This window comes from Chroicocephalus ridibundus, chromosome 8 (genome assembly GCF_963924245.1).
Source record: "Chroicocephalus ridibundus chromosome 8, bChrRid1.1, whole genome shotgun sequence".
Taxonomy (NCBI): domain Eukaryota; kingdom Metazoa; phylum Chordata; class Aves; order Charadriiformes; family Laridae; genus Chroicocephalus; species Chroicocephalus ridibundus.
Genome location: NC_086291.1, coordinates 2,513,046 through 2,629,644, shown reverse-complemented (window position 1 = coordinate 2,629,644; position 116,599 = coordinate 2,513,046). Strand labels below are relative to the sequence as shown.

At 44.2% G+C, this 116,599-nt stretch overlaps 2 protein-coding genes across 6 annotated transcripts; one reads left to right on the top strand and one right to left on the bottom strand.

Moving 5' to 3' along the window:
* The first annotated feature begins 5,373 nt into the window (after positions 1 to 5,373).
* On the top strand, positions 5,374 to 42,811 carry RAVER2 (ribonucleoprotein, PTB binding 2). Of its 3 annotated transcripts, none has more exons than XM_063344373.1 (12): positions 5,374 to 5,624; positions 17,157 to 17,223; positions 20,991 to 21,460; positions 24,980 to 25,171; positions 26,053 to 26,179; positions 27,128 to 27,210; positions 30,623 to 30,727; positions 30,918 to 31,029; positions 32,171 to 32,397; positions 34,385 to 34,496; positions 34,876 to 35,021; positions 40,765 to 42,811. In XM_063344373.1, the coding sequence occupies exons 1-12, from the start codon at positions 5,451 to 5,453 to the stop codon at positions 40,909 to 40,911; spliced, it is 1,962 nt and encodes a 653-aa protein (XP_063200443.1). In that variant the 5' UTR covers positions 5,374 to 5,450; the 3' UTR covers positions 40,912 to 42,811. The 3 variants fall into 3 exon arrangements, with proteins under 3 accessions (XP_063200443.1, XP_063200442.1, XP_063200441.1); XM_063344372.1 differs by having other exon boundaries at positions 32,168 to 32,397; XM_063344371.1 differs by having other exon boundaries at positions 32,141 to 32,397.
* Positions 42,812 to 43,006: 195 nt separating this feature from the next.
* On the bottom strand, positions 43,007 to 108,733 carry JAK1 (Janus kinase 1). Of its 3 annotated transcripts, none has more exons than XM_063344445.1 (26): positions 108,516 to 108,733; positions 76,449 to 76,528; positions 75,401 to 75,599; positions 73,393 to 73,516; positions 67,660 to 67,813; positions 65,771 to 65,934; positions 64,852 to 65,194; positions 63,179 to 63,352; positions 62,240 to 62,397; positions 61,260 to 61,383; positions 58,349 to 58,535; positions 56,257 to 56,363; positions 54,858 to 55,004; positions 53,308 to 53,395; positions 52,646 to 52,773; positions 51,971 to 52,106; positions 51,389 to 51,540; positions 50,089 to 50,239; positions 49,263 to 49,357; positions 48,892 to 49,084; positions 48,158 to 48,282; positions 47,263 to 47,435; positions 46,686 to 46,803; positions 45,702 to 45,812; positions 44,608 to 44,705; positions 43,007 to 44,455 (listed from the first exon to the last, which is right to left on the bottom strand). In XM_063344445.1, exons 2-26 carry the CDS (start codon positions 76,452 to 76,454, stop codon positions 44,431 to 44,433), a joined length of 3,480 nt encoding a protein of 1,159 aa, XP_063200515.1. In that variant the 5' UTR covers positions 76,455 to 76,528; positions 108,516 to 108,733; the 3' UTR covers positions 43,007 to 44,430. The 3 variants fall into 3 exon arrangements, with proteins under 3 accessions (XP_063200515.1, XP_063200516.1, XP_063200517.1); XM_063344446.1 differs by lacking the exon at positions 108,516 to 108,733 and adding an exon at positions 84,958 to 84,977; XM_063344447.1 differs by having other exon boundaries at positions 43,007 to 44,705.
* Between the last annotated feature and the right edge of the window lie 7,866 nt (positions 108,734 to 116,599).

The following is a 116,599-nucleotide window of genomic DNA, read 5'->3' as shown; positions in this document are numbered from 1 at the left end:
CAGAATGGAAACTGAGGCGCAGTCACTAAGCAGCCTGTTACTGAGGTAATCCATCATTCCTAACACATTTAGGAGCGGAGTTACACCACGTTTAATAGCTATCAGGTTCCACTTAAAAAGAAAATGTTCAGCTGTGAGCAAAGTCACTTGACGTGTTTCTGTGTCTGGATGGAAGAATGTTTCAGGAGTAAAGAAACATCCCATTTTTGGTCCTAAACAGCAGCACCTGACATATTCCAGTCAATGTGGGCTATGTTCAGTACAAATATGGCTCCTGCAAAGGAATACGAGCAAAGTGAATCTGAGTGTTAATTGAATGAAGCGTGTGGCTGTCGTGGTCTCTGCAACAATCTGTTGCCCATCTGGCATCTCTTCGACAAGATGGGCACTGCTGGGATGTGACTGGATGGCCCTGAAGCCTGATCCTGTATTACTGCAATTCCTAAGCGCTTGGAGAAGGAAACGTTGATCAAAATATCTCTGGTATTAAAACGAGCTTAGGAGATAGTTGGGAGGATTCACCGTGACACAGTACTTGTCTCAACAAAATTGCAGTCTAGCCGTGCTGAGGTATCCTAAGGGTTAATTACTGAAGAAGGCTGAGACTATGCTGTAGCGGCAGCGAGGGGTTACGAAGCTTTCGCTTCACCAGAATCCAGAAGGTATCAGTTGCTCGCTGTGCTGCTCTGGGTTGGTGATTTGATATGAAATTCCATTGGTTTCTCAATGATCCCCACTGTTACTGCGCTACAGACTGTTACACTGAGGATGTCGGATGTATTTAAACCTGTTAGAAAAATGGTGAAAGGAACTTCTGTTGGCACCTTGGTATATTCTGGAGGCAACTTGCATTTGTGAGATAAATGACTGAGCACCTAGATGCTCATCACTGAACTAATTACAGGTGTTGACAACTGAACCTACGTATTTTGGTTCCAAATTTTCAGTTTCCTAATGAAACAAAAGGAGCAGCTAGAGCTTGAGACAGTGGGCATAATATAGGCTACAGAGAACGTTGTTGTTTGCCCTTTGTTCACAGGAAGTGGTGCTAGCAATCAGGGATTTTTATGGAAGCTTTGAATTTGCAGCAACTGATGGATTCCACACCCTCACTGCAGGAAACATACCAATCACATCACTTCAGAAATTGTTTAGATTTCTCTTTCATATAAGAAATCACTTACCTAAAGAGCTCACAGATACATTCCTAGTGTCTCGTATACCTGGGAACATCAGATGGGTCTTTGAGATCCAGCAGATGTTCTAAATCTTGGCTTTTATTTTATCTGCACAAATCTGAACTTGTTTGTACTTTTGAACGTGGACATTTGTGCCTGAGTGCATCTTTAATTCCGAAAGAATGTTTGTAACACAATTCTCTTTTAACACTCTCAACCCATAAAAATGAAAAACAAAATATATGGCTCGTATTACTTCAAAGCTGCAGAAGCATGAGTAAATTAATCTCCAGCTTAGAAGAGCTACAAAAGCAACCGCTGCGGATGGGTACATTACTCTTAATTAACAGGGAATTTAGTGAACTAAATTAAATTACCGCAAGTGGCTTCTCTGTATAATAGCATCAAGTCAGCAGTGCAACCAAAGTTACGCTTACAGGTCACAACACTTTTCTGCTATTTTTAAATAGCGCTTTTTGCTTTTGCAGCAGTTTCGCAACATAATGAAAGTGCATTAGAAAACTAAAGACTGTTTAAGAGTGCAAAGCATAAATGTGTAGGGCTTTGTTTTGAAAGCAACATAAAGTGAGTAACAGTATGCTCATACAAACGTGTGCGTGCAATGTCTGCATATAGGAGGATGGTCTGTAGTCAACAAGATGAAATTCTTCAAGGAAAATACATAAATACATATATGCCCGGGCTCACTGGCCTCTCCCCCTCCTGGGCACGGCTGGCTGGGGACTGTTACCACTTGCATTTCATCTTGAGTTGCGCCATCTCAGCATCTTCCTGAAGACGCTTCCCGCTCCTGCAGACGCAGCAGCACAGAGGTTTGTGAGAGGGTTCCCTACCCTGTGTCAGGTCTCCCAGCATGGGCTAGCGAGGACTGTTTAGGCTTACACAGTTCTATTTTCACTGTTACAAAGCAGTTAGCAGGTACAAAAACCACAGCTGAGAGCAGTAATGGCTGACCTGAGGGAGTGCTGGCCAAAACCAGCACAGAGGATGGTAACCGGTGCTACCAGCCTGGGGTTTTGGTTCTTCTGGCAGAAACTGTATGGCATTCTTCAGAACTCCTGAAGGCAGAAGATTAACTTGTCAAATGAGAGAACTGCACACCTAATGCGTCGATATGTTTGTGAGCTGTTGGCTTGCACAACCTCTGTACTGTATTAACATGCTCACTGATGCTCTGGGAGGGCTCCAAAGGGCTCTAGTGTTTTACTTATCAGTGCCTAATTTTGATTGTTCTTTTACTTAAAATGGTATTTTAATTCTCCAGGTACCTGCTTGAGGGTGTACTGTAGTTTAAAACAGGACGACATTTGGGTTGAAGAGGGAATATTTCCGCGGGTCAGGTCGGTTATTGGTGCTGTTGCTTGTTTGGCTGATTTTGGTTGTCAAATGAGGTGATGCGTGGCCTACCTCCCTGTTCGTTTTCACGGACCGTCTCCATGGACAACGGCAGTATCTTTGATCTTTCCTGCTCTCTTCCCGCAGCACTTTGTAGTTGCCTTTTAGTGCAGTCAGTTCCTTCATTTACCTGGGCAATGGGAACGCTGGGCAGAAAAAAAAGCTGAATAGTTTTAGCTATAAAATGCAATCTTTTAAATATGTATGTCTAAGTAAAAAAAAATGCTTACATTTCTCTGGAAGTATTTACAACTACTACTGCAGTAGTTTTATTTTTTGCCATTAATGTCAAGCTATTCATTTCCGAACTATTTCTTTTAGCAATGCACTTTAACTCTTAATGACTTTCATTCAGATACACTTACAGCCTACAAGAAAACCCCAAAAAACCGCGGGCAGCTTTTGAGAAGGTAATTGCTATAGGTAGGATTAATTATCAGTAACACACAGGTGAACCAAAGCATCCACCTTCAAACTGGAAAAATTAATGGTATAATTAATTACTCTGCTTTCACTACTTTATTAGTTTCACTTAACTGCATGTTTTAGCATATCCATAATTTCTACTGTAATAGCTTAATCTGGCAATTATTTCTGAGGAGGTCGTTATGTGTTTCAGTATTCCTAGCAGAGCAATCTTTTCAATGGTCCCAGCATAATTTACCTCGTATAATCCATGATATGATTCAGATATCTATGAGGAGACAGTATTTAGTTATCCCTACTTCAATTTCATAGCTTGAACTGAACACCAGTTTGTAAACACTCACTAGCATGCTTTCCACTCACATTATTTTTTTTTTATCTTTACCATGGATAATTTTATAGGTAGCAGGATTAATAAGCTGTAAATCTAGGCATAAGAAGCCTTATACCTCATAGCTTGTGCTGGAAGAGGTATTTCATAGCTTTAAAATGCAAATCTTCATCTGAAATTTAAAAAAACCCAGCATGTATACACTTCTTTTTCAGTTACATTTCTCAAAGTATGGTGACCTGTGAAAATCTTGTTTTTCTAAGAATATGAAATTTTATTTAGATCAGATCTCACGCTAATTAATGTGTTATACTTGTTGCTCCTGTTTCTTGGTGTAAGTATGAAGGCTAAGCTAATATTGTTTGGGACAGGCTGAATGTGGCAGTTCTCAAATTCTCCCATGACAAATACACAAACCATTTACTCATGTCCTTCACACCTCTGATTTCCAAAAATTCATACTGAAGGAGGAGGGACATTACCTGCTTAAAAATATTAGGGAAAAGGAAGCCCTTGAACAGCCCTGACAATTTTTTTTTTTAATAATACACCAAGAAGAACAAAAAGTACTTTGATTATTGTTTGCTCAGTAGTTTTTAAATTAAATTTAGAAGTAATGAAGGTCCAAGATTCTTTGTAGTCTTAACTTGCCAGCTTTGGTTTGGACCAAAGCAATTTCTGAAAACACTATTGTTGTTTGGTGTTTTCTTTGTGTAACTGGTAATCCTGTCTCTAAAATGGCTCTTTAAACCTAGTCAAGAATTATCATTGTCCTGGTTTGAGGAATTAGATTTTCTTGATAAGAACTTATTCGCATATACCCAGTTTAACTTAAACTGTGTTTCCAATTTCCTTTTAGAGACTACTATTTTTCAGGTTTGGATTCTCTTTTGCATGTTCTTCGCGGTCGGCCTCGTATCTAAAAATGGATGCAAATATTTAAATTATTCTTCATTCATTTATAGCAATGATGACAACGCTAAGAGCTAAATTTACTGTGTTGTAAATGACACTGCAAGTAACTATGCTTAAGGAGAAATGAACTTTCCAAGAGAATAACCTATTTTAAAGGAAGAGCTAAGAGAGTGAAACATTTTTATGGAGGGAGGCTTTATAGCAGGGGAAATTTCTTTTACAGTGGCCCCCAGAAATACTCCTTCTCTCGAGATGTTGCGTTCCTGTTCTTCTCGTGACAGCAGCAAGCCCCCTCCTGCCCATCCACCATTACGTGGTGCTTTGCCACAAGAGGGTGGCTTTTGCTGCAAGTGCAGCACCCAGGCATTGATTTACCCATTTGGATGCTTTGTAATTTCTCTGGTATGTTTCTGATGAAGCGTAAAACTAGAATGAGATCATCTTGGGCCTTCCTGCCTGCTAGCCTCTGATGGAACATTTGGGTTCACTCCAGATCGGCTTTATTTTGTTGTCGCTCTGCATTTCAGTCTCTCTGGGTGGAATCATACCTAAGGAAGGTACCGACAGTGGGACTTTGGGGAAGTGACGCCTTCTGGGGGCGCCGGGCCTCATCGTGCCCCAGGGAGGGAGATGGTGTCCCAGCCCTAGCCTCCTGGAGGCACCTCCATCGCGATGGTTCTTGAGGTGATTTCCCTCATAACGGAGCCACAACCTCTCTCCTCAAGAGTGCTTAAGTCCGTCCCTTACATCTGACTCGAGATACGTTACTGTGGGGATGAAATTCACCCTCTGATGCCCGTTTACTCCCACGTGCCCCAAAGGGGTGGCAGCCTGAGGCCCCTCCATGCACCACGGAGCTCCCCTTGAGTCTCCTCCGCTCCCCCCCGCCGTCCTCCTCTCCTCAGAGGGGGATTTGCGCCCCTTTGTGCGGCACCGGGCCGAGGTCGGGGCTGCCGGGGCGGCCGAGCCCCCTGCTCCCTCACAGGGCTCCTCGGCGGACTCCAGCCTCCCCGGGCAGGGCGGCGGGCGCGGCCCGGCGGCGGGGCGGGCCGGGGCGGGGAGGGCGGCGGGGCCTCGCGTGGCTCCCCGCGCCCCTCCGGCGGGCCGTGCCGTGGCCGTGCCGTGCCCCGCGGCTCGCCCGCCCACCACCGCCGCCGCTGCTCCCCCCCAGCTCGCTCTGCAAGATGGCGGCAGCAGCCGAGCGCGGCGCGGAGCTGCCCGCGGAACCGCCGCGGGGGTTTCGGCCGCCACCGCTGGGCCCCGAGGAGGTGGCGAGGCGCCTGGCGAGCACCCGGCGGGAGCTGAGCAACAGGCGCAAGATCTTGCTGAGGAACCTGCCGACCGAGAGCAGCAGCCAGGTACGGCCGCCGCCTCCCCTCAGCCGGCCGGCGGCGTGGCGCGCTACCGCCGGCTCCTCGGGCGGGCCGTGCCCGGGGGCGGGGGGCCCGACCCGGGACGGAAGGCTGCGGGGAAGCCGCTCCCCATCGCCGGCGTGAGGGAGGTGCGGGGCTGCCCGCGTTTGCCCTCGTTCCCGGGGGGAGATCGGGGGGCTGCAGCTTCCCTTCCCCCCGCCCCGGGTCCGCTCGGGCTTCTCCCGACGTCTTTGGCAGGCGGCTTTGTTGCCGCCGGTGGCCGCGGTGCCTGAGGAGAGCGGCTCCGGCATGTCCTTCCCCGCGGCGGGAAGAGTCGCTCGCATGGGCGGGGAGAGACGCCGGGCTGGCGGGGCACGGCACCGTGCCGGTGCGGCCGCTGCCGGCCCGGCTGCCGGGGCCGGGCCCCAACGGCGTGAGGGAGCAGACCCGGTCCCGGGGCAAAGCCGGGGGTGCTCTGAGGGAGCGTTTCTGTGCCAAAGTGTGCAGATCAGCACGGCTAATGAGTGCGGTAATGGCACTCGTGTGGCTGCGCCTGAAGGGGAGCCGCGGCCCGTCCACGGCCCCTTAGCGGTGCTGCAGGGGGGCACCGGTGTACTGGCTGTGTCCAGGCAGGCTGGGAGACCTTACCAGAGAGTCGTAGAGCCGGCATGGTTGGAAGGGACCTTTAAGATCATCGGGTCCGACCGTTAACCTAACACTGCCAAGTCCACCACTAAACCACGACCCTCAGCACCGCATCTGCACGTCTTTTAAATACCTCCGGGGATGGTGACTCCACCACTGCCCTGGGCAGCCTGGGCCAATGCTTGCCAACCCCTTTGGTGAAGAAATTTTTCCTAATATCCATCCTAAACCTCCCCTGGCGCAACTTGAGGCCGTTTCCTCTTGTCCCATGGCCTCTTCCTTGGGAGAAGAGCCCGACCCCCCCTGGCTGCCCCCTCCTTTCAGGGAGCTGTAGAGAGCGAGAAGGTCTCCCCTCAGCCCCCTTCTCTCCAGGCTGAACACCCCCAGCTCCCTCAGCCGCTCCTCACAGGGCTTGTGCCCCAGACCCCTCACCAAGCCCAACCGTTAACCCAGCACTGGCAAGTTATCACTACCCCACGTCCCTCAGCACCACGTCTGCCCATCCTTTAAATACCTCCAGGGATGGCGATTCCACAACTTCCCTGGGCAGCCTGGGCCAATGATTGACAACCCTTTTGGTGAAGAAATTTTTCCTGATGTCCAATCCTGCAACACATCCAGTTTCTGTTAAAAGCAAAGCTAAAAAGCTTCAAGCCTGAGTTGTTGTTTGTTTTTTTCTGAGGTGAGCAGCGCGCAGTCAGTGAAAGTGGTTTTCTGCAGTCTGTTGGTGCTTTAGGAAAATTCTGCTCAAATTACTGCAATTCGGAGGAGAAAATTGGTGAACTCTGAAACCTAATGCGTGTGATTCAGACTTTGAGGTGATGTAGTTCTGCAGTCACTTACTGGATCTTTACCGGCTCCAAATATTCAACTTGATGCACAAGCATAAAAAAACGTAATTACAGCTTTTGTTCTAAACCACTCCTTGTGTCTCTTCCCCTCTCTTTCTAAAGCACAGGCAGTTTTACTACCTGCGGGTAAGTGCAGCACGTGAAGACTATCATTTTCTCCATAACTCCGGTAGAAAGAGACCATTCATTTTAGAGAGAATCTTTCAGCGATCAGTGTAATTTGATCCAGAGTACCGAGCTTGCTTGCCGCTGCACTTCTTGACGTTTTGTTCTCACGTATATGGCGCCTTTTGGTCTGTCCGGCCACGTGATTTTAGGTGGTCGTAGAGTTTTAGATGTGACAGTTTTGCTATGATCCTGCACGACGTTTTACATACAGACCCTCACCTCTGTTTATAGCAACCTAATGACCTAATCAATAGCAAACTCACAACTTGGAAAACCCTGCTAATCTTTGTCGTCTCTTCAAGAAGCCATCACGCGTGACTGTGTTGACAGAGAGGGCTTACTGGCATATCACAAGACTCTTGCTGCAGATAGCCAGAACAGGATCACTTTGTCTGACACTCAACGATGTCAGACTGGTGCACACAGCAGGTACTTCATAATTCACGTGACTGGTTAAAAGCACATCTCGCCTATATGGAAACCATCAAGTTTGGCATTTCTTGGTCAGACAAAGAATGCTGCAGGGAAATACTAATGTGAAGGTCCAATTTGGCAGCCTCACAGTATTTTGGAAGTTTGCCATTTTGTTTTGATGACTCAAAGTAGCACTTAGATGCCTTTTTCTCCAATATGATGTTCTAATGTTCACCTGTTACTAGGCTGGAACAGTACCACCACGTGCAGATCCTGAAATACAGTTTCAAAAAATGTCATTTTAATTTTCAACATCATTAATCTATTGGTGTTGGCACGCAAAGGCAGACTAGTTGTGCTCTAGAGACGAAGTTTCTGTCCTGGAGCAGTTTTGGAAAGGAGAGGTATGTTTGTGGTCAGGCATGTTAAGCATACCTGTGTATTTGGCTGTCATGCATTTCCAAAAATTACCGTGAACCTTAACATTCCTTAAATCAAATTAACGCCCTTGGTAAACACCATGCAGAGGTGTTTTGTCTGCCGTTTTCTTCTTGAAATAATGGTTAGCCAAGTAAAATCAGATAACCTATTGCTAACCTGGCCAATTTATTCCTCATCAAGAAAGAGGTGAACATCGTTAAAATGCAGCACAGTCTTCCAGAACAGCTTTCCATAAACGTAGTTATTCATCTCTAATCATTGGGATATTGGGTTTGGTATCGTTTGTTGTTACTTGAAGAGTGAGGCCAGGATTTACGAAAATAGTTTTCAAGCAAGAAATGGCTCTTCTGCTGACACAGACTGGTGAGTTTTGTCAGATGGTTTATCAACTTCAAAATAAGAACAAAACTCCAATTTTTTTTAGGCGAAATTAGGCAATGAACATTTTCCTCTGCCAGTCGTAGCTACATATTAACTTTATTATTGTACTTGTAATCTTCTTTTACCTTTGGAGTTCCACCTGTGTTAAACTGAATAAAAAAAAATAAATAAAATTACTCTTAAGGACACAGATGAAATGTACCTTAGCCGTGAAGTTCCTGAACCAGAAACAGAGTACCAGAGGTTTGTAGTCGTAGAAACCAAACAAACAGAGAGGTCATTAAGTGTCAGAAGCATTCAGCACTTTAGGTGCTGGGTGGCTATTGTTAAGGGGTAAAGGTTGCCCACGTCTGAATCTTGGCAAGTGGGGTTTCTGTAAATGCATTTGGCAACATCTGTGTTCCTAAGGAAATCCAGAGCCCGTTTTCAGGAGGAAGGACAGCCTGAAGAAAGCATTTTGCAGTCTGTCACACCGAGGAAGTCAGCATTCCCTCACGAGCTTTTTTTCACTGAGTGTCAGTATGAAACAAACCCCAAGGGCGAACAAATTAAGTCAAAATTATGTTAAGAAGGTTCTTTCTGCATTGGGTTTATAGCTCAATCTGCAAATACGTACTTGCAGGATTAGTATTTCTTCAAACAATTCTCTCACTACAACGATGGAGAAAGGTATTTTTGGGACAGATCTGTGGTAAACATTTTTATTAGCACCTTCACTGTTCTTGAAGGCAAAGTCTTCGTTCACTGTTTAGTTGGCAAGTCAGTCGATTTTGTACTGACCTGTCACGGTGGAGTCTTCCAGGCTTGCCAGTTAGTTCCCCATATTCATCCTCATCTGATTTGTCCAGCGCAGTACCTGAACTCTGCACGTTATCAGACAGGTGATAGGATAATGAGCTAAAAATGGATATACGCTATTACTGTCGCCTCTCCAGATCTTGAGGTGAAGCACCATTGATAGCTGTACAGCTATATTTTTGTTACTTTTTAGATTGCTGAACCTATAAAATTAGATAGAAGATGCACTTGTTACTGCTCTTGACTGACTCCTGTTAGTTGGATCAGCGTTGTGAGTAAAACAGCTTATCAGATCAACTCCTCTCTTAACTGCTGTAGCGTTTTCCCTCCCTCCCTCAAGCCAGTGTTTTTCTATCATTGTAGCTATATGCGAACTGTACTAAAAATCCACTCAGTATATTGTTCTACTTAGGGAGTGTTCCTTCTCCTCTCGATCTGATCTTCTTGCACCGAAGCTCTGAGAGAGGTGCGATCTGGTAACACACCGTGCACTGAGAAGATGGGAGCCCTAGGTGCTATTTCAGATGTACTTCAGATTCTGAGGTAATGCTGTAGCAGTGGCCACTGTCTTAAACAGAGACTTCAGTACCGAGTGTGGACACACGCTACCGAGTGGTGGGTCACAACTGGCTGTCCTGTTTCTCCGTGGAGCTTTGCTGCTTACATCAAGAACGTTGCACTGCATACCAGCCTTCACGTGCAGGACGCGCTCTCCAGAGCAACAGTCCTCTCTCCTGCTGCAGCCTTTGCAGAACATACTCCTCTAACTTGCAAACATCCTTGCAAGATTACTCTTATGGAGTAATCATTTTATGGCTTCATTAGGATGAAGGGCCATAAGCAGGATCCAAGGAATCCTAGCAGAGCAGTGATGTGTGATGTTTTACGGTAAGACAGGCAAGATCGTCCCATTGGTGTTGCTCTTTTTGAAAAATGTCAAACAGTGGGTCTGTTCTTGTTAGCATTAATACCCTCTGATGCAATGTTGTAGTAAGACTGATATTTGTATCAAGAATCTTTGCAAAGAGACTTAAAGGTAAGCTTGGTTGTAGTAATTCATTTTATTCCGGTCAGTGCTTGGCAATGAAGTAGCAATCTCTTGGAAATCCCTTGCGATTGTCGTGTTGTGTGTGTATCTCCCTCAGCTGTCATCTCTGATGCATCAAATAATCCATTTCAATAGCAAGGAAAACCGTCGTAAATACGATGTTGAAAGTGCAGCGTTCAAAGTTATGCATCACAAATTAAAGGTCCTTGGAACTGTCGTAAAACTGCTCTGAGTGCTCTTGGAGGCAGGAGGACTGCTCTGGGCAGAGGGAGGGAAGGAAATGGTAACTTCTCTCCTTTACTGCTGAAGAGATGCTAAGAACTTCAGGATGCCCAGAGTGTAAGTGAAGTTGCACCTTACTAAACAGGAAGTTTTATTCTGCTGTTATTTTAGATTTTATGTGAGTATTGTATGGCAAGTCAGCTTCTGTTGGGTTTGGTTTTTGTAATTACCCCAGTGGATTAGAAGAATTGTTTTTGATTTCCCCCAAGTCATTGTTTTCTCACTGCTAGTGGTTCCTTAGTTATGTCTGATTAACTTCCACAGGAGCAGTAGCTCATAAACGTGACGTGATCAGCAGTCTGGTACCCTGGTGTACCAGTTGGGATCCCATGGACTTGCTGTTAGAAAGAGCAGACCCTGGGCTATCTTTCTTGCTAATCATTATTGAGACTCGTAGCAAAATCTCTAGTCTTCACTGCTAAGATTAGCTGACCGATGAGGGCTGTTCAATTTTTGATGCCCTTTTCTCTTCGCAGCTGAGCCAGCCCTGGGGAAGATGCACTTGCTTTCAACCAGTTTCTTCTGTGCTTGATTATCTTTAAATGCCACCATACTACGTTCACATTTCTGCTTTTCTTCTTTATCATCTGAGGGTAGAAAATAAATCTTACAGAGGGGCTGTTCTACTTTAATGTAGGACATGAAGTAAAGCAGGGCTGATTAATTATTTTAATACCCTGTAGTTCTTCATTGGCATGACAGAATCTAAAGAAAGATGAAACATTTAGGTGTTGATAAGAAACTGGTGCAGTCCACCTGGGATAGGGATTTATTTTGTGTTTTGGGACCTGATGTACCCGTCCAGTTTTTTTTCACCAGTGTCTGTTTCTGATCAAAAGACAAATCACTACTTAGCATGATTCTATTTCTGGTAGGATTGGGGGGTGGTGGTTTTTTTTATTCCTTCTTTCTCCATGGATTAGCCACAATTTTTCCTTGTTCCTTTTTGATCGAAAGCCTTTAATGAACTGTGATGATTTGAGGAAGTACTCTCTCCCAATCTGTTGTATGCCAGACATTTAAGTAGAAGGGGCCTTTGTGTTTTCGTTAGTCCCCCGTCACACTGACTGAACATGAAAGGCATACTTGTTGGATAGTGAGTAGGTCTCATGCCTTAGGATGTACGTGCTTTTTGATTTTCTTTATTGCTTTTCTTTTGCTTTGTGCTCTTGCTCTCTCATGTTACCTCTTCTATGTCTTTTTCATCTTTCATTTAGCTTGCGTAACGCCCAGTATACCCAGGAGGTTTAAATTAATTTCCAGTCCTGTAGCGTTCCTCTTACCAACACACTAATATGTCTCTGGAAGATCAGAGAAATATGTTTTTCATTCCCTGTCCATCATAAGTCTATTGAGAAACTGTTGTTCTTTAATGACAACATTTACTTATATTACTTTTCTGAAAATCTTTGGAGGATATGGTCTTATTAAAGTGAGAGTCAATTCTCAAACAAAAAGATTCGCCCCAAAGGCATTAGAATTACAGGCTTGATTTTATTTTGGGTTTCATAGTTTGCGACTGTTTGTGGCAATGAAGAGGGAGTGTGGTGAGCAAAAGCTTTAGAGCCCACCTCAGTGCCCACTGTGCCTGGATGCCTGGGCAGGTCAACATCTGCTACACATCTCAGACTTGATCCCACAGCCATTGCTCATCTAAGAACTTTCTTTAACTCAGCATTGAAGAAAACGAAAATTTGTCAAAAGAACATACTATAAGGTATGGTGAGCCCAATCTTTGAATTTTTGCTTGTTAGGAGCAAGGGAGGATTCATCTGGCACTCGATTTCCATTTGGTGAAAATTTGAGGACCTCCTACCTCTCTGGTCATTAGTAGATAGGAGATGTTTAAAATTGCACTTTGCAGCCATCCTTGTGCTTTGTTATCTAACACTCTTGTTGGTGCTATGGGCTCCACGTCTTACTCTCCAGCAGAGTCTCTGGGATTTTCCTTTGGATTTTCCCTCAGTAGCAGTTTATTGTTTTAAACCATGTAGATGTTCTCTTACTTACTACCTTTTTTTTAATATCTGCAGTGAATTCCGTGTGTCATGTCATGGACTCAAAAGATTTAGTGGTCTAAAATTTGAGTTAAATGAACACCCCATTATATCATTTGTAAGTGTAAAGCTTTTTCCTGAGAAGTCCTCTTCTTTCCTGCTCTGCCTACACAAATGAAAACAAAGTCTTTTTTAGTTATGAGATGATTTAAAACTTCTTGGTTAGCCAAACATGTTATTTAGTTCAACTACTTAAAACATAATTGATTCCCATTTCAAGAATACGCTTGTGAAGTTTAGGCCTTCAGCTACTTACCGAGAGCCCAGTTATAGACCAGACTTGTACAGTGTTTATGTTGGAAACACCACTAAAGCTTAGTGCACAAATCTGGCCAGGCACCATTATAATTGTTAAATATTTTTGTTGCCAGAATAACATAATTCAGTATTACATCTAGAGAGAGAAAAATACTTGGGTTTAGGGTGCTGTAGGCTTTATATACATGGTATATTGTTCCAGGTGATGACTGAGTATTTCTTGCCTGTTTTTTTTCTTGCAGTAGGAGATCCTGGGTATGAAAAGCAGAAATAATACATTGAGCTTTATTAATAGGGTAAATGTACCTGGTAATAATTCCCTTTTCTTTTAGCGTTTCAAACAATGCGGGTAATAAAGCATAAAGACAGATCCCCTCTAAGGAGGGTGTTCTTTTCCTTTGAGAGATGCAAATTTCAAATTGACAGTATGTGGTAAAAACTCATGTTGCCAGTTTTTCTACCCGAGACAAGACAGGACAGGCCAAGAATTGAAGTATTTCAAAACCGCATTTCTTATAGTAGTAAATAATACATTTTTTTTAAAGTATATTCAGCCTGTATTTACTAGTGGTTTCTCTTAAATCCCCTTTAATATATTTGGTTTTGCTTTTCTGCTAATTTTAAAGTATGAGCTCATTATTTTCTAGTTAGGATCTTAATTTTTACTGATGATAGGACTAACTAGCTTTCAAACTCTGCTTTTAAGAACTTTGAAGATTTAAGTAGCTAAGCCTTAATGGTTACATTTCTGTTCCGCGATGTTTAGTTAGGGCCGCTGGCATGGCCCACGTGTTTATGCAACTGCTGTTACTCCAAGCAAGCTCTCTGCTCCCTTTTCTCTCCTCCTCTCCATTCCTGCGGTACCTATCGCCCTTGCTTTGTCCAGGGACACATCCCCTGGGAGCTGCCTGGCGGGGACGTTGCTCAGGTACCAACGCACCTCGGTGCCCAAGAGTCAGTGCTGAGTTTTACATTTGGTTCAGGAGCCAGCTACGAGCTGGTCCATGGAGTGCAATAATTAAGGGCCGAGAGAGACACCACTGTAAACAGTGTTTGTGTTGGAAACTTCACGGGATCCATGGCTGCTGTATGTCTGCCAGATAGGTTTATAGCTGCTTACAATTTTTGTTGTCAAAATATTATAATCTAGCTGGACATTCAGTGCATGACACTCATGGCAGCTGGACGTTCGGCATGTTAGTGGATGTTGCCATTTTGGTTAGACCTAACATGATGCAGTTAAATCATGATTATTGTAATTCTCAGACACTTTTCTTTAGACTAGTAGATTCATTCCTTTATAAAAGAAGAAAAAAGTTTAGGAGAAGCAGTTTTACAAACGTCATGTGGAAAAAATACTAATAGTGGCCAGTGTTGTGGTTTGGGCTGGACCGGCCACTGTTGTCTTGGTCAACAGATGGTTTGGATGTGGATATTGTGAGCGTGGGCAAAGTGGTGGCAGCTGGGGATGGCAGCCACTGCTCGCATGTGGTACCACCACTGGGTTTATTACTGCTGCTTTGATAAACTCTGTGTGATACATGGTGAGCGCTTGTGTCACCTTTCTCACGTGGCTGCCCAGCACAAGGCAATGCCATGGAAAGGCTGACCCAGGGAGAGGGAAAGGTTTTCCTGCTGCAGAGCGTGGGTAGGGGCTGACGGCTTCTCCGTGGGGGTGTGCAGAGCGGTGGCGGTAGGTGCTGACGGGGGGAGAACACTGGCAGAGCTGGGCTGGGGGTGCGGGGGCCAGGCTCCCCAGTGCGTGAGCCGGCAGGCTGCCGGGAGGTCGGGAACGGGGAATGAACCTCGGCTGTTTGTTTCTGCTGTGCTCAGGGAAACAGCCCTCTGCTTACATTCCTTGCAAGTTAATAGGGTCGCACCAGAGAATATACCTGACTTGGATGACCCATTTCTCCTCCTGGAGTAAACGCTCCTTCCTGGCCTGAATACCAGGTAACTCCTTACACCAGAGGGACCAAATGTGTTCTGTGCTGGTGGTGCACAGCTGAACCTGGTCAGAAACAGCGAGTAAGGTGTTTTTGTTGCTTTCCCTGACAGTTCTGCTCTGAGCTGTCGGGAACAGAAACTCTTAACAACATTAAAATGGAAGGAGTGTTCGTTCTTTTCTAACAGACTTAAGTGTTGAAAGATGTTGAAGGTAAAGTTGAGAGAAGTGCCCGAGTTCAAAAGCCAGCGCAGTACTTCCGAAAACATTGTCAAGAATCTTAGTCTAATGTACGCAGATATTTACGTATCTGTTTAATTTGCAGGGGTATACATTTGCTTAAGAGTTGGCATGGTCTGTTTTATTTTTGTAAATTGTCACAAACGGTCTTTACGTGAAAAATGCTTTCACTGAAATACTACCCAAACCCAGTGCCACAGGTGAAGGTCTCAGCCCTTCCGTGGGGGCCATGAGAGCACAAGAAGACTCACCTCCCTGGAAGAGCCCGCTCCACAAACCTGGCAGTGTTTGCAACAACCTGTGGAAATCGGTGTTAAAATCTTTACAAAAATCACTGTGCTTAAATTTGGTTTTCATTTTAAATCTTCCTTATGTTCCTATAATTTTTACATGAGATCTCATGATTATCCCATGAAGATATGTTCACTACAGGCTATTTCCCTTCCCAATTAAAATTTGAGTTACTGGGAAATCATGTGGAATCATCTGATTCGCAGATGACTGTCAAAAGGGTGTTCAGAGCTGTTTGAAATACTATTTCCTGCTGCTTAATAATCATATAAAACTTTCAGTGTTACTCTTGTGAAAAAATGTATGAAATGAAATAAATAGAAAAAGGGGGCCGTATTTACGTTTTCTAAGTAGGACAGAAGTAACATCTGCAGAGTCCCGGTGCCACAATACAGCTGAGCTGCACAAAACTGTACAGAAAGTGTCTTCTCAGTCTCTCATGACTGAGAATGAACTGGTGTCTGACTCTCATTGAGAGATGTCCTCCGTCAAATCGCCTGCCTGACTTGAACCTTTGAATTGTGCCTGGCGTATTTTGCTTTTCAGAAACCACATCCTTATCACGTCTGATGAGAGGATGGTTGGTAGCTTGAGAAATGCTGCCATGTTTTATTAATGTAGTATTTGACAGCTGTTAACTAGTGAAACTAGAGATTGGTGTTCGCTTGACTAAAAGGTGTGCACCTGATACCAGTCATGGAGAACCCAATTAACCTCTAGGCTATATATATTGAATTAGCAAACTGGCAAGTAGACTGGGCTACTGGAAATTGTCTGCAATTAAACTTTCAGACAAAGCTAGTTGATTATTTTGCTTATCCAAGTGGTCTTTTGCTGTTGTTTGTGGGATTTATCCAACTGAAAGAATACATATATCCACGTTACTACTTGTGGTTTCTTCTTGGGGATGATTAATGTCCATATCTGTATTCTTGCCATTGAACTGATAATAATTTGTGGGTTTTGTGGGGCACGTGCATACACCTTGCTCTTGCTGGGGAATAGCTATAGCAAACTGGTACACACCTCTGCGACTTGCTCCTGCTCCACTCCTGCCACATCCCTGCTCTCTCCCCGTTAATTAGTGGGAGCAAATAATGCTCTTGGGATTGGCTCTTCGTTGAGCATCTGTGCAGTAATTGATAGAGGATACTTTCCAGGGGGTATTCTGGGCACAATTACCTGCTGATTGAAAGAATATTCATTATTAAAAGAGTGAAAATCTGTTAAAGCGAACTTGAGCAGTTACAGGAAACTAAAACAACTGTTGCATTTTATGACAGCGTTGCCTGCCCTCAGTAAACTGCATGATGTGATGTTGCGGGTATTTCTTGTCTGTGTGGTATTTTAGCTATGCTAGCTGTACTTCAGGAGAAATTGTGGGGGGTTTGCCATTTAATGAACTGTGATGTTATTCGTCTTTATCAAAAGACAGTCAGCACGACACCCTGTTGTGCTTACGTGACTTTATATAATGAAAAGTAAATTACTCAGATTCAGTAAGGCAGTTTTTTATAAGAGATAAAAACATTGCTGCAGTAGTGTAACCAGCTCTTCTAAAAACAAATATTTGATAGTGTTTCTATGGTGAGATTTTCTGTTTATTGGGAAAGTTTTTGGGTTGGGTTTTATTTTTTTTTCATAAGTGAAGATGAATTTATATACTTACTTGGTCTGGTGAATTATTTATCTGATGATACTTGCGCTTTTCTCTTTCAGGAAATCCACGACTTATTTAAAGATTACGAAATCAAGTATTGTTATGTGGACAGAAATAAAAGAACAGGTAAGAACTTAAAATCTTCCAGTGTCCTAAGTTTCCATTCCGTGATGAAACTAGTGAGGAACATCGTCTGCTGTGTATGAAGTCATCACGTTCTCTGCCATCACATAACTTGATTGTCCCTCAGTGCTTTTTTTGGCTGCATAGTTTGTCGCCTTCTACTGAAGCCAATGGAGAGTTGTAAACTTCACTGGTGTCAGCCAGAAGTAGACTGGTCCACTGTGGTATCTCTCAGGCATGTTCCATTGGTGTCTCTTTGGGACAAAGCTAACTTCAGCTGTGTGATTTCCTTTGAAAAACTGGGTCTGAGGCCTCTCTTAGGACAAACCACATGTGCCTATGACATGATCAGAGGACAACGTACCTGGCTGCAGATGCATTTGTGTCAAGTAATATAAACCAGAAGTAATTCATTAAAGGAATACTTCAGTCTTTGAAGGAAATGTTGTCCTGAATTAAATTCTGAATTATTTAAGTCTGATCCTCCGTTTACAAATTAATTCTCTAAATAGGGGATTCACGGAGTTTTAGTGCTTGAGAGGTAAAGAAATGGACAAATATTTCTCTACACATTCCTGTCCTTCCAGATCGCCATAGTTCCCACAGCCTGGGCTATCTCCTGAGGCAGCCTTGGTTTCTGGGACAAAATCTTAGTGCAGTAGCTGGGAGAGATTTGATAGATCTTTAGACAGAGGATAATGGTTATTTCTTGATACCTGCCCCTAATTAAATTTGTGCTTTAATGTCCTATTATCTTGCAAATCTGATTTCTGAATATGGAACAAGGCCAGTTTGTGTGTGAGATACTGTAGTCTGCTGTCTAATGGCAGAGTGGACGTCTGTGTTCAGTGTGAGAGGAAATATTTGAAAATACTTGGAAAGAATAAGAGGATTTTTTTTTTTCATTCAATCTAGATGCTCTCATATATAACTAGTTTTTTACTATGTATGTGTTTGGTTGGTTTTAGAGTTTATACATCTGTGTCTTTGTGTATATGAAGATATATATAGTACTTTGCCTACTTATGTGAATTTTTGTATGTTTTACTGCATGCCTCTGCAAATTTTCATGACTGGAACGCACTGTAGGTGGTTTATTTTTTCTTGGCTTCTCATTTGGATAGATTAAATTATTTTATCTCCGGATTCATGAAAGCCTTAAAACTGTGTTCAGAGGCCCTGATGTTACAGAATCTTAACGTGTTACTATACAGTCAAAAAAGTTCTCGAGCGTCTTGGCTCTTCCTACTCACGGTCTTTAGATTGCAGGGTATTATTTTGCTGTGCAAAAAGCAAAAGTTCTGCTAGTGGTCTGTGGGTGTTGTCCTAGGTTGAGCGACACAGGACTAATTTATCTTCTAATGCTGGGGAAAACTGCACTTTTAGAAGACTCTAGTGTCTGAATTCAGGAAAATATTTACTTTCTAGCCAGCTAGGCTATGTGGGATTCAAGGTTTCAGTGTTTTCAAGCCTTGCCGGGTGCAGGGATGAGAAGGAGCAATGCCTGGGCATTATGACCCAGGCTGGCCAACAGGATTATTTCATACCACGAACGTCACATTTGATACAAATTAGAAAGTTTACTGTGTAGTTTCTCTCTCCCTTGATGGCGGCAGTCCAGAGAACTCCTTGCCACCGTGCCAGACCCCTGAGCCCTTCCCTTCCTCCTAAAGCCGTAGCCCTCGCAGTGTCCCACGTTTGCTGTCCACTGCTGGGAGCGCACAGTTTCCTACTGATAGAATTGGCTGAGTATAATTCTTGTATATCTTATCTTATATTAGTATTGGGATCAGTATTGGTTCTTCAGTATTATTGTTAATTATTCAGTCTTATCCTATTAAATCTATTTATATTTCAACCCTCATGTTTCCTTTCCCCGATTCCCCTTTTTGGATGGGGAGGGGTCATTGGATGATATTATGATTGTCTAAATGACAATAAATTGTTATGGGTTTTCTCAGAGCATAGCAGGTGTTTGTGTGTGTTTATTCTGTCTTGTTCAAGTAAGTACTGACACAACAGGAGTCATTCACCCAAAAAGTGGAACTCCTTTTGTTTTGAGGTTTTTTGTGGGTTTTCTTTGTTTTTATTTTTTTTTGTTAGATAGATTTAATGACTTTTTAGTTTAATGTACAGAATCAGAACTTTGTAGAGCTCTGAAGATGTTTCCAATTAGATCTTCTAAAATTCTCCAGAGTATAAACAATGTTTTCACTTGATTACATGAACTAATTTAAGATTAATGATAAACTCAGGGAGGTAGCCCTAAATGACCTCAAAACATTGGGGAAAAAAATGTATCTTGAAAAAAGTATAGTATTTTCAAACTTTGTTGTCTTCTGTTGGTATCTTCTATGTGACTCTTCTTAGAATACCAAATAGTATCCTGTTAGAGAAATATGTGAAGCTGTGTCAAAATACTGGAGAGCAAAACAATGTAGATTACCCGGGCACATGTTAATCTATTTGAGAGCCAGGTTACCGATTTCCACGCCATCTCGTCTTTATCTGATCACTGGTACATCTCTTTGGTTAGGACAGAATGTAAAACCTGCTGCAGGGGCATTGTTTATATTTTAGTACAAGCTAATTGCTTGCAGGTTGCATAACAACATTCAGTTTCACTAGAATGGCAAAACTGAGATCTCAAATATTATGTGTATGTCGCCAAGATTACACTTGCTTCTTTTTGTTGGCTTTATAAATGCTACAAGGTAGGCACAGACCAGAACTTGCTTTAGAACCCCCGTGGATGTTTGTTTTAATTAGAAATCCTTGATTAGACTGTTGTATCTAATAATTGTTAAAGCATGAAAGAAAATGTTAGCGCTTTCTGTCTGGCTGTAGGACCATGAGGTGGTAAAGATGCGGTGGGTGGTACAGTGCTCCCTTTGTCCACGGCTGCATGAACCTTCAGTTACCTGTGGAATGATGACGGGGTACGATGACGAGATTGTCCATGGTTGCGTGTTCCTTCCAGCTGCTTGTGGGACCATGGCATGGTACAGAGTGGGTGTTGGTCCTTTTGTCCGCGGCTGTGGTTCACTGCAGACTATTACATCCTCTTTAATTCACAGGGTATGAGGCAAGAGGTGCCAACTGAACTGATTGAGTTTCCCTCTGAACATCAGGAAACACTTTTTCACTCTGAGGGTCACCAAGCACTGTTACGGGTTGCCCAGAGAGGTTGTGGAATCTCCATCCTTGGAGATACTAAGAACCAATCTGGACATGGTCCTGGGCAACCAGCTCTGGGTGGCCCTGCTTGAGCAGGGGATTGGACAAGATGACCTCCAGAGGTCTCTGCCAGCTTCAACCAGTCTGTGATTCTGTCATTGTATGAAGTGCTTTATGAACTGAAAAACCCAAAAAAGATCATTAACCCCTGAAGTGAGAATTTATGGATTCTGTCTTCAAAGAAATTCAGTAGAATCAGTTATGTGTTGACTTCAGTAGAAAATTTAATTGCTTTTTGTTTCCCAAATATAAAATTTTGTTGTGTTACAAGTAGTGAGGTTGTGTGTATCTTTGCTTCTGTAGTCACTTTTTTTGAGTTAATTACTCATGACGTCCAGTTGATAATGTCAAATTTAAAAATATGTATTACAGCATCTCTCTCTATCTGTTGCATCTTCAGGATAAATCCGAAACTCTTATTTTTCCTGTGACTTATACTAGTGGGTTTTGGAGGTTGGGAGAGTTATAGTAATTACCTTTGTAGCTGGAGAGAAGCTGTGGTCGGTGATGTAATTTGTTTTGGTCTCTTACAGCGTTCGTTACTCTGTTAAATGGAGAGCAGGCTCAAAACGCAATTCGGAAATTTCACCAGTATTCTCTTCGGGGAAAAGAAATATCCGTGCAACTCCAACCAACAGATGCTTTGCTGTGCATTACTAATTTGCCCATTTCATTTACATTAGAAGAGTTTGAAGAACTTGTGCGTGCGTATGGCAATGTCGAGAGGTGTTTTTTGGTCTATAGTGAAGTTACTGGCCATTCAAAGGGCTATGGCTTTGTGGAATACATGAAAAAGGACTCCGCTGCAAAGGCGAGACTGGAACTTCTGGGGAAACAGTTAGACGAGAGCACTCTCTTTGCACAGTGGATGGATGTGAACCAGCTGACGACAAATCTTATTCACTCCAAGTGCCTTTGTGTAGATAAATTTCAAAAAGACTACGTTGATTCAAAAGAACTGATCCAAGCTTTCTCACTAAAGTATAAACCTGTTTTCTGCCAGGTATGTTGAATCTGTATCTTTTGGAAGATCATGGTCATTTAAGTGACCCCGTGAAGTGCCAATAAAGTGTTTATAAGACATCCCCTCCTCATGTATTTTATTGAAAATAATTTTAGAAATATTTTAGAGAGCTTTTAAAGTAAATGCTGATGATGGTTTTATTGCTCAATAAAGCAAGCCAGAGTGTACGAATACCACAGTGCAACAGTATAGATGATGAAGAATATATATATGTGTGTATATAATTAATATATTTAAGAAACATCTGCAAATATCTAATGTGTTTTTCCCTAATTGGAGAAGATGTAGGCTTGAGATCTCGTAGTTGGCTGGGCTTGCCCAGTGGTAGAAGTGGTACCTCTTTTGGAAAGCTTTGCAGGTACAGAAGAGGTAGATCCTTACCAGCCTTTGCCAGTGGAAAGGTTTCCTTCTCATCATCATGGCTTGTAAGATACTAGAGCACAAATAAAATGTTGCTCCTCGAAGTGGTGCAGACCAGAGTACCATAAACAGGCAGTAGAAAGAAAGCTTGCTTTATAGTCACACGGTTGGGTATGACTTCAGTTGTTTGTTGTTTTTTTTTTTCCTTAAGTATCTTGGAAGGCTGCCCGGGGATTAGCTTCAGGGATAAGTAATCAGAGATTCTCAGCATCTAAGACCGGAAGGTCCATCAGGCTGTCTAGGCTGACCACCTGCAGGCCATCCCATTTTCCCTAGTGCTCTTTTTGAGCCCCAGTAATTTGTAGCTGGCCGCAAGCACATCCTTGTACTTGTGTGATCCAAGTACACCTAAATTGGAAGTAACTCTTTCCAGAAACTGCCCATCCCTTGTTACTTTGCACCTGTGTCTGTTTTCTCAGTTGAAGGTATCTGGCTTCAGCTTCACCTCACTGATGGCTAGCTTGAGGAGCCTTTGGTCCCTGCTGTTTTCTTCCTGTAAGAAGGGATTAAATGCTGTAATCAAGTCACTCACTCAATCTTTGTTTAATTAGCTAAACAGATTGATCTTTTAAAGTCTTTTACTTCAGGGCATTTTTCCAGCTGTCAGATAATCCAGAGGCTGTTATCAGCTCTCCCAACAATTTTTCAACGTTCTTTCAAAATTCTGAAGTTCAAAGAATAACAGGCTTCTTTGATAAAGATGTTTTTACTAACACTATTCTACCTTGCACTTAATAATTGACTTCTGCCTTCCCTCTTAAATCATAATGATACATGGGTTACACCTGGTGTAGGTGAGGAGGGGCTGTTTGTATACGCATTCTATCAGTAAATGTCACTAAATACATTTTCTATAAAATACGGGAATTAAACAGTGTGCTTTTGAATCAGGAAATAGGCACCCAGTCAAAAATATATCCAAGAAAACATTCTTGGCACATTATCGTTTTACCTATCACTTGTATAAACACACTGTGTAATAGACTAATAGGTAGATCATAGAAGTATGATAATAGAAGAAAAATAGGTTTACTTATGATAACCTAGGATTTATTCTCAGTGATTATATTTCATTATTTTCTTATATTCTTATTTAATAGTGTTACCTTTATTTTATTATTAATATTTTGTTGAAGTAGTTTAGTTTCTTTTTCAATCCATAAGTCTCTCTCATTCTACTCTGAAGGGAGAGAGATTAAAGAGAGCATCTGTCGTTCCTTCAGTGGCCAGTCCAGCCCAAGCCACGACAATAGAGGACGACTAGGAGGAGCGCTTTGTCTGGAAAACTTCACCTGGAAGAAGGAATACGTTTCAGAAAAACCATTAAAATGTTCATTCACACTCTTGTTATTTTACGTCATCATGACATCAGTCTCTCCCTTCCTTCTGTTTCCCAGTCTTTGCCAATCCTGCCTTCACACCACTCCTGCACTTAGATTGTCCCTCCAGTGGGGTCACTCTGAACATTTTGCCCATCCCCTGTTATGGCTTCTTTAATGTAGCTGTCATGTGCTGCTTTCATGGCTTAGTTCTGCTGGTAACTGATGCCATATTTCATCATGTAAATATGATCTTTCACCTGAAATTCTTAGCTGAAATCATGAAATAAATGCTGGTTTATTTCATTTGATTCCAGAGTTACCATTTTTTTAAAATCAATTTGATTTCTCCACTGTTGACAACAGAAATGTTCTGTCAAGAAGAGCTGAAGCCAGATAACGTCTACATGGATCTTAGAAAAATGGCATTTCCTAGGACTTAGAGGAACATGCTTTGTTCTTTTCTTCCAGAAAATGGACCAGAAAACCTCATCCCTTTCTTACATCAACCTTAAATTGTCACTAGGAGTTCTCCACTGTTACCTAGATAGGGACAGCGGGCTTTGCTTCAGTACCTGTTTACTTGAGAAGTTTAAAAATTCCTGGTCTGTTTGCAAGAATACTGGTAGCTGCCCTTTCACGTCTTAAGGGAGTTTTTAACTGTGGGTGAAACAACAATACGTTCCATAGCCGCAAACCACTCTTTTCACAAATACGTCAGGTCTTTATCAGTGCAGCTAAACTGATGTCAAAATAAAATAGAATGCTTCTCCACATAGACACACACACATATATATATATACATAGCATATGCATATCTATGTGTGTATTTATATATCAAAATACGTGTGTTCTCCAGAGCGCATCCCAGAGGCCAGCCATTAACAGTGGCATTAAACATCTGACCACCCTGGTTTTCTTCAAAATTTTTGAGATTTCTGTCTCAATTGTTAGTGTAAGTTTGTGGGGCCTAATAGTTGGGAATATGTTGGTTTTGTCCAGTGAAATCTAGAGGAGATTTCCTCTCTTCCACATCAGAGCTAGTGTCAGAATATCGTTTCTGTTCATTTTGGGACTGGAGATTTTTGCCAAAGCTTTATTCCCTCCCTTCTCACCCCCTTTTTTTGTTTGATTTAAATCTGCTCATTCTGCTATAAAACTCTGCAGACAAAGGACAGAGCATTGTTTGACACATAAGCCTGTTTCCAGTCTGCTTGATTGATCAGTCTGGCATCTTCTCTTGGCATTAAATACAACCACAGCCTTCATATTCTCCTAAAAGGCAGTATATATCAGTGGAATTTGCATTGTTACATGTTTCAACAACTACCATGTAGTCTGATGAATGGCATTATTATTATTGTAGGTTTAAAAACTGAACAATAATGAGTTTATAATTCTTACTCTGCAAAATAAAAATAAAAATGATTGTAGCATACAGCTGTATTTGCAATTTCCTTCTCATTCCTTCTTTGTTCTGAAAATGTGTGTTAAATACGTTTCATAGCTCAGGTTCTCCATGAGATTAGATTGACATGAAGGTTGTAAATCAAGTAGATAGAGCGTGCATGCCAAGTATAATGAGACTGTGATATTCAGCTTACATCTGCACATCTGAGAGCACGTCTGAGAAAAAGACATACAGACATCAATACAGGATGCCCGCTATTTGTGAAGGAGTTTGCAATAGGTGAAAATACTGCAAGGCAGTTCCTGAAATTCTGCATTTTGTTCAGTGTATTGTGAAATGTTGTTTCAGTTTGCTCAGGATGAAGACAGTTATATCGGTGACTTCGCGGTGATTGAATATGAAACTGCAGAGCAGGCTGAGAAAGTACAAGAAGTCACCGATGGCATGACGATCAAAGGCAAGAGAGTCCAGGTGTCGTACTGTGCTCCGGGAGCGCCAGGCAGAAGCACGTTAGCAGCGCTTATAGCAGCGCAAAGGATGGTAAGATCTTTGCGAATCTGTTGTCAGAATGAGTTTGATACACCTTGAGCTGCCTGAGTTGGGTCAGAGGGATTCAGATGCTTTGCATTAGGAAAACTGGCCAAGCTTTTGGAAGCATTAGCCTTTTTTTAATCTAGTCAGCCCAATTCAGTCTCCTTCCTAGGAAAAGCATAGCCAGATTCTGCAAGGAGGAAGGGTAAAATAGGGCCATAAGAGATCACAAAGTTGTACTTACATAGCTCTGGGATTTTAGTAAATTTAATATTCTGTATGAGAAATTGTTCCAGTTCAAAAGAGGAGGAACTGTAAGTGGAGTCATTTGACAAGCTAAAACTTGGTTTACAACAGAGAGGCAAGAATTTGTCAGTTTTAAGATAAATTTCAAGGTAGGAGAAATAGTTTAATTTCATGCTTGATATAGAAGAAAGCTTTTTACACCCACATGTCTTATCAGATTATTTTCTAGAAAATTGGATGTGATAAGTGTTGCATGAAGCTGTCTTAAAAGTAGAAGCAGAACAGTCTCATTACTTCGGCTAGCTTTAGCCCACATCTTTATAAAAGACGTGAGTGGTGCTATTCTAAGATATCATGTGGTGTTCCTGTTCTCCTTTATTGATAACACTGTCTTGATTTAATGGGAAGAAAGAAACGTGTCTCGGGAAAAATAACACGCTTGAAGTTTTGGGAGAGTAGTTTGTTAGGCGTTTAATTTGACAGAGAAGGGGCACGGAAAAGAGCAGAAAACGGAGAAGGACATGTTGGGATTATTTTTTGTGTAAAATGAAATATGTACCTTACAACGACACAAGTTTGAGGGATTTAAATGTATTCTTTGTATTGTCCCGATTCTAACATTTTTGTATCTCTCTTAATTGGAGATGAGGAACAATAGGAAAGGCTTGCTTCCAGAGCCAAATCCAGTGCAGATTATGAAAAGTTTTAATAATCCGGCAATGTTGCAAATGCTACTGCAGCCCCAGTTGCGTGGACATGCTGTGAAACCTGGTAAGTTGTTTTAAAACTGAGTTAACAAAACCCAAAGCCCGTTCTTGGTGATATGAGGCTTTCAGCAAAGGAGAGAAGCAGATTTTAAAATCTGTGCAGACGCTGCTTCAGTGTGTCTGTGTAGACTCACATTTTATGAAAGCGAAAGCAAGAAATGGATTGCTACAGTATTGTGTCTGGGTAAAATCTAGTGTTACCTAAAAACGTCCTCACGTTAACTCTGTGGTCTCTGAGTGTTTGTTTTAGAAATGGGTTTAAAATGAAATGTCTTTTGCAGACATCATTAAAATGGCAAGTTTAAATCTGATTCTAGGTCTGAATTTTGCAGCCTGAGTTTTTCTCCTGTTGTTTCCAGTGTAAATCGTTATTCACTTGGATGCTGCCGTAGTCGTACACAGCATTTCATGACAGCGTTAGCCAAAAACATTTCTCTGGTTTCTCAGTAGGATGGGTGTGAATGAACGTACTAAAAACAATCTTATCACATTGCGAATGGTGAAATTATTAGGAACAGGCATGCGAACAGATAATTTTTTAGGAGTCAGATGGGGCACAGCTAGGAGTTTGTGACATAATCTACTGACAGAAGATGAACAGAAATGGTGTGTGAAGTGAACACTTTAGTGAAGAAACACTTTAGCTAATGCTGATGTTTCAAAGCACTTTAGAAAATGCTGGGGTCGTGCAGTCAGCTGCAGGCCTTTCTGCATCTTTGAGTCAAACTCTCAGCTTTAAAGGAGCGCCTTGAGAATACATTTGATCTCTGATATGTTGTTAATTGCAGATCAAAGCTGGGTGTACTGAAAGATTTCGTTATAGTGACTTTTATTACACTGGAAAGCTTCACGGAAACCAAATATGAAAAATATAGAATAACTCTTATAAAGATCTTTACTTGCCTAACTTACTTATGAAACACTGCACCTTTTTCTTGTGTTTCTAAAACAGTTCTTGGAGCATCTGCAGGTTTACCTCACCTGATAAACTCAGCAGTCGGCCCACCTTTTTTGCAGTTGAATAAAGTTCATCAGGTATGTGTCAAAATAACTTTTGTCAAAATAGATGTTTGTGGAGATCTTAGATGAAAAATATTCTCAAAATTTTAAGAAATTACAACTAAAATCAAGTGTTCTTCTTAAAGCTGTCTTTAAGAAAAGCACTCTAATAACGAGATGCCTACGGGGATGTAAGAGCGGACTGTGCTTACTATCCACAAGGGAGTTATTTTATCTTACTGAGCTTTTGATTTGCTAGCACCTGCCGACGTAGAGACAACTCGCCATTACTGGCAAAAAAAATCCCCTTTAAATTAGAGCTTCAGGAGCATGGCACATCTTTTGGAACTGCTCATACACACTTCCTATAGACACTTGATTGTTTTAACTTATTCAAGCCAACAAGCTTAGCATCGTTATCTTCATTTTAAAGCTTGCAGGGACCAAAATGCGCTATATATGCCATAAAAAATAGTGATTTGCAGATGTTACTTCTTAGTCAAAAAAAAAACACCCCAAGGTTGTAAGTGTTTAAATGTTCTCGGAGTATCTATAATTCCAGATGGACACCAGAATTTCTCAAAGATACTATAAATGATATTTGGGATGAGTTTGCCCTAGAAATTGGAGAGGAGAATATGGTGGAGTGGCAGCCACAAGCAGAACTCCTCCCTGCAGCAGCACACTTGGCCAGCAGCCTGCTGGGCCGCCACCTTGTATTCACATTCTATCAGAGATTTCTCCAGCTCTGCCAGGAGCCAAACTTTGCCTTTAATATTCATGGCGGGGATTTTCATAAGTACCTATGAGGGACTGGAGTCAATCGCTTTGACTTACTCTTTCTGATGTTTCAGAAATTCCCATTTAAAAAATAAAATCCCCTTAAGCATTAGTTGTTATTTCTGCTGTTCTTTTGGCAGACGCAAACTTAAAGATCTTAGAAAAAGTCCTAATTACAATGCAGCGATACTCCTTATGTTAAGTATATTTAGCTTTTCTGTTGTTTTCCTGTTAAAAACTGGTAGGTGAATATATTAATTTTGAATCAATAGTACATAATTTTGCCCTGTCAAATGAGTTGCTTTTGTCCTGTACAATGAAAAATACATCTTTCTTTGCTTATACTTCTTTTATTTAAGTGACATTTTCAATTGGTATATTTAGTTACTGCTGCTCCCTCTTCAGCCTGGGAGAGTCTGTGCTTCCTTGGAAGGCAATGTGAATGTTTTCTAATCACAGCTGGAGACAGGCATGTTGTACACAGTTAACAGTGTGATTGATGATGATCCAATGTTTTTTGGCTTAAGAGTGCTGCAAGTCAAACAAGTTCGTGTTTTCTCTTTAGAGAGACTTGCAAGTCTAATGCTCTTCCAGGGAGCTTCCCGTCATTTAATTAGCTCCAAACCCGATCTAATAGCCTGAATTTTGTTGACAGTGATCTGATTATCCCTATTCTTTCTATTAGGCACATTTTTCTGTTATTCAGTGACTTATTTCAGAGTATTCTCTAAAGTCAAAGAACTGGGTCACTATTTTTATTGTCTGGAAATTCAGTATTGTCACAAGATAGAGGAACAGGCAGTGTCTCGGCTTGACTCTCTCCCCACCTCCCCAGTCACACACCGATTCGGCTTCCTGTGTATCTTGGTTTTGCTATCTTCTATTCAAGGTTTTGTAAAGTAATATGGTGAGAACAATATTTTTAGAATGATTATGCTACAATATTATAATATAGTTGATAACAAAAGATTCATCAGAGGGGAATTTGAACAAATGGGTTATTCATCCAGTAATCTTTCAAGTCTGGAGGTAGTTTCAACTTCAATTTTCAACTTCTTTCTTTAAATTTCTCTTAGTTACAATTATCATGTGCCACAATAATGCATTTTAAACTTTCTCGGTGATGTGTTTTCCTCAGTCATCCAGCAGTTTAATAAATCTTTATTAACCCAGAGAATTTCTTTTGAGGATTCTAACCGAACTGATTTTCCATTCTTGTATTTCTGAAAGTTTTGCAATTGAACTAACACGTTTTCTTTGTTGACATAACCACTTTTAGAAGGAACAACCACTGGTATTGGTGACAATAAACGGCCCTGGATAATTTCTACTGGAAATCACTAAGACAATTAAAATAGCAGATGTGTAACTAGTCTATATATGGCACGTTTTTGTTTTAAATCGTGCATTTCTGACTCCAGAAGACTATATTGTAGGCATAGAGGGTTTTTCCCTAGGGAATTTCACCCTACCACACAGACACACAACCTAGGCTTGAAAATATTTGTGAGATGTGTTGTGAGAGGCTGTGAAATCTGCAAAGCCGTGCATGGGGAGACCTGCCTTCTTTTTGGGTTCCATCTTCATTACCTGGTTTTGGTGACCTTTCCTACGTAGGAGATATCAAAAAAATGAGGAAGGCCATACTCGTCGTGATTTGACACAGTCAGTGTCCCATATATCTTATTCTTGCACCGCTGTACAGAAAGGTTTGTAGAGCAACCTATATTTTGCCTGGCAAGTCATGCTCAGGAGCTGCTGCCAGAAAGACAGTGTCAAGCCTGTGTTCAGCAAGCATGATTCATAATGTGGTTTTGTCATCCAGAGTGGACATAAGGTTTCTTTTAAGCCACTGTGCTAGCCAGAGCACATAATGCTGAGTAGCAAAGTCTGAATGTGGTGCCCCAAATTGTTCATTAAGTGGCTCAATTCTGGTGGCAAATTGATGTAGAATTTTTGAACGAGAAATACTAATATGTTACAGAATTGAAAATTCTGTGATTTGTAAGGTTTTTAATGGTTCTGGAATAGAATTTCACATAGATAGTTGCCACTAAAAAGGGGGCAAAAACGTATCTGGATATTCCTCTTTGAAAATGAAGAGCAAGGGATGAAAGTCCCTGCTGGTTGCAACCGAGTCCTGTAAACTGTATAGATATTTGGCAGAGATTATGTATTAGAATTGCAATGCAAGGCACACGCCAAACGTTAATAAACAATGAAGTCCTTATTCATACAGCTCGTAATCCCCTGAAGTCCATGTGTCTCATCTTTCTTATTGGCACCGTAGGTAACTCCCCTATCTATCTAGTCTGTCTGCCGAGGCTTCGCACACATCTGGCTGTCCCTGTTGGCTTAGACACAGGGGCTGCAGTGGGGTCTGGGTTGTCTTTGGAGTATGCTCTTGATCCTTTAAAAGCCATCAGAAAGCATACTTACGGTTGTGAGGTGAAAAAAAGCACTAGGAGGAAAGGAGTTTAGTAGAACTTGAAATAACTTTCCATGAATGAAGCAAAAATTTAGCTCTGTGGAGGAAATAGTTATTTTCCTTTGCTGTATTAACTCAGAAACTAATTTAAATTTCTTTCAGCAGTATCATCTGAAAGTATTTCAAGAATGTACTGCTTTCCGTGACTGTCAACTAAAGCTTCTTTTATTAATTTCACAGAGTTCAATTCTGGGGAGCACATCTAACTTACTGCTGCAGAGCCCCGCTCACCTACCCTTGCCACAGCAGCAGCTGATGAAGATTGAAAACCTTCAGGCTAATAGTGTAAGGTCATCGCTTTAACTTCAACCGTCTTCGGACGTTTTTAGAACTGCTAAAACAAATATGTTTTTTCATCTAGTATAATTGAACGGTTTAGTGTCTCTAAAAAGATTAACTGAATGTGAAATTTATAATAAATAGCAACAGGCAGATTATTTTGATCATTTACACAGTTTTCTATTCTTCCTTATAGAAACCGGGTTTGCTGGGAGAACCTCCAACAATGCTACTTCAGACAGTACTGGGAATAGGGGTAATGCCATCAGTGAGTTCAGGCATGGGAGCCCGTGGAGAAGCTCTTAAGTGTAAATGACGTTTTATTTCATACGAAATCAGTAGAAATGCTCAGCTTGAAATTATGCACCTTACTTTCTCCCACTGTAGCAAAAGCAAGGATATGTTGAGCCTTATCACTGTACGGTACGGTAGGCAGAGAGCTGGACAATAATGCACATTACAGAGGTTTATAGTTAAGCAAGGTAACGAGTTACGTATCTGTATAACCAGCTGTAACCTGCTGGTTTAAGCAGGAAACAAACTTGAAATACCTTGCCTTGTTGCCCGGCTTCTCTCAACTGTTTGTCAGGGAAGAAAGAGCACACCGTGGCATTGGTTGAATATTCGCAGGTTGTTAAATACTCTGCCTGCTCAGTTACTACCATTTTTTGTACACTTGGAATATGTTTTTATTTAGGACCAAAATTTTGGGGTTTGTCCTTTCAAAACAGATAAAACTGAGTAGCTGAAGAGGCACTGCAAATAAGGGGGGTTTTGCATTCCTTTCATTAAGCGATAGAGCTTTGACATCCAGTCTGTGACAGATGTCAGTTTTGAATGTAAGTTTCTGTGCCAGTGATGCCTGCAATTTTTATGAGGAAAGACCAGTTGTGATACTGCTTAATGCATCGGTTTTGTATCCTCCGCTGAGAGGAAGTTCTAGACGTGGTTTGAGCAATGGTAGTAACCAGGAGCAAGGAGAGGCTGGTGGGGGGCGGGGAAGAAACCTATTCCGAATGTCTTGATTTTAATTTTGGAGAATACTTTCTAGCCCTTTTGTTGGTAAAAAGAATTTTCCTAATGCCGCCTGAGGTAGGGTTTTCCCCCTCTGTTCCAATACTGGATCCTCTAGGATGTTGTTCATACGTTTTTTGAAAGTGACAGGAAACATTAAGTAACTTATTATCGTAGTGAATGTTCAGAAAGGTCACAGTTTTCTTCTATTGTATTAACTTTAAATAGAGTTGTTTGCTCCTGGAATGGTAAAAGAATAAAAACTATCATCAGAATCTGGTTTTCTGGGACAGCTGTAAAATAGATCTCTCAATGTTTTTCTCATCACTTGGTAAAAACCACAAACAAAATGTACTGATAAATCTTGTCTAACAGAAAAGTTTCTCCATTTATGGTTGACTGCAGCATCTAATCTGACTCCAATTCAAACAGCAGCGGCAGCAGCGGGGATGGGCATGCTGCCATTCTTTCCGAATCAGCACATTGTTGGACAAGCTATACCAGGGCAAAATAATGCTCCAGATAAACAATCAACTACCGAAGCGGTTGTCTCGGGATCACAGCCTTATCATCAGACCTTAACAAATCTTTCTGCGGGAGCTTTGCGGGCTGGACATGCCAAACAACAAAATCAACTAAAAAGTCCTGATACCAGTTTGGGGGTAAGGAACGTTGAATAAAAATATTTTCTTTTTTTTTTTTTTTGTGTGTGTGTATTTTCTCTTTCTTATTTTAACACGCCTAAGAGTTAAGTGCAACTGCTTATTGTAGTTCTTCACTGTAAAATTTGCTGGATCACAGGATCATTCATGAGACATTTTAAGGTCATTTCAGTTATGAATAATAGGGAGAGAACAATAATGCTCTTTGGTGGTCCAAATGAATTAACAAAGGAATCTTTTTACAATGCTGGAGGGGTTTTTTTCCATGTGTATGCCTCATAGTATTTGATGATGAAATTATCTCAAAGGCAATGTCCCTTTTAAAAGACTGAAATTTGAACTTGTGGTTGAATTTTATGACTAATCAGGAGCAGTTGTGGTGGTGTGTAGGGCCTTTGGGTTGCCAGGTGGGGGGGTTGCGTGTGTGAATTTTCCACTTTTAATCCTTAACCTCTTAGCCATAACCGACGTATTCTTACTCTGTATCAGTTTTATTTCCTTGAAGGCGAGCGGTGGGAGGATGATGGGATGGGATTTAAGTTGAACCAGAGTGGGCTAATTTTCAGCACTGTTTTCTTGTCATTAACAGAATTTGCTTTTTTTTATAATATACAGAAATACTTTGACATTTATGGGGAAATGTGTTCCTAATTCAGGTCAGATCTATATTTTCCCTACATATTTTCTGAAGCATCTGAAGTGATTAGATTATATACACCAAGTGTTAAGACAGCTTTGATAGATTTGGTCCTACTTCAGAAAATAGACTTTTTAATTTTTAAATCAATTTTTTTACTGCAATGAAGGGGGATTTTACCTGTGTATAGAGGGACGTGGGGAAGATACATAGGGTGTATGTGTATACGTAGATAAAATCAGTGTTTTATTTCAGCATTTCATGTAGTTAAAAGGGAATGTAATTAAACCATTAGAAGACTAGATCATTCATTTATTTGTATGAATATTGTTTACCAGGAGGAGTTCTTTTTTTAAATCCTGGGAGATGATTTAATTGTTTCCTTTTCTGCACCAGTAGACAGAAGGCCCAATTTGCAAAACTTACTTCCTTGACGAGACAGCCGCAGTCTGTGTGCTGATACTGAATGGTCATGCTGTCTTAAATGCCTGCTTTTGCATCAAAATGATGAATTTCAGTACTCTGTTGAAGTTTTTAGTGTTTGAAAACTGGTCTCACTTTTTGAAAACTTGTTGATTAATACTATATTACTGAAAATAATATTAATCCCGTAAAATAGTGGATTTTTTTTCCTTAATGGTCTTTGAAAAGATGAGCAGAATAGATATAGAGGAGAATATTATACAAACATCTTTGAGCTACGTATTTCAGACAAGCTATGTAACTTGCTATGGCTGCTTCGTCCTTGTTTTTTCTAACGTAAGCTAAGGGGATGTAAGCTGGTAGCATACCCTTCTTAGTCCCTCGTAGGAAACACTTCTGGTGGTTTGGAGTGAGTCAGTCCTGCACTTCATTTCCACTCATAAACATTTTCCCCTTTTAAGTACGGGCTTATAAATGGAGTGATCAGTAAGAGGTGTTGTAATGCCAGAGTGCAGACAGTGGCATCTCTCCAGGCCAGGGTTCGTTTGTCCTTTATTTGCTTGTGGCTTGGGTGAAGAGAGTTGATTTTTGTCTTGGCCACGTACTTAATGCTAATTCCCTGCATCTGGAGTCGTTATGGTGATTATTATGCCTTTACTTGAGTGTAAAAGGTTTTATTTTGTTTGGTTTTTTAATATCCTTCAGTAACTTAACAATCTAAAGAGAAACATTCCTACAAAATTGTTTGGCAAGAAAAAAATAGAAGCAATGTGTCCAGACAGTTGTCCCCAGTATTTAATTTGAAAGTTTTTCCTGATACATTTCATCGGGCTAAGCTTTTTTCAAAATCCTGCTGGGACACTTACCTTATTTCTGACAAATTTTGTAGGAATATAATGCAAACTGCCCTGTCCAATTGTTTCGCAGACTCCCTTGAAAAAACAGACCTCGCTGCTAGGAGAACCACCGAAAGAAATACGTCTTAGTACCAACCCCTACTTGAATTTGGCAAGTGTGTTGCCTGGTATATGTCTTCCAGGTAAGCAAATGTTTAGCGGTTTTAGTTGCAAATCTCCTTGACGGGAGTGTGGCAAATTGTTATTCTGTTTGGCAAGTCATTTCAGTGACCACAACGCTTATCTTTAAGGAAGTCTTGCGGTCTGTCTTGAAATTGCGATCTGATCTATCCTGATAGTTAATATTTTATTTGGGAAGGGTAAATTTTCAGAGTTAATGGGCTTACTGGTGTAGACAAACTTCTAGAAAGCCTTTCAATTATCAGTAGCAGTGGTTAATTTTGAGCACAGCCTAATCTGAAGTAGCAAATTTCTGATTTAATCACAGAATATTGTGAAACAAGAGTGCAACCTAATTTCTGCAGTTTATACAAACTTGTGAATTCTTTATGTTACGAACAGCAATTGCCAGCAAAGCCTCTAGTCCGCCACAGCAGACCGGACTTCCGAACAACATCGTGGATGCTGCTGTGTCTCAGGGAACTACATCACAACATGCAATGGAAAATTATTTTAGTTACTCTCAACAGCATGGGGAGTACACACAGGTATGTTGTTTTGCAGCGCTTTCTTCTGAAGCCTGGTTTGTCACCCCGAGCTCCGGTAGCAGGATTTTTGGCAGAGATGTGCTCAGAGATGCCTCCCTGAGCTGCTCGGTGTTTTTCTCTGTGTACTCTTAATGCGCTTCTTGGTACACATGTGGTCTGATAGCCCTGCGTGCAGCTGAACAGCCTTGCCCAACATCAGGTACCACTCTTCGAGGCTTTCCTACAACTAAAGCCCACCTTTTCCTTCACATCAAACTTTGTAGGTCCCCTTCACTGCCAGTTTCTCTCTTTCAGTGTACAGAATAGATTTAGCACAAAATACACCTAATGCCAGTGAAAAGAAGCTTCAAGACATTCCCAGCTGCAGTATTATAACCATTGGAAGATTGCTTCTTGAGAACCTGAATTCAGCTCGGTTGGCTGAAAAATTACCTCTTACAACTTCTGGCTTGGCTTCTGTCTGTCTTCAAAACCATGAAGTTTTTCTTTCCCTTCGCAAGAAGTTTTAAAGTTTTCTTGAACTTTGGCTAGATCCCAGAGAAGGGTGTGTTCTGTCTGCCAGCAGTTCCTGTACAGCTTGGGGAATTTTTGCAGTCTCTGCCAGCTGGTTTCACTGCACGGGATTTCTTCACTGTTTGCCCCATTTGGTGATCAGAGCATGGCCATTAAGGTGGAGGGCTGCCCCTTGTCTGGACAGTGTTTTGGTGTAGTATTGAGGGCAAGTACTGAGTTTCACAGACATTGGGACATTTTGTGAAATAGTATTTCCATATTTTCATTAGCCATCGCTAGTCTGTGTAGAAATGTAATTGTATACAAATCAAATATGAGAAGTGGATTGTAATCTGTCTAGAAAGCTTGGGTGTGCACTGAGACACCCTGGCTCTGCTGTCGGTCTCTCTTTCTCCTGCCCTGGTCCCATCACCTCCTCCTCCCCAGAGTGGCCCGATCCCTCATCCGATGGCAGGAAGGCAGAAACAGGCTGTGCTCCTCTCTCCGAGGCTGCTGGCAAGGAAATCTGTGTTGCTCCAAAGCTCCCTGGGGTAGAGCAGGGCTGCTGTGGGAGTGGGTTGAGTCTGGAGGACGGAGTGCGGGCGCACGGGTGGGCACGGGGGTGGTTTTGTGCGAGGAGGGTCTCAGCCTGGCCAGGAGGGGATGGGGTCGCTGCACGGCGCTCGCTGCAGCAGGCGCCTTTACTGGGGGCCAGACCCACCTCCCAGTCAGATCAGACCTGGTGACAGTTGTGGGTTAGGGAAGCAAGAGGGGTGTCCTGCGGGCCGTTGTGCCGTGTGTTTCATGAAAGCACTAACATAATCTTGAATATTTTGTTTAAATCTGATTATTGGCTTTAAATTCATTTTGATGTCTCCTGGAGGTAGTTCCTTACCCCAAATCCTTAAAATACTGTCCAAAAAAATCAGTAGTATTGTAATATTAGTGTCACTAGTATGAACTTCAGACAAGGACTCAAACAGTGTCACTTAGGTGCAGAGATGCCACATGTCATCATTCAGCTGTGTTCGTACTGTCTTTTCCTTCCATGTAACAGAAATTACATTGTACTTGTATCAGCGGTGCCTTGTGTATCTTTTGCACCCTTAATGTAGTTTTAAATGTTTGGTTTGAGCTTTTATCACTGGTGTTAAACATGTTTTGATGCTTCTGGGGGAGCTTTGCCTTTAATTCATTCTCATGTCCTGTGAGACCGTAAGAATTGTTTCCATTTAGAGTCATCTTAGTAGACAGCTAATGGGAAGAGGTTTTTTCCTCCTTTATAGGAGGCTGTTCAGCAGTGGTATCAGCATTATGCTCAGGCATATAACTCTACCCAGGCAAGAGTCGATGAATTTGAAAATGAAGCCGCTGAGGTGAGAAATAATTTTATTTTCTTGATGTCTGCATTGGCTGTTTCTCCCATCAGCTGTCGGGGTGCTTTTGGAGTCTGGACACCTGCTTTCTTTGTTGGTAGTGGCTGCTGCCGTCGGTACCGCAGGAATGAGGGGCTGGAGAGTGTGGGACGAATGGCACTGCATGGTCACCTTCTGCAGGGCATCCCTGCACCGTTACTCTCCAGGATTCATATTCACGCTTTTATCTCTGCCATGAACGTTCCTCTGTCTAAAATCCCACAATCGGAGGCTACCTGTAAAGTTCAGGAGTGTATTAAAGTACTCCTTCCAAGAAACAGCACACCGCAACAGTATTTCCCAGTCTCACTATTGAAGGATTTTTTCTCGCCTAGGCTATTATATAGCCAGAGGTTTTTCTTTTTTAAAGGAATTGTGTAAAGTAAATCATCCCCCAAACCCTACGTTTTGCTCCGGAAGTCGCTGCATGCCTGAGCTGCTGTGAATGGTACACTCCTTTTAGCAGTTGAATGTGACTCAGGCATTTTCACATCCACTGAGCGCTCATTACTATATCAAGTAAAAATGCATTATTAAACGTATTTTCTTTCAACTTCTGGTTTATCATGGATCCCGTTCTGCATTTAGGAATCTACAGGTGGATCTTACCCAGCCTACAGCACCTGCTTGCAGGTCATGCCTACACTTTACAGTGGAGCCCAGGGACCATACCAGCCAGGCAGCTTGCAGCTTCCTCCACAAAAACCATTAAATAAGGTGAGAGGAGAGACCCAGCAGAGTGGTTGCAGAGGCAGCCCCGGCCAGCTGCTGGTGGAAGCGCTTCTTATTTGTCTTATGCTGCCACCGAGTGGACTTTGTACCCACGACAAGCCAAGGCAGTTCTTCCACTGCACCCGTGCTCCCCAGGATCCCACGGAGTTCCTGGTGGATGTGATAAATAGAAGCAGCGGTTGGGCAGGGTGTGCCGGCACCAGCGTCCCTCGGAGCCCTCCAGCACCCTGGAGATCAGTGCTCCTCGCTGCCCACAAACCACCAAATCCCACAGGCAAAGAAAGGCTGGATGTCTGTGAGCAAAATTCTTGGAAAGATGGTATCTGCGAGCGTGAATGTGCAACAATGCCTTGGAGGAGGCAAATAAAGTAGGAAGTGAACAAAGGAAGAGGAGGAGGTTCACACTGGTTTTAGATGGGTTTTTTTTTTGCCTGACTGCAGATTTTTTGCAGTGGGTAAAACCTCTGACGTGGCATTAGCAAGTCACAGCAGCGTCTGGGTGCCACTTTGCAGTACTGTTAACTGGATCCTGGGAGGAAAACCATTTTTAAATGGCTTTCATTTGAAATATTTAACAGATGTCAGATGCAGCCTGGTTCAGACAGACTCATTGTGCAAAGCTTCCTTTGTCCATTGCACCCAGTAGACACTTAGTTTTCATCAATAAAGATGCGGGAGGGATGGGGAAACACTATGGAAGCTGTGAGGGACAACTTAAAGGAGGCTGGAGTAACAGGAGGCTGGTTTAACACAGACTGAGACGGTGGGGGTAAAAGCTTTGCGCCATCTGAGCATAGGTGGTCGTCGTTCCCGAGTGCCTTAGAAGTCCTGAGGAATTTATACCCTTGTGTCGTAGCTAAATCACATTACTCCCATTTTTATGGATGGGAGAGACCTTAAAAGCCAGGTTGTCATCTGTTTTGGAGCGGCTGCAGGGAAGTATGTCTGTCAGCATAACGAGCTGCTGCCTTTGTGAGTCTGGCCCCAGCCACGCAGCCATGCGAGCGATGATAATCTCTCTGAGCGCTGCTGGAGGGACACCGAGCTGGCTCTCCAGCCTCCAGCGCAGCTCGTGGCCCTTTGCACGGTGTCCGGCCGTGCCGAGAGGAGCCACAGTTGAAGTCAGCAGCCCCATCTGGGGGAATGCAGCTCTCCTGCGTGGCTCTTCTCCATCACAGCGTTAAATCCCTTCGCTGCGCAGAGGTTAGCTGCGGGATTCAGCACATGATGGTCTGGCATTCAGAAACTCGCATCTCGGGTTCGGCATGAGATTCCCAGTTTTTGGAGGCGATTTAGAAGGAATACACAACTCTGATATGACTGGAATTGAGTGAAATTGTAACAAGTGAAGGAGATAGTCTGGGCTTTGAGCAAACTAATACCTTCCAGTTTATCTCCAGTCCAGAAAGGAAAGCTTGCATGTGGAGGTGATGTTGAACGGCTCACTCAAAAGTCTGTCTTAATGCCAGATGCCGTAGAAGGCAGAATGAGAGTGGTCGGTCCCTTGGCATAAACTACACAGAAGTATGGTTTGCCTCCGCAGCGAGGTGCTTTTCTCATTCCTGAACTCAAAAGATAAATCTCAGTGAAGACGGGACCCAGGCTGGTCCCCAAGAGGCTCTGCAGGGGTTGAGAGTGCGTGCTCGTGTGTGTGTGTGTGCGCGCGCGCTCACTTTAACCCCGCAACCCGGGTTTTCTCCTGCTTCTCTGGCTGCGTTTCAGAGGTCGAGGAGGAGCACAGTTGGAGATTTGTATGAACCACGCAGTGGAGACGCTGCACGCTGCCGTGCAAGCCAGTACACCCGCGACATCCCCACGGCTGTTCGGAGAGCAGGAGAGGGGCGGGGAGGGAACTAAAAGTCGTTCCTCAAGCAAATTCCTATTTATGATAATGACAAGTGCACGCTAAGATGAAATTGGGCTTAGCAGAGGGTCGTTTGAGTTGTGAGTGTGAATCAGTGAGGGGCATTCTGCTGGGAAGTGTTGGGCTGGGGGACGTTTGGTCAGCACAGCTCTTCTTTTGGTTGAGTTAAGGAATTGGTGTCCTGGTCTGACACACGTGAAGGTTTCTGAAATTCTCACTCCAACATGAACCAAAGCCCCAGATCTTCTGCTCTAGGAGCCAGGCTTAACCCAGGATACGCAGTGTGGTTGAGGAGGACGTGGTGAGATGAGGTTCAGGTGGTTGTTACAGGGCAGATAGTTCATTATTCTAGAGCAAAGTGACTGTTTAATTAACAAAATTAATGACACATGGGGGGAAGAGAGAGTGATCAAGACTCACTGGTTAGGGTGGTGGGCTCTATGTGTGTGTACAGCTCCTAGTGCTGTAGGGCCACGGATATTGCGATGTTCTGCTCTGATGGATCCCAGAGAGGAACTGAACCTGAGCCTTGCCTACCCCAAGGGGCCCTTCCTGCTGGGGCAGCCTTAGGTCACCTCTGCCCTCACCAGAAGATGAGGTGTCCTCACCTCAGGCCTTTTGGTGTGTCAGAGTGAGGCATGTTAGTTAAATTGAAGTTTTGATTAAAAGAACGGTTGTTGCTCTCTCCACGTCGGTACCGCATGTAAAGTCATGCCTGCAATGGCAGATGGGTAGCTGTAACCCGCACCACCAGCCGGCTTTGGCATGGCCGGTAACCAAGCCCTTCGGCATCTGACTTGCCATGAGAGCTGTGCCAGGACAGTTTAACCCGTTCAGCGCTCCAAGAAAAAAGAAAAGGGGCACAAACGGTGGCCCACTGGTGCCTTACGTTAAAGGACGAAGCTGGCTGGAACTGCTGCAATACTACGGGGTAACAGCATGGCCATTACGCCACCGCCTTTCAAACGTGCGCTGTGGAGCAGGGCCACCCGGGAGCCCTTTGCCCTCACAAAATCGCATGTATGGTGGGGCACCAATGCAGTTACGATCAGGTGGGGTTTTTTTTTAGGGAAAGGGCACAAACACTGACTCATGAGCTGTGTATAGCTGGACCTCAAAGCCGAAGGAGTCGGGCCTTTGGAGTCGGTTACAGGCTCCTGGTCCTTGGTAATTCCCAAGCTTTATTTATTGACACCATTTGGGCTGGATCATGTGTCACTTGTTTTCTTCTTGTCCTTAGGTGGCTCCAACGAGAAGCGAGAAGCGAGGCTCTTCGTACCTCATTTCCTCCCCGGAACCTGGCCCCATGGAGTACCTTGGCCAGCAGACTCAGGGCTCCGCAGTACGTTACGCAGAATCCTCGCTGAAAAAAAAGCGCGTTTATTGAGCCCTAAATAACCACTCCTGCCTTTGGGCGCGAAGGTGGGCTGTTCGTACCTCTGCTATTTATTGCTGCCTTAACTTCAGACAAATAATTCTTCTTTCTGTGGGGGGGGGTTGTAAGTATCCCAAGAGGAACAACCTCCTGTAACGGGCAAATTTGCCAAGGAAAGGGTACGTCTTGCTACGAGGTTAGCATTTCGGGGTAGTCTGACTTGCCTTCTGAAAGGCTGGGCTGGCGTTTCCTTTGTCGTCTGCCACTGACAGTTACAGTGGGCTGGAGCTGACGAAGCAAAGTAACACGGTGAGTTTTGGTCGCTTACCAGCCGAAAGCAATAAAAATACCGAGGCGGGAACGCTGAGCCTTTCTCTTGTCCTCAGACTGAGGAAGTTAAAAGATGAAGTCTTGATAGTAATTTTTTTCTTATTTTTTTAACTCAGAATGCGGGGTTTTTTTCAATCTTTACTTTTTCCAGGATTGAGAGGTCTGCATTTACAGCCTTTATATTTTTAGTATTTCTCTTAATCCTGGAATGGAGATATACCAAATGTATTACCAGAGCCTCTGTGATGTTTTTTTCAATAAAGGTTTGTTAAAAGTAAGATGCTATACTGTGTGCTGCCTTGCAACATTAAATTCGATTTGGATAGGTGATACTTGGACAATGAAGTAACCTTTATTCTGCTTTTAGGCCAAGAATCCGCAGCTTTTGCTCGAAGTAATTTACAGTTTGGCAATGCCGCTGTGTAGAACAGGGCATGTGGCAAAGCACCGTCCCCCGCTCTGCCGGGCGTGCTGTCGGTACGGCAGGGCTGCGGCTACGCCAGCAGGTGCTGGGACATTGGTAAAGAGAACAGAAAGTGGAAGAAAGCAGGTGCCTGGTGTCTTTTTTCTGACCTTTTCTGAATCTGGATGATTCAGCGTTGGAGCAGGAGCAATACTGACGTGCTCCACGGTTGGTGTCATTAATCTCACCTTCCTGCTCTTCATTGTATTATTTGTTTTTTTTCCAAGTATCTTCACTTTAGGAATGTGCTGCACCCCAGCGATGACCCGCAGCAGCAGAGGAGCAGCCTGGCTCTGGTTTTCACGCTTTCTTACATCTTCTCTTTTGCATGAGGTAGGTCTCGTTAGCAGGGACCGCTCCTCACTCACCTCTCCCGGGTGTACGGGCCCGGCTCACCCCCCCCGGCTGGGACCTGGGCAGCCCGTGCGTGTGTCAGCACAGCCCCACCTGGCACCACACAGACGCTGGTTCCCAGCTTGACTGTATTGCTGTTTTTCTTCTGTTTTTTAACAAAAAAAAAAAAGACTTTGTATTTTTAGCTTATTCATTAAGCAACTCAGGCGAGAGTCTTTCTTTTCTGCTGTTAATCCTTGTAGCTGAAGACTTGGGACTCGTTACTGTTGAAATCATTACATTTGAAATCAGAGTTTGTGTCAGATAAACGGGGAGCCAGCCCTCTGTGCCGCAGCGGGGTGCGGGGGGAGGTCGCTGCCTTGGAATCCTCTCCCCAGTTCATTTGCCCGGAATTCGCTGAGCATTGAGGCCAGAACCCGGCTCCGTCTCGCTTCATCTTGCTAGATAATACTGAAGCCATTTTTCAATACTGATTTTTAATTTTATTTTTTTTAAAAAGTCTTAAACTTTGCCTTTCAAGCTTTGTGATGTGACCAAGATACATATTTTCAAAGGTTAAACACTCCCCCCACCCGGAGCGGTTGGGTTGTAGCGCGAGCACACGCTGCGCCTACGGGCAGTAACTGCTTGTGACGGCCAAACAGCAACGCGGGTTAGAGCAGCTCCTCTGGGGTTCCACATGGGCGTATTGCTAAATTCACTTGTAATATTTTGTTCAAACTCTTTGTATATGCAACTTTCTCACCTTGTTACGCTTTTCAATGAAAATAAATGGTTGGTACACACTTAAAAGTGGATTTCTGCGGGAGGAAAACATCTCTGGACTAGCTTTGAAGTACTCATTTAATGTAGGGAAAGGTTGTTTTGAAGACACCGTGTTCCGATCACTGTTCCTATGGAAGCTAGATTTAAAAAAATCGTTCTGTGTTTAATTTATGATTAAAAAAAGATACACACATGGAGAAAAAAAAAATCTTTTATTAGGTTTGGTTTGTATAAAGAGTAACAAAGTGCTTACAGATTTAAATCAGGCTTCTACGTGACATAAAGAAAAAACAGGTAATACTGTAAAAATAAATCTGACCTCAGTGTGGCTCATAATTACAATTTTATATATATATATATAGATATATATTTAAAGATACCTTTCTGGTATTGCCAGAACTGAGCCTCAAAAACGTGTGGCCTAGGTCACGGGGCAGCAAAAGGTTTCCAGTTAAACCACTGTTTATCGATACGTAACGGGTTTAGAAGACAAGGGTGCGGTGCCCTTACTTAACTCGTTTACAGTTTAAACGCTAAAGCTGGTCCCGCCGGCAAATCGGACCTGGTCCCAGTCTGGCCCCACTGCCCTCCCCCTGGCTCCGCTGCGCACTGCGTGAGTGCAGGGCTGGAATCTCCAAATCGAATTAAATAAAGGCCAATGCTGTTATTTAAAGACTCAGCGTCTTCGGCCGCACGACCGGCCTTACAGAATTGCTAAAATGAATTAAGGTGCTGGCCAAAGAACTCACAGCCCGAAAGGACGCGCGTGAGGTGCGCCCCGCGGCCGGCACCGCTGGTAACAAAGACTTCCCTGTGTTCCAGCTCTTCTCCCCGCTGCGCGCCTCTCCTTTAGCCCCTCGTCTTAGGGGAGTGCTCCCCCACAGGTTTATCCATCCGTTGGCTTTTCTTTGCTATCCCCAAAGTGTGCAATCGATTTCCTACACCCGTTTCGCCGCACTGTAGGTCACAGGCAGCAGAAGCCGAAGAGCATCCTGTTGTTGGCACGTTTCACAGCTCCAGCCACGCTGGAAGCTCCAGCGGGCGGGAATGCGGGAGGGGAGGGCTGAGTTAGGAAAAGCCAATTTCCAGGTTTCTCGAGGAGAAGCACAACTATACACACGGCTCCATGCTTTTGTCATTTGGTTGGTTTTTTGAACGCAACACTAAAGCACTTTTTTTTTTTTTTTTTTTTCCCTTTTCGAAAACAGGCACGAGCTCTGAACTGCAGGCTCGTTAAGCTCGAGCTGATTATTTGGTCTTCTCTGGATTTTTTTATGCCAGAGGGGGGTTTTTTGTTACTAAAATTTAAGTGCATGTGAAGGATAGACTGTCAGCCAAACTTCTTCTCAAAACCTCCTCAAAAACCCCATCAAAATCATTAAATTACTGTATCAAGTCCTCTTATATCCGTTAGTTATTCCAGGAATAAGCGTGCACAGCAGACTTTTTTTAAATGCTACAGATTGCACAGAGAACTGCAGCATTTTTTGGTGCGGCTCTTGCCCTTTGCATTCATCGGAGTCGTGCAAATTGTGCTGAGACTGTAATCGGGTAAAGATAAATCTGCCTTGCAATAGCAGCAGCAAAAGGGATTGAAGCGATTGTTTCTTCCATACCTTTTAATTCATTTGATCCAACTGTTGACTAAAATTAAAAAGGAAAACTGTTGGAAGAAGAATCCTTTAAACACATCAGCACAGTCAGAGTACAAATTACAGTAGTTAAAAAAAACAAAAGGTCTTGGGCATTTATATTTTGACACACAAAGAACTGACAGTATAAAAAAAATGAGTTACATTTTACTCATAATTGTTTCAAATCCTTGAATCAGATCGTGAAAGGTTGTCCGTTCGTCATGCTTGAATATCCAGCACTTCCTCATCAGATGGTCCACCTAACAACAAATAAAAAGAGAGAGGGTTTTTTTAAAGGATGCATAAAACATTTCATTTTTCCAGGAAATATAATGGAGCAGATTCTCACTACCGTGAAATGCAGAACGCTGACAGAAACGCGCTGCAGATTTTGATCAGAATTAGCAAGAATCTGGTACGGTGGGTGGTTTTGTTTCAATGGGTGTACGATTGTCTCAGTGCAGACAGCTGACGCAGCGGTAGCGTAGACGCTTAACGCAACAGCTCTATCACCGGTTCAGGAGTGTTTTACCAAACCCGCTGGCGTGTACCTCTCAGTAATTAATTACTATACTGGTTTAACAGCGGTTCATTACCTCTTGGCTGGGGCCAGGCACCCACAGCCTGCGTCACCCCTAAACGCCGGATTGGTTCCGGCCCCAGGAGCGCGGGACGGCTCCTCCTTTGCCCGGCTCCGACCTTCCCACGCGGAGTCGTCCGTCTCGGCAGCGCAGGGCTCGTGTCCCCCCCGTCCCACTCACCTCCCTGTCCCTGCAACCCATGGCCGCCGCCTGCCCCGCGCTGGGACACGCACCCAGACGGGAATCCGCCGCCCCTCGCCTGCCTCAGCCTTCTGGGGGCCTGCGGCACCGGCGGGGGGTCTCCAGCCCAGCCCAGGGCAGAGCTTGGCTCCCCCGCGTCCCCGAGGGCAGGAGGCGGCAGCTCTAGCAGTGACCCTGCCGAGGGCACACGCAGGAACTCTCCACTTCATCCATCAGAAGGATTCAGAATGAATTTTACACGGATCCAGATACTAAAGCCAAGTTCTGAGCCCTTCTCTGAAGGGACGTCCCGAACTCGAGAATGTCAATGTCAAAAAACATTTTAAAATAATGCTTAAAAACCTTGGAAATGCCTTTTTACTAGCACACCTGAAAGTTTTCCTACCAAGATTAGCCAAGGCCTATTCAGCCATGACTCTGTGGTGCTCTCGCTGCCAATTTAGTGTCATTATCAAAGTGTCGGTGCATCATTACCTCCTCTGGGCAGTTGGGCGGCCGCGGCAAACGCTTTTCTTCTTGCAAGACACGCACCAGCCGAGCTACCGTCATCTGTCCCTGCGTGGGGCCGATCATTTTCAAGAACTCCTGTGAAAAGAGGGGGAATCAGCGGCGCATCCTCTTGCCCTGTGCAAATGCAGGCCGTTTCGATTGGACATGAAGATGACATTTCAGTATCAAAACAAAAACCAACAGTAGATGCTTACTGTTCAGCTGCCACGCACCATAGACTTGCATTAGAAAACAGATGTAATATTTATAAATATGGTTTCCTCACCAGGACACGCAGTCACCACAACGTATCTCTGTGTTACAGAGTCTTTAGTGACAGACCCCATGAGGGCTGTGTCCAGTTTTGGGCCCCTCACTCCAGGAAAGACATTGAGGGGCTGGAGCGTGTCCAGAGAAGGGCGACGGAGCTGGTGAGGGGTCTGGAGCACAAGCCTTGTGAGGAGCGGCTGAGGGAGCTGGGGGTGTTCAGCCTGGAGAGAAGGGGGCTGAGGGGAGACCTTCTCGCTCTCTGCAGCTCCCTGAAAGGAGGGGGCAGCCAGGGGGGGTCGGGCTCTTCTCCCAAGGAACAGGCCATGGGACAAGAGGAAACGGCCTCAAGCTGCGCCAGGGGAGGTTTAGGATGGATATTGGGAGAAATTTCTTCATGGAAAGGGCTGTCAAGCCTTGGCCCAGGCTGCCCAGGGCAGTGGTGGAGTCGCCACCCCTGGAGGGGTTTAAAAGCCGGGCAGACGCGGTGCTGAGGGACACGGGGTGGTGGGGGTTTGGCAGTGTTGGGCTGATGGCTGGACTCAGTGATCTTAAAGGTCCCCTCCAACCTAGACAATTCCATGATTCTATAAGATAAAGAGATTCATCCCACTTCTTGTTCCCAAAAGTAACGCCCAATTTTTTTAAAAAAAGTATCTGATTGAAGCAGCTTCAGCAGCAATTTCTTTCACAGCCACTTACCGCCATGGGACTGGACTCCGAATCGCAGTAGGTCAGCAGTTCGTAGAGCGTCACCCCGAACGACCAGACATCCGAGGCGATATAAAACTTACTCTGCAGCAGGCACTCTGGAGCATACCTGCGGGCAACGCGACAGCGTTAAACTTCATTCAGACCTACTCATACACGCACAACCCCAACGCATTTAAAATAAACAAATTAAAGAGGCGCGTTCTACATTTGTAGAGTCCTTGTATAGAAATTAATGCGCCCGCAGGGCTTGGGATGGCACAGGAGTAGTAAATAAGGTACAACCGTTACCCAGCAAGTCGCTGTGAAACTAAAGGAGACCAAAACCAAAAACAAGATCGTGGGAAAAGGGATCATTAAGCACAGGAAAAAATAAACATCACAAGAGTAGATAAGTATAGTCTACCAGGTGCCTTTTCCTTGCTCTGATGTTGTACCTTTTTTTAGGCCTCTTATCAAAACAGGAAGAATCTTTAGGATGCCTAAAAGCCTAAGTCAATGGGAACAGACAAGTTATTTGGCTGCACAGTCTGGTTAAAGAAAATTACGATTACTTATAAATTATTACCAAAAAACAGGGCTGTCGAGGTCGTCTTTGACAGTGTAGTATTCCTTATCGGTCTCGATCGCTTTGGTGAGACCGAAGTCTCCGATCTTCACTCGGTTCTCGCTTTCAACAAGGACGTTTCTTGCTGCTAAGTCACGGTGCACGTACTGACAGGAGCCCAGATAGTTCATTCCCTAGGAGAGAAGAAAGCCTTTTATGCTAGTTTCTCCAATGCTTCAGTCAGTTTTTCTCCAACTTCCCCTTCAAACGCTCCCTCGTCCCCGTGGTAATACTGTCCCGGTTTCTCACGCCAGGTTCTCCGTCTGTTGGCACTTTACAGGGTCCTTTTCTGACACCCCCTGCCCTTAAACTCAGCCTTTGGTTCTTCATCTCTCCAGAGACTGCTATTCCCGCTTTGTGCTTTTTAATTTTCAGCCGAGCAGCCCCCGTCTTCAGAGCCTTCTCTCCACAGCAGCAGCCCCTTTGCCTGTCTCTACGCTTCTTGTCACTGCCCGGTCCACCACAATCAGAAAGCCACAGCCTCTTGCTTCACGTGGCCTGACTGCGCTGGCACCTACTCCTCGCTTTAGCCCGGCATGTTGCTGCTTCCCTCTGCGCGCCAGCACACCCTTCCTCCGTGCTGTCCTGCCCCCCAACACGTCAAATCCTGCAGTAGGAACAACTTCTCATAGTAAGCTGTTACACAAGGGGCCCTGGAGTTATTCCCTTGCTGGTCTTTGTGCCAGTGACACCTGAAGCACAGGAGAGGCCGCTTTAGGGTTCAGGTCCTTGGGGACAGAGCAAGGAGAATGGTTTTGTTCATCAAGCGAGCCTCTCTTCCCCCCCTCCCCCCCACTACGTTAACTATTAAACGAGTGAAACGGGAGTTGCAGGAAGGCCGTGGTGCCAGGCTCACCTTGCAGATCTGAACAGCGTATCTGAGAAGCTGTTTGAGGTTGATTTTGTTCTTGTTCCGTGGGAGATACTCCTTCAGGCTCCCGGAAGGAAGAAATTCCATGATGAGTTTAATCCCGCTTCCTCCTAAAAACAGAGCGTGTGTTGAATTTGCAGACACGGGACCCTTCTCACACCACCAGCACCAGTAACTTCTGTATAAGCCCCCAGCTCTGGTCGCATCTGTAGCGGTATCGCGTGGCCACGGCCAGGCTATGGGCTAATGCCCACTATCAGTCACTGAACCAAGCCAGAGGAGAATCTATCCCAGGCAGCGCAGTTACTGAACTTAAAAGTTTTAAACGTTGGCTTAGAACAACCGCTATTGCAAATGCAAAAATACAAGGCAATAGGGCTTTTTTCTATGAACAATAACGTGCTTCTAATAACGACCCCTGGGCTTACGGGGCCACGACCCGGCTGCAGGGGTCAGCTGGCTCCCGGAGCCTGCCCAGGCGCTCGGGTTTTTAATGGATTTGGTGAGAACACCAACATGGTGCTGACCCCCACGTTAGCCAAGCACAAAAATGGGCAGGAGGAGGCCTCCAGAGACAAACTCCTGCTGCTTCCATGAAGGAAGAGATCTAAACCCGTAAGATTGAATTAAGACTGTTTTGCTTCTTAAAATGTTTATGTTTCATTTCTAAAGGAAAACCCTTCTAGTGTATACTTTTAATATTCTACAGGAAGATTTACCATCCTCTGTGCAAATTCCCTTATACTTGACGATGTTCTCATGATAAAGATTCCTCAGGATTTCTATTTCCTTCTTGAGATCAGCGATGTGATTCCCTCCGCTCTCTGGCTTTAGCGATTTAACTGCCACTTGCTCCCCTGTGTTGTCGCCTTCTGGGTCGTATCTGCAGAGTTCAACCTTGCCAAAGTGGCCCTGATTGCAGCAGAAAAGACAGCGTTATTGAACACTTAGCAACCACAGTGTCACCAACGCACTATTTTAGGCATTTACGGTTCCCACCTTCCTGCTGCGGCACAGAGAGCCCAGGCAGAAGCTGTGCACACGCACACAGGAACGCTTATCTGTGTTCTGCATCTCACACTGCTCTTACCTCTCCCAAATCACGGATTCTTTTCAGGAATCGTTTTTCAAAGAGCGTGGGATCAACCTCTGTAAAGGGTTTCTTCTCCGAGACGATATCGGGATCTGGGAGTGGAAAAAAAGCCCCAGGTCAGACAGATTCCTGTAAGGACACCTCGGTCTTGACACGTCAAGACATCCTTGCTCACTTCCAATGTTGGTGTGTTTCTATCCCTACTGTCACAACTTCCCTTACTTAAAGCCTGCCTATTTCTTGACAGGGAATTCCTTCATTTGTACACGCCACTCTAGCGCTTGCCGATCTTCCTCCCTCACTTTGTGAGCGTCTCGCTGCGTCGTCTTCCAGACTCTGATTCAGTTTTGTCTCAGGTGGGAAGCATTTCCCACCCCGTAGCAGTTCCTCAGCTTCTGTTATTTATTACTAGGTGTGGGACATAAAGTTTTGCCCTGGACTGATCATCTGTTAGCTGCTCTGCAGCAATTCCAACATACGTTGAACCAGGAACCAGAATTATCCGTGTTAATGCTCTGATTCGGTCAAGAGACTCCTACGGAAATCTCACCGAGATCAAAACTATCTTGAAACTAACTTAAGCTGTTGTATAAACTATGGACCACCAAATGAAGCGGCAGTAACACCGACGTAACTCAATCCACACCTTCAGTATGAATAAAACACTGGCATCCTATTTGCACTCATCTCGAGGAAGGGACACGACGTGCTCCTTGCATGCGGACAACCGTCCACACACACGATGCTGCCGGGAGGTGCCCGACCGCCAAATAAACCAGCCTTCCTTATCCCTCCCTCATCCAAGCGTAAAACCGGGCCTTACTTTGTTCCTCCAGTTTGTTGATGTCTCTCATGATCGCTCGGAAGAAGGGTCTCTGATGGGGGTCGTAGTTCATGCACTGTTTCATCAGGTCAGCGAGTTCCTTGCACGATGGTGTTGCCAACACAAAATGCCCCTCGTAGAACCTCTCCTTCTGCAAGGTGCAAATGGAAACTCCTGCATGAATTTTTAGCTTTTAACTTAATAAACCCATGCTCTGCATCGGGAGACGTGACCGTTACATCCTAAACTCATTGCAAACTTTTTGTTAACTTTGCCAAAGAAATCCTCCTTTCCAGCAGTAACTCTACGTCCTCTCCTGCCAGCAGAGAACTATTACTGTGCTCAATCTGGTGCAGTTTGGAGCAACACATGAAGTTTCTAAAACGTGCTGAAGATTTCACCTTTCAGAAGTTGTTTTTCTGCCGGGTGCCAGGCTCGCCACGTTACTCGCGCACCGGGACAGAGGGCTGAGGGAAACGCTTGCCAAGGAAACAAGAGAGCACCGGCTGCTCTTCACAACGCCGGAGCAGGTACCGGCTGCGGGGCAGATGGGATGGGGGCGGCTTGTGCGTTTTCTAAGCTGTGCAGAACCACCCCGGCTGTCTGCCACATGCGGGAAGCGGACTGCAGCCGGGGCAGCGAGTTCCTCTCAGCCACCTCCTGCTAAAACAACTCGGGCAGTGACTCAAGTGCTCAGTCATTTCCTTCAGCCCCGCAGCAGCTGCCTTGCTCCATCGCCTTCCCAACGCAGCGAAACTTCAAGACAGAAAAAAAGCACATTTGGAACAGATGCCGAGGGACTGCGGCACTGATGAATAGAAACTGCCACCACCGAGGCAGAACAAGATTTATTTAAATTTTTTTTTTTTTTTTTTTAGCTTTCAGAGCAAACAATAATGGTGTCCCCACAGGAGACTAGTTCTGAACCAACGGCCAAAAGAAACAAGCAAGAACAGAAGAACCTCGGTGCTTTTAAGCAGAACCTCAGTCAGTTTATAACTGGACACCGGGGTTAGAACAGGACAGGCGTGACAGCGTCGGAAACTCTGTTTAATTGTTACTATGCTGAGTTCTGAAAATCTCCAACAAGGTCAGGTTGAAGCAATAATTCGCAATTTTTGTAGTAAGGACATGAATTCCTGCTGCAACCTGCGGCAATTTAGATGGATCAGCCCCTTATCAAGTCCGGCTGAGCTGGTTTTCCTGTCAGGGAAAGCAACCCAAATTGGGTACGGGAACTGGAGTACCAAAGAGAATGTACCTGAGAAGTCAAGGTAAAGTTTATGCAATGTAGTTTTACCTCTGCTAAGGTCTTGTCTTTCAGCGGTATTTCTCCATTATAGCAGATCTCCCACAGTGTCGTACCAAAACTCCACTTATCTGCTGCAACACTTAAATTTTTGGAGTCTTCAACACACTCGGGTGCAATCCAGGGGATTCGCTCAACGCATTCTTAGATAAAACACAGAATCGAAGCATTTTGAAGTTAATATCAAAGGACTAAAAAAACAGCTTTCTAACTTAATTATTCTTGTTTACTAGCTGCATAACTAAAACTAAAGCTGCAGTATTTGTCTAGTTTCAGGGAAGTCTTGATTCTCAAATCCCTGTTCTCAGAAGGATGTTTCTGCGGCTTTTACAAGCTTGTGCCTTGAGCCATCCAGAAACTGAGATTCCTTCTGTATTTTCCCGCTAGACTTCGAGAAATGAATCCAACAAGCACCCGGCGTCAGCAACGCTCCTTTACTTCCATGTAGTTTTCAGATTCGTGGAAGCAGATTACTTCTATTCTAGAGCCAGTTCTAGCTGGTATAAATGTATTTCTTCTTCCTTTTCCCTTCCCCACCGCACCGAAGAGAGAAATCCGATTCCTGTACCATACCTTGTCTGGACAGCACAGTTATGGGTATTCCTGGGTCGCTCAGCTTTATGAAAGGACCATATTCCGTGTCAATTCCCTCTCTTGCCAGTAAGATGTTTTTAGTACACACATTTCCGTGTACCAAGTCCTTATCCTCCTACAGTAAGGGAGGAAAAGCCCAGTGAGCGGAGTGAGCTAGCAACGCTCTGCAAGCGCTCGAACCTACCTACAGCACGGGGCATCGCTGGAAAATACTCCAAGCTGAAACCCAAAAATACAGCTTGGGAGAAACGACCCTAGAGGAAAAACAGGGGAAGGAGAAGGAGGGAAACCGACTGTTCATACTTAAGTATCTGTATTTGTAGAGCTGATGCGTTTTGGGAAAAAGACCAACGTTACATTCCTTTTTCCCAAAGAGCGCGCCGGCAGAAAGGGGAAGGTGCGGCAGCTTCCCCAGGCACATGACGGAACTGGTGGCAAATGCCAGCACCCAGCCTGTGTGGCCTGCTGATCGAGAAGGAGCGCATCACCTTCTCTGAGAGTCTTTCGCCTTATTTAAAGCAACGTAATGAATACAAAAAGAACATCATTGCACCATCTCGCTACTGGAGAAAGCAAATTACTAATGCACGTGAAACCTCTGTCGTGTTGGGCTGCAGCAGCGATAGGCAATGCTTTTGTCAAACACCTTCTTACCAAGTAGCTTAGTGCACTGGCGAGTTGCTTGGCAACTTTGAATTTCCAGGGAGTTGTCAGAACGTCACTCTTTCGATGCATAAACAGATCCAGAGGCCCAAATTCAACAAACTCTTCAACCATGATATCTACAAAGTCAGGTGCATAAAGTCAGTATTGCAATAACCGCCGTCTGGAGTAATCTCATAGGCCTGTACCACGCTCCCTGCCCCAGGCAAGCTGGTTACACTAAGTTTTTATGTCACCTTCCTCAAAGTTTATTTCAGTGCTCAGAGTCGACATTAAAAGGCTGAGAAGAGCGGCTTTATGTAGCAAATGAACAGTAATCCTGGAACAAAGCATTTCAAAGACCACAGGGCAAAGCCTTCCCAGGGAAATAACTTCTGTCAGAAGGCTGGTTTGTACGGACACTGCCGCTATCACTCTGGCATTCCGACCTCAAGGAATCATCCTGTGAGGCACCTACTCAAAGACAGCACTGGAAGGGAAAGCTGGTTAGCAGAAAGGACTGCTGTCCTGCTGTTCCAATTCCACGTCTGTCTGTACCGCAAAATCAGGAGGCAGCGGCGGCCAAGCCCACCTCCCCCGGCGCCAGCGCTGAGCTCAACGGCTGCCCTGTCCCTCCCCAGCCTGCTGCCAAGAGAGGTGTTCACCCAACTCACTTTCTACATCACGGACGCAGACGCCATGGAGGAGGACAATGTGCTTGTGAGACACCTGCCTCATCATGCTTGCCGTTTCGAAGAACGCCTGGTAGAAAGTGAAAGAGGTAAGTCCTTAAACTGCTGGTCATCGCGGCAGCCAAGCATTTAACAAACACAGAGCATCAAGTGGGCACAAACTTGACCATGGGAAGTCCCACCTAAACATGAGGAAGAACTTCTTTCCTGTGAGAGTGGCAGAGCCCTGGCACAGGCTGCCCAGAGAGGTGGTGGAGTCTCCGTCTCTGGAGACATCCCAAACCCGCCTGGAGGCGTTCCTGTGCCACCTGCTCTGGGTGACCCTGCTCTGGCAGGGGGTTGGACTAGATGATCTCCAGAGGGCCCTTCCAACCCTATGATTCTATGAAGTAACAAAAACATTTGCGAAAGATCACTGTGTTTTCCAGTAACATAAAGGGTCAACAACGGTAGGGATGGGCCATCCCACAGTAGTAACGGGGCAGCGGAGGGCTGTCTGAGGTGGGCTGTTGTTCACCAGGTCCTGCAAGCAACCAACACTCTTCCCTGTGCTCTCACAGGCACGCATACACCAGGGCTTAGCATCCCCTCTGTGACACGTTACCTTCTCTTACTAGACGCTGTACGAGCACTTTGGGCTGCCAGGAAGGCTTAATACAGGGAAGGCGAGACTTCAAATTAGAGAAAAATCTAGGTTGGAAAGGTCCTCTGGAAGTTACTGGCTCCCACCTCCAGGCTCAGAGCCATTCTAGCTTCATAGTTAGGTCAGATGCTCAAGAATTTATTTCAGTAGGAAATGGCCTCAAGTTGCGCCAGGGGAGGTTTGGGATGGATATTAGGAACAATTTCTTCCCTGAAAGGGTTATCAAGCATTGGCCCAGGCTGCCCAGGGAAGGGGTGGAATCACCATCCCCGGAGGGATTTAGAAGACGCTTAGACATGGTGCTGAGGGACATGGTTTGGTGGTAACTTGGCAGCGCTGGATTAATGGTTGGACTCGATGATCTTAAAGGTCCCTTCCAACCAAGACGATTCTATGGTTAAGCAAAATTCCAATTAAGCAACTCCCCTGTGGCCACGTCGATGACAGAACCAGTGACAGACTCACAGCTCAACGCACAAGGCGGAGGTCACTTCTGGTTGGCAGCAGCACCCTCACTGATCTCCAGGGCTCTCGACTGCCAGACCGTGGGTACGGGTATGAGGGTGCTCTTCACACCCCAGCAAGGCCTGGGTCCATTTTCCTTGTGCGCGTGGTCTGCGCGTGCGCAGGCAGGAAGCGAGCCCTTGGCGTGCTCCAGCCAGACCCAATGCTGCCGCCTGTCTAATGAGATGGGCTTTACCGAGCACCTCAAAAATGCTGGTCACTATGGATCTGACTGCCTAAAACAGTGAGAGAGACACCTTCAGCGTTTTCCCATTCCCTTACTATAGAGGACACCCCTTCTTTTACGGGCTTTTCATAGTTAACCACATACAATATGGAGAGGCCCAGTATTTGTAATGCAACAGAGAAAAAGGAAAAAACTTGCCAAAGAAATGTCTCTGTGGCTGGGGTCCAAGACTTTGAGGAGGACTTTAATCTCTTTTTCATTTTGATAGCCTTCATTCTCATCATCTTTGTAGTTGAGAATCCCCGAGTAAATCTGCGTTCTCGTCCCTCTTCCAAGATGTTCGCCCTAAGACATCAGACAAAACAGGACATGACGGAAACACGTGTGAACTTACACAAATACTCGAACCTGCACTCTATTCTCCCTCTCCAAGTCGAGAGTGGACTTGGCCTTCCGCTTGATCTAGCTACATGCAGATTTAAAATTATTACAGTGAAAAACCAGTGACAGCTTGTTTTTCTCTGCTTTAGTGCTCTCTCTGCGCACACTCGCCACTGTGAACTCATTGGATGTTGAAGAGCTGTTACATCGCCGTCAACACCAAACAGGTTCACTGTGATTTAACGTTATTAGACTAAACACCAAATGAACAAATAACAACTGGCACCTTATTTACAATGAGCTGCCATTGAGGCAATCTTTAATGTGCTTCCAAAAGTCAGAGGAAGTAATATTTCAATGGAACACTCTGTTTGGGAAAGCAATTTCCTCCTAAATAACAGAGGATTCCGCCTCGGGTATTTTCGCAGGAAGCCTGCGTGCCGACTGTAAATATACCAATCAAGAAACAATTAACATAATCTATATCTGTCCTCCCCGGTTGGTGATGCAATTTCAAAAAAAAAAAAAAAAAACCCCAAATCTTTTTATTTAACTGAAGAAGCTAACTGCGTGATTTAAGAGCTCAGGTCTTTTAAAACCATGAAATGTGAGTTGTGTGTTCAAGCCACTGGTTCTTTTTGAAGCTTATTCAGGTCACCTGCATCACTAACTGCAAATGATTGTCAGAAAATCTGGGAAAATCTGGGTGCTAGATCAGCTCAAAACATAAAATTTTGAATCCTAAGACTCTTCAGAGCTTTTAAATGCTTCACCCTTTTTTTACCGTAGGATATTATCTTAAACCTCAAGTCGCCTGCTGCTCCGATATGCCAGGCTCTAAAAGATACGGCCACATTTAGCAACAAACCGGCCAGGAAAATCAGCTCTTAAGACTTTCATGACTTTTTAAGAATGACCTTAGAAGCACCTCTTTCCACAGGCATTACAAAATTGCTCAAACATCAATTCCATTTGTAGTGAAAGGCATTACTTCGAAGCTTCTCTTCTTTCTTCCACACAAGACATATAAACATTTAGATTCTGCAATAAGAGGCTTTAATACAAATAAAGATTCGAACGAAGTTGTGATGAGGAGAAATGGGAATGGAAGAACCAGCCGGAATGGAGGGATTTTCTACTACTTAACTGGGTACGGTGGGCTCTAAAACTTCTTTACTTATAAGTAGAGAGAAACGCATTTCAGCAGCTGCCTGACCTGTATGATTTCTTCCTTGAGGATTCGGTGGAAACTCAGCTGCCCCAGGTGATAAACGGGCTGCCATTCCTGCGCCTTCTTGGTGGCAACCAGCAAGTTGGAGATTTCTGGAAGGCAGGGAAAGAAAATAGTCTTTAAGGCTTTTCAAATATAACTGCATTCATCCTTCTCAGTCAGTAACATTATTGTATACGCTCACTGCAAGGTAAATCCCCAAATGAAGGAGGAGGAGGGAGAAAAGAAGAAACTCTGATTTAATTTCTGCTCAAGTAACTAATATTCTGTCTTACCACAGAGAATTCACTAAAGCAGAGCTACATATTTTATATCATATACACAGTCTTAATATTAGCCATCTTGGGGCTGATATTTAGCAACTGATAGTGTTTCCTGCACAGAAAAATAGCCGGGACTGAAAGGGGAAACATCTCTGCTGTACGGTAAGTGAAAAAACCACACGCTCCCTCCTGCCAACAGGTACCTCTCCCTTCCAGTGCGCAGACGGGTGAGGAGCAGCTGGAGTCTCGTTTCCTCTCTTTACCTCCTTGAAAATGTCTTGCTCTCTGGGAAACACTAACAGCCTGTTTCCAGAGCACTGGAATTAAACGGGGGAATGGGAAACGAACAGAAGGAAAAGACTCAAAAGCTTCCTCCACCCTGCTCCTGGTCAGGGAGAGGCACGGTTGGATCCCAAAGTCTTGCACACGGATTTTGCCTTCCTGTGTTTGACGGCAGGCATTATTTATTACACCACAATGGTTTTAGATGCCTGGGTGCATCTGGCCTTCCCATTACTGTGCGGAGAACGTGTGCGTCGGGGCGAACCCGTGATCTAGCACTCTGAAAACAATCAGTAATGAACCGTACGCCGGGAAAACTGCTCCGTTTCTGCATCCCCTAAACTTCTTTGTGAATAGCCAATTAAATAGACTCAAAAAGAAGGAAAAACAAAACGGGGAAGAGAAAGAACAGGGAGCAGCACAGATAATGCCCTGGGTCCCACTGTAACTAATGCCAATGAAAAGCTGGAGTGTGCAGTCAACTCCTTGACTCGTCCTATTTTATTCCAAACACAGCTGTCAAAATGTAATCAAAATGTCAAAAAAGTATAATCTCTCCATGCTCTAGACAATTACCAATGTGCTTCAAAGTGTTGATAAGCTCAGCCTCTATCTACAGACAACTCTCCTCTAAATCCGTCAGAACAAGCAGGTAATTAACGTCGCGCAGTTATTCCCCTTATTCTAACAGGAAACCATTATCTGATCAACACAACCATGCCACTGTGTTTCCTCTTTCGTACAAAATTCAGCTGCAAGGCACTTGTAGCTTATAGCGAACAATTTCACTAAGTGTCGGCATTGACAGCTGAACAAACGCACGACTGTCCCAGCCCTCTAAAATCTGACCTCACAGATGGATTTACTGACTGCAAGGCTGTTCTGCTTGCTAACGCTTGCGGGCCGAGCCTCCCCTGCTGCTTCGGGAAGATTAATAGAGCAAACAACAGCTCACGATGAGAGAAACAAGCTTCAAACCAAACAACCGCTGCAGGTTGCAACCCTCCTGTGCTAGAGGAAGGCAACGCGACGCCTGGCATACGTGACTCGGTGGAGCAAAGGAAGAACCTTATATAGTCCCCGCTCTGCCGCAGCATGTCAGCCCGTGACTCTGAGTCAGCTGTGACATTTGCTTTTCAAACAAATCTAGAGTTCCACCTCTGCCGGCGATACTGCCGGCGATACTGCAGCTGTTTAGGAGCAAAAAGGGAAGCCAGAACTTTGCTCACTGTCATTTGAAAAATTCACGCAAACAAGGCTCACGAGAAGCACCACCCCCCGGAGCATCCTGTGCTGAGCTTGTACCACCGAAAGGAAACCCCGAAAACCTTGTTCACGGTGCTTGCTTTTGCTTTTTGGCAAGACTCCTCCTCCACCGAGAAGGAAGAAACTTTACAGATAATTTTTTAAGTGACAAGAGAGCTTCGCACAAGAACACAGAACAAACCAAAGACGCTAAGAATGCCTCCTATTTCTGGAGTTTGTTTTCTTTCAACAACAAAGTGCGTTGCCTCTCTTAAAGGACAGACTACCTCTTGGTTTTGGTTGGCAGCACCTCTTCAGTGTAAAGCTTATGTTGTCTGTCCGAAGTATTTGTCCTTTCAGGTGATCCATCAGCTCTTTTAAGGAGGAGAAAGACTTGTTTGAACCATGTAGGAAGTACCCGCCTTTCTTCACCTCAATCTGGAAGTTCTTGTACTGGATTGAATTATTTATCATCTGCAATTAGGGGTGAGAGAAAAAAAAAAAGTGAAACATAATAATTAAAGAATGTTTTAAAGCCATAAAAGCTTCCCAAAAGCCTTTGAAATTACAGAGAGGACCAGTTAATCACTTGCTCCTGAGCTAGGGTCCTCTAATCAAACTCCAACGAACTAGTAGTGGAAGAAGAGCAACATAAAGATGCCATCATGCAACGAGCCCAGTTGTGGCTTCTGAGTTTTGCAGAGCCTGAGAGCATGCAGAAGCCCCGACTCTTCAGAAGGAATTTTCTCTTCACAAGAATTGCAGAATCTGGACCCCTTTTGAAATCTCAACTTAAAAATAGCACAACTCCCTTTCACAACCCAGACCGTCCAACAAGTGAAACAAGATTTCAGGCTGTTGTTCACACCTTCCAGTTTCATTCCACTGTAGCGAGGAAGAATGACTGAACTTTCATACTTACCTCTCTCAAGCCCGTGCCCTTTCAAGTTCTACCCTCTACTCCTGCTCCCTCACCTCTACCATGCCGCAGCTCCGCTCTCTCTTTCCTCTCTAAGCCTCATGAACGAGGCTGAATCATTTCCGAGACAAAATCCGTTTCTTGTTTCAGTGCCTCAGTTGCCCTGTCTGTCAGAAGGCAGTCTTGATCATATAGGTTTTTTCCAAATGTCTACAGACAATGAACCAAATATCAATGCTGAGATGACTATTACTTCCAAGAGGTTTTTTTCATCATTTTGTTGTTTCTTGTTTCAAATGTCCCTTCTTGACCCCATCATCAACCTGGTCTCTTTCTATGACCACGTGACCCACCTCCTGGATGCGGGGAAGGCTGTGGACGTTGTCTATCTGGACTTTGGTAAGGCCTTTGACACCGTCCCCCACAGCATTCTCCTGGAGAAGCTGGCGAATCATGGCATAGACAAGTGTACTCTTCGCTGGGTTAAAAACTGGCTGGATGGCCGTGCCCAGGGAGTTGTGATTAATGGGGTGAAATCCTCTTGGCGGCCCGTCACCAGTGGTGTCCCTCAGGGCTCAGTTTTGGGGCCCGTTTTGTTTAATAGCTTTATCAATGATCTGGATGAGGGGATTGAGTGCGCCCTCAGTGAGTTTGCAGGTGACACCAAACCAGGTGGGAGCGTTGATCTGCTTGAGGGTAGGAAGGCTCTACAGAGGGACCTGGACAGGCTGGATCCATGGGCCAAGGCCAACTGTAGGAGGTTCAATAAGGCCAAGTGCTGGGTCCTGCATTTCGGTCACAACAACCCCAAGCAACGCTACAGGCTTGGGGCAGAGTGGCTGGAAAGCTGCCCGGCAGAAAAGGACCTGGGGGTGCTGGTGGACGGCCAGCTTAACATGAGCCAGCAGTGTGCCCAGGTGGCCAAGAAGGCCAACAGCATTCTGGCTTGTCTCAGGAACAGCGTGGCCAGCAGGAGCAGGGAAGTGATGGTGCCTCTGTACTCAGCACTGGTGAGGCCTCACCTCGAGCGCTGTGTTCAGTTCTGGGCCGCGCTGTACAAGAGGGACATTGAGGTGCTGGAGCGTGTCCAGAGGAGAGCGACCAGGCTGGTGAGGGGTCTGGAGACCAGGGCATGTGAGGAGAGGCTGAGGGAGCTGGGCATGTTTAGCTTGGAGAAGAGGAGGCTGAGGGGAGACCTCATTGCCCTCCACAACTCCCTGAAAGGAGGGTGGAGAGAGGGGGGTGTTGGCCTCTTCTCCCAGGTGAAGAATGACAGGACCAGAGGAAATGGTCTGAAGCTGCAGCAGGGGAGGTTTAGGTTAGATATTAGGAGGAATGACTTTACTGAAAGAGTGGTCAGGCCCTGGAACAGCTGCCCAGGGAGGGGGTTGAGCCACCATCCCTAGAGGTGTTTAAGAAACGTCTAGATGTGGCACTTCAGGGCATGCTCTGGTGGCAGAGATTGTAGGGGTTTGGGGTTTTTTTTTGTGTGTGTGTGTGTGTGTATGGTTGGACTCAATGATCTCAAAGGTCCTTTCCAACCACGAAGATTCTACGATTCTATGATTGATTCTATTAACACTTTTTTCTAAGAGAAGGAAAACAGTTTCTATGTCTTTATGCTATCATTATTCTCGTGTGAACGCTTTAAATATCTTCCCCAAACTAGCGAGTCAGCTGCAAACTTCCAACTGAGGTCAGTAAAATTCAAACTTCTGTGCAGTTTCTGCATTCTTTCTTTCTGCTTCTAACCGGTTTTCTCACCTATCCCATCTCATCAGCTTTCACTTATCACTCATCTTTCACAAAATAGCTTCCAGCAGCTGACTGTGTGTATGTGCCCTTCTGTGGCGCACTACACGTAATGGCCACTGTCCTCATGCACTGTTCTTTCACAGTGTGTCAGCAGAAATACATCCATATAATTAAATCCACATTCAAGAAACATGAGATAAGTTGCATGGACAAATTCTGTATGTCATTCTCACACCATATAAGTTTTAAAAGCTCAATTTCAATCGTGTCCATGCACAGTTTTATTGCTATGAATGGAAATGTTCTGGATGTAACGTGGATACAGCGTATTTGTAGAGACAGCACAAGGGTCTGGCGAAAATGAAGCTCCAAGTACAATTATCAATCTTCTGCTGCACCGGCTATCAAACAAAGACAAGGGTGCCTGCCCTAAAGCACATAAATGTATCAACATGGATTACAGGGAGCTGCTGGTCTTTTAGCTGATTATCAGATTACTGCTGGGAACGCCACACCTGACGTACCTCTGAGCCTTCGCAACAAGTCACTGTCATGAGAATGTGGTTGAAGTTGGTGCAGCTCCATCTCAACACGTACATTCCTGCTTCGTTCCCTTCCTGCCGCAGTTTGTTGATGGCGTATTCCGTGCTGAAAGAGTCCATGTACAAATGAGGAAAACCAACAAATGAGCAGTTGCATCCAAAATCTATTGTTAGTAAATACACAGGAGAGTAATCCTATATTTGGAACAAAAATGTGTAACAGCAACTTAGAAATATTTCTATTATTATTAAAACATGATTTAATTGAGTGCATTGCACACAGTCACATTTAGCTACACAGAGCAAAGGAAGAACGACTTATTAAGCTCTTAGCATCCTTGATGGGGAAATTCCACATCCAACACAGTGCACGCATAAGCTCTCAGTTTTATGTAAATTGCACCCTCAAACATAAAAGGAAAAGCCAACAAGGTGGGCAGAAGGGAAAAAAATGTCGTTAGCTATTGAAAAAAACAAAGGCTTGTTCATCCATCCGAGGACTCCCAGGGTCAGCGTAGATACAGTTCAACTCCGTTTACCTAAAATATTCCCATCTGTTCAACTGACAACGACCTTTATAGCTATTAGTGAAGTAAGCCTCAAAATACTCCTATAGTGAGGAAAAACTGATTCTATAGAAGAGTAAGTTGATATGGAGAGAAACAGTGGCATGTTTTCAATATAATCTTTAGCAAAACTAAGTTGTTCTACAACATTTTGGGAACTAACAGCCTTCCAAATGTCAGATTTCCTCAATGGATTCACTATGCAGCAGTATTAGAGCATTGAACCTTGAACCCTGGAGGTGTTCAAGGCCAGGCTGGACGGGGCTTTGAGCAGCCTGGGCTGGTGGGAGGTAGGTGGTGGCACTGGATCATCTTTAAGGTCCCTTCCAACCCAAACCATCCTGTGATTCTATGCCTAATTATTCAAGTGGAACAATAAAAATCATTTTTACTAACCAAATGGGTCCATGGCATCCATTCTTTATGTTGTGCTCAATCAGTGGGGGAGCCACATCTGTGCAGAGGTAATGGTGGGCATCTGCTGTAAGTCTGAAGTATCCGTCTATCAACGATGCAAACGACAGCGCCTCATCATGCGAGGACAGTTTTAATTCCTACAACAAAAAGATATTTTAGTAAAGAATTCTTCAAGTCCTGTTAAAACATTTCAGGAGTGTTTTAATATCGAGCAATTTTTGCAAAGGGTGGCTAAAAAATTGTCCAGAAACCTGTGACAGAAAACCATACGTATATTTAGGGAGCCAACACTGACCGTTCTCTATCCTCCCCACTCATTACTGGCTAGAAACTTTCTCTCTCTGGCGTGACATGTTCTGCTGTAATCCTACGCGAGATCTGTAAGGCAAACCCTTGTGCCAGCCTTTGTGAAATGGCACAAGCCCAGGACCAGAGCAGTGATGCTGGACTTGAAGCCAAGGGCACTCTGGCAGCTCCTGTCCAAACTCTAACAGCTGGCAGCCCACAGCAAGAAGAATCAGTTAGGACACCAAAATTGGGTATCTATAAACCGACCCTCCTCTCCTTCTCTCCCAGGTCCTCTCTGCATTTGCCTCCTCTCTGCCATCCTTGCTGAGCTCCTCTTTCTTGATGCTGTTTTTGACTCTCCAGGCTGTACAGAGGACGGCCACAGGCTGAGAAGCGTACCCAGGAGGCCACCAGGCAATGATGGTATGCAATAACAAGCGTAGAGAAACAACCATGCCCACCAACTTCTTGCTTTTCGCATCTGTACGGTGTTGAGGACAGCACATTCAACTGGTATTTACGAGTCCCATTAGAAAACGTTCCTCAAGGAGGTTGTCACCTGTTGCCCAACACCACTGTGGCACTACAGCTTCCCACGGGAGGGCAACCTACCCAAGGTTTGGTTCTTACCATCCTTTTGTTATCCTGCTTGTTAATGCTAACTGTAGACTCCTTGATGACAATGTGGGTGATTTCAGGAAAATAGGAAAAATTGTTCCACAAGTCTCGAATTTTGTGTTTTTCTTCATCCTTTTTGTTTTTGCTGTCAGATTTTTTCTTCTTCTCTTTCTCTGTCTGTACAGACTGCAAATATATTTTGGATAAAAGTATACTAATAAAAACATTTCATTTTTTTTCAGCATAGTGTTTTTACTCTAAAACGAAAATTCACGACAAATTAATCTTCCACAACTATTTAATTCTTGAATGCTCTTTGCACTGAATTATCAATTCATTTACATGTTCGGTGTATTCTTCTATCAAGAATTGTCCAAGAGAGGGTTTTCATGAGAATGAAAGCAAGCAGTCGTTAGCCAGGCGACCTACTTCTCTCTTGATATGCTAGGGATAATTTTAGTACCAGTACAGGGCTGAAAGGATTCGACTGAAATTTCTAAATTGTGCCCTTGAAATACTCTCCCAGAGCCCAGCCCAAAAGCCAGAGTCACATCCTTCTCGCGCTGCACGCCTGAACGGCCGACAGCAGATGAAGTTCTGCGCGCAGACCACAACGAAGCTGCGCATCTTAGAGGTGAAAAATTACTGAAAGTTATTAGTAATTACTTATTTAAAAAAGATAAATGTTCAGGCTGAGCAAAGCTTCCTGCTAGTCACAGACAGGTTCTCACCAAGATGAAAGTCTTTGGTTTGGGTATTTAAATAAATATAATCTATAAATCAGCAGAAAACAGGAGCCTTACAAGAAACAGGCTGTGCTTCTTGCAAGCTCGTCTGCTCAAATAACAGTTCTTCCTTCCCTCCCCCCCATTAATACTGTCGTTTAAACCAGAAATTCTCCGTCAGAGATAGAGATAGTTAGGGTACATCTAAATGGAGTGGAGCACGATACTTTTTGTGTTAGAAAAGATAGCTATCAGTAGGGTTCTCATCACTGTGGGGAACTGCGGCAAGCAAAAAGAGGACTATTTGTTCAAGTATCATATGTGGAGAAAAACTGTAGAATGTGCCATAACCTCTTCAAGCCTAGAGCATATTTAATATTTTTGTACACCAAATACGGAAGAGGTTAAGCAAAGTGACCTCAATTAGCAGCACTGAAACAAGAAACAACATATAAAATATCACTGACGAGAGAAAGCTTAGCTTTAATGTCACTATATTTTAATTTATTCATGAAAAGTCTAGGAGCATGAGCAAGCACGGCACCTGGGGTGCTACATACACAAAAAGCACTATCAGACTTTGAGGGCACTATCAGACAAGAGGGCCTCCCCAGACATTGATCTTTCAAGACTTGTGTCTGGTCTGGCAGATACAGTACAGTCTTTACTTTGCCTGGTGAACAGGTTGCCCACAGAGGTTGTGGAGTGTCCATCCTTGGAAGTTTTCAAGCTCAGAATGGATAAATCCCTGAGGAACCTGGCCTGACCTCAAAGCTAGACCTGAATGGGGGGGGTTGGACTAGACATCTCCTGAGGTCCCTTCCAACCTGCATAATCCTATGAAAGAAGCCCTTTCAATAAAAAGCTGATCTGCAGTGTCTGAAGATCATAACCATTTTTCAACAGTTGTTACATCCCCAAAAGCAATCTTCTATTTCCCATTTATCGAGGGATACTTACATTTGGCTTGAGCCTCCACTGAATTCCATTGTTTCCCGTTACGATGACTTCATATAGTTGGACGTTCTCATTATCTCCACAGTTAAATCTATTTATTTCATTTTCAGACGAAATCAGCAAAAACGAAGTCTCAAAAATTTCTGCTCCATAATGTTTAGTCAAGGTCTCCATTGTTGATAAGTATTTAACTTTCAGATCACGCGGCGACACGCTACTGTCGCAAATGGTTTTGTTGTTAAACTCTTTAAGGAAATGCTTGAAAACATTGTTTATCCGAATCCTGGTTAAGAAATTCCTCTGTCTGATAGTCTTGTTCAAAGTTTCCGGAATGTAAAGCTTATAACTAGAAAGAAAAACAATGCTATGAGTTAATACTGTTGTCTCCTAAAGTTTTAGCTTTCTAAAATGTGCAACTGCCTTACTTTGAAAGTTACAGAGAACAAGATGCGGTAAACCACTGTGCGGTTGGTACCGTAGCGGTGGTTTGCAGCATCAATAGCCAACAGGAATTCAAATAATAACCTTATCAGAAAGCTTTTTAGTCAGATGGATGCAGCCCACTCAAATCGATAAAACAAGTTATTCTAACCGTTTTCTCATTAGGTTGCCACTTAACAACACTGCCATTTCTGAACCTACTGAGCCAGAACCCCGAATTTACAGCAAGTCAACTGGTACCCAACACATCAGTGTGCTGGCTGCACGAGCTGCATGGATTTCAAATACTCTCCAGACGAGAAAAAAAATCAGGTTTTCTAATACATATCGACAAGATTAGGAAGACCCACTTAGCACTAGTAGTGTTGGAGCTTGTAACTCCCGTACAGTCAGACCCCGGAAGGTAAAAATGCTTAAAAAAGCCCTTCTGGAAGAGAAGCGCAGCAGACCCAACAGTGACAAAGAAGTTTCCCCAGCTCACCTGATATCTTTGGGAAGCTCCGGAAGCTTCACATTTCTCTTGATGGCATAGTGAGAGATTGCAAGGACAGCCATCCCCAGACATTCGTTTTCAATTTCATGAACCTCTTGATCATTTTTAGGATCGCGGATTGGTGCCAGGCCTTTCACTAAGTCATACTGACCCTTAATAGGAAGCAAAAAAAGAAAGCTGCCAGATTTGGTATTTGTCATCGTTTGTCTATGAGCAAGCAATATATCACAAGGTCGCAGGCTCTCCTTGAGCAAGAAGAGTCACCCAAAAACGAAAGCCAGGAACGGAAGGGGTAGGAGAAGAAGGGAAGAGCTGTGCAATGGATGAAACCACCTCTTAGACCAGTGAAACAGAAACACAGGCAAGCACTACTCACCCCACAAACCCTGCCTGTTTGCGAAGAAACACCAACGTTTGTGCCTGGCTAAGTCTTTTAAAATGACAGCTTGTGGAACAAGTGGCATGACCAGGTGGATCGTCACAGCACATCCATCCCACATGCAGTCCACAGCGTTGCGGCTTTCACCAAGAACGTGTGTAGACGCGCAGGTAGAACACCTGCACTGCTCAGACACTTACAAACCCCCCGTCCCCTTCTTCCATACATTAGCCCACCAAAAATTCACTTGTTTTTTAATTAACTAAAGAAAGGACCACCCCTCCAGCACCATCACCATGTTGTTTTCTGGTACGCAATAAAAATTTTGTGTCTCTGCTTTTTCTCTGCCCTTCATCACCTGGTGTCTCTATGATCCCCAAGCACTCGGTCTCTAAGCCCCATCTCAAAGCCAAGATTGCAAATTCCATGGCAGCCGCCTTGCTCTGGGACAGTCTCAAAAATATTTGGTTACCAAAGAGCAAAGACATTTCTGTTGCCTTACACAAGCACTAGCGTTTTCCTGTTTGACTTTTTAAAAAATGTTATTACCCAAAGGTAAAATTCTGCTTAATACAATATCATCTGACAAAATCAGTAGGCTCCCTGCTCATTCCGCAGCTTGGTTTTGGTTTCATTCTTTTTGCTGGCACTCAGAAAAAGGAAAAAAAGGGGAAAAAAAGGAAAGAACAAAAACCAGTTTTGCAGCGTGTTTTCAAACAGTGATTTTGCAGAGTTGCATACATATACACAAGAATGTTCATACGAAATAAGGCATACGTTAATTTGATTACACAGAAAAAAATATTTGCTTATTTTATTACTTTAGAGTGCAAGTGGTACCATTAAAATGCACACGTAGCTGTAGCTAACTTGGCATTTTATTGTGGTTTCACAACAAAACAAAGGGATCCACTGGAACAGCTTCATGCTCTCTCTTTTTCTGAAGGACACAACCGTTATTTCAAAGACCGAAAATTCTGCAGTAACTATACTCAGAATCAACAGTAAACATGTTTTTCTGCGGCGCATTTAATTTGCCCATTTCACAAGCTTTTGTCAACTTCAATCTTCCCATTTCTTTGACAAAACCAGACAGCTTCTCGTTTGCAAAATCATTTGTGTGTATATGAACTTGTTTGTACAAGAACACAAGCTTTCTGAAGTAGGGGCCCTGCTTACTGGCCACGTCCAGGGTGCTGCGTGTACCGCCAACAAGTGGGAGGCACAACGGGAGGAAAGAAAAATAAAAATACAGCTGTTTTTGGACTGTGAGATAGACAGTTTCTCTACACCTTCTGCATAGGGGTAGATTGTTCTTCACGTAGCAAATTCTCTTCTCTCCACCACGCAGAAGTACGAAGAAAACACTTATCAATACGAACAGGTAAGGTTACCTGTACTTTAAGGGTTTGAAAGTAGGTCTTTAAAGCAGCTTCTACTTAATAAGATAGTTTTTGTGTGACTACAAGGGCAGAGATACTTGTAAGCAACCTCTTACCTGTGCAAAGATGTATTCTAAGGAGTTTGCATCAAGTATAGGCGTCCCCTCTGGAGCCAGCTTCTTCTCGTAAGAGTTCTTTGCCTTCCTTGGGGAATGCCTCCAGACTGAGGGCTCGCTTTCACTAGTCCCATGCCAGTTTGTAAAGTAGTACCTTGCAAGAAAAGAGGAATAAACTTTAAAAACTTCAAGGGAAATCCTCCATTTACATTAGATGCACAATTTAAACTCTTAAAAGAAAACCAGTTACAAGTCAAAAATCCATCAATCTTCTGCCCTGAGGTTGCAACTTAAAGCGGCCCGCTGCTGAAACTGCAAGCCTGGCCTGAGGAATTGGGGAAAAAACGATGTATTAGTCAAAGGTCTTCAGCGTTTCCACTCAATAGTAGCTCACTCTTAACTCGCAATGCCATGACTGACTGCCTGTCGCACCCCTGCAGTCCATCGAACAAGACGGCACCGCTCAGATGACAGGTACGTTTCCATCACCTCTGACTTTGCTTGAGCAGCGTAAGAGAGCGTGAAGCCTCTACTGGGCATTAACCAACAGCTCGCACTTGCATTCCTAGATAAAATGGCTCATCTAAAGTGTGAGCAAGACTTAAACCTCCTCCTCAGGCACAGGGAAGAACTCGGACATGCCTCGCTCCCTGGAATTTCTGCTTCCCTTTGGTTTCGGATGAAGCTGGTGAAAAAGGCACCAATTCAAGTCACCCGTTTTTAAAGCGGCACAATCTCCTGTGTACATTACAAACAAGCTTTTTACTCCTATCTTCACCCAAAGCTATTTAATTAAAAACCCGCTAGAGGAGTTGGCATCTACTGAAAGTTAATAAAAACTTTGAATTCAAGCTCTGTTAGCACCTTTTGAGAAATCTTTGCCTAAATTATTCCAGAAATCTGTGTTTATCTGGGTTCTAGTAACATTGAAATCAGGTAAAGTTCAGTTAAATCTGGTTTGAATCCATGTGCCTTTTCCAAAGGTTCATGCCTTGCACGTGATCGCAAACTACTTATAATTAAAAGGTTACAGAACAGATTTACCCAACAGCTAAGTAGGAATGATTTCTAGAAGAATATGTCAATCGAATTCCAGAGGAGCATTCGGCACGAGCAAACAATGCAGAATTACTGCATTGTATAGATATATTATTGCATTAATACAAAGGGATATTTCTGATAGACAACGACCACCATAAGCATCACGTAATTTGTTTCACATCACCATGACATCTCGACAGCGAAGTTTTTAATGACTACCTACATATGTGATCAAAATCACAAAGAATTTTTGGGACCAAACAGCTTTACACAAGAAAAAGACAAATGAATGTGAATGTTAATAGACACTGCACTTAAAAGAAGTTGTAAAGAAAAAGTTGAGTGGAAAAAACCTAAGATTTGAGGTAGAAAATGTTGAGGCACGTGATGGGTATATCCAAGTCCACAATTTGAAATACATGTTTTCTGTATTGAAGGAAAAAGCTGAATAGATAAACTACCTCATAATCTATGAACACATTTTGAGATTACAAATAAGAAATCTGTTTAAGTAACAAATCACTATGTTGACCAAGCAGTTTACTTTCAAATATAACACAATAAAAACGTCAAGAGACATGTCCTGGAAGAGAGGAAGACAGCAAGTCAACTGGCAAACGCTTACAAACGCTACGGTGCGGAACAACCCGCATGCAAAACTGGGCGTTTTGAAATATGTGACTACATCTTCGTGACTTGTCTCTGACCAGAATGGGAGTTCACGGATTAAGCCCCGGTTCTGCAGCGGTTGAGCTTGGTGTGTATCGGCCTCAGTGCAGAGTCAGGATCTCAAAAGCAAACCAAAATTAGTACTTCTACTTCAGCACCACGTTTCCAAATCACACGTGTTACCTGTACAGTAAACTGGCCATTCAAATGAAGAATTATATATCAAATTACATCTTTTTAAATTTAAAGAGATGAGACCTTCTGCCCAGTGTTTCTCTCCATCCTTTCTTTTTGGTAGGTCTTTTTAAGTCCCCCAAAAAGCATGTATCTATAGCATGAGCAGGAACAGCAACACGCATCCCGACAAGTACTGTAAGATAGCGCACCACTCCTTCGGTTGAAGCACAAAAAGCAAAGCAAAGCAAATCCTTCTGCCTCCAGGAAATTACTTGGTTTCCGCATGCTCCTTTATAAGATTAGTGATAATTAATAACTCCAATTCTTTTGGTATTTCCTGAAAATAATTATGGGCAAGGTATCGCGTATTGTTTGTAATTGAGAGGAGGATTTGCTCCTTTCCCCACTAAACTGCACTGTTTAAGACAACACTCATAAGTTACAATAAAAATTAGAGCCCCATTGTTTGAGGGACCATATAAAGAAAGAAGGGGATTCTCTGCCTTGCAGAGACCGATGCTCTTGTGGTAAGGGGGAGACAGATTATTACTATTCCACTTTCACAAACAGAAACGGGAGCTCAAGCTTTCCAATTCCGAAGCCCTGCAGAGGAGCTGGAAAGGAGACTGCGCGCTCCTGATTTCAGGATTTTTCCCCCTTTAGCCCAAGGCAGACACTCCAGCGGGGGGGATCTGGGGAGTCAGCCCCAGCGGGTCACCCCCGGGAAGGGGCAGTTTTGCCCTTCAATCTGGCTGAGGAGTGGTGGAAATGCTGGAGGGGAACCCGCTGTTCTCTCTCCCCCGGAGCAGCTCTCAGAGTCCTTCTTTCCAGAGTTTCCAAAAACACGTGTCTTGGGTCCCTTCTCCATGCCAAGAAACACTCCTACCTCTGGCTTGAGCACAACCCAGCCACGGAACGGTTAAACTCCTCCATCAGCTGGTGTGCTAATTAGTCCAGGATATTACAAAATACTGTGGTTTCTTATGTTGTAGCACGTTTATTTTTCTAAACCTTGAGGCAAGTGAAAGAAATATAGGGCTAGTTACAAAGCTTCCAGTGAAAAGAAAGTCCTTTTAAAGTATTACCAAAAGTATACCAGCTGGCACAGATCTGATGGGGAGAGGAGGAGGACGGGAAGTCCGAACAATTGGAAACCAAATCTAAAGCTCTCAGCAGCGGGACAAAAATCAAACATCTAGAAGCACTTGAAACTACTCAGTCACATACCTTCATTTTATATATATAATCTCAATAGGGCATGACTAAAACAAACCTATCAATGTAATGACATTTCAGAAACAAGGTTGTCCACATAAAAATGATTTAGTCTCTGAATGATTATACGCAGTCTAACACGCTGCACTCTTAAACAAGCCCAGACCATTTTCCTTTTTCAAGAGGAATTCTGCCTCTTGCACAGCTCAGAACAAACAATATTCATTCAGAGAACGGTTTCACAATCCTGTATTGCTCATAACTTTTCAGTCCCCAGCCCTGCTCTCAGTTCAGATGCCCAAGCCAAGACACACAATAGATCAGAAATGAAAGAAAGGAAAATATCACTTCACCGATACACTCCACTATTCCTAGGGAGACGGGAATCTTTAGATTTCATATAGTCTCTTCTTAAATGCATATGAAATTATTTTAAATACATACTATTGACGCAAAGGTTGCCAATTTTCATGCATGAAGTACACCTGACAAAAGCGATGCCCCTGCCAAACGTCAAATCCCAACTCTAAAGCATAAAAAAAATAAACCGCCGTAACTTTTAAACGCAGAAAGCAGGGCGTTTTCCAGCTTCATTATATAAAATGGTAGAACAGAAGCATTTTGGGAAAATAAAGTTCAGCATAGAGTAATTTTGCCTGTACACCTAAAATTTGATAGCGTTATGAGCAGCCAAAGAAGATCTCTGCGAGGGAGGTGTCCCAGCAGTTTTAAAGCGAGTGGTGTTCCCCCAACCCCGGGCAGGTCAGATGCAGTAGGAAGGAAAGAGAACCTGGAGAGAGCTCTCATCGTTCACCCAAACAAGAAACAAATAAACACCAAACACAGCAGAAACTATTTTTGAAGAACTGAGTTAAAACCAGCATCTAATCAGAGGATTAAATTCCCACAACGACATTTTTAAAATACCAGAAAAGCAGACCACATCAAAGAATTTCAGTATCAGGGGAAAATGCCTCCGACTCAGATTATACCAAGAAAATTCTTTTATTATCCAGTATATGGTTGATCTGGCTGATCTCTTAAAGCAAGAAAGGGCACTTAATGCTCTGTAAGAGGCCATTAGAGTCCTCAGAGCTTCTTTTAGAGAGTCACTCAATGCCGTTATTGTACGGCGTTTATCTGCCAAACGTAATCACAGCTGTTTAAATCTGAGATTAGTCGAGGTTAAGTCATTAACACCACTAACAGACTGTGTTAAAGAAAAAAAGAAAAGACTGTAATATCCTCTTCCTCTCCTAAAAATAGGTATTATAATTATTTGAAAAGCAAAGATATTTTTGTTGACTGTCAGTAATTTTTCAGTTCATCAGACAACAATAACAACACCGGTCCGGCACAAACGTGATCAGAATTGAAAGACCGTACAGTTAAAGATCACATTTTCAAAGCTCTGTCTTTGTATCTGCATAAGCAAAGTGGTTGTTATTCTCCAACAAGCCTAGGAAATGGTTTGGATGCACAACCTGGGGTTCGCACATGCCGTTTCTCTCATTAGCACATACAAATCATATTGTCTAACTAGAGATTATCAGGAAAAAGCCATTAAAATGCTGTATTACCACTTGAAGTTTTTTTCTCTATAGCCCAAACTAACTGTGTATGTATTACATTTTAAGGCAAAGAGGGAATATTACGTAAAAGCTTATTTTCTTACAGCTGCACCTTGAAGAACCAACAGAAATGATCCATGGACTTGCTTTAGGAAAATGGGAAAAGTTTCTAGACTAATTATTGCTGCAAGCAAAGCTCATTCTATTTTTCTCCTATATCATACGCGTAAAGCTCATATTGATGCAAGAAGAAAAGTCAAAATAAAAATAATAAAAGAAAAAAAAAAAAAGAAGGCAGCATAATGTGCAGAATTAGATTTCTAGCAAATCCTGAAAGAAGGACACCCTTCCTTTGGGTAGAGCAGGTGAGCGTGCCCGAGAGCTGTCAGCATTAGCACTTTCATTTTCCAGTGGATGAGGGCTGCTCTACCCATTCAGCCCCAGAAACCTCAACGGGCTACGCGCTGTATTTTAAGAACGCCACCTGAAGTTCAACCTGATGGTACGTGTTGGATAAAGATTCTGGGAACAACGGTTTCTATCTTCCGTCGCTTTCTCCAGTCTGGCGTGTGCCACCCACAGCGAGGTGACACCGACTCCCCCACAGTCCTAGAGGAGAATTTCAAAAGCATTTCAAAAGCAATAGCGTGTTGCTTTTTCCTTTCAAGTTAATAGTAAAATTCCCACTGACTTCAGCGGGAGTATGGTTCGCTTTGAACACTTCAAATGCAAAGTGAAGCACGCAAAATACTGACGTAACAAAACGACATTTTTGAGCCATTTTTTTCAACTTAGCTTTAAGCTAGTTCGATCACCTACAGCTTTGCGGACACAGGTTGTTGTAGGTTTCCAACTTCCGGGGCTTGTTTCAAGGTTATATAGCAAGATGAAAAGAAAATAAGAAGACATTTTAAGCTTTTCCTGTTAATCTCTTATCTACGCTGTGAAAAGCAAGCTGCTTCTTTTGGTTTTGCTTTCCTGCTTCTTCGGTGAGTTCAGTAGTAAGAGTTAGAGCATCCACATATGGCTAAGGAATCATTTTTCAGGGGTTTGCACTTACCTCATTCGATAATGGAGCCGGTGTGATGTTTTTTCATCTATCTTAAAGACCTTGTTTGGTGCATACCAGAGTTTTTTGTTTTCATCGTAGAGGGCAAAGAGATTATGGCAGAGAGGAGATATAGCTGCCAGAGAAAAGTAAACAAACGTATGAATCACAAGGCTACAATATGTATACACACCTCAAAAATATAAATGCATAAAGCAAATACCTGATCTTGCAAAACAGACGGTAAAAAGCAACTGATACTGGGATTAGTTTAAAACAAACACTAGAAAGTTACAGTTAAAGTGGAACTGCAAGCTGTGCATTGGTTCACTCCACTGGTTTTATCGTGTATTAAACAGCAGATCATTTCAGCTACTTCTCACATTAAACTTATTCCAAAATCCTGACTTTTCCAAAGGTCTGAACTTAGGAGGAAACGACTTAAAAATCTTCACTTTTTCCAGATCACAAAAATGGGTGTTTTAACAAAACCACTCAGCAGTACAGCTTTGTTCTCGGTTTTCCTTTATTAATAAATATTACTCCTACAGCTGAAAGAGCAGGTTCTAATGAAATGATGAACATCCCCTTCTCATTAGGACACACGCAGAAAGCTTTAACGTGTCATTTTTCCATTCTTTGCTCATTCAACAGAGGGTCTTCCAACAAAGAACAGACTTTGACTTGTATGTCTAGGCTGGCCCGCGTTAACTTTTGCATTTACATCATCCCAGATTAAAACAGGCTACGGTATGTTTACAGGTCTACTGTTGTTTGAATTCCTTGCTTCAGTTTCCTGCTCAATACGAGGCAGTACCTTTTTGCCAAAGCCCCGCTCAGGGAGACAGCTCTGTTCCAGAGAGCACTGCAGCATTTTAAAATAGAACAGAATACAATTTTGTTGAGGTCCTGCAGAATTCAGTGAAACCATTTCTGCTGTGACTTGGGGAGAGAGAGCAGAAGGGAAGCAGGGAAGCCAAGGAAATAAAAACCGAACAGCCTAATTGCAAAGTTCACGAGAAGATGGGGCTGGGCAGCCGCTGCCTTCTGCAGGGCAACAAGCAGAACGTTGGTGTCATCCGTGGTTTAACTATTCAAGCTGTGATTTACAGCAGAGACCAGCATCGTGGGCTGGCTGAAATGGGTAAGGCTTTGCCCATGAGTGGGTACCTCACTGCCGCGTGCTGTGGGCTTAGCAAAAAGCGAGAGAAGGCAGAAGGAATTTTCCCTTAAGGAAAGGTCACTTTAATTCATTTCTTCAAAGGCTTTAAGCTTCCGATAGAAATTACTAGGAGGAGTCGCACAGTACGTGGGTTCGCACCGTGCACCGGGGCCCACGTTCATGAGGCTCTAACACAGATTAAATCCACTGATTCCAGTGGAATTATATATATATATTCAAATACTTTGCTGAGTCAAGGACCACAGTGACAAAGCAAGAAGTCTTCATTATACATTTCTGTATTACCACAATTGTGCACAGCTGGGTTAACTGTAACTGGGGAATTATTAGTACTACTGATAGCGTAACTCTGCAAAGAAACGTCAGGTAACAAAAGAAAAAATGAAACAGGGAAAGTATCTAATGGGTTCTCAAAAGTAGCATTGTTTTTTTTCTCATTAGCCCTCTCCAAAATGTTTTATCACATGGGACAGAACTTGTCAGGCTTACCAACTAGTATATGAGGTAAAACAGCCTTGTGTTAACTTATCTGTATATTGTGTCTCCTTTTCTCCTAAAAGAAGCCTAATCCCATCCCACCAAAATGAGAAAATCAGTACCTGTAAGCAGGGTGGGAAATCATTACTTTATGTGAATCTTAAGACTGTCTCTCTCACCATTTCTTCCACTCCAAACAGTTTAAGAACCGCCCAAACACGCCTTTGGCAAAGGTTTCCATCCTAGACTACATCACACGCATACTTCTACAAGCACTGACTTACATGCAAAGGAGGACACATCACTTTCGATACTGCCAAGCCTCGTCACTGAGAACTTATATAAAATCCATATACTCACAACACCTCTGGGCAGCTTCAATGCACAGCTCCTCCGAGGTAAACTCGCCACCCGTGTAACAAATGGGATCTTTATCTTGCAGGTAGAAAAGTATTTCTAAACCCTGATGCTGAGCTTCCAGGTTTACTTCGCTCTTCTTTGTGCTCCTCATTTTTGCACAGAAAGCCATGGCTTTGCAATCTTCTTTTACGTTTAGATACTGAAAGCAGAGGAAGAACAGTTAAGCGAAATACGAAGAAGAGTTTGGGTATTTGTCAGAAGACAAATCCGTTGCTTAATAAGCCTACTGCATGCTATGATGGGCTGGGCGCAGCATTTCTCCAAGTCTTCACATTGGGAATCTGATTATTCAAAATCAGTACTTTTCACAAATGAGGGGAAAAGTGAAAAAAGAAATGTCGATGGTTTCTGGTAACTCTGTTCCGAATCATTCCCTTCTGTTCTGGTGGTTCCACAACTATTCCAGAAGGTTTCTCTTCTCACTGTAAAGCAGGAATAACTTTCACATCCTTAAGCACCTAACTGACTGAAAAACAATACTTGAGGCTGGGTAATATAAACAGTACGATTTATATTTCCTTTAAAAAAAAGGTTAGCTTCTATTTTTACAATCTCCTTAACAGCTAAATATTTCTGATGGTTTTCCCCCCTCTCACCCTTTGTTTTTTAAACTCCCGATACTTAACGTGTCATGGTGAGATGAGCTTTTATTGGAGACTTACTTTTTATTATTACTTCTCTCTGTCTCCAGAAGGAAAGGGTAGCACGAGCAGGTTTAACACAATAACTTTTAGACTGCCGAGAAAGCATACGGGACAGCTCTGACTCAAAAGAAAATGCGTGTTGCATTTTATACGCAGTGCTTAAATAGAAAGAGCCGGAAGGAAACAGATGAACACATACTCCATGTATTGTGGGGTCTGTGTTCCATGTTTTACTAAGCTTTAGCTCAATTAATAACAGAAGCCCAAACCACCAATTCTACAGTTTACGAACTTAATACTCCCACCGAAAAACAAACAAAACCAAACCTCAAAAGCTAACATACCTGCATTTATGTGACTGTCTGATCCTCTACGCAACTGAAGTGGATTATCTTCTCACTCTCCAAGAGCAACTTGACTCTGGCTGCGGAAAAAAATATTAAAATTGTCAGGAACGGCTTTGTACAGTTTGAGGCAGAAAATACACGGTCAGGCTGATAAAATGCAATCTGAGGTAATCTTTCCATTAATATAACTGAGATCCGGATCTAGTCTCAACCAAAGACAGTCAGAGCAAGCATCTAGGAGTCTATGTAGGTTTACTCATTTCCTTCGACTCTTTGGGTGCACTGGCTGAGATGCAGACTAAAACCAGGGGAAAAGCCTTGGTTATTCATTGTTGGTTTTTTTCATATTTTCAGAGCATCAGCCACCAGTCTGGTGTCGTACGCATTGCAACCCTTAGCTGTGACACCAAAGGAGCGTTCTTCTCTTTGCTTTGCCTCCCTCGTGGCTTCTGAAGTCACTTCATTTTTCACATTTTTTACTACATATTGCTAATTCCAATTCTTCCTTAGTCTCTATTGTTTCCTCCCCTTCCAGATTATCAGGTTTTTTCATTTTTTTTATTCACCTCCGCTGTATGAAAGGTGCAGAGCCTTGGGTGGGCAGCACAGAATAAGGAAGCCACTCAAGGGAGTTTCACTGTAAGGGTAATATTTCTCTCAGAGGATCCTTGTTCACAAGGACCACAGCCCATGACTTCCGTGCTTTCAAGCAGCCGGGGCACCTTCCAAGACTCTTTTTTTTTTTTTTTTTTTTTTAAGCCTTATCTGATACCACAAACCACTTCGGTATTCTGGGGCTGGTTTGCAAAACTCTCCCACCCAAAGTTACAGGTTATCCTTATCACCTGAAGCAAACCTGGAATATATCAATACCTTTTTTTTTTTCCCCCCAATAGCAGGCGTGACAGTGCCTCTATTTAAAGTATTGTCTGACGCCAGGGCTGCAAAACCAACAAGATTCTGCGGGAATACTTAAGAAGCAGAAGGGGGGAGAATGGGTGTTGGTAAGAAGTCTCCTTAGACCCAGTCCTGATGCTGGAGCATGGAGCACCAGCAAAGGAGCTGGCACGCTTGGAAGGCATGCCTGTATGTTCCTTTCCAAAGGTGGAAAGGAACTGGCATGGGAATAAGCCAGATGGGGAAGGAGTCTGGACTTCATGGCGAGAAGAAGGATGGGGGGCTCTGTTCTGCATCTCCGGAGGGACTCCCGTGCTCTGGCAGTGGTCCCACATCACTGCCTGCCAGCCACGGCTCCGTGCTCTCAAGGGGAAACCATCCCGCTTCAGTCTCCCGGGACAGTCACTAACGAAGTGCGACAGCAAACCAAATGTGACAAAACGTCTCTAAACTAAATGTGACGGTACTGCCGGTTTGGTAAACGTCGCCCATCACTCATCTGAGGCTGAAAGACATTTGTATTCTCCATCCCTCCCTTTTTCTCTTCTCCCCTTCCTCTGCCAAAAGGAACTTTAAATGTGCATTGTTTCTGCTGCAACAGCATGAGGCCCTGATCTGATACAGCAGACTTCACTGAATATTGCTTTATAAGCCCTAGGCTTAGTCGGGAGAAAGTCTGACACTGCCACACAAGCTTTCCTTGTGCTTGGAAAGCACCCAGCAAATGTGATACCATCATAGAAAAAAATAACATTTAACAGCACAGCACGTATTTACAATTAAACTGCATGTTCCTGCCATCCGTCCCACTTTAATGCTAAATTTGAGTTTCCAGACACATTCCCTCAGCAATAACATGGGGAAGAAGTAATTGAGCATGATTACTGGAACATGCAGACAAGCCAGTAATTATTTCTGCACAGCATCAGAAAATTTAAATGCAAAAGGTTAAAGATATTAGCTTTAATCTAATTGAAAACACTCCCTTTTAAACAATGTATCTTATAACCGAAACTCAATATATTTTAATGTCTGTGTGGGCATAATATTAAAAAGATTGTCCAGACGTTTTAAAATGTGAAGAAAAATATAAAACCATTGCCTTCTGGCAGATTCATAAATCCAAATTGTTGCTTTTCAACACAGCGTTCTTTGGTTTTGCTTAATAGCTCGTATTCTTGTTTCTAATCACGGCAGCAATTCTCAGAACACAAAAGAACCTTAAGTGCTGCTTCGTTTATAATACGCTTCTGGGGATGAACCAAACAAACCAACATCCGAGCTCTAACTTACTATTTACTAACAACTTTTCCAGATAGTCCCATGCTCAACGCCAGGAATTGACCTTTTTTCAAAATGCATCTTAATCTTCCAAAGCTTCCACTGAACAAGACAAACTCCTGCTCGGTCTCAGCAGTAGCATCTCTCACCAGTCCTGCACAGTAATATTACCGTACATACAGGTCACGGCACCCGGTGACAGCCGGGACAGCGTCGTGGCAGTCCCTCGCTCCGGCAGGCACGTACAGGCGTCCACATGACTGTTCCCCGTGCCAGGCTCACCCCGGGGATCGTGACTCACAGCTCCCCACGGCCATTACATTCGGTCTCTTGCAATCTTAAGCACCACATTACACACCCCTCATGCTTCATCTCAGGAATCCGAAGGGAATTTTTAGGTTTCAGAGCCTCAGAGGACCATTGTTTTTTGTGTATCTTCTGCAGATTATCTCCCTCCCTTGTGAGCGTTTCCCTGATGAACTTAGACGCCAGCTGTATCCTTCCTCAGACTGCATTTTGCGCCATGCTCCGCTGGTATCCTCCCGCAGGACAAGCTCCACTTGCCCCTGCTCATCCTTGCAGCATCTCTCAATGCTCAACCGCTCCTCGTCAAGCAGCTCAGCCCCAGGGGACAGCGGGAGGACCGCAGGGATGCTCTCAGTCACTGCTGGGAGCAGCCTGACTGACAGGACAGCGTTTGCTCTTCCCAGAGCACATTTTCTCTTCACCTGTTTTCTCTTTCTCATGTTGGAAACAGTTTTTTGTGATGCAGGCTGCAAAGTATTTAGGGGAAGGTAGGGCAGCTCTTCTGGAGATACGCCTCAAAGCAAAGGGTTTCTCTGGTTATCTAAAATGCTGACCGATGTGTACACACATACCTGCCACCTTCTCAAAAGTCTGTATTTCAGTCGCAGAATAACTCAGCTAGCTGGCGGGGTGAGCAAACCCCCAGCCCGCTGCACCACCAGCAGAGGGGGACAATGATTCATCCTTCTCGCCGTGGTTACAACCACAAAATTAGTGATGTTGGGTGCACACACGGGCACGATAACAAAACCATGCACCCATGATTGCCAAAACTCGCATCTAATCTCTTTGGACTAGGTCAACAAACAGCTCTGGGCCCACGGTCAGTATTTTTTTCCCATGCACGGATGACGCCCTCACACAATTTTGGTATCAGCTGAAAAGTTTAAAATAGGGAAAGGGAATTCTAGAAAGCGGGTTGTTCAAAATCAGTTTGCTTCTGGTTTGGCTATTAAACTATTAAGACTTCATGAAATATTTGGAAGAGAATAATATTTGGTAAAAAATGAAGTTCCTGTCTATGACTTGCCATGGCCAAGGTCTTCTCAATAAAAGCAGAGTGGTTCAAGCCCAATACTCCCAGCATTTCTAAGGAATAAAAAAACACAAACGTACAACACTATTTGTTAAATAACCCCTTTAAACTTTTGTATGCCTCAAAAATCAAGGAAAGAAAAGGCAGGGGCATAAATTAAATGCTTTAGAAGCTATTTCCAAATCTTCCTTGAACGAGAAGGAAGGAGTTAATCCGCTGTCATGGAAGGAGGAGCGGGAAAGCCCGCCAGGCTCTGAAGCCTCCTGTGACGCTGGGACACCTGTACCTGGCCCTGCCGAGAGCCTTCCTCAAGAAAAATACCCCGAAGCACAAAAACAGCTTCCTTGAACAAGGGAACAGGATAAAACTGACAGCTGGGAGATACCTTGAGATGTCAGACACCAAGAGAAAATGGCTCCAAGCTCTACTGGGCGTTTTTGAGAAAACTCCGCTCGCTTCAGCTCAAACAAGGCTAGAGATGCCACGCAGCTTAGGCTCCCCACCCCAGCAGACCCAAGCATTTGTTGGGTTTTCACCCCAAATCAGTTTTCTCGCTCTCAGTGGGACACACTTACATTTCTGCCAGAAGAACTGCCGCAATTCCCAAAAGAGAGGCACTGCGACGTGGAGGAGAAGCAAGCAGAACCTCCAGGCCTGCCATCAGCTGCCAGAAAGCTGCTGCCCATCCTGGCTGGACCCCATGGACCCAGAACCCTTTGTTTTCCAGTCATAAATCTTTTTAATGGACAAAGGGAAAACATGAAACCCACACAGATTTTGAGAAGAAACCTCTTGGTGCACATCCACACTTAACCCGAGGCAAACCTGCACACTTGACACCTGCTCGGATTTAAAATGCAAGTTTTTCTTCCTGCTCGTTTTGGGGAGTTCTGACAGGAAAACGAGACTCCGGCCGGTGTCGCGGACCCCCCGTGCCAGCCCCGTTACACCACTGCCCCTGCGTTGCCCACGCTTCCACCATAAACAAAGATCATGGAAGCCAAATGCAAAGATGGAAGGTCTGTTTCTGGGGCAAAAGTCCCTAAAATGTGAGGAGAGGAAAATCCCAGATAAAGTCTGACCAAACCAGAACTCAGTTTGAAGCACCATTTGCAAGCTCTTCCTCTTTTGTCCCCTCTCAGCCAATTTAAGTTTCTGGTTTCATGACAGGGGATGTTTACGATTGCTTATGCTAAGAAAGTAAGAGATTGGCTTTCCTTAAGCGAGCAGGGCATGCCATTTTTGTAGCATTCATAGTTTATGTCAGCCTGAAAGTTCTCAATTATTATTATTTTTTCAACAGAGGAGTAAAGAAACATGTCACAGCCCATATGGCACGGGACATGCATCTAATCTAGCATAAACTATTAGAGACTCCTTTAAAATAAAACCAGGTGCTCTGCTTAGCTTTTTAAATTTTAACACGAGAGAATGACAGTAGCGACACGATGGCAAACAGCGACAAAGAAGCATGTTAAAATCCCAAATCACTGAAGGCGCCATCGCATCGCTGACCGAGCAGCCCCGGGAAGGAACAGCCACCACTGCAGCAGGCAATGGTGAGACCAGCATCCATCAACTAAAGCTCACTGCAAAGAAAGAGGTAAAAACCTTGCAAAGAAAGAGGTAAAAACCTTTCCTTGAAGCAGAACACCACCATACACAGAGCTCCTTCAGGTCCACAACTCTTGTCCAACTGAGACTGAGGAGAGCAAAAGGCTCAGCACCACCCTCCCATGTCTTCTTCTGACCCGTGGATGTGGCTCACGACACCAACTCAGCTCTCAACGCTCCTCTTCACCAATAATTTAAGATTAACTATGCTAACTACTATCTGTCCTCTTGTCCTCTCTTCTGGGGATGTTTCTTTCCAGTCACAGTAAAGAAAAAATGCTTTTAAAATTTTATTATTTTTTTTTTTAAATTCAAGATCCAAAATACTGTAGGGCAGAATGAGGTTGCCTTTTTAACCGTATTTGGGTCCTTTCTGTGCATATGCAATATTTCATCATCTTTATGTATGTGATCGTACGCTATTCCCCCCCCCCCCCACAGGACACCCTCCCTCAATGCGCAAATCAGTATTTATTTTATTTTAGTCTATCATTCAGAATGATGTCACCCCCCGCTGTTCACCTCTGCCCCAAAAACAGAATTACTAATTCCCCCAGGGTTTTTCTACAGTATTCATTCTGCGACGTGACTGATCTGTGTTGTAAAACTTACTTCTAAAAATCAGGCTGAGAGCACAAATAACGGAAATTTTCAGCAAAAACAGTTCACGTGCAGCAAAGTTCTTAAGAACTGAAAACCAGGGCGCGCTGTGATCGGGTGTGTCAGCCAGCCTTCATTACTCGCACGCTTACATTAACAGGTGTTATATATTTCCATTTTTAGCAGCCTAACTCGGAAAAGCAGAGGAGGCAGACTCCTGTTGCGTTCACTTACTGACTGCTTCGGACCAGACACAATGCTTTAGGAACCCACTCAATTCACTGTCGCGCTATGAGAACCAGCCCTACTCGTTTCCTGTGCTTTTCCAAGGCAATTTCAGCTACTTCTCTGAATTTCGTGACGTGTCACCTATGTAGGAAGAAGGTTTTCAGCTCGCTCAGAAAGCTGCGTGTTAATTTACCGCCTTTATTGTCCCGTCGGTAAGGGCTGCTGCTGATGCATGAGCACACACACGAACGCAAAGTCACATTTTCCTCTGTATTATCTGATCTTTCCAGCCTGATGTTCCTTTGGATACAGACTGGGCTTCTGTGAAATCAATGGAGACCAACAATTTCTATAGCTTGCTTTTAAACTATAGATGCGTACTGCATTCTTTCTCATCGACAATTTCTGGTCTAACAATAACTTCAAATGACACAATTCTTGAGAAGCTTACAATCTGTTACCACATCCTTGCATAACCAATACTAAACAATTTTCGCCTAAAGCGGTACCAATTTCCTTGGAGGAAAATATATTCATGTATCAAGCTTCAAGCCATCATGGAAACCTACCAAACAACGACATGATTTTTATGTAATTACCCTGTAGCCAATACTCCAAAACCTATTACTAGAGAAAAGTTCTTCCCCTCTTCCCCCCACCCCCCAAGCCATCTGAAAAAGAGCTTTATTACTAAGGTTGATGCTAATGGGACTGGAGGGGGATTCCAGCCTTAAAGAGATTTACACGGACAATCTGTTGTTATTCCTGCCTGGGACACACCATTAATGATCCTTTTCCTTCCTTTATGCTCTCCTCCATGCCCCTCACTGAAGTCCCCTCTCTGTGCGTGCCACTAGCACACAGCTAGAGGTTTGCACCTTTCAGATGCGATGGAAGTCCTCTGGCAAAAAGCCACGTCATCTTCCCAGCAATGAAGCAGATCTTCAGGAAACACGGCCTCTTCCTGGTGGCACTGCACTGATTTAAGGGGTTTCCTGAAGTTCAGATGCGTGGAAAAACTTTCAGGAAAATCAGTCCATGTGGCAAAGACCTCCAAATCCATGGTTTTTTGGAAGAGAAAGTGTTAAGGGTGTGTGAAGCTTGCTCCTTCTGGGTTTACCTGACAAGCGATCCTCATCTGGTCACTAGAACTGGATGTGGCCAGACTACGCATGTGATCTTTGTGCCCCAGTTAAAAGCTAAAACTTCAGTGAAAGCTAAAATAGTGTGCCTCACAAGTGGGGCAGAGAGAGAGTGAACACGGGGTCACGTACATCAGCTCTGCTAAAGCACACTCTTTCAACTCAAGAGTTTTTGGCCATACACCCAAGTTGAAGTCAGCACAGCACTTAGGTCTATGAGGAGGTGCTCAAGCCCAGGGAACGGCTCTGCCTTTTCCAAGAGAGGAAGACACCCTGATCCATTGCACACATCCATCAGAAAGGCAGGGGTGGAAACGAACATAGAAAGAATGGAAGAAAAACCAGTACAACATGTGTGACATTCTCCCTCTGCTGACTGGAAGACTACAGAGGGTCAGTATCTTCGCACAGCTCACTGTGCCACGGGTGTACATGGCAAGAGCAGCATCTGGCTAGGATGGTGCTGTGATTTAGGAGCACAAGGGGGATTCAGTGTCCAGCAACGTGCCAGGACTTCTAAAAAGCTTCTACACCTCCCTTCCTCCTCCACAAAACAACCTAATAATTCAAGCTTCCTTTGCTCCCTGAGTATTTAGGACCTACCAGCAGTCTTCCTAAGGAAGGAAGTTAAGAGGCTAAGGCTCCTTCCTAAGCCACCAGAAAGGAGATGAAGCACTTTCATCATCCACACCTTCCAGATGAAGGCTCCTCTCTTTAACCGGACTAGAGCAAGAGAACTCGCTTCATCCTGCTGTCCTGAGCCTTAAGATCTCACAGAAGCCACCATGATGAAATGTTTGACACAGAAACCTCACGTCTGGGGACTTGCTACGCATCTACAGGTTCTCCTCCAAGTTCTCCTCACAAGCCAAGAGTTTTAAGCCAGAACCCACCGATCTCCACCTTATTCACTTATCTAATTTCATCTGCTCAAGCAGTCTGCGTGTGGAAAAGAGATAAACCCCAGGTCCTAGACATGACACCCTGGCACAGCACTGTTCCAAATCCAACGCTCTTCTGATGGGTAACTATTTAGACTGAGAGTCTACCTGGGAGGGGGCTGTTTGTACCCCCGGCTGCAAAACCACTACATCAGCTTTGGCATAATACCAAGATGATACATCCCTTCAGGTACAATGACCGCCTCCATGATCCACAGGCGCTCCCCAACAAGGGAATCCTACATTTTACTGGCTTTTAAGGAAAAAGAAAGCTTAGATTTATTATCACTGCACCCGGATTTCCGATCACCTCTTAGAACTTCAGTAAGAAACAAACCAAAACAAGCAAACAGCTGATGTCTAGCAAAGTCAAGACCGGGGAGATGGCACAAGAAACACTATCAGCATGTCTTTTCTGCAAATGAGGAGAGAAGGAGAAATTAAATGACTTGCCAACTTACCCAGGAGATCAGCAACAGCATTGGTAATTAGCCTGGGTCTCCCACGTCCCGCTCTGCAGCCTCTAACGCGAGAGGTAGAATTAGAAGCAATAGCTCCTCCGAATACCAACAGCCTCAGTAGGCGGACTTCACACACGCTACAGCTTTCTAGTTCGAGAGTATGTAAAACCTGCAAAGGGGCTGGGACTTCTTGGTGACCACACAGCTACTGCAAAGCTCCCCTCCTCCGAGACTCACCGGCTGTTCACAGACCACTCTAGCAAAGCTCCCAGCGCAGTAACCACACACGGTCATTTCCCTCGTGCTCAGCCTTGTAGCCACTTCCTTGAGAGCAGCCACAGATGTTCTTAACCTTTTTCATTTTCAAATCGTATCACAAAATGGAGACTCTCATCCCAGTTCTCTCCACCCCCTGTTTCCTCCTCCCCGGAGCTGGGCAGCAGTAACTGCACAGGCTGCACATTATGATGGTGGCAGCAAAGAGGGACTGCAAGCAAGCCTCTGGCTCCCTCCTCACCCCCACCATCAGCCACCCTGTGCATGGAGGTCACCGGCCTCAGAGAAGGAATGGGTGAGACGGGAGGTTTTGCTACAGCAAATATTCGTTACCCCAGAGGAGGAACTTGCCCAGAGTCATTCTGCAATGGGGCTGAGCTGCCCAGGATCAGTTCTGGCACCCTAGCACCTCCCAAAGAGCAGGAATTACTGGTGGCAAAGAGCAACCTCAAGTTGACCACAGCAGCCCCCAGAAGAACAAACTGAGATACTGGCACCTCTTTACATTTTACCTGGTTTAAAAGTAACTTGTTGCCATAAGCACTTAAATCCCTTACAAAGACCTTAAAGAGTTTTATCGACGTGGTCAACCTCTACTCTGCATACAGCAAGACACTTGAATCCCCTAGATAGCTTTATTCACGAAGATTTCTGGTAGTCGCGTGCTTCCTGTGGTGGCTTTGCACTTCGGTAAGTGTTTTTTGATGGTTTGCCTTTTTCTTTTTTTATTTTTTTTTTAATGTGGTGAGAAGACATTGTTAAAGTTCACTCTTAAGGGCTCGCCATTTAAATCAAGTCGTAAACAAAAGCAAACAAAACTTTGGCTTTCTGTTCAGAATAAACCACCAACAAAGACATCCCCTAACCAACAAACATTCTTTCTATAATATAGTTGCAAAACCATCCAATTTCATAGCAAACTTTGGATTTGCTATTGGCAGCTAGAGCAATTTGATCTTCCAAGTCTCTGACCCCTCTCTGTGTTCTCTGCTCATCTTTTACGAAGTTAAAATCCCCCTGCTGTAACACTGGTAGCCCCAATACTGGAACACTGCACGCAATTCTGGTTGGAGAAGGTACGGCCAGATGACACAAAAACAGTCTTAGGGTTAAAGATAGTGTCTCAACTAAAGCCCTTTCTGTTAGGCACGGTATATATATATATATATATATATAGTTCTGACACAATGAAGTAAAAAGCTGAGATTTGAAGTACAGAAATCTCTGCAAGGTGCTCTGGTAGCGAAGGAGATGCTAACTGTAGCTGTGTGGTCCCATAAGTCACAGTGCAAAAACATCTGTAAAGGCCACCATACATGGTAAACCAGAACAGGAATGGAGTAACAAGAGAAATTTCAATGGGATTTCAGATCTGAGCACAGACCAGCTCTGGTCTTACCGACAGGGCTCCAGGTTAATTCAATCTGGCAAAAAACTTTTGAGGTACAGCCTCACGTACAGCTACCAAACAAAAGTCGCCAGCCTCTTCCTCCTCCCGTCCTCACCAAGCTCCTCCGGCAGCAGCACACCTTTCTTTCAGTTAGCTCTGCCTGACTGCTCGGATCAGCGTGTGCCGTGCTCCAACCAACACAACTACTGAAACCAAGAAAGAAAAACGTGCGTCATCAACCCCGAGGAACTTTCAGGTGGCACCTCTGTCCCTCAGGCAGAACCTAACTCCTGGAAAACCTGCCACCTGGCAAGAGCGAAAGTCAGCAAGAAGAAACGGAGTTTAGCTTCAGTTTTTCTCTCCCAGCATCTGTATTACGAATATGGCAATACCACCCAACAGCTAGCACTCACACGGCATTCCTTCACTCAGATGGCCTCGAGGGGACTCCAGCTGGTCTGTCTCCACAGTGTGAAGTCCTACTAACCTCAGGAAAAAAGCTCAACTCCTGACTGTGTTTCCAGGTCTATAAAGTTAGAGAAACGCTAGTCCAAAAAGCAGTGTTACCTCTTCCTCTGCCAGATATAAGCTGCATTATGATTTCTGCTACGTCGCACAAACCACCACCTACACTTGAAAACAGATCGGAGCTCTCCTCTCCACGACTGCAAGCAGAGTGACTCCAGCTTTCCCTGCCCATCCCACCGTCACACACCATGCAGGCCACCAAAGCATCCCGGGCAGTGAGCTACCAGTACCTCAGTCTATGGGGAAACTGCTCCTTCATATCAACGGATCATTTTCCTTGCTTGTGAGGTAATTTATACGCAGATGTTCTCTTGCAAAAGAGTTAGCAAGTGTTGCCATGGAAAGCCACAGCCATCTGAGACCAATTTACAGAAAGAAATGAGGTCCACAGTAGCTATGCCAATGCCACCCACAGCTTTGAAAATCAAATACACTGACCTTCAACAAAAAACTATTTGCCGGGAAACTAATAAAGGAGAGTTAGTCAAAGTAACATTTCAACCTTGTCTTACTATACCGATTAACTACTATATTTTGAAGAAGCTTTTGCTTTCTCAGCCACTGGGCTTCACTCTTCCAATAAACAGTATGACCAAAAAAAAAAAAAAATTTATCTAGATTTAGCCACATAGGTGCACAAAAGACACGTTCAACAGGAAGTGAACAATATGGAGTTTTCCAACCCGAAAAGTCCCCATGAAAATTTATTGGGCTACACTGGTTTACTGTGTATTGAAAAAATGTTCTAAGTTTAGAAAAGCTGGGGGAGAGTGACTACCTTAGCACTTCCCGTTAAAAACCAGCTAACCCAAAGGAGAGGCCTCCGACAGTCCCGTCTCAGCCTCCACCAGCGACACCTGGGGACGAGACCTGTACACAGGGACAACAGAGGTGCACGCTGACAGAGGACCCGCTCACCAAACTGCGAGGACCGAAGTGGCTCAAATGTGGTATTTGCTTTTAGACTCTTCTGGAAAGCAAAGGCTGGTTGTAGAGGTCAGCGGTGGGTGGACTCCAGAATAGGAATGGTCTCTGCAGATAGTTCACTGTCACTTCAGCTAACGAGTCCTAATGTCATTTTCCAGCCATTGTATTTTGTTATCCGTGCATGTGGAGACAAACTAATGAGGCATATTTGGCTCAGTTATCCACCCTTCCGTGGGTTTTTCTTTGGCTCAAGTGAAATCTCACTGAACCGCATTCAAGGGATTGCGCCAGGGATGGGCGTTCAGGAGATGGCAGCGGGGACCCAGGCAGCCTCATGCCAATGTCCTGATGATTGCTCTCTCACTGCAGGGATGCATCAAATACATTAAATATATTTAAATGGCTTTTCATACTGGCTCCCACCATCATGAGAGAGACCAGAAGGAAGATCAATCCCCAGAAAGGAAAACCACAGTCAAGTTCTGTCATTGCTATTTGAAGCTAATTGTATTTTATAACTTTTAATTTAAGCAGCTACTCCTCAACAGTACAGTATATATCCACTGGCATGCTCAAACCTGTGCGCATTTTCCAAAGTATGTGTATGACTAGAGATGAGAAAGATTTACTGCCATTGAGACATAATTTTTAATAAGAGTGGGAAATACAGTTCGTTGTTGGGATACAGTCCACCTGTTGGGATAAACACACGTAGCAATTACTTTTTATTATTGACTAATCACCAGAGTACACCTGTATTAATGGTGAGCTGTAAACACATTTATCCCTATTAGTCAGAGGAAGGAACGGTGACTAGTCAATTGGCTTGTCTGAAGCAAAATGAGACACAACACTGAAGTCCCTCTTCCAAGCCCATTCAATCCATTCCATGGGTTTATTTTTGGCTTATTTTCTGCTCTCCTCACCATTTCACCAAGGGCAGAGCTTCTCGGGGCAGGCAGCGGGTCAGCTCGTCCGCAGGGACTGCTGTGCCACACGCCGCAGCCTTACCGCCAAGGACTTCTCGTGCTTCGTTTCACCCATCCCGAAGGCCAGCCAGGGGCGGCCACAAGCGTGTGGAAAAGGGTACGGAGCATGGCGTATAAAACAACCTTTCGAGAAAAAGGATCACAGTGACAAAACTTGAAGCTGGTTTCTTTTTAGTCTCTGCCTGAAAATCAATGGGGTAGACACTCCTCTTTTCAGAAAGCCGAGGACAGTTACACCTCTTCCCCCACAAAGGAGCAGTGCGGCTGACAGCTGAAAAGTGAGTTTGCACTGACCTTTACTCACCTGGGCCTCAGGTAAATGGTTTGTTAAGAAAGCAGCTCTCTTCAAAACAGGTTTCGCAGACAGAGACGAGAGGGGACCCTGGCAATACCTGCACGTTGCCCTGCTTCCCACAGACCTGGCTAAATGCAGACGTCTCTCTGCCTTTCAGCTAGACACGGTGTGCTCCTCTCATAGACAATCCAGACAATTAAGTCCAAGATGCATTTTCTCTCACTCTGAAACAGAAACCTGAAGTAGGTTGGATGAGGTTTCCAAGTCTTCCCTTGGGCTGAGAAGGGATCTCAGACATCTGCATCTAAGCTTGTCTCTTTACGCTGGAGATTCAAACACTGGATGAGCAGACTCTCCCCCAGAATATACTTCAGTTTGCTTGCAATTACTTTTATATTCTCAGGCTTTAACGAATCCTTATATTGTCTGTCTTATCTAAAAAGTCCTAAATATCATCTGTAAAGGTGATAAAGAAATGACATGGTACAGGTCTCACCCTAAATCATCCCTAAATCCCAACTGCAATAGGTTGGAAAACACATCATCATTTTGCACAGCTGCAGGCTCTTTTCTTCCTAAAAATCATCAAATACTAGTAAATTGGCAGAAACAAAGGAATTCAATTGGTGAAAGCCCAATGAAGCTATTTAGCAAGTTGTCTGAATAGACAGCTAGAGCTCTGCCAAATAACAAGGATCCTTGTGCCTCCCTTTGGTGACCGAAAAGCGGAGTCTGAGCCACGGTGACTGTCCAGTTATAGGGTTGGACGCTCCCCCTCAGATAACTTTTGGCCTCCTGTGTCCGACCCAACAGACGGTGCTTGCTGCTTTTTCACGTCCATGCGCACACACGTAGAGTCATCAGCTGCTCCTTTCCACGTAAACGTGGTGTCAGTCACACCTCAGATGCCCTCTGGACATCATGACAGCAGGCACCCTCCATGGTTTCATCCCGATTCTCCTACGATTTCAGAACATGGGATAGCTGTGATGTTATGAAGGCCAGGCTGCCACCTCTAACTGCTGTCTTCTGCTTCAAATAGAGGAACACCCTGATGTTCTTCTAGTATCAGCTTTATCTCCCAAGACAACTAAAGTAACTGACAATTTAGTGTTTAAGCACAGGCAGAATTTGCCAGAAGCACCTTGTTCTGCAGGAACACAGAGCTGAGAAGGAACCCGTAAATCCAGTCCACTCCTCCCCATCACCTATTAACACAGACGTGTTTCCCCAGCTTGCACATACCTGAACCGATAATCTGAGCAAAGCAGTCCAGTGTTTCAAGACACTGTATCAGTAATTATGGATTTTTTCAACCAACCAAAGTTCTAACAATGATTTTCAGCAAGTTCTTTACCGAATTTCCACTTGCCAATGTAACTGTGAATGCTACGGCTTGACCTGGTGCACTTGGTACAATTAAGAGAAATCCTGGTGTGTGTCTTGTGTCAACTATGAGCTATATCCCAGTATCGCCCTGTCAAGCAAACTAAATATTTACACACAATTCATTCAATCTCTTGGACAAATACATGTGCTATTTTTAACTCACCAGCTAAACAGGAGTAAATTTTACACGTTTACCCCAGAGTTGTGCCAACTGTAGTTCAAAGGCGGTAAGATATGTCAGTGCCTTTAGTGTACAACGGTGAGCGGTGGGGCTTTATTTTTCTTTTCTTAGGGAGTCCTGTTTGGGTTACGGACTTGCATTTGTTCTGCAAACTGCACGATTATCCTGTCGCTGGAAATTTGGTGCCAGAATGACTAAAGCTGGTCTTTACACTCATCCATACCCAGACTCTACTACGCTGAGGCATTTGACACAGAGGTGGCAAAGCACTGGATCCCACCCCGCACAATTTCACCCTGGCAGTCTAAGTACTTTTCTGCCTAGAAAGTCCTACACCTCTTCCAGTTTACCAATCCAGTTTAACTCTCCTACAAAATTCTGGTAGGGCTGAATCATCTCATGTTTCTCTTCTTAGAAAACATTTGCTTGTCCGATTTCTGCAGCTGCTGCCTGGTACCTTGGTGGTCTTCCCTTTAAGAACAAAATCAGCCCCCTGCGAGTCTTACACACAATGTATGAAAGCTGAAAAAGAAAAGCCTGAGTAATATATACTCTGTATTTCAGAATACCAAGTGGCACTCTTCAAAGCACAACTGTAAGGTCCGTCCAAAGTCAAAAATTACGAGAGGAATATAAATTTTTACATTTTCAGGACTCTATCAGCATTCCCAGTAGTGTCTTTAGATTATGGAAATTTACAGTAGCTCACTGTTTCTCAATTTCCAGTTTTGGCCAAGAGCAGTTTCATAAGAGTTTATGGCCAATTCACTCTCCGGTCCAGGTATAATTTTATTTCAGTTCTGTAGGAGCACATAGCAGCAGACATCGCTTAGCTGCAGTTCTCCCTCCCTCTCTTGTGATGCCTCTCGTAACAGCAGCTTTGGATCCAGGACCATTATCCGTCTGCTGTGACTCAACACCCACAAATCCCTGGGTCTCGCTTTTGCCACTGATGAGTCCCAAGATATTAGTTGTACAAGCCACAGGTCAGCCTTTCTTCCCAAGAGGCTGATAACAAAAGTTATCTTGGCTTCAGCAGCTCGAGCAGGTCCAGTTTACCCACACTCTACCAAAGAGCCTCTGGCCTGAAGAACCGTGACCCCAAAAGCCCTCCCCACCTCCGGCGCCAACACAAAGCTCAAGCAACTTGGCTGCGCACTGGGAAGGGTTTTCAGCAGCAAGAAAAGAAAGCAGTTTCCAGCCAGCATATTGATTCCACTGCCGCTCCGCAGCAAACACCCCAACCCATGGCTACAGTCATTTCTGCAACACCTTGTAAGCGATGGGGAGGGGGGGTGAGGCAGAGGCAGACCCACGTCACAGCGAATCCACCAGCCACACTCTTGCGCCTTCTCTGGCCCCAGCCCAAATCCTCACTCAGCAGCAGTAAACAGGAAGCCACCGCTGAGCTCCATGACACATATGGGCACCCCAAGCAACCTCCTGAACTTCTGCCTCCTGCAAATACAGGTGTCAATATCTGCGAAGAGAATATCTACACCTGTAAGGGAGTCAGGGCTGCACCTTACTGGTCATCACAGCTCCACAAGCTGAACACGCTTCTGCCCTGGCGAGGGCAGCACCCTAAGATTATGTAAATTGCAAGCAGGGTTTTACAACAGAAAAGCTGTGACTTGTATATTCCATTGTAGTTAAAACCAAGGAATATTTCTTAAATATATTAAATCATGTCCCATATGAAATGGATTTCCACCTGGTGAGGCAGAAAACCACCCCTAGGTGGTTTAGTAGCTACCAAGCTACTCATCACCACCCCTCCTCGCCGCTTCAGCTGTGCCACTGCTGATCTGTCGCGAGGTCCAGCCCCGATGCCAATTTATCTGTGCGGGTCTGGATGCAATGCTGTGAATACTGGACCGCAGTACTTCTGGAAGCATCAAGTAGAACAAAATTATGCTAAGACCTAAAAATCTTGGAAAAGGCAGGACTGAAGACATCACTGCAAATCAACAAAATGAGCTCCTGTCATGAAACGTGGCTTTAAGAATGTACTACAGCTTTTAACTGCCTTTCCTGTAAAGAGCTTAGTACAGTAAATGTGAGTAAGCAAATATTAAAAATAGCTAAGCAAGGACACTCTTGTTCAATCGCTTTTAGCACTGACTCAGACACGTATGACTCACCCCAAGCACCTCAGCCGTATCTGTTTTCCCAGGGCTGGCAGTAACACCTCTGACTTCACATACTGGACAACACCACGGCCGACCTCGGGACCTCCAGGACGGACGGGTCATGTGTGTCAATACTCACCACTAAAGTTTCATAAGCATTTTCTACGTGTTCTTGAAACCTTCAACATCATTTCTAAGTAAATGATTCACAGGATTACACTACAAAGGACTGAAAGCCGACGTTGAAAAGGACTAGAAATTAAGGAGTTGTCAGGCTTAAATCACTCTCAACAAGTTTGACAGGCAATTATCAAGCATCTTGCTTCAGAAAACAGTTTCTTACCCTCTCTTCCTCCTAACTGCAGCCACATTGAGTTACTGTGTCGCCCTCCAACAAGATCATCCTCCTAGAAATCCACATGTTGAGTAGACAGGCTTTCCGAATGCAGTACCTTTGCCATTCTTTGTTCAAACCACCCAAAAAATCAGAGAAAAACCCTTCTAAAACAATTCATAGTCTTATTTACTGGAGTTTACAGGAACTAGTCATCTCATATGGGGAAATTCCACATAGTTAAGTTCGTAACTTTTATACTTCAACTGTACATTTACGATCAAAACATCAGAGGAGAATGGAAAAGCCATTACAAATGTACAATTACAATGTACAATTTAATCGAGCTAATCAGATACCAATTACAATGTGGTTAATGCTACATATATGCTATAAGTGGCAATATGTGATCCTGAACATTTTATGTATGTAAGTACTCCTCCAGAACTATTTATGTGCTTAAAAATCATGTATACCAAAGTCTTTGCCAGATTTGCAATAATATCCCCTGACCCAAATAACTTAATTTTGACATTCATGCCTTAAAAGAGATCATAAAGAAAATGACAAAGGGAAGAAGAGAGGGAGGCCAGTGGCAGCAAAGCAAGGTTATACAGTTAATCTGTATATATATCCACTACAAGTTATGTCAAGTTTTTATTATATCTTCACTTTTCACCAGGATAATAACAACTGTTAAGTTTCTTTTGGAATTGAGTGGCTTTTTTGGACACCAAGGGAAAAGAAAATGCAGGAGGAGAAGCACTAACCTAAAACCCTTAAGAAAAATACTTGATATTTTAGGGAGGTCCCAAGTGCTACATTTGCACTACTTTATTAGGTACCTTATGCATGAATTACTCATGGTAACTTTCTCCCCATATTATGTTAAGCCAGCCTCAAATATTATCCCTTTCTGCTCTTCTTTGCCAGGAAAAGCATAACATGACTAGTTTGGGGGATGTTTTCAGCATAACTCATTAGAAAGAGAAGATAAACATTATGCCCAGACTGACCCGTTTGCTTAATTATCAAACAACATTTGCCAGCTTCTAAAACTAAGAAAAACTAACAGTAATAAAGTCTGAGCTCAAACTGTCAAGTCAGAAAAACAGGAACTGCGCTCTAGACTTGGGGTTTCGTATTTCCCCTTCTGAACCTGATACCAGAACTAACAATGTATTTTGCGTCTAAGAGACCATGAGACACCAAACCTTCCGAATTTAGGGGAGGGGGGAGGGTAAACTTAAAATCAATTATTTGCCACAAAGGCTCAGTTCTAACTTTGACTACACAGACAGCTTCACACGCCATACGCTCCTTTTCATAATTCCACCAATGAGAAAACCTAGAAGAGTGAATACAGCTGAAAAGGAATGGCTACCAGAGGGGTCCCTCCATGAAACCCCACCGCCGAGAAAATTAGGAAAGACAGAGGGGAAAAAATACAAAGAAGGAGAGGGGCGGGTCTGAGGAACTTTAAATCACACCTCTCCCCTCTTTTTATACGCTGTGATGAAATTGGATGTTTTACAATTACAATTCCAAAGCCTGGATTTCAAAACTAAGAACTATAGAGAAAAGGGACTTTTAAAAAGCAACTGGGCATTTCACGCTTAGCTCCAGGTCTGCAGCCAGACAATCTGCAAATACCACAGTGCAGCTATTCTGGGCAATAAATATTTAACTGTAGCGGGCAATACTTCCTACAAGTAATACTAAAGAGGAAAAAAAAAAAATCTTTGGGGAGCAAAAGTGTCTGTTAAAGCACATGCGCTTCTGCGCATAATAATGAAATATGCATAATAATGAAATAACGAAAATTAAACCCAGAAGGTGCACCATGCGTACGCTAACTGCCGAGGACACAGTCTGTTAGCTCAGCTGTCTAAAATGGCTACTTAAGCCGTAGCTCTACTCTTAACCATAAAAGTACTTCCTTTTTTCTGTCCTTAAAAGCAACTCAGAAGTTTAATTGCAAGTTAACAGGCAGGAATCTTAACAACACAACTTCTTTCAGATTACACTATGCTGTCGGTTTATCCTACCATACAAATACCCCCAGTCTTAAACTGGTCAGCCCCTTCAAGAATTAGGATTACCACATCAGGCATTCCTCAGCATTTACCGAAGCCCAGTGGATTTGAGGGAGACAAGGAGCTTCACTCCAAATCACTGCCCTAAATCACTGTAATTGCCAGAAGGCTGTTATCCCATGAAAAAACAACTCAAAATCCATAAACACATTAAAAGAACCATAATGCTTGACTACTTTCAGAATTTAATAACCAGTTAAAAAAACCTATTGATTTGTAACCTAACACGCTAAAAGAGTATTTCAGTAAACACAAACCAAATACTAGTTACATTAAGCAGATCTCTGTATTCAAAGGTTAACCGCAGACTTCAGCGAAGACTCGCAGGACTTAGTTCCAAGTGATCTCTACAAACTTTTTTTTGTTTAATAAAAAACTATCTGTAATTCCCGTAGTAACCTGGATGTATCACCCCTTCAGCAGTTTTCTTAAGCAATCTGAGAATTATCATGTGAAATTCACGGAGAGGAAATACCCTGTTTTTCGAACAACTAATCAAAATCTTTCCCTGTGTCTTACAAGCTAGAAATCTGGCCGTCACGAAGCTGCATTTCTGCCTGGGTGTTTGCTTCTATGTCATGAAGTAAAATCGGTTCATTTTCTGCAATGGTTAAATGCACATAAATTGCATAAATTAATCAGAAACTGCAAAGCCAACATTTCCTTCTATGTATGTGACTCCTGTGCATATGCAATGGTTATCTTTAATCTGTGAGGTTATTTACAGTTAAAAACTGTCTACTGCGCTTCTCTACACCATTCTAGACACAGTCTTTCTACGTAAATAGAAAAAAAAAAATATTTCCTTATTCTTAAGGGGAAATAAACTCAAAAAAACCCCGGTGTGCTGCCAATCTGTAGACATTCAACAAGTCAGCAGTGCAAACTTATCGCTTCCATGCCTGTGCATCACGATGACTAACACCACTCCCAACCCACCCAGTGAACATCACCTCCCTGTCTCCCTGAGCGCTGGGCTGGAGGCTCCTGCAACCATTTGTCGAGTGTCCCAGGGATTACACAGATCACACTGAAACCCAGCCGATAATCCCACAGCGCTACTCCACCCTCGCAGGCTTCTGAAGCATAAAGCGGTAGGGAAGAGGGAATTTCGGCGCTCCCCACAATTTTTCCGTTCCACTCCAAAACGTGTCTTATGCCAGCACTCAGGAGGGGACATCACCTTTGGAGATACATTTCGTTTCTGCTCTGGCAGGACCTTCACCCACATGGAGCGAGGATGTTCACACCGTGCCCATTCAACCCTGCACCGCTCCCCTCCTCTCAAGCCACGGGCTCTTGAGCAGAAAAAGAGGTTCTCAATCATGCTTGTCCAAAGGGCTCATGCACAATTTTATTTTTTAAAAATGCACGACACCTACAGTTATGAGAACCTCAAATTTCTCATTTTCTGTTTTCTTACCAAGCCACCAGAAAGCTGACTCTCAGTATCCACTGGCTTCCAACAAGAATGCATAGCCTTTCCCCCCCCCCTTCAGTGTTCAGTGTAACATTAATCTCTTAACCTGTTTGAAAATCTGAAAGTCTAGTGGAATGAGACATGCAGAAAACACTCTGAAGAGCAAATTCACCTAAATTTAAGCAAAAAAGGCCACAAGCCTTTCCCACAAAATCTCTGTGAGTAGAATTCAATTTGTAACATCTGCAAAGCGAGAGAAATCTGCGTGCCACTATCTCCCTATCAATCACAGCAAGGAAGCAAAAGCACCCTTAGAGATTCAGAAAAACTGCTCTGTATTCTTTTTTTCTTTGATGATAATATAAGACCTGATTTAAGTGTTAAACACATCAGAAACACCATACCACTTTTTTTTCGTCTCAAGAAATTCTGAGCACTAATGGATTGTGACCAGAAGACACTGAAATGAGGGCAAAGGACTTCATTTAGGCGGCTCTAAGCTTTTGTTTTCTGATCATTATCATCACACACTTAACACAAGATTCTTGAAAAATACTTTTGACAAAAACTCTGGAAGAGCCACCCTGCCATGTTAGCTAGGAATGATGAAAGTTTAATTGAGAATTACAGAAGCCAAACCCACCATTTTTAAATCTTGTGGATTCTCTTCTGTTTACTGTAACAAGAGAGCAAACAGATGCGGCAATGGAAACAGAATAAGCATACCAGATATTCCAACAACAAGCCATTCCTTACTAGTTATTATCTTTTTTCTTTTTTTTTTTTTTCCTTTTTTTTTTTTTTTTTTTTAAGAGGACTGAAACACACAAATTTAATCTGGCAATAAATACAACTACAGAATTAAATTACAAACGGACATATTAAAGTTTTATTAAGCCACAACTTCCACATCACAGGATGGTCGAGATCGCCTGTTCCAAGCCCGACTCAGGCAGGGGCAGCTGGGGCTGCCCGCGACGTCCCCAGTTGGGTCGTTCGTCTCTCCGCAGACAGAGACTCTGCAGCACCTCTGGGCAGCCTCATCCAGTGCTTGACCACTCTCACAGCACTAAAGTGTTACATGAAAGATGCTCCAGCCTCTTAATCGTGAAAGAACTGTTTGGTGCACAAATTAAAAGTGTTACTTGTTTTCTTAAGCATAAAATGTCATTCTGCCTTAAAGAAAACAGATCAGGATCAAATTACGATTTTTCTTTCCCTAAATCCTGTGCCTTTGACTTAGAACGAGACCCCAGCTGTAAAATCATAATACGAAAGAGAAAAGAACACAGAATTATTGCAAAATTAATTGGACTGAGCTTCTCCTCGCCATCCTGCCCCTTATATTACTCATGCTCTCACACGAAAAAAAACACCAGTTAACTTTTTAAGGTCACAGCTTCTGGAAATGAACAGCACCAACTGCAAATCAAACCAGGAAGATGTACCTCAGCTGTAAACTAAGAAAACTTGATGTGGGACTTGATGTGGGATGCAAAATCAAGACAGAACTCTAGAAGGGTATTCCTAAATCATCAATTTATTGCAGAATGCTTCCCACTGAAGAACATCCATCGCACCAGGCTTCTCCACATTACTTGACTTCTCAGGTCAAATTCCCAATAAGGCACCTTCTCCTCCCACCCCTTTAAAAGACATTTTATAGCTTATCCATAATTATGGATGAGACTCCGACAGATGGGGGAAAGAGAATTACCCTATTTTAGAACATTTTATAATCGGAAGTTCATGGAGTAGACTGCTTGCTGCCATATCACCTACCCTTAAGAAGAGTTTGATTCTAAAGTAAGTCCTGAAAAAACTAATATCTATTAACATAGAAATAACATATTAAGCTGCTTCTTAAGCCTTTGATTGATGCTCAGCAAATTATCTCTTAGTGTTTGTAGGCTGTTGCCCCCTCTGTGAGTACACACCATGAAATGCCCCACTAAAACAAGGAGAATAGTTGTGGCTGCCCCATCCCTGGAGGGGTTCAAGGCCAGGGTGGACGGGGCTTGGAGCAACCTGGGCTGGTGGGAGGTGTCCCTGCCCAGGGCAGGGGGTGGAACAAGACGGTCCTCAAGGTCCCTTCCAGCTCTAACCATTCTATGATTTGTTTACAAGACTAAGATCATTACGTCAGCCTTGCCAGCTAATTAAACTACTCTCAACTTTTCCTGTCTCTGAGACTCAGTAGCAATAGGTTTTGAAAAGCCAAACACCTTGAAATGGTCTGGGAGAGACGATGTCCACTGCTTTTAAAAACTTCTAAACCATATCTGAGAGAGGATTTTTCATAATTCAGACATTAGGATATACCCCAAAACATTTTTAAAATTACTTTGGCAGTGAGCAGAGGTACATGCTTTGCACAGGCAGCACAGCCTGGTGAAGATGTGACTATTTTACTGGTGGTTACCAATCTTTGCTGGCAAAAAAAGGAAGCGTTCCTGGTTCAGCTGTGGGGAGGGTGTCAGTATCTTCCACCAGAAAGGGAGCGGTAAACACCTCGGGGATGGTACATCTCAAGTGGTCGCATGCACACGTGCAAGCTGTCTTGGCTTTGAACGCAGAACTAGTGCTGATTAAATTGCTTCACAAATGCAAGCCGAAGTGTTGGTAAATCTTATTTCCAGCCGGAGTCATGCAAAAAAGTTGCAGTTCTGACAAAAGCCTTTGCCAGCTTCAGCAAAAGTATCAGGAAGAGACAGCGGTTTGCATCTCAGCTGTGTTTTAAAGGCTGAACTCACCACAAACCTTGGGACAAATCAAGTTCTTTATGTAATTACACAACTTCACTGATACACACTGATTTGTCTGTGCAAAACTGAACTTGCATGGAACTCTAAACACAAACAGGAGTTAGCAGCATATACGTACACAAACAAGCGTAGCCATTTACATTAACTGCTTATTAAACTTTATCAAGTAGTTAAGTAACAAAGATATAATGGATTGAAAAAGTCCTGAGGAATTTGCTCATCAGAGAAAGCATGAAACAATCTCAAGGTACGCAAGGAGGCTGTGACAGCATAGCAGAGGTGAAGGTAACACGTGATCCAGATTTCTCTCCCTAAAGAGGCAGAGTCCTATAAATTTATCTTTATAGGTCAACAGGTCCTGCCCTTGTCACACAAAATTAATTCTCCAAGCGTACGGAGCGAGAGGGTGGTTCTATATAAGTGCTTCTCCGCACGCTAAATGACACACAAAGCGCGTCAATAGCTATACGCTGTGGTGCAAGTCGGGTCTAGAGAAAATTATTTCATGTACGGTGGGCTATAGGAAGAAGTTAAACTCCTTCCACTTAAAAGCAGATTGGTGTTTCTTCGGCAGGATTTTCACGACACAGTGTCCAAGTTCGCACATCCCTGCGGAGAGCAGGGGAGGGAGCTGATGAGAAGTCTTGTGAGCTGGAACAGGTATCCATCAGAGCACGCGAGTTGCTCAACCGAAGGGGGGACATGCCACAACAGAAGTGGCTTAAGATAGTGCTGCTGTGATCTGCCACTTGCAGCACTGCTTACCTCCTCCCTCCACACACACACCATAGGCAAAGAAAAATGCAGGCTCATTTTTCACTCAATTTGACAGCTAACTTGTAAGAACACGGAGTGATTAAACCTGGAGATACCACATACTTTTATTGCAAGGTAAACGTTCAGTCAACACCAACAAAGAGCAAGCAGTTAATCTGTACACAACCAAGCAAACACGACCAGCATCTTAGGCTTTAGATGTTTAAGGTTGTGCTGGCATATACTGAGTATTCAGGATTTAAAAGGTGCCTTTTTTTTAAGCCAAGTGAGCCCTCTGTTTGCTGGTGTATCTTGCCTATGTAGATGTAACTTGGCCGTGTCTCAAGTCACGTGCACAGGAAGCTGAAAGGGCTGTAAAACCCGCAGGACTCTCTTTCTGTCTCTCTCTCCCCCGACCCCGCCTTTTTTTTTTTTTTAACTTGGCAGAAGATAGCTGTTCGTCTTTTGTAAAATGAAGCTCTAAGTCAGCTATCCCTGTATGCCCTTTCACTTACCACTTGTGGCTTTCACAGTGAAATCAAACCCATGCTCTCCTGTATTAATTCATTCCACATTTACAAGAAAGGTGTTCACAGCTATGAATTGCGACTAAAATAAGTGCTGGTATAAAACAACACAAGCTGTTTTTTCCAGGTGATGCTGGTGGGAAGACAAAGGCTTCCAGGTGAGAATCCTGGTTGGCAACGCTCCTGCTAGCGACTTGCATCTACGTACAACACGTTCATCGGTCTATGGGGGCTTGTTTTATATCATCAATAAACACGCCCTCTATTTCCCTTCATAAGGGCAAGGAACACAACTAGAAGTTTTCTTGGCAACGAACAGTTATGACCCTTCAAAAAACCAGGGATCAGACAGGCTCCTTTTCTCTGACTACACCGGCACTTCCCAGAATCTGGTAAACTCCTGACTATTTCATGCCTTTAGGGGAGAGAGTTATTAAGAGACTTTCTAAAAATCAATACAATAACAGTCAAATAAAATGCATTTAAGCCATTTTCTGCCTAAGTCAGGCACTGATGTTTCTAATAGAAAAACAGTTAGAAAAGTGGCGAGGTTATAACACCATGTCAGAAGAACGTGGTGCCATTACGGCCTGTAGACCCCTCAAATAGACTTTAACACTAGAAACAGTGGATGGCAGCAAGTGTTAAGTTTTGGAATTGCAGCTGTTACTTCAATAATGAGGTCAAATGCACCTTTCTCTTCCTTCAACTTAAGCCTTGAGAACAAGAAAGAATGGTAGAAGATTCAAATAAGGAAAAAAAAAGTTTAATACAACAGCAACCCAAATCAATAGCAGGAAAAAGCAAAAAGGAAAAAAAAATACAGTTTAATACAAATGCAACACAAATCAACAGCAGGAAAAAGCAAAGAAGGCAAACAGTGAATTTGTAATCTTTTGTTTTCAGAGGAGAGGATAACTCCTGTAGAACCAAGTGCTCCAACACAGGGTATAGAGCTGTAAAGGGTGACAACAGAAGCTGCTCGATACAGGTCAGGCTCGCTCATTTAACTCTCTGGTTTCTTTTGAACTTTTAAACTCTCTAAATAGATGGGCTCTGGCAATTTCAAAATTATTAGCATCTGTTTTGCCATACTTTGAGGAAAAGTGAAATACAGAAGTGTTCAGGAAGTGAAAGGTTATTTCTTGTGCATCTTCAGTAAACACGAAAGACACTGAGTGTACAAGAAAACCATATGAAGCGCACTGCAAATGCCACCTTACAGTTGCTCTTGATGAAAAACCTCAGAACTGAGGGCGGCCACACGTTCTTTCCACGCAGGAGGCCGCCAGCTTGAGTTGCTCTGTGAGAGCTCGACGTCCTAGGGACAAAAAACCCCCCACACAACCTATGCAAAGTAGATTTAAATATAAAAGACTGAGTCTAATGCAACACTTAAGCTACATGGTATCTTTTATACTTCCACACACCCCCTAAACATCTAATACCTTACAAACTAACATAGCTTTATTATAAAAAATTTACTCTGGTAAAATCCAGAGGAGTGCAGAGACAGGTGTTTATGGATGGCAAGCAACAGGAAGTTATTTGGACTGTACAAGTTCCAAGGCTTTTAAGGTTTGTTTTGTTTAATGTATCTCTTTGTGCTGCTCGTGTCTCAAAATGAATGTAAAGTTAGTTCTGCCAAATTAATTTCCTGGAAAACTGAGTCCACACGCAAACAGCTTTCTTGCAAGCGTTTCCTCTCCTCCCTCGCTCCCCTGTCCAAGTCACAGATCTAGCACGGTCTGCTTCATTTTCCTTACCTAAAAAAGTAGAAGACTGAAACCTGTCCTTCCTCCTGGCATGAAAGGTGTAAGGATTTTTTCCAGAACCGCTGTCTCCAGCACAGCCCTAGGCACGGTAGCTCTCCCAGCAGATCTAGGAACAGCCTCCTTGGTTGAACAAGGATTTTTCCCTGTTCAAAACAGCATGAGGCAATATTACCTCAATCTCAGCTTCCAGCCAGTAAAATTAAGTTATTTAAAAGATCTGAAGTGGAAGACCAAGAAAGTTATTTTGACAGAATATGCCACAGATTGAAGAGTAATTATTAAGAGTACTGCTAATAAATTATTTCAATACCCTGCTAAATTCCAACTGGGCCACCTGACGGGCAATGCAGACTCGGCTCAGCCTTCGAATAGCTGGAAATGGCAGGGAATGAAACACTCAAGGAACAGTTTAAACAGCACCTGGTGTCCAAAACCGCTAAAAACTTGCATTATGCTCATGTCTAGGTGCCTCGGTAGCCAGGGCCCCTCTCAGATTCACTCTGCAAACAAGCGAGACTGCGCACCACAGCCTGAGGAATGTGCAAGTTTCCCTTTAGGAGTTTCCTCCTGGAAGTACGAATAGCAGTTGTCACTTAAATTGTGTGTTCAAAGGGAATTAAGCCTTTGGGGACTGGGGAGGGAATTGCAGCATTTTCAGTAGAGAGAGGAGAAGAAACATGTTGAAAGAACAGACAGGTTGTTCCGCCAAAGTCAGGCACTGACTGAAATGAAAACACCCCTAGGCTTCTGACCCCATTGAACGCTGCATTATACACTTATCCACCTGCAGACTGACTCCGTATCTTTGTGAACCTTCCTGTCCCCTCCTCCAGTACACAGGCAAGCAACTGAAGTCTCGACTCACGTGAATCCTACATGCTTCAGAAGTCAGAGAACATAGCACGAAATACTGAAGTTATTCAATTTATTAGCAGACCCTCCTTTATGTAGCAGACCAGCTTGGAGTAGAAGTCCAAAGTGCTTCACAGAACAAAGCTACCAGATACGTGCGTTTATGATGGATGAGTTTCTTGAAGCCAGTCACCTTGTAAAAGTTTGTTCTTTACTAGGAAGCCCTTTCTGCTACTTTGGGAGCTCCATAGCTACAACAGAACGGTGATGTGGTATTTCTGGAACACAATTTGTTTACTATCGGAACTGCTGACAAAGCAGAATCAATAGCAATACCAAGGCACTTACTCTAATACAAATGATTTTCCTATTCTGTGTTTAGAGCGGGTCCAAAGGAGGCCATGAAGATGCTCCAAGGGCTGAAGCCCCCCTGCTCTGAGGACAGGCTGAGAGAGTTGGGGGTATTCAGCCTGAAGAAGAGAAGGCTCCAGGGAGACACCTTATGGTGGCCTTTCAATACTTAAGGGGAGACTTATAAGAAAGATGGGTACTAGCAGGGCCTGTTGCGACAGGACAAGAGGTAATGGCTTTAAACTAAAAGAGGAAAGATTTAGGTATAAGGAATAAATATTTTACAATGAGGGTGGTGAAACACTGGCCCGGGTTGCCCAGAGAGGTGGTCAATGCTCCATCCCGTGAAACATTCCAGGTCAGGTTGGACGGGGCTCTGAGCAACCTGCTCTAGTTGAAGATGTCCCTGCTCACAGCAGGGGGGTTGGACTAAATGGCCTTTAAAGGTCCCTTCCAACCCAAACTATTCTATGATTCTGTAACTGCACTTGCTCAGAATCTTAGCTCCGCAGGTAGGTTCCTCCTCAACGATCCAATATGATTTTTCCCAGGCTTTCACCACTACCTCGCTCCATAGTTTGGCATGATGTACACATCCTCTGCTTCTCCATCGACTTCCAGTTCTTTTCCTTTATTTCCTATTTCACCTTTCACATCCCGCAGGAAAAAAAAAATTCTAAACAGATCATTTTTATGGGCCAGCTGTTTTAAAGTATGTAATAACAGAACATGCAGAGAACCATATTCATGTCTGTTAACAAACAACTCATACAGTGTCAGAGGGTGGTAGAAGGTAACGATACGCAATATAAGACGTACAGACTATACTTCTCCAAGTAGAAGGTGCTCTTCCAGTTTCCTGTAGTTCAGTTTTTCTGTCAGTTATGCAACTCCTGTTACATTTATATAACCAGTTCAGGGGAAAAAGAGAATTATTCTAGCCAGCAAGACTGTCTGAAGTTTTATAAGCCCTTCAGCATGAAGAAAGTGACAGGACTTCTTCCTTAAAAATCCACCTGTTCTCAACGGGCCAGGAAATTATAACCACTAAATCACACTTCCTTACTTCCCCCCACCAATTTGAATCACGAGAAATTGCAACTAATTTGCCCAAGAGAACCATCATCAACTTTTTCCAGTAACCTAGTACTTTTTAGCATCGTTTTTTTGGAATGATTAGATGAATGGTGAAAACAAATACTGATCAGGGTACCTAAAGCGCTGATAAAGACATCAAGTGACCGAGCAAAATAATCCCCCCTAATCTTCATTATATTCATGTATTGTACAGAAACTATAGCAATAGCTGGAAGTAACAATTTAGCTGTCAAACACCCCAAAATGCCATTCTTTTGTGAATCCACTTTCCTTCTTGATGAGGTTCAAGCATATTTGTCTCACCCTACTAGCAAAACTGAGCAGTATCAGTCCATGAAAAAGCTTTCTTTGCAGAAGTCGGGCTCTGAGTATGAACTGACCGAATCACGTGCGGAGCTTTAATAGCCATTTTCTATTCAATTTGGCAAGTGTTTGCCATTACCAATACCTGAAATCTAATTGCATTTTAAGTGCTTTTGAGATCTAAAGCAACTCTGAGTGTGTTTACAGGAATAATGCACAATCTTTAAGAAATTGCAGACTGTTGGACAGGCTACAAAAGAACAACTTCAATATTGCCAGTTTATCAACCAGAAGAAAACATTTCGTCATTTTTAATTGCTGTTGGACACGAGATGAGGCAGGAAGAAAGACCCAACTTGCTCTTCTCTCCATAACCCAGCTTCTTGGTACACTTTTTGGTTCATAGGTTCTCATAACGATCTTTTTCACATCTAAATACAAACCATCTTAAGGGTTTGTTTTTACGTGTAAAAGCTTTAACCTCTCAAAACAATCCAAACACCTTCCTCTCCATGTAAACACAGAGCAGTTCTTTCTTGTGCAATTCAAGCCCAACATAACGTACAGATTCAAGGGTTCTTCATTTGGGTTTGTGCTGTATTTTGAACCTCTCTTCCTCATACCAAGTCGGGCAGCAAACAGCAGCCAAGAAACCTGGGGCCAGTTCTACAGGTGAAAAAAAAAAAAAAAGCGTTTCAACCCCAAATCAAGGGAGGATGGGGGATGGGGAGGTACGTGGTAGGAAAGAGGTGAAATCCTCTGACCCGTGACAGCGGGCATCACTGTCAGGATGCTGCCTACGAAAACGGAAAGATTTTTCCCCTCTATGCAAAAAAGGGAAGCTGGTTTCTGTGAATTCAGTCTTTTATTTGCAAGAGTGAACTACTACAGAAATGTCCATCTAAATTTACTGAATCGGTATCACTTATTCTTCCAACCGAGAACCCTGGATTAGTTCCAGCCCGCCAAGCGGTAAGGCAAAAGAATTAAAATAAGTTTAAATTGCAGACTCTGTTTGACTAAGAAAAAAATGAGGTTAAAAGGTATGTTGATTTCACCCACTGAGTCTCTCCGGTGACTGTTTAGGTACACTGCAGCGTTTTGCTTTGCAATTGATACAGGTTGCTTTCCAAAGCTTTTGTATTAGGTATTCTCTCCAGAATTGCTTCCCAATTGTTTTTTAAATAAACTCATTGAACAGACAAGTCAATTTGGACCTACAGAAACAGCACATTCCCGAAGAGCTCAAGATTTGCAGAATCTACCTCTCAAAAAAGGCCACTTTGAAATTAATTCTGAAAGAGTTTTGCAGTGCAGGGAGTTCCAGGAGTTTGCAAACTTAAAGTTGTTCCAGTTCTGTGTTTATATTCTTGTGCAAATTTAAACCCACTCACCCTGGCTTTTTACCAGTCTTTCACCTAACCTTTCCCAAAGGTCAAACGTTTGCAGTTTTGCTTTGCATGAGCATAGCATATTCCCTGTTACACTGGGCTTTAGGGCAAATGACTTGCAGATAGTTAGACAAATTAAGATATTTAAGGAGAACGGAATCACTAAGAACGCACTGACAAAAACACTTGTAAAACCTGCCCGCAATTACTAACTTTTAACGCCGCAAATGACAGCGAGAGCCTGCTGGGATCTGCTGTTTGCTCAGGCCTTAGCAGCGCGTCCTGATGGGGCTCTGTATTTCAAAGCACCTGTCTCGGTGTCACCTAGCGCGAACCCAGACCAAGGTGCAACTTCCTGTGTGTTTTAAAAACAAGTGCCAGGAGGAAATGCCTACTGCTCCCCATATATGGTCAAAACTGAACTTAATACTGAGCTTCAGCAGCCACGAATAAAACAGTACATACATTCTGCTCATGAATAATGCTGCAGAGAGTCTTCTACCAGCATGAGTTAAACTGGGCTAACTGGAGTTCGGTTCAAACGCCAACGCAACTTTGAATTATTTCCACTTTCCCCCCCCCAAAAAAAACAACCACCAGAAAGAAAAAAAAAAAAAGCCTTCCTGCATTGCATTTATCTGCCCTCCAGGTCTCTATGCCTCAAAATACACCCTCCGCATCCCTAATCCATCCCGTTGGCCCCAGCACCACCCCGTCCTCCTCCCAAGCACAGACTCGATGTGTGTTTAACCGGAGCCGGGTCCAGCCTCTCCTGTCACACCGCGCGACTGCCATGTTGTCTTCCTGCCACCAACCTACATGGTTAACAGCGGGGCTGATGTGCTTCAGGCTCTTGTGTCCTGGTTCTCCTCATACATAAGCTTTCCGTATGTATTTTGAAAATCCCAACTCAACAAGGACTATCCAAACCACCTAAAATCGTTTTCCACGCACATACACGTACAGCAGAATTATGTTTTTAGGTGTCTGGAGAAGGTGGAAGGAAGGTACAACTTGGCAGCTGCCAGGGTACCAGCCCCACATCCCTGCTCGTCCTCTCGGGCGAGGGAGATCCAACCAGGAGGTGACCTGGACGGCTGTCACCACCCTCAGGGGAAGGAGCACCTACGGGGGGGCGGGGGGCGCTGAAAGGCGCCCAAAAAGCGTCTCTATCCCCAAGACAGGAACCGATGCCAAACTGACAGCTGGACACAATCAATTTTTCCAAACACACAAGTGCAAGGCAGCAATATCTCCGCTTGCGAAGAAGACCGAGGACTCCCGTAAGCTCACGGGGGGGTCCGAGCGCGCTCACAGGCACCCGATTTTTTTATTTTTTTTTTTTTTTTTCTTAAATTTCACCCATTTCCACCAGCCGCCAGAACCGAAGTAATTTCGTTCCGGTTCCTCCTCTCGCCACAACCCGGCCGCCCCCGCCGCGGCCGCGCAGGAGTCGCCCCTCGCCCAAACGTGGCTCTGAAAACCCCTTCCCAGCCCGGCCACCGCCCGCGGGGGCTCGTCCCCGGTGCCCGCCCCCGGCCCTCTCCGCTGAGGGGGGCCCCGCGGCACCCCACATCCCGGCGCAGGCGCCGGGCTCGGCCGCCGCGCTGAGCCCGGGAAGGGGCCGGCGCGGCCGCCGGGGGAAGCCCCGCGCCGTCGGCCATCTCGGGAGCCTCCCTCAGGGAGGGGAAGCGCCCGCCGCCCCGCACCACCCCTTTCCCCGGTCCCCCTCGGCCCCGGGCCCGGCCGGGGAAACGCGGGAGCCCGCTCCGGCCCCACTCACCGCTTCCGTCGCACCTCGCCGGGGCGGGCGGTGAGGCCAGCGGGGGACGGCCGTGCCGCTCAGCCGCGGCCCCGTGGGCCTGGGGGCGGCTCGGCCGGGCCCGGTGGGTGCGAGAGCGAAGCCCGGGGACGCTCGGCAACGTCAGGGCGGCGGTCCCGGTGCGGCGGTGGCGGCGGCGGCAGCGGCTACCGCCCGCGGAGCATGCGCCGGGCCGGGCCCGCCCGGGGGTGGTGCCTCGTCGCGGCCGCCTCCGGGTCTGCGGGGGTGATGGCGGCGGCGGGGCACGAGAGGGTCCGACGCTTGGCGGGGTTTGCGGCCGGGTGCGCGGCGGGGCGGGTTCCCAGAGGCCGGTGGGGACGGCCCGGCCTAGGCTGCAGGGGCGCGTCCGGAGCCCGGTTGGGGAAAGCGGAGGGGTTAAAATGGATGTGTCTCCTGGCTGGTGTAAAGCGGGTAAAGGCTTTAGCGGGCGGGGTGGGAGGCCTGCCTGGTGCCCGGGTCAGCACCCGGGGGTTTAACCGTAGGTGCTTAAAAACCATTACGTCTTCTGGCACTGCTGGGAGGGTGCTGGGGCTGCGGGGTTCTCTTCACACCTGCAGTGCCGAGGCCGTGGCCGTCATCCCCACACAGATGTCCAGTGTCTGTCATGGTGTGGGCTGAGCTGCTGGATTACGTGGATCACAGAATCACAGGATGGTTTGGGTTGGAAGGGACCTTAAAGGCCACCCAGTGGCACCCCCTGCCCTGGGCAGGGACACCTCCCACCAGCCCAGGTTGCTCCGAGCCCCGTCCAACCTGGCCTTGAACCCCTCCAGGGATGGGGCAGCCACAGCTTCTCTGGGCAACCTGGGCCAGGGGCTCACCGCCCACAGAGTGAAACATTTCTTCCTGGTATCTCATCTCAATCTCCCCTCTTCCAGTTTAAAACCATTCCCCCTCATCCCATGGCTCCCCTCCCTGCTCCAGAGTCCCTCCCCAGCTTTCCTGGAGTCCCTTTAGGGCCTGGAAGGGGCTGGAAGGTCTCCCCGGAGCCTTCTCTTCTCCAGGCTGAACAACCCCTACAGCCCCGTCTCCAGCCTCATGCAGATGTGAACAAGCCAGCATAAACAACTTGGGTGTTTACACCAAAATGAGAAGACATGCACAATTCTTCCGTCTGCACAGAAAAGACATCGTTTTCTTCATTGTGGTTTCGAACTCTTGTCAAAGTCACAGGAAATGGCACAAGTGGAAGTAATATCAGTAAGAAAATGATTCAGTTCAATAAAATTATTCCGCCCCCTTCCCACACATGCACGCATATTTGGCATTTTCTTCTGAACAAAGAGCCAATCTGCTGCTGCCTTTTGGGGAAATTGTCCTAATAGCCAAATTGGTCATTAAAAAATACGTGCCCTGGTAAATGTGCCCCCTTTTGATGTAATGGTAGTTTCACATAATTCAGGCTAATCAGAACACACTGATAGCATCTTTCTGTCAAGGTCTTCTCATGCACGGCAGCACATGGGTGTGCAAGTCCCTTTGCTGTTACGAAGTGTTTATATGCCAATACAGTTAATTTGTCCCAGCTCACTGAACACTTTCTCCAGGAAATTGACCCAAAGCTTTTCATTTCCCACACAGGAGCTGGGAGGCGGGGGCTGTTTGTGCATGTCCAGCTGGTTGTAGTTTACAAACTAAAGATAGATAATCATTGGTTAATTTTTCCCTCCCCCAAGATGAAACAAGACAGCCCTTCCCCACCTGTTTCCACAGCTGTCAGGGAACCAGCAGAGCATAATTTGGATTACCTTTTTCCTTTTTCCTCAGCCGCATGGCATCGTTGGGTCTGGATTAACCATGCGCTGCAGGTGCACGGGAAAGCACTGGAGTCTCATTCCGTCTCTATCACTCTGGTAATCTGAACTGGGGCTGGAGAAGAGCCTGAGGTTGGAAGGAGAGAGGTCAAACCCTGCAGACGCGCGTGGCCATGCCACGGCTCTCATGGCTGACCTTTTCTTGCTCTCTTGTTCTCTGTCTCCTGTAATCTGCCTGCAGGGGCTGTGCTTCCGTGGATTAACTCTCATTCTTGCTAGCCCTTTCCATGGCTTTGCCTTTGTAATGATACAATCAGTTTTTCTCGGTGAGTTTTCATGCTCAGTAACGTAACAGCTCTTTATTATTCATGCTTTACAGGCAGGTCTTGTTTCCCAGCACAGCAACTGATGCTGCGAATGTCCTTAAATCCTGAAGCTGAGAGCTGCAAATCAAAGCAAAGCCGAGGAGATGGCTGTGACGAAGGATTGCATAAGGGGCTTAGCCTGGCTGCAGCAGCTCAGAGGAGAGCAGCTTTACCTCTGTCTCCATCTAAATCAGTGCCCAGAGCTCAAGACCATGTCCAGGAATGACCCACGCTCCCAAAGGCCACGTCCTCCAGCAAGAATTAAATTCTCACGTGCTCACGCACCTCATTTTAAAAAATGGAGCTGGGTTTCTATGGCACTTTCACAGAAACTGTGTGTTCAATTCTTCCTGCAATGTGAGCTCCTTTTGCTTTTTCTCCCTAATTTCAGGACGCTGGTGTCTGCCGATTTCTACTGGTTGTTCTGTGACATATGAAAGGGATGAAATCAATGTGCTTCTAAAAATTACTCCAAGAACTATGTTAATAACAGGGGAGCATTTCCAACCTATACCCAAAACGCTCTGCTTTTACCACAACATACCATCCCATGGGAAGGATGTAATTTTGTATTAAAACCTACAAAGTAGTTTTCTCTAGGGAATTAATCACATGTATTTGTAGCAGAATATGTTCTTTTGCTTATAGAGAGAATAGGTTTGCAAAGAGCTGCAGAAAAGGCCTTTGACGCAAAATAAATTTTTCTTTCCCCTGCGAGTACTGTACTGGGGTGCAGTGACAGGTCAGAAGAAATATTTTGTATCTTACATACTTCTTTAATTTGCAACTTCCAGGATGCAATGATATCCTCCACAAAATAAACGGCAAAGTACAGATGACTGGACTTGACCGTCTTGGTATTTGTGAATTAAAAATCAAACTAAATTCAAACAAATTCTCTCTTGTAGCCTTCTTCAAGAAGGGGCGGGGATGGATGCACAAATTTCCCCTTACCTGCCTGCTCTGCAGTTTGGTTTTCAAGCTTCCAGAAACCAAACTTCACCTTTGGCTCTGAAATGGTGATGCTTGCACACTACTTTAGACAATGTAGATGTTTAGAAACCTTTCTTTTCATGGCATTTCAAGATACAGTGAGGGGCCCTGCATACAGTAAACTGCTTTAAATCACCAATGCTGTCAGCTTGGGATTGACCGGACCTTTACATAAATGTGACTGAACACTATCTAAGTGGTTTCAGTTTGTCATTGATTTGTTCCTGGCAGTACTTCTGGAGCCTGATTCTTCTCATACCTACTAGCAAAAATCAGGAGGAGGCAATGAAGTCACAGGCACTGCGTCGTGTGTAAAATGGGCCGCTGACTTTCAATGGCAGCAATTACTTAAACTGTAATAGTGTTAGAAAGTGTTCTGAGAATAATTCTCTGTGCTCTTCTGCAGAGTGTTGGGCTACGTTCAGTGCTGCTCAAATTAGAATTTATTCTTTAAATGATTTTTTTTTTCCCCAAAAAGAAAAAACATCCTTCCATTTTTATCTCCAAGAAAAAAAGTGGGCGTTACAAAGGAGAGCAACTGGAGCATTTTTTCCTTGAGATCAACAAAACTGATCTTTTCACGTAGAGTTATTCTTTCTAACACAGGGAGCAGAAGCTGTTCTCAGCGGGATCCACGCGGGGTTTCGTTCACGCCGTGGCCGGAGCATGGGGAGCAGTCGGGACACGAGGGCGGGAGGAGCAGGTACTGGGCGGCGTGGGGTTGGGTCAGGCGAAGTGGGTCACACAGCAACAACCTTGGGTGCTCCAGACCACCCGTTGGGTGGGTGTTGTGGGTGAATTCACCCTGCACCCTCCTCCCCATCATGTCTGCCCATCAGCCGAGTGGATAGCACTGTACACCATCACTGTGCGCTATCTTAGAGACAGCACGGCCCCCGGATACTGCAGCGATGGGGTGGGACCTGCCAAGGGGTAGCTGTATAAATAGATATGCAAGTGCACAAGTTCTTTCATCTGATCTGTTGCTGAATTTATCTTAAACTTCCTGTGCGTGAAACTGTGTTTGTGACACTGTTTTCAGAGTGCTTGTCCCTGCTTGAAAAAGCAAGTGAGAGAATTTATTTTGAGGCATCAGGAATGTGTGAATTGCTTTCTCATAATTAACTACTAAATATGGTGCTCAACCCTTTTTTTTTAAGCTAAGTGGGGATTCTAATGATCTCAGTTTGGGGAAGGAGAGGGACCTCATATCCATAATCCAAGTTTTCTTTGCAAAAAAAAAAGATTAAATTTTGCCCATCCAAAGCAGTCCTTGTTCTGAGGGTGCTGTGGCAGCTGCTGCTGAAAGCCAAGCAGTGGGGGGATTTCCTGCGCAGGGCTGAAGCGAGCTGAGCGGCGTGTAGGAGGTGTAACATGTAACTCCATTTCCCGACTTTCCTGGCCAGGGGCTGTAGTTCGCTTGCTTTTCTCCATGCTCAGCGGCATGGAGATGCTGCCACCATGTCTCAGTCCTGCATCAGGCATGTTCGTGTTGCTGCTTGCCTTCATTGTCTGTTTTTGCCCTGTTGCCACCCTTCTGTTTCCTCATTGTGCTCTTAACAAACCAAACCAACAGCATTATTTGCATTTTTTTTTCCAGATACCACTGCTGAAAAATATACCTTGTGTTCACTTGTGAAGCAGAAACTGGGTTTGCGTAGAGTTGTAGAGCAGCTGCAATGGATGGAGTTATACCAGTTTGCAGCTGGCACACTGTAACCAGTGCAGTCTAACTCTGGTTTCTTATCCCAGCCATCGCTGCTCTGAGATGGAATGGAGCAGGGTGGTGGTGATGGTCATAGTGGTTATGTTGGTGCTCATGGTGGCCAGCTCCGAATACCACTTCTAATTCCCCCTCCACTGAAGTCAGCCTCATTCGGTGACCACCTTTTTATTGTGCTCTGAGCAGACTAACAAAATATGCAAAGACAAATCAATACTCAGAACCTCAAATGCATTTTCTTCAGCTCATCTGCTCTCCAGTGCGGCTGTCTCCAGAAGGACGAGTTTGGTGCTGGCACAGTTCACAGGTACCCACTTGCCGCCTGTCTGTCTGCCAGCCACACCACTACAGCTACAAGCACTTGCTTATATACTAGCTCTGTGTATGTGTGCATATATATATATACACGTGTGTGTATATAACCCAGAAAAAGCTCTATGTGCAACCGTTGGCTTTTATAAGGGCAAGTCTAGCACTAACTGGAACTGGAGGTGGGTCTGCTGGTGGGGAGGGATGAAGCAGAGCGGCAACCTCAACCAGAACAATAATTAAATGTTTTAGGACTGGAAATGCCATGTTTGTCACCAAAGCCTTGCTATAATCATACACAACATTGACTCACGTCCCTCACGGTCCACAGATCACAGAGCTTGTTTACATGGCTGGGGGCATTTCTCAGGTCAATGTCCAGCATCTGAGGCCAGGTGCCCCTCTCTCTTCCAGGAGAACATGCGTAACCTGTGTTCTAAAATCTTTAACGGATTACTAGCAGTCACGATATACAGCCTTGCTTGGACAACTTCCAAGGCACATTCTGTCGCTGCTGGGTTTCTCACGTCTACTTTTGGAAACTACATCTCCTTGGTGCTCTTTGCTACCAAAACCGTCTGTGCTGGTGCTGCCCTTCTGAGTCCAGCCCTCAACTCAATTCCTTGAACCTTCCACCACCATCAGCCCCAGGTTGGTCCCAGCAGCAAGGATGAGACCCAAGGATGGTGTCTTCTTGGGTGGGGCAACACAATAGTGTTGGGGTGGGGCCCATGGCTCTGTTGTCCATCCGCCAACACCTCCAACGGGAATCATTTGCTCTCTCATGGACTTATTTTTAGGCAGGAGGAATCCGAAGCTTGTGCAAATGTTTAAACACATGTCTCTCTTGAATTATTCAGTGTACTTTCCCTGCTTCTGGAGTTAATTAAAATGGAGGGCAGTCGATAGCAAGCTCTCACGTTCACCATAAGGAGGAGGCAGCAAACTGGCAGAGGGAGAGCTGATAACCACCTGCCCTCCCCACCCCTCCGGCGCCAGAAGCTGCCACGCTGTAACCACTGTGCTCCCTCGGCAGTGCTGACCAGCAGCGCCAGAGCACCAAATCTTGATGAGCTTGACTTAATTTAAGGGGATGGGTGTGTGCACAGTGCTGGGGACATGTCCTCAGCTACGGTTGAGGTTGCCGTGCCTGATTTCAGAAGATCCAGGCAACCATCCAAACCAAGAGCTGCGTCCCTCCCAAGCAGCATCATGCCTTTTTTTCTCTCTGTTTTCTGCTACAGTTGAAGGAGGCTTTTTCCAGGGTCAGATGCACATCCCTGTCTGTATCCCTGTATCAAACACCGCAGACTAAGTGCAGCTCTCGTCCTCTTGAAGTCAATGAGGAACTTGAGATGGGGACCAGAACTTCACCTATGATCTGCAGTACAGGTCCAAGCCACAGCCCTTTGGAGTGAACAGGAGTCTTTCCTCTGGCTCCAGCAGTGCTTGTAACAGAAGCTTCTAACATCAGCCCAACATAAATGCATGATCTCATGTAAGAGTATGTTAATCCACACATAGATCCGTGCCCTTCTCCTGCTCCTGTGAAATGTGATGAAGAGCAAATTATGTACCAAGCTGCACAATCTTGACTTTACCACCTGCCCAAATACAGAAATGATAGTAGTAACTCTGATAACATACCACACTGAAACACGCAGTTCCTGATGAGTATTTTTGCCCCCAATCAAAGTCACAGTTTCCCCGTGTGAATCAAGCTAATGACAAAAACACAGGGTTTACATATTATCCAACAGCTCAGCTAGTAGCTGTCCCAAAAACATGAGGTACAGGTCAGAAATATTTTATGCAGAAAGGAGAAATGATGGTGTCATCCTCTGCTCACACAGTACTCCTGGGGATTACTTCTTCCGGTAACAGGCACGCGTAATTGCCATTACTGTTACTGCACAGTGTCTGCACTGAGTGGAAAAGGAACCCTCACCTGGAAACAGGAGTTCTCGCTCGTAATCACAGCACTCCACTGACAATAGCAAGAGCAGGAATGCAGCTCCAACACATCGATCTGATTTTACTTTAAGAAAGTGAAAAATTTTACCATGGTTGAGCTGAGCATATCTGTTATGAACGAGTAATGTTGAATTCTCGTTACGCTCATGAAATTTTGCAGACAGGGTGCTCTGACTGAGCAGCTTTTGGTGCTGGCACGCCAAGATACCTCTGCACCTGAAGAAAAAACAACGCTGCATGGCTGAGCTGGTGACATTCCCGATCACACAGGAACTTCACCAGAGTATTCATCAGCTTGGTTTTTTCACTCTACTTTGTCCAACATCTCCAGGCTCACATTCAGAAATTGCTTAACCTGACCTAAAGCCAAGTTACATTCTGGTGCATCTAATATTTGCAAATATCGGGACATTGCAATTAGGCTACTTGATTTGTAAAGATGTTTAATCAAGAAGGCTTGGGTTAAAGCTCAAGTGCTCCGTGCTAGCCAGAGACGATTTGAATGAACGGTAATTAAAACACAGTCTGATTCATATGGGGCACTGCTGGACTTTGAAACGATGACTGCGTGCTTGAAACTCCGTTGGGAAGGATTCTTTTTATTTTAGTACAATTAAAATGAAGCTTTTTGGTACCGATGCTTCACGCTGAACAGTAACAGAAAGTCACATTTTTTTAAAAAAGCATTTTGGGAAAAGGCAACATCTTCACCTGGTTTCAAGGCTGAGTGCTAGCAGACAATGGAAGTCTTTTATCCCGCGGTTGTCAGAAGCTGATAGCAGCTGGCCAGCTTGCTCGGAGCAGAAACTTCGACCCGTAAAAGGACAATTTGTGGATGAGAGCCAAGAACAGAACAGCCATTCTTGTCTGTAGCCACACAGCCCCAAAGAGACATCGCAGGAGCAGAACTGCTGTTCTTCTCATGCA

Excerpts from the sequence above, each read along its gene's own strand:
- RAVER2 (XM_063344371.1), top strand. The coding sequence starts at position 5,451 with ATGGCGGCAGCAGCCGAGCGCGGCGCGGAGCTGCCCGCGGAACCGCCG. Across the intron at positions 30,728-30,917 it reads AAAACCTTCAGGCTAATAGT|AAACCGGGTTTGCTGGGAGA; the intron begins GTAAGGTCATCG and ends TCTTCCTTATAG. Across the intron at positions 31,030-32,140 it reads CCGTGGAGAAGCTCTTAAGT|CATCTAATCTGACTCCAATT; the intron begins GTAAATGACGTT and ends GGTTGACTGCAG.
- JAK1 (XM_063344445.1), bottom strand. Across the intron at positions 67,814-73,392 it reads CGGCTCCATTATCGAATGAG|GTACTACTTTACAAACTGGC; the intron begins GTAAGTGCAAAC and ends TTTTCTTGCAAG. Across the intron at positions 55,005-56,256 it reads TCAAGGAAGAAATCATACAG|GGCGAACATCTTGGAAGAGG; the intron begins GTCAGGCAGCTG and ends CTGATGTCTTAG.